We start from the raw sequence: 108,406 nt of genomic DNA on the forward strand, positions 1-108,406 counted from the left end.
AAAAAAAAAAAAAGGGTGCAGACAAAGTGGTAGAATATAAATAATGGAGTAACTCATTACAGGAATACATGAGGATAAAGGTTTAGATTTGCATGAAGACTTGAAATTATACTGAACCGTTTTCAGTGTGTGTGTGTGTGGTGGGTAAGCGTTTCCCCTAATGCCTCTCAAGGTGACTTGGCCTTCCTCCTTCAGGGCTTTCCTTTCAATTCTTTTTGGGATTGAAATTATGATGAAGTAATTTTTCGACAGAAATTGCCTATGTCACTTGTGGTATCTCTCGGCAAATTTCTCAAGTGTATTTTCAATCTCTCCCTCTCTCTCTCTGTCCTCCTCTTCCATCTCTCATCTTTCTCTCTTTCCCTTTTCTCTGAGCTCTCACTTGACATGTCAATGTGTCAATGTCACATTACAAGGAGGCAATATATGTGAAACAATTTGGAGCATGGGTTAATAGAAAAGACGAACAACCTCTTTATTTCGCACCAGCAAAACAGCCTATCTTTGAGTGCTATATATGGTTATGCTCAGAGCAGCATATGTATGTGTGTGTGTGTGTGTGTGTGTGTGTGGAAAATGTACTGTAATAAAATAAAAGACAGAAAAATTTGCACAGACACATGGAATTACACTGTTTGTGTGTATGTGCACACTCACAAAATCACACATGTGCTCCTACACACTAACACATATATATATATATATATATATAGTTTAACAGTGAAAAATCACCTGCTTGTTTCAGGGGAAAATAAGAGGCAGTGTGGAACATGTCGTCAGATTGGAGAGGAAGACTCCTCAGAGACCTCTGGCCTAATTTCTTATTTTCAAGAGGAAACTTATCTAATTATATATAAGTTAACTTCCTAGTGGTCGATTCAAGGGCAGCACTGAGTGGTACGAATGAACAGCCTTAACAGAAGCAAGGCTGTCACGTCCTGCTCTCTTCCAGCTTGTTGTTTTCTCTTGTCTTTCAACAAACAATCATATCTCCCCACTCGTGTCGCATGTCGTTTTGTTGTCGCATGTGCGTGTGTCTGTGTGTTTTTGTGTGTGTGTTTAGTACAGACACATTTCCTGTCTGCTCCTCTAACCAAGCAAAGCCTTCGCATTGCAAGGAAGCACGTTCCAACGCCTTAATGACAGTGAATCACTGTGATGCGTTTGGTGTCAAAGAAATGGGAATGGTTGAAGAAGGCTTTGTATGTTATCATGACATCAAAGGGTCAAATGTTAAAAGAAACTGAAAATAGTGGCTTTCACAAGATTGGGAGTATACAGCCACACGAGCTGCCCTATGGGGCTAAACTTGTGCTAAATGCGAATATACTGGTGTTTAGCAGGTGTATTGTTCACCACATTCACTTTCTTACGTTAGAGTATGAGCATGCTAATATCTGCTAATTAGCATGAAACAGAACAGAGGGCAGTGCTATTAGCAGGTATTTGACAATCCAGTTATTGGGCAAATAATGGTGGCACAAGGGGTTTCTTGAAGACATTGCATATGTCATCCAAAAGGTGTTTTATCTCTCATTCGAAATTCTCAAGGAAGCAGGTGCGGTTACCTTCGGATAACATGTAGATGCATGGCCTGTGGTTGCCCCCAAAACTTCATTCTTTCTGTACCCTTCGGACAAGCAATGACACCTTTACCCTGAGGTTAAGCTGGAACTTTGTGGCAATCCATCCATCAGAACCACAAATGCCAACCTCGTGGTAGCATTAGAGGAAGGGAAAGAGACAAACTGAAATGAAGAGAAACATAAAAAGCATTAAAAAAAAAAACTGGATGCAAGCCAAAATAAATGACAAACGCGATGGTCCAAAATTCATGTGCAATCAGCCAAGCAGTTATATGGACCTGACAACGTTGAAGGCAGGAGGACTATCGGTCAGACAGGTAAACACACAGAGATTTAGCAAGCAACCAGGCAGCCAATAGAAGCAGACAGTGAAACATAAAAAGCAGAAGGACCTGAGATCCCATCTCGGAGCCGAGTGCTGCTGCTTTCTCCTTCTCCAAGTTCAGCCCTGAGGCATGGCCCAGTCTGCTCCCTTCCTCCCTCTCACCACCATATGGCCAGAGCAGCCTACACGCCAGTATATCTCACCAAACACAACCTCTACGCTCTTTCTCGCTCAACAGACGACGTACACTTTTGGTCATGTTTAAAGTAATTTCTCTGCTATCTCTGTGGCTTTGGGAGAACAGTGAATGGTTGGCAATGAGGGGTAATCCTTCTTAATGGAGGATGGATTGAAGTCCACACCAATCACATGAAGACACATTTTATTACTTTGACAAAATGGGGAAGAAACCTTCATTGTATTCTCAAGAGCCAACTACCGCCTCTTTTATTTCCAACGCCCCTCCACTGTCTATGTTTCACTATCTCCTCTTTTCTTTATCTCATTCTTTTGCCTGCCTGTCTTCAAGAGTGTTTCACCCTGACCAGTCTGCGATTTTATCACGCTTCCTTTGGTCATTACATCACAATTATGGAGCTGTTGGTACAGGAGAAATAAGAGATGGGAAAAAAAAAAAAAAAAGAGGAGTGGAAAAAAGCGACAGATGAAATGTAGGTCAGTGGAGATGTGCTTGGGGCAGTTTCTCTCTCTGTTTCTCTGTGTGTCTCTCTCTCTCTCCCTGGGCCACAGCTAAAGAGGCTAAAAGAGACCGGGGGTGAAAGTGCCTCTCACCCACACCTGCCTCTCCCTCTACCCCGCACAGACCGACAGAAGCTCCGGCAGTGTTATCTCTTAGAAAACCACTCTAATGACAGACGCTGGAGACCGGCTGTGACGCTAACCGTGAGTGACAGGAGTGGCTCTTTTCAGCACCGTAAGGATATACACTTGCTTGTTCACGTTCATGACATGATAATTTTTTTGGTAATATTTCACTGACTGCAGCACCAGAGGTCACCAGGAGTCAGTCCAGGGTCAAAGCAGACCCGGTGGAGTTGGTTTTTGGTTCAGTCAGTCAGGCTTTTCCCCCCCATGATCAAATTTTGGGTTTATAAATCTGCTGCTACACTGCTCACAAAAGAACACCATCAAAAACAGGCTGAAAACGCAGCTGTCCCTTTATAAACTCATCAAAAAAAGACCATACTGTTCGCTCTTTTAATGATGTTAAGACCTCTAATAAGTAATTAAAAGCATTAGCTAATATTTTATTAAACATATTACACCAGGGTTTTTTTCTCCACTGTATTATCTCTTTGCCATCAGAAGATAAAACAGTTGGCACTAATTTTGTGTAAAGCTTTGAATTGTGGGAAAATGTACAGGACTACTCAAACAGTTTACAGCCATTATTTTATGTGAAACAATCACTGAAAGGCATTGGTTGTGACAACTTTACAAACTAATTAATCACCTCTTAAATGTACCATAACAGTTATCACAAGTATGCCACAGATAAGATTGTAAAGTCTTTGAAAGTCATAAAATCTGAATGTCGCCTTAATTTTAAAGTGATTTCTTGATGGTTAGAAGTCATACAGTGACGATGCAGTGAAAGATTTCTCGAGGAAAGACACTGAATATTTCATGCATTGCACAACAAACTACACCAAAATATCAAATTACAACCTGATATTCTTAAAATAAGATAATAAAATGCATTACAAAACACAATTATCCGTTGTCCCGATTTTAAATTCTGATAGGAATAAGCTGAAGTTTGGATCAAACATTCTCTACATATGCTTTAATACCCTGCTGTTAACACTGTGTTAGTCGTCGTACAGTGCGGTGGTGGTCTGACCAGGACCGACTCTTTCATTTTCCAGGTCAGTATTTCAGTGTTTCTCAGAGGAAGGAGAGGACCCCACCCTGAAAACCATCCAGAGGACACCTGAGACAACTCGTATCACCTGAGCTGCTCTTCTTTCTGTGGCATAAGATCTATTATCCGCTCTTTATATATAACTTTTATGGGGGTAAATATGAGGTTTTTTTGTTATTATTGTTTCAACTTAGTCTCATGTAAGAATCGTGGTAATGTCTTTTACTGTAAAAACTGCAATTCAAATTGAACATCAGCAGTTGTTGTGGGAATAATGTGTTCTGTTTTGTGCAGTAATTCATGTAAACATGCAAGAAAGTATTAAAGCATCATAATGAATAAACATAAAATGAATTTAGTTTCATTTATAGGGACATAAATGTGTGTGGATGTTTTTAAAATCCGTTTTTTAACTTCACTGTCTTGACAATATGGATTGGACTTTAAATGCCATCTTGATCATATTTCCGTTTTATTGTTTGTCTGTATCAATCTAATGTTTGTCTGTATCAAACTGCTGCTTTTTCAAGAGCAGTTTTACATTATTTTTATCCGTTTTTATTGAACTATAAACAAGAAGCCTTTGCACTCCAACAAAAAGTGACGTTAACTCATAAATGTAAGCATACAATCATTTTTAAAGCTATGAACCATTAACTGTTTGACTTAAATTAATTTGGTCAAGCACTGGTCACGTTTTGATGAATCTTATTCAATATCCATTCTGAATGATCTCTTTCCACTAGACACAATATTCGATTTCAGTAGTTAAAATCAGATTAAAGCTTGACCTTTTTTTTTGTGCTTGCATGAAAAAAAAAACAGCCTAAATTGCACGAGGCTGACTAAATGTGGAAGATGACATTAAAAACTTCGCTGAGACTGTCTGTGTACGGTAGCAGAAGAGTGCGCTCAGGCTATGTGCGTGTGTGCGCGCGCGCGCGCGTGCGTGTGCGTGTGTGTGTGTGTGTGTGCAGGCTCCGGGCTGCAGGCTGAGCAGGAGAGAGTGGGAGGAGCGGAAAGTGCTCCAGTCCAATCCGGGCCGCCGGGTAAAGCCTCTCCTATACGCTCTTCCCTCCCTCAGCCCGCAGAAAACAGTGAAACCCTCCCATAGAGGTGAGAGCGCAGATGTCATGAGAAAAGCGGCCACACGACCAGAGCGCACCGACCGACGCACCGACCGACCTCAGTCTGCCTCCCTGCGCCCCGGTCTGGGATGCTTTTAGTGCAGAGACGCTTCCACTCAGGGCAGCCAGTGGACGTCGAAGCAGATACTCGACACTCTTTTCGTTGTTGTTGTTATTTTTAACCGAGGATCTTTTCCCCCCGCAACCCCCCCTTTTTAAGTGTTTATGTTTGTTTCTTCATGACTGCTGCTTTGGGAAGCGAGCCTCAGCACCAGCTCCAGCAACGCCAACACGATGCGAGGTAAGACCATCCCACTTCTCCAAATACCGCCGCACTTTCCCCACGCTCCATCCCGCTAAACACACACACACACACACACACACACACACACACACGCACACACACAGCACGACAAGCTTCAGCACAGATTTGGCCTTGAAAGTTTGCTCTGGGAGTTTTTAGCTGCAAAGATGTTTCATGTATCTAAAAATCAGGGTGTGTGGTTGGATATCTCTGAAACCACCTCACTGTTTAAAAGTTTATCTGCATCCCTCTGCGTGTGTGTGTGTGTGTGTGTGTTTTGACTCAGAGTGTGTGTGTGTGTGTGTGTGTGTGTGTGTGGCCTGTAGTTTTGCAAATTCATGCCTAAGGCCACTTGAGGCTGTGATTGGAAATTAAAAGTGGCGCATGATATTTAGCTTTAATCGTTTGAGCTCCACTCCACACCAGCGGAAGTCGCGGATAGGCTGCCACCAGACCGGATCAGATTATTTAATAAGAAAAAAAAACTTTATTCAGTTATGCATTGGTGATCAACTTTATTGAATGATTTAGGGATAGGCTACTTTTCAAGCGCTCCACTAACCCATTTCCGTGACGCTCTGCACCGCGCCGAGGATTTTGAAATTCAATGTCAATAACGTTCTGTGCGCACATACTCACACACAGATTGGCTACACATTGACAGTCTGACACACACACACACACACACACACACACACACACACACACACACAGGTTAACACAGCTCATTCCACTCTGACCAAGCCTTTCCTTGCACTTAAATTCTCTTAAAATGCATAATCAAAATGCATTTTTCGTTTCTCCATAATACGTATTTGCAGTGTATTTTAGGTACAGCACACATGAGTTAATATTTAACCTTATCAGCTTATAGTGCTTTCGGATTTTTTTTTTCTTTTTCTTTTTACTCTTCTCGGCGTTGTGCAATTATCGCTGGCGCAAAGTTGCGACACTCGTTCGAGACGATCTCGAACTCTAATTAATCAGTCATCTGTTTAAGGTTGCTGAACCTCCCTGTGCTGCCATTTGCCATTTGAAACAAGCAAATTAGTTTGAAAGGAGGTCTAAATGGTGCCACATGAAGTCGGAGAAGCAACGGAGAGAAACTGTTGGGAGAATTTTGATCCACCTGTAGAAGATCTGAACTTCACACAAAACATAAAATATGTTTCTCAATAATCAATAATCAGGGAAAAATTATGTGCTCTTAAATAAAAATACAGCTTGTATGTACTTTAACCTAAACACACACTTTTTACTGACTTTTTACACTGGACTGTTGGTAGTCTAAATGGCTGGCAAACATTATTAGTGAACATATTCCTGTCATTAAGATGATTATTAATTATAAACAAGAATAATTTAAAAGTCTATCTATCTATCTATCCTGTTGTTTTTTTGTCTTTGAATGTCATATAAAGCTATCTGCTGCCTCAGCTTTAGGCCAACAAACCTTGGGCAAGAAAAAACATGAGAAGGCCAAACACCCCCTCCTCTCTTTCTCTCTCTTTTTCTAATCCCATGGCAAACTCCTCTGTCATGTACCTTGTATTTTATCCACATTTTAATGGGCCTTGCGACCACTCTCGTGCACGGGAGGCTTTGGGGGGTATACCGAAAGCTCCTGCTTTCACTTTATAGCCGTGGTTGGCAGAAGAGGCCCCTGAAGCGTCTCTCTCACCCCTCTTTCACCATGTCTCTCTCTCTTTCTCCCTCTCTCTCCCCATCTTCCTCTCTCCCTCTGCACGCCCCAAAGGGTTTTGTCAGATAGAATTAAATCAGTGTGGGCCGTGCGGCCCCCACTCCCAATCTGTGTGTGTGTGCGTGTATGTGCGTTGAGTCTCGGCTGCCCTTACACAGAAATGTGCTCACAACCACAAGGTTATAAAAAATAGAGGCCCCTCATGAGCCGTGGTAATTATCATTTAACAATAGCCACAACTCCTGAAGCCCTGACTGAAGATGATGTCACCCATCGCCCGGCCCGGAGAAGCCCGAGAAATAACAGACAGAATAATATCATCAGGGGCATTTTTGCATCTCTGAAAATGGGGCATTGTGTGTCTTTTCCAATATGGCTTAGTGTTGTGTAGGTTGTTGCAAACAGCATAATTATATCTGTATTTTCAACAGCAACATGGTGATGCTGTGCTTTGAATGGTGTTCCTCTGAAACTCAGCAAAAAAAATTGTGTACAAAGAGATATTAGTGACAGGGGCAATATATTTTTGAGTATTCAAAAAAACACTTTAAATTGGCAATAAATGACAAAATAATAACCCAAACAAAAATGAGTCCATTGTTCTAGTCTATTTTTATTTGAATAATTATTTTAATAACTCTAATTAAATGTCAGATAAATCAGAGAAATAAGTTTTATCCAAAGCACATCAGAGCCAGTCATCATCATCATCATCCTCCTACCAAATGTTTCATTTAGTTAGAATCAATATGAGCTCAGTGCCTCCACTGAGATCTGTTAAAAACAGCCAAATGCACCTACACACTTGGAACCATATGGGTGTTTGCATACATTTACAGCATCACACAAACATGAATTGACATGGTCGACACGTATTCTGCATGTCAATAGTTTCCTATTTACACAGTGATCCTTAAAATAGTCCCCATTAGCCCGTGTCTGCTTTGTATTATTGGTAAAAGCGTAAGAGCATTTGACACTACATAGATGCACCCGGGTCAGACAGGTCAAAGAGTTCAGCGTTGAACGGAGCAACAGGGGAGGAGGGGCTCTCAGCGCCATTTGATCTCCTCCTGTTAGCGATATGTGTCAATCACAATCTCCCACGCTCCTTCGCCATGGGAAAAGATAGGATGACAGGAACTGGGAGAGTGTGAGAGGACAATTAAGTGGTAAGGTGATGACAAGCGAAAGAAGAGGACAGGAACCACTGAAAATGTTCGGCAGGCATCTGCGACAACTCTCGTCTATCGGCTTCTCTGACATCATTTACATTACCTTGCAAGATGGCATGAGCTCACACACACACAAAAGCTGAAAGCACTGAAAACACACACGGACACACAAACAGCTGCAATACCACGCATGAAGGCCTCATGCCAATAGAATTAGTCCCATCCTGCTTTGTTTTGGAGGCTTGTGTGAGCATTGATTTGTCCAGTTCGAAAGCATCCCGGGATCAATCTTTAGTCAAAGCCAGCGGAAGCAGTCGGTTTAGATAAATCCATAGCACATAAACTCGGTCGGCTTCAGTTTTACATTTAATGTTGAAATATCTGTACCTTTTAGAATTGCATCCATAATTACAGCTCCTGATTATTTATTAGTAATTTTGTTATGTTTGTTCCTATTTTTTTTGTTAAACATTACAACAGCAACAGCGTTTAGCATTTCTAAGTTTGGTCAACAGCTACAACTCCTGTGAGCACCCACAAGGTGGAGGCTGGTGTAAAAACAGACAATAAATGAAAAATAGTGAACTTGAATAAATGTCCTATCTGCTCTGAACTACATACAAGGGAGTTACGCACCATTTAATAGATGTTTATATAGTGTTTATTAATGCTAGATAGAGAGTTAAAGTAAAATGTTAAAGCTTGTCCTATAAAAGATGATCAAAATCATCTGAATCTGACTGAAGTGCATTTGCAACCAATTTCGCTAACGGCATCAACAACGGACAACTAAACCAAAATATAAACGGACACAATTCACACTCATTAGTGAGGCAACCCATTTAGAAACCAGTTGCCCCATTAGTCAGAAACACCATCTTATTTGCCACCAAATCAGTTTTCCATTGTCGCCATGAAATCACTTCTCGCACACAATAGCGGGCACCTGGCCCGGGTGAATCTCTGGTTTGCGGCGCTACCGGTGCATCTGTGGCCTGTTGTCAAGCTCTGTTGTTGTTGATTGTGTTGTTTATTATGTGTTTGTGCTGACTAATGGGCCGGTGTTATGTAAGAAGAGAGGAGAGATTACCCCAAGCCCATGCAGGCCACGCTGTTAATCCCTCAACACAGCCCTACTGACTGACTGAGTTAGCACCAGAGTGCTGTTGCAACACACCTACAAGCACACACAAGCACAGACACACACACTTTTACATTCAGGATTCATTTCCCGCCTGTCTTAAGATACTCACATGTTTTTAGGAGAGGGCTTGAACAATGGTCCGGCAGCAGCGTTAGGTGTCTGCCGGACCTTTTTTCAAGCCCTCTCCTAAAAACATCCCACCATGCTGTGTGTGTGTGTGTGTGGCCTGAATGGCCCTTCTGTGGTCCCACTGAGCCGCTATCATAGTCCGTGTTTGTTTAGCATGCGCTCAGCATGCACTCCATGTTGGTTTTATCCCTCCGCGGCTGTCTAGGGGAGTCTGGGCGAACAGTTTTTCCCTCCTCAGTCAATTTTCTCTCTTTTCTTAAATCTTTCTACACATAAAGCGTGGGCTATACGGCACGCTTCAGTTTGTGTCTCCACTTTATCTTAGCCGGGAGGGATTTCAGCCTGAACCACTCCTAAACTCTAAATCTGCCTTGAAGTCACAGAGTCCTCTGACAGCTCCTTCTGTTTTGTCAGTTTTACTCATCCATGAAGGCAGCATGTCTCAGTGGACGCACAATGATATTCAATATTCACATTTTCCTCCGATTTACATTGAAGTAAAAGCTGGGGGAAGAGGGTGACTGCGCTTATTAAACACGGAAAGCGAGTAAAATATGAACAGAGAGACAAAGATATCATTGCAGGGATAGCTTTATAAAAAGATACGCTTATATCAAAAGCAGGAATTATCATACTATCATAACCAATTTGGTTTTGTGGTGAGATATCGGGTGCACTGTTTGATAGTTCAAGGTCAGGTAGCATGTTCACCTGCGCTACTACTGAATTAATGCAGCAATTTGGCTAGTTAATCAGGTTCAGTCACTTTATGAAAGAAGTCGTGTCCCCTTTTTTGGACTTTTTTTTTGGTAGGATCATGATCTGCATTAAGGATCTATGAGGTGAAAAAAAATAGAAAACAAACAGAAAGGAGAGAAGGGAGACTGTAAGTGAGTGAATGAGTGAGATAAGAAAAAAAAAAGAGGGCAAGTAAGAGAGCGAGAGAGAGAAAGACTTAAGAGTTATATAATAGTGCAATCGTGGATGTGTGTGCGCGTTCGCTTGAACAAGAGAGTGTATGCGAAACGGCGAGGGAGGGTGGTGAAAACCATTACTTTGTGTTTACTTGCATGCACACTGGCACCGGCACAAACACACACAGACACAACCTATCCTGTCCTCAGATGGCACTCACACACTGGCTGCCCTCAGCAATGAATAACACCGGCACCTGTAATAGTCACATCCAAAGTCCACACTTGCAAACCACCTATTAGACTTTAGCTAACACTCAAAGCAGATTAGTACTGAAGGCAAGTATCAGTGTAACATTCCAGCCTCGACTTTATACATAATCATATAGATGCAGACACATAAAGAGGCATATTATCAATGCTCCTTTACAGGATAAAAAAAAAAACCACACGTCTCAGGCTTTAGGGAATTGTCACAAGTTTATAGCGAAGCTGTTGTTCTTATTTCATCAAAACTTAACTTTCTGATGACGAATTGCTATTAATAGTTTATAATAAAAAAAAAAAGTAACAAATCGGATTATTTGTAGGTACTGTATTGTTTTTACAGTGACTACTTTTACATTAAAAAAAAAAAAGCAGAATTAGTCTCCCCACAGTTACAGTAAAGGTGTAAAGATGATAGATGAGGTGATCCTTTTGCTGCGAAAAGGCAGATACTCTGTGAAGGTGTTCAGTGCTGGCAAGTGAATAACACACACCAGCTACAATAAGCCTATAATATGACTTAGCCTACTGCGGCATCTTTTCTTAATGACAAAGATTAGCCTTTTTTAGTGCTTGTAATCTCATTGAAGGGACTCTTATTAGGTCTACCTTTCTTTCTCTCCACATCTCTCTCTCTCTCTCTGTCCAAATCCTGAGAAATCTCACTTAACTCGGTGTGTGTGTGTGTGTGTGTGTGTGTGTGTGTGTGTGTGTGTGTGTGTGTGTGTGTGTGTGTCCTATGTAGTGGCTGTTGACGCGAGGTCTCCTGCCATTCACAAAGAGAATGCAATTATGAAATCAAGACGTCTGCTGCTGCTGCTTTTTCCCTCTCTTGACTGCGATTTAATGTTCATAACGCATTCTGTTCAATCATCCCACCAGAGAGAGAGAGAGAGAGAGAGCAGGTGAAGAGCAGAGCAGGCTGGGTCGAGCCGAGCCGAGCTGTGTGATAGTCTTTGTGATCAATTTGCCTCTGTGAGAGATGCCCCTGGGGCCACTTTGGGGAGAACCTTGTTAGGCTGAGTTAAATTGTTGCCCGAGGCGAGCTATTAGCGGCCATCCCTGGGAGAGGACACACATACAATCACACATGTGCATGCTCACACACTCACTCAGACAGACACACACTGAACACACACACACACACACACACACACACGGGCATTTGAACCTTTTTAAAACATGAACTCAAACGGGAACTCGTTCACGTGTTCAGTCTCAATCAGTCGGCCCGTTTCCCTCCTGAGAAACTCAGAAGCATTGGGGCAAAAGTCTTTACTCAAGCAGGCATAACATTGAGCTGTTCTGTTTTTTTTAAAGGTGTTATGTAAACAAACAAAAGTTGTAATTATAACTGCAACATTTAATTTGAAATGATCAGAGAATTGGAAAAAGTACTACATAACCTAAAATGCACGCTTTGGGAGACTGCAAGCAGAAAGGTATGAGCAGATTTTTGGCTAAAAAGTCTGCGACATGCAAAATAACCATCCTAATCCTTTAAAGCAAACTAAGAGAAGCACAAATTGAAAATTTTAAGGTATTCATAATGCAGACTACACACTTTCAGAGACCAGTTAATTTCATTATTTGAGGCAGTAATGAGTAAACATATTTTTTATGTTTTTCATATACTGTTGGGTAGTTTAATGTGTTGCAGTGAATCCTATTTGTTCATAAAATGCTTTGCATGCAAAATTATTAATCTAAAAGGACTTTATAGGTGTCGGATAAATACACTGGAGTGAAAGGTCAAGTATTTCCTTCTAAAATAGAGAGGAATATAAGAATAAAGTACCTGGTTAAGTTAAAGCACTTGTGCACCACTGCTCCGCACTAAACTTACGTTGCATGTAGGCATAAGTCTCGACATGTCTATACAGTATATTAAAGCCTTTCCAGTTCATGTACATGGTCATGCATTAACAATTTTAACAATGTCCAATCAGAGTTGGAAGAAAATGTTAATTGAATTTGAAAGAAATCATCCACACAGACTCAGTTTCCATCTTTCTCTCAGCGATTTGATTCTATTAGCTATCCACACTAAGTGCTGCTCTCTTCATTAATGCTTTAAAGTCCATTCAGCCTCACTTATGTTGATGTTGCCGTTTCCTGATTTTATCTGCCTGACCACCGACTATCACGATAAAGGATGCGAGGGCGAATTTTCCTCTACCTTATGTAAGAACTGAAAGCAATTTTCTGTCTGTCTCTCCTCGGATGTCCCTCTCTTTCTTTTTGTCGCTCCACACACTGGGATAGCCACCTTTCCTCTCCCTTCCCCCTCAAAGACACACACACACACTCATCTACAATTAAACTCAAGAGAAACACCATAGTAGGAGGAGCGAGTGAGGTTATGGGAGGATGGCCAACGCCAACAAAATATATTTTTTTATCTCGGGAATGAAACGACGGGACCTCAGTCGGTGTGTAAACGTATTCTCCTCTGCACTGATTCCCTTCACCCAAATAAAGCACGAACGCTGCTCAGTGTTTTAACAGCTCAGTGTGCACACATTGCATCTGCTAACGTGAGGGCAAAAGCATGACAGGAAATGAAAATAAATATATAAAGAGAGCGGGCTTAATACACTCTGTGTGTGTGTGTGTGTGTGTGTGTGTGTGTTTTCATGTTTGCTACAGCAAGAGCGCCTCAGTGTGTGTGTGCATTCTCATGGCTGATTTCAGGATGGTAATGACCAGATGCAGGCCTCTCACACTCAGACTTGCTCCTTCCACTCAAATGCGTTCTCTCAGTCCTTAAGGAAAGGTCAAAGGCCGTCAGGGTCCTACAGGTCACCCAGAGGGTTCGAGTGTGAGTGCCTCTGTGTGTGTGTGTGTGTGTGTGTGTGTGTGTGTGTGTGTGTGTGTACAGTGACCACGAAAAGCAGATCTGAGAATGCAGATTGTGTGTGTGTGTGTGTGTGTATATATAAAAAAAAAAAAAAAAAAAAAAAAAAAAATGTGTATATATATATATATATATATATATATATACACACAGTATATATGTGTGTGTGTGTGTGTGTGTGTGCGTGCAGGCAGGGGCTTGGTTTACCCTGTGGATTTTTTCCCACGCCTCCCTTCTTCTCTTATCTATCTGAGGACACATGCTGCACTGGGCGGGAGACTCTCTCTGTGTGTGTGTGTGTGTGTGTGTTGGAGGTAGGATGTGGGGGGTAGGGGATGCAAGCATAAAATCATACTGTAAAGTCTGCTTTAACAAAAAAAAAGTGGTTTGCAGTAATGTATGCATTCAAGCATGTCTGACTCTGTCTGTCTGAATGTGTCTCTGGGTGCATGTTAGGGTGTGTGTGTGTGTGTGTGTGTGTGTGTGTGCCTGCCTGTGCATGTGAATCGATGCGCTGGATGACAGCCAGTGGCCCCCTTCTGTTCCCTCGCCATGGCGTCCAATCACGGCACGGCACAATATTCTATGAGCGAACCGCAGCTGATCCCAGACCTGCTATCTGAGCAATTACCCAGAGTGCTTTGGGGCCGCATGGCAAGCTGGACAAGCTCATGCCCTCTGACATACAGCATGGGGGGAGGGCAAGAGCGACTGTTTTTCTGACTGTTTGTACGTGTATGTGTGTGTGATGGCAAAGTGTGCGAGGGGGGGTTGATGAGGATAGACTGATGGGAAAAGCGGAGGTGCGGGGTAGCGGATGTAGGCTCAGCAGCAACAGTGTGACTGTCCATATTACAAAGTGGACAAAGACATGATTGGCGAGGAGAAGGGGATGGAGGTGGGGGAGGGTAGGTGGGCCCACTGCATGGCATTATGATTATTACTATAACACACTGCCCAGCAGATTGTACAAACAAAGAGAACCGGGCTGTGTCACCTTAGAGTACATCACTGAAGATGTTCAGGCCAGGTTCGAGTCAGGAGTGATAATCACTGGCTGCTGCTGTTCAGGGCTGAAACTAAAGATTATTTTCATTATCAATTAACCTACATTTTATTTTCTCAGTTAATCAAGTAAATGTTTGATCTACAATATGTAAGAAAATAGTGAAAAACCAAATTGATCCAAATCTCAAAGAAAACAATCCAAAGAATGGCTGGAAGTTTGACTTAAATGGTTTCCAATTATTTTCCTACTGATTAATAGATTAATTGAATAAACGTCGCAGTTCGGCTGATTTTTACAAGCGGTTTCTGAAGACATTGAATAAAAGCAACCGATCAAGCGGCAATGATGGGATCATAAGAATTCAACCTTGTTGAAATAAAAAAGAAAAAGCATAAATGGACCTTAAATATATTTGTCACCAGCCCCAACTGCCTGTACTGAGTACTGAAAATGTTTAAGCACTTAACAAATGGCCTTTATTGTAGAAAAGGCTGTAAAGACAGAGAAATGACATGCAACACAGATCTTTAGCCGGAGTTTGTAATTACATAGTCAGTGCCTTAAACCCGAAGACCACAGGGCTCACAAACAATGTCAGTACTGTACGCTGATGTCTGAATCACAAAGAGAAGTAAAGAGAACATATCGAAGACAGATGAAAGTGAGTAAAATGCATTCTATTTTATATATATTAAAAAGGAGAGCAGATAGTATGCCACTCCTCAGTATATTCTTTTTCAGATGTTTCTGACAGTAAAAACAGACAGGAAAGAGAGAAAAGTATGACAGCCCATAGCTGAAGTCCGTTTGAAAACCACGTGCAGTGGCAGGGTTTCATTGATTTTAATGGGACAGTATGATGTGGAAACATGACAGGAGACACAGGGGAAATAACCCAAGCAGCACTGCTATAAGCTATTCCCAGCTGTGTGCATAAATCCACTCAGTGATCACTCCACCAAAAGTTTTCTCTGTGTTTTTCATCATCGGCAGAGAGAGAGAGAGAGAGAGAGAGAGAGAGAGAGAAAAAAAAAGCTTGTTCCTCTCTAAGCTCTATGAGACAAGGAAGACAGTGTCGCTGAGAGATGGAAATAGATCAGGAAATACAGAAACTGAAATGATTTCCCAGTCACACAGCCACTTACAACGAGGAGGAACACTCAGAGACGAATGAAAAAGTCAAACAGACTGAAGTGGAGTGGATGACGAACAGTGATAGCATAATTCACAGTGTATAGACATCTAAAACCAGCGCCAGAGTTGTTCAGCTCTAACAAGGAGTGGTGGGGGGTAAAGTGCTGATCTCCTTCATTTTCCCAGAAGAAATCTAGTTAACTGGGAAGAAGCTATGCATATTTTTTAATGAAGTGGAGATACCACCCACATTCATCCCCAACAAATCAACCCCTGGGACTACAGTAGGAGTCGTGTTTGCATTTCTGAAGTGGCTTACACTGGCAAAAGTTATGATAGAAAGTGATTTCAACTGTTCCATAAACTGTGATAGTACGACACCAACCTCTAGTGTATTATTGCTACTGCATAATACTGTGTGCTGCTTTGGATACCACTCTGTTGCAGACCCACCCCGCAGGCTGAATGAATGAAACATGCATGTCCAGTCTGGCCGTTTGGAAACACGCACACGCACACACTAAACATGTAGAGCAACACCTAGTGGGCTTAATTTGGTGTTACATTGTCAGTATAGACAGAGACAGCCTGTTAAATAGCCATTTAATTTTGTGTGTATGCATGTATGCATAGCCCCCAGCAACCCTGTGTGTGAGATACTTATGTGCTTTAGACCGAAATATTGCTAAGATATCGGTGCAAGGCTGCTGCTTTTTTTTTTTTCTGCAGTGCAATGTAGATAATTAGGACTCTATTTAGAGAAAGGGCCAGCCCAGGAAATACACAGGAGATCCTCACTTCATTAAAAATCAATTATCACAACACATGTGCCAGCGCAATACAGCCCTCATGGCCACAACCAGCTACACACACACACACACACATGCATGTGTGCAACTCTCACATTACAGCAACTATCTTTGCCTTGTTCTTTGTGAAATTCATCTCGAGTTAGTTCACTCTATCTTTTCTTTCTCTCTCAAGAGATTGTGCAGGCCTGATCTCCTCTTAGCAGAGGAATCGCCAGCGTTGCAGTCCCGCTCTTACATAATAACCTCAGGATAACACTCACGCTCTCGCCTGGCTGAGGACGCTGTCAGTCACTCTACTCCGACTGGGTCAAGTCAGGTTGGAAATAAGTCCCATCCACCTCAGTGAAACACATGTAGCTAGAAGCAAAACAGTCCCCGGGAACAGGAATGAGTGGCTTTTTCCATAACAGTTTTTGTTTGCAAAATGGATGTCAGTGAAGAGAGTTTTAGCAGAATAGGAGTAATAAACTCCTTTCTCTGAAGTTCTTCTCTACTTTAGTAATTCACTTGTACTGCAGCTTTAAAGCTGCGAGTTTAGTTGTGTAATGTGAAAGCGTAAAATCAAACACCCAAAATGTTTTATCGTACATCCCAACTTTGTAGACAAAAAGAACACAGATTTCTCTAAACACCCGACAGATAAACACGTCTTAATTCTGCTACATGTATAATCCACCACTGTGCCTAAAGTATAGCAAGGCAGCCGGCATGTATTGTTGCCTGGATGTGGAAGTGGGAGTCCTTTGGTAAACAATTCACAAAGCCTCCGCTGCTGAGAGAGGGCGACAGGACGAGCAGTGATGATACACTGAGCTGGCTCCGCACACCGATGACGTCACTTCCTTTAAGCGTGTGACAGCTTAGCACATCATTGCTGTGACAGCCAGACGAGTGCAGCGAGTGGGTGGTCACCCTGGCAACAGCAATGCTGTCATGACCATCTCCCTATATCCTACCTGACAGTCCCCACTGGCAATGAACACAACACAACACACACCCACACACATACACACACACACACACACACACACACACATTCACAAACACTTTGTCAAACACACACATGTACACATACTTTATCTTTTCCTGCGTCTTCCTTATAAGTGAAACGCTCACTCAAAAACCGTCCCTGAAACACACGAAAACAATGCACATGCCCACACGCCCATGCTCTTTTGGGCATAATTACGTGATACAAAGAGGAGTACAATTTCCCATGGGGTAAATAGAAATACAGTCGAGATATAATGTAATCGCTGCAGAGAAACAGTAAACACACACGCCTTTGAGGTGGAAAAATGTAAAGAGCTTATTCTAAAAATCTACAAAAATAATAACTATGCATATCCACATCACACACAGCAGCAGCAGGTGTGGGCTGAACACATTCAGATTGTCTAAACCCATGAAGATTAACTTGTTTTCTGATTAACATTTCAATCAAAGAGTTTGACTAAAAGTACGGGACAAACAGTAGCGACCACAAAGAGGATCGTGAGCGCGAAGAATGAAGACGACAAGAAGCACGGCTGAGACACTGTTGTCCTGTCTTCTGTTTATTGCTCATATGTGGTCTGTTGATAACGGCCGTGCCCCGGGTGCAACTGACCTGTTTTACACACTATAAATAGCGTGTTACAGGCCACGTTCATTGACAGCTCTGTGTATGTGGTCTGTGTGTCGTCCCAGTCCAGTGCTCTGCTCTGACCCAGTTTGGAGGCCGTTGGCCGAGAATCGGTGAAAATGGGTCACACGTTGGGCCGCACCAGAACTTAGAGCGTGAGCTACCTTAAGCACAAAGTCAAACAGCTTGTCGTTTCATCTCTCGGTCAGTCACTCTCAGACAACCTACTGTGGTGAACACAATGATCTATTGGGTTGCAGTTACTGGACTGTACGTAGACTACAACCAAGAGGACTAAAGGCAATTTCATATCTTGATGACAACTATGAATATATGAACAGCAACGCATCGTGAAACTGCCATGAAGGAGAGCACATAGTCCAGGATCAGGGCACGCTGGACGCCAGGTTTTATAAATGCTATGCCTCTTGTTAGCCACCAGGGGGCAGAGAGTCAAGAGAACAAATGAATAAGAGGAAAAAGAAATGACCATAAAAGTGTCTATAACAAGCTCATTTGTAGAGTTCTAAGGTTTTTGTTTACTATCTCCCATTTATCATTTTCTTGAACTGTGTCTCTGCAAACGAGATTCAGGTTTATGTGAAGAGAATACAGTACAAATGATTCAAATGAATCAGCTGGCACTGGCAGAGCATCACTGAAGATCAGTGTATTAAGGCAGGAACTTAAACATCCCCTCCAGGCATGTTTGAAAATATATAAAAATACTTTGCTTTGAATAACAATTTGTGTCTCATATGGTTTTTCTATATTAAAAAAATTGTTCAATTACCTGGTTAAAAGTTCTTAAAATAACATAGACTCCTTCTCCCCTATTGAAAAATATAGAAACTATGAATATGTAAATATTTTACTTTTCATTTTAGTTCAACTGCAGATATTAGATGTCTGTTACATCATTGAAAGGCCATTCGCAGTGTATGTGCAACACAGTTTCCACACCAGCTCCTTAAACTCAGACTTTGGTAGAGCACAGTAAAACTTCCCTCCAGTATCTCTGAACATACATAATTCTGTACAGTGCAGCTCTAACAACTAAGAGAAATGACATTGACCAATGACATTTCTGATAACGAAACACTTGATCACGACGTGGTCAGACTCCCTGGGTTGCAGGTAAAAGTTTATACATAGCAGTGATTGTCTGTACCTGCAGAACTGCCTCCATTGATCCTCACAAGAGATTATCCAATTATATATATAGTGCAAACTCATTCCGCCAGACGTTCTGCGCACACGTACATGCACACACGCACACGAACTGTACATTAAATACCCACAAACAATTCGGTCAAACCAAAGCATGCACACATGCTCAAATGAACAAAAAACAAGATAAAACTCACTTCAACTGCACCTCAGTGTGCACACATATATATTACAGCCATGTACAGACATGCATATGGAAACACGAGGTTTTTTAAATGTGCGTAAGGGGGATCAATAGGTGCACAATTCATGCAAACACAGACGTGGATTTGCTTTGTGATTTCGTCCGTTTCTTAACTTCTCTGAACATTCATAAAACTTGCACAATTTGCTTCCGATGGGAATATGCAAGGAGCTTATATGTGAACGGCTATTTCAGCTGTGGTTAAGCCAGTGCTCAGCAGAGGAGGGAACCAGCTCGTCGGGAAATAATTTCGGATTAGATAGGCGGTCTAATCTCTTTATAGAGACTGTGCCATCTCAGCAGCATACCTGCCTACCTCTACATCCATGTCATATCTCTTAACAGGAACTGCGGCTTTCTCTTTCTTTACATCATGGAAAGCATGTTCGATAACACCCCTGAAAGGTGCTTCTGTGTGCTGAAATAGTTTCTGTTTTTGTTATTTTGTGCCTTTGGTTGTGACTGTACATGGAGCTGCCAATACACAGTGAGTAACATAGTTCAATTAGTAAATTCATAGATTAGGAAAAGTTAAATACAGACAGCATTTAAGGTGGAGAACTCAATGTGTGTGTGTGTGTGTGTGTGTGTGTGTGTCTGTCTGTGTGTCTGTGTGTGTGTGCACGAGAACAAGACACAGTTGAAGAGCAAGTGTGGTCCTTCAGTTTTTCTCATTATGGCCAACCTTTGAAACCTGCAGGGGTCTATTCTTCAAATGTAACAGAGTCCACATACACACAGTCCTGTCACTTAGGTGTGTGTGTGTGTGTGTGTGTGTGTGGTGTACATGTAAGCAGTCCTCGATGTCCCAGTCATTAGAAAAAGCTATTACAAGGACATAAATGAATGTCCAAATGTCACTGTGCCCTTGTGAAGTTGAAGTCACAGAAGTACAATACGCAGACTTATTGTAAGCTCCATCAGGTCCGACAGCCAACCAGGTTTTGTGCCGCTTTTTAACCTCAAATTAGACCACCAGCTGAGGTCTAACATCTGTGAGGTGACTAAACGAGGTAATCAGCAAAAGTCTATGCCAAGTCCAAAATGTGATTTGTAAAGCACTTCTTTTTTTGTTCTCTCACTTTTCTTACAGCCCAAATCGAAGTTATACCGTGCAAAATCTGCGGAGATAAATCATCAGGTATCCACTACGGAGTCATTACGTGTGAGGGATGTAAGGTGAGGCGTGATATCTTGTTTCATCAAAGCCTACTTTATTATGCTCGTGCTGATAAATTCAGCATAGTTAGTCTGAGCTCTACGGGTGTCTGAAGCATGTTTTTCTTTGTTGACATGTAACCAGGGATTCTTCAGACGGAGTCAGCAGAACAATGCCTCCTACTCCTGCCCCCGCCAGAGGAACTGCCTCATCGACAGAACAAACCGCAACCGCTGCCAACACTGCCGCCTGCAGAAATGTCTCGCCCTAGGAATGTCCAGAGATGGTGAGGTCCAGTATTTCTCAATTCATATCTATGATGCGTTAACGTGCACACAAAAGTAGCAGAATTTTAATATTTTAAAATTGTACTTTGTCCCGATACAGCGGTAAAGTTTGGCCGCATGTCCAAGAAGCAACGTGACAGCCTGTATGCAGAGGTCCAGAAGCACCAGGCACGACTGCAGGAGCAGCGGCAACAGCAGACGGGCGAAGCAGAAGCTCTGGCGCGTGTTTACTCGTCCAGTTTAACCAACGGACTGTCCACCCTTAACCATGAAATCGGGGGCACCTACGCCAATGGTCACGTCATTGAGCTACCCAAAGGCGGCCACGGGAATGGAGGCGGAGTCCCGGGGGGCTACTACGGGATGGACTCCACCCAGCCGTCCCCAGACCAGTCAGGTTTGGACATGTCGGGCATGAAGCACATTAAGCAGGAGCCGGTGTACGACCTGACGCCAGTACCCAACCTGTTCAGCTACGGAGGCTACCAGGACAGTCAGCTGGGGCCCAGTAACGTCAGCATGGGAGAGCTGGGTAAACACTGCACGATATTTTCCTCTATTTGTCAGACAGATACAGTAGATTGATTCATCGTTTAAAATCGACGTTGGATTATCCAAAAAGAAAAACTAGCGATTACCCACAAAGTAGTCATGAGAGAGAACCTGAGTCAGAGTCCTAATCTGAGAGCAGAACAGGAGATCAGACAGGCTTATACAGGTAGCTGAGGAGGTGTCATATTATTGTATGTACAGCTCAGTCTCATTGCACAAGTTGAGATTTAGTTAACTTGTACTATTAGCATAAAATAAGCACTCCTTCCAGGTAATGGCACAATAAGTAACAATTGGAGAGCGATGTGTCTTTCTCAAAATGTTCAGCATACAGGGTTTATAGCACCTAATGTGCAAAACACATGTATAGATATGTTGTGTAAATTCCAGGACTGAATGCCCTGACCATATACTGCTTTATCAAATGTACAATGTATAAATCAAATACATGAATAAACATGGGGTATTGAGAAATAAATGAATAATCCTGTCTTCCAGACCGTATTGCTCAGAATATCATCAAGTCCCACTTGGAGACATGTCAGTACACAACAGAGGAGCTGCAGCAGCTCGCCTGGCAGACACATTCCTATGAAGAGGTCAAGATGTACCAGAGCAAGGTGAGGTGTTCTGTTATGACACCACCCTCATGTACAGAAGGTGTCATTTACATTTACAGTGTTCCATGTACCTCTATATCTTTTTTTCAAATCCTACAAAATGTATTATAGTTACTTGTAGTAGTAGTTACTTTAAATTTCAGCTACTTCTACCACACTAGAGGTGAAATGTACTTCAGTGATACTTACGCGTCTGCATTCGATGCATCAATGGCCATTAATGTGCGCTGCTTCGAAACGACTTTTCATCAGGCCTCGAAGAAGGACTTCAATTTTGAGTAGTGGAGATTCAAATTCAATTGAGCTCGTGTTTTTCCCTTTAAAAATGGAAATTAAACACATTCATAGTCACACAGTAGTGTCAGTCATAGCAATAATAAAATGCAGTTTCATTTCCTGACATTAATATACTGTAACTACATGAGTACAGAACACATATCACTAAACTGGATGTTTGGTTTTAGCCCCGAGACGTACTGTGGCAGCAGTGTGCCATCCAGATCACCCATGCAATCCAGTACGTGGTGGAGTTCGCCAAGCGCATCTCAGGGTTCATGGAACTGTGCCAGAACGACCAGATCCTCCTCCTCAAGTCAGGTGAGTCGACGGGGAAGCCAACGCCAGTCCAGTCTTTTGGCTTCTTTTTCTCGTGGCCTTTTAGTGAGTATATCAGCTTCAAAATCTAAACAGTCTCTCTCTTTGGTTCTTCCAGGATGTTTGGAAGTAGTCTTGGTGCGGATGTGCAGGGCATTCAACCCCCTCAACAACACTGTGCTCTTTGAAGGGAAGTACGGAGGCATGCAGATGTTCAAAGCTCTAGGTAAGACATTACTACCAGTGCATTTTGTCTTGGTATGAATAAGGAAAAAGGCCAGTTGAAAATGAAAGTAGCAGAGGAAAAAAGCAAAACCTGAAATAGAAAAAACCTTCTCTTCCCTATTAGGTAATACATGACCAGAATAAATGTAATGAAATTCTCTCTTTGTCTGCCCTTGTCTGTGCTTCCCTCCAAGGTTGTGATGACTTAGTGAGCGCCGTGTTTGACTTTGCCAAGAGTTTGTGTTCACTGCAGCTAACAGAGGAGGAGATCGCTCTGTTTTCAGCAGCCGTACTAATTTCCACAGGTCAGTGTATATCTCCTATTATCATCATTATGACACAGGAAGTAATGTTCGTGGACTTTAAGTGCTTAGATTGAAGGCACTTTGATGGTTTTGTTTGCCTGTTTCAAGCAGCATAAGCACAGTCAAAGTACTTACGTCCATGTATTTCTACTGTTCTGTACCGCCACATCAGCATTACATAAAGCTCTGTAATCAGCATGTGTTAACCAACTATTGACACTAAAAAAAAAACAATCAACACTTTTCTCTGTTCAGATCGGCCATGGCTGATGGAGCCGCGGAAAGTCCAGAAGCTCCAGGAGAAGATCTACTTTGCTCTGCAACACATTATGCAGAAGAACCACATGGACGAAGATGCACTGGCAAAGGTAGGCCAAGCCTTTGTTGTGAGATAAGTCATACCGACATAGTACATGAAAGTACATGCATCCTTAGGCAGACAAATCAAACAAACAGTCTTCAAGGACAGGTGGAGTCATGTGAAAAAACACAACAAAAAACAATGACTTTTGACCTTGTCCCTGTCTGTACTTTGTCGGTCTAAATTTCCTTGTCCCTGACCGTCTCTCCCCCTTTCGTCTGGCAGCTCATCAGCCGAATCCCAACGTTGTCAGCCCTGTGCACGCTCCACACCGAGGAGCTTCAGGCCTTCCAGCAACTCCACCCAGAAACAGTCAATGTCCTCTTCCCTCCGCTCTACAAAGAACTCTTCAACCCTGACCCAAACTCTGCCATGGCCATGCCCAAGTGACTGCCTGTGGTCCAAACGCAAAAAATGGCACCAGCAGAGGACCAAGAAAACAAGACAGCCCCGTCCAACGAGACGATCGCAGCTGTGTCACCATCATGGCAACCACACATTTCCGAGCTCCCCCAAGCACATTTCAGGCTGGTGGGTGAGGAATCATCTGCTAGAAACTTAGAGTTACCGCCAACAATACTAGGAATGTCCAGCACTTATCCCATCCTGTTCACCGATACAGTCTGAAGAATGTATATATAAACGAAACACGCCCCCAAGCCACGACCTGAGTGGGGCTTCCACCCGTCTCCTGAACTGAACTGACTGACCAGAAATGTACAGACTTTAAAACATCTAGGAACAATTTAAGCTGTCAATCTTTAAAAAAAAAAAAAAAAAAAAAAAAAAAAAAAAAAAAAAATGGGTGAGTTAATTTGATTTAACCGTGAAAAAAAATCTTTTTTGTAAAAATATTTTTTTTCACATGAAGACATTGTGAAGTTGAAGAAGCTGGATGGGGGAGGGAACTATGGATTTAGAGAAGCTATTGTAGATATTCTTCTAGTGGAGAGCGGATTCCAGTATTACTTCTTGTTCTGTTAAAATAAGTTAGTCCTAATTTAAATATACAGCAGTCCACTGCGGCTGACTATACCTTGTCTATGTGTTTTAATTTTATTTGATAGTTTCTTGTGTACAGAATTTGTAAAGTTGAAACTTGTAAAAGAATACTGGGTAAAAACTGGGAGTCAATTTGGGTTCGTTGATATATAGAAGCCTTGTCTGGATTTTGTTCATATGTAAGGAAGGTACGACATCCTTCTGATCAGAACTTATAGAAATGTAAAGAGAGCATATGAAGGATTTAAAAAAAAAAATAATGGCTACTACTTTTCAAGGTGAAGATATATACAGAAATATTCTATTTTGCAAGAAAAAGAATCTGGCAGATTTGCCATCCTATCAATCATTTATGTCTCGCTGCAATAATTACGTCCAATAAAAGCTGTACTACTTTCAAACAATCAACCAGAAACAACCAATCTGAAACCAGGACCTCACAATAAACCCCACATCTCTTCCCAAACTCCCCTTACCCTGCCTTTTATCTCTTATGTATCAGGACCTTGACATGAGCTCTTGGCAGACACAAGTGGATTAAAATCACATTGAAAAAGTGTTTTAAAAAAAATCCACTGAAAAAAGGTGACAAAAATCACAACAGACTTGAATTTAAATTCAAAACTTTCCAATCACATAAAACCTGTATGAGCGCTGTACGCTCTCATCCCTCCAATCACTATTTGCACAATCCAGTCCATGGATGTTAATCACTCTGAGCTGTGAAAAACGAAGGACCCTTTCTCTAAAGAGCAATAACTTTCACACTGCCTTTCTGATCTTACTCGTCTCCTTTCCTCCTCTTCCTGTTTTCAGCTGGTCAGAACAGGGTAGCAGTTTTAACTAGAATGCACTATATTTCACTCTCGATCACCGATTATGTCTAGCAATCATTTCTATGGATGGTTCTCATTCTACCACAGACTCCGCAGTGTTTTCAGTGTGGCACAATGTGTTGTGGGATTAGGGCATAAAACAGCACTGATTGAAAGATGTGAAGAAATGCAGATTAACCTCTGATGATCTTTAACAACATTTAAATCTGCATTAACAATGTATACAGGAAGTTGTGATAGACAATCACTTTTTGTTTGTTTTCCTAGTCATTCCATAATTACTAGCACTTAAACGTTGTCATTTTGTTATTGCTTTTTCTGCATTTTGTTGATTAGCATTTGGCCACTGTGTAAAATCACACTGGCTTTAATGGTCATTTATCTATGCGTATTGTTATCTCTGTCTTTGTAGGTGATGGAACAAATTGAAAAATCATTGAGGATACATGTTTTAGCCACTAGATGCTCTGTATGCATTAGTTTAGCACCTATGATGAACTATGAGAAATCTCAGCACAGCTAAAGAGCTCCCTTTCAAAATGAGTGTGTAACCCTCTACACAACAGTAGCACAGAATTAATCATGGTGGTACTTTTATAGTTTGTTACCGAATCACATGTTTTGGACGAAATGTCAATTTTGCTGAAATCTTTTTTTTTTTTTTTTCTTTTTTTTTCTTTTAATCTAAGACAGCACTTTTACCTCAACTTTAAATGCTATGATTAGTGGACTCTGATCTAGTGTTATTGAAGCACTAAAACGTGAGACCTCTGTTAGGTTTTCTGATGTTTGCAAATGTTCATTGCACGGTGGCCAAATTTTCGACTTCCTGTAGGCACAGACACAGTCAGACTAGAAATGTATCTGTTAACATTAACAAGACTGGAACCATCCTTGTTTTTAGCCTTCTGTAAATGTTTTTTTTCCCATTCGGCTAACGAAACAACGTAGACAGTTTGGGGGAACAAGCACAGATGTTAACCGTTAGCAATCTGTTCACATCCGTCCATTTCCTCCGAAGTCCATCATCTTTCCTTGAACCCCTGACCCGACCACAGATCAGAAGCCGGTGACTCTTAAAGACAATCACTTGCTCATTAAGGCTCGATGCACTACACAGCATCTCTCAGGGAGCAGCTCTTTTTCTGACTTTGCATTAAAAGAGGGTTTAAATATTTTTGCAAATTTACAAAAAAAATTATTAATTATAAAAGAATAACTTTTTAGGATAAAAAAAAAAAAAAAAGGCATACGCCGCCAACGTATGGTGGAAACGGAATCTGCCCAGACAAGGCTTTGATAGGTGTATGTCTGTGTGTATGTGTGTACAGAGCATGAATTCACTGTCCAAATCTCCCTAGAGCCCAGACTATATGACAAGCATCGTTAAATAGCACAAGAGAAACACAAAAATATATATAGCCTACTATATGTCAGTGTGCTCTTGTCACCACTGTACGCCAATGTTTACCGCTTATTTTGCTGCTTTTGGGACAGAGAGGGAAGTCCACTAGTAAGCTGTGATTCAAGTGTCACCATGACAACCCCTGGGACAGTGAATTCCAACTCTGAATATGAAGTTTTTGTGTGTGATGTTTTTATTTTCCCTCGTTAGACTGTGAATCAGAGGGGTGGGATGGGGTTGTGAGGGGGGATGCGCTGGCAAGAACGAGTGGCAACGCAACACTGTAAGTAAGATACTGTAGCAATAAGAACTGGAGGCATTTACTACTGTCATGTTTGCATTGTAAGATTATTTTTTATTTTATTACTATTTACTATTATTATTGTTCTTATTATGACTACTATTCTTCTATTACTATTAGCCTATTGTTGTTCTGTTCTATTTGCATGACGTTTCATTGCAATGAAACATTTGGGGCTTATTTGTGTTTTCTCTTCTCATGATAATGTGGGTTTCGTGGGAGAGGTTTTTGGCAGGGTGGGCAATGGGTTTTGGGCAAATTCCGTATCAATAAGTCAGTTCAAAGCAATTTTTTTCACAAGCTGAAAGAATTTTTAAATAAAATGATCTAATTTATACACACGAAATTAAAAATTTGTCGTTGGATTTAAAATGATTTTTTTTTTTCCTCTCTCAACCTTTGAATGTGTGAGTTGCTACAACCAGTCAGTGAACGGCCCTTTCTGAACTGGCCTTATTGAACCGGATCAGAGACCCTTAACCTGCTGTGGGAGGGATCGATGTGGGGAGGGTAAATCTATTCTGAATGTTATGGAGTAGCCTGTTCAGTGTGAGGGGCTGAACGCATCATGCGCCTTTACCACTCCATCAACACAGAACGACATCACAGAGCGCACAACAAAAGCAGTCGCCATGACTTCCTGACGACTCGGACAAATTGCGCAGACATTTTTACTACACTTGGTTTGAAATGCATTTCCTACACTTAGTCAAATACACTCCAAACCTCCTTCTCCCTTTCCTAAGAAAACCTGTGTGAATGTGTGTATGAGTGAGTGTATGAGACAGAAAAGCGAGTGAGACGATGTTTGCTCTACCAATGCTTTGTAAACTTTCTTGATGCATTACACGTGTGCAATTGGAGTAGTGTTGAAAATTGTTAATTTATTGTTTAGAATGTCTTTGCATCCCAGCAAGAGCAAATAAAAACAAAATGTAGCAATCTGTAACCGAAAACCTAAAAGGTACTTGGGCTGCAGAACCTCTTTTACACAGGACTAACAAAACAAAACAAAACAAAAAAAAAATACAAAAAAATGAGACATTTTGTTTGTTTTCAAAGTGCCATAGCTAGTGAGGAGAGGAAGGATTGGCAGAGTGGGGCGTAGATGCTTTACTGTGTGAGTTTACTTGAGAAATCAATCAAAAAAGGGGAACTCCAAGGAAAATGTGTATTTGATTACACTGACAAACCGTTTTTACATTTTATGCTTTTTTTCTTTTGGTGGGAACTCTGCTGGATTCTGAACTCTGACTCTACTATTAATCCATGAGCTCTACTGTTGAGTTTTCATTTTCACACGAGAATGAAAGAGTGTGTGTGTGCATGCAGGCATTTGCAATAATAGCGAGCCACAAACACCCACAATCAATGGATCAGACGGGGTTGAAGTTCAGAGCTATGCAGGGGCCTTAGTGAGTCCTCCTTTGAGATGTACATACAATGTGAAGGTCTGAAGTGATTTTTGTTAAATTCTATATTTTATCGCTTTTGTAGACATTTTGTTGTGGGAAGAAAAAAAAATAAAAGAAATTTTATGGGTGCATCTCTGCCTCATTTTTCTGAGTCACACGTACATCACACATTTAATCTTAGTTAAACATGGAAAAATAGCATTTCGGTAAATTGGTCCATAATGTGCCAGTGTAAAATAATTCTGTTATTAATTATTATTAGAAATATTATTTAAAAAATAAGTCTTTTAGACTTTTGTGAAGTCTTAAAAGATAATCTGGTATTACTGTGATTACCTATTATGTTTCATGAGATACAGCACACTGATATAAAACCTTTATTTAACAGTGCCTTCCTCCTGTAAGCATTTACTTAATACACTGAAAAATTATAATAGCCACCTTGGTGCAAATTGTAATAATCTAATAATCTCGGGTCACAGATCCTCTCATGATGAGATGTCTGTGTTTATATCCCTGTTTACACTGCAAAGTAATCAGGGCTGACACAGGACACCAGGGCGGTATTTTATGAAAATATGTCTGTAAGTAGAAGCGCACGTGTCTACTTTTTTTCCTACTTCCTGCGTTAAAGGTTACATCCCGGTTTCATCGTCCTCTTGTTCGTCTTTCTCCGGCGTCGGCTCTTCCTCACTTCTGTTCCCGCAGCTGTCCGGACGCTTCCTTAAATCTGAACAACAGAAACATCAGTTAGCAACGTGTCGCTCCAATAACACAGTCATTACCACAAGAAAGAGAATACTGACAGGCCTGGGAGGAAGTCCATGCATCCAGCATGAATAATTTGTTTTGATTTGTTGGGAGAAATCTTGGAGAGGACACAAGAAGAGGAAGAGGAAACACAACGCACCTTTGAAATATCAAAACAACTGTGTCTGAATGTTTCTGTTTGTGTGTTTGTTTGCTGGGCTTGTTTGTTTTTGAGCACAGTTTCTTTCCGCGCAGTTATCCTCTAGATGCCGGTATCATGTCTACCCAGAGACGTTAATTAATAGTTAATCAAAGCTAATGTCTCAGCAGCACATCGCCAGCACAAAGACATGATTAATATGTAATCAAAGGCCGTGCAGCACAACGCACAAAGCAGGGCCCACCCCCATGCCTCAAACACTACTGTTGTTATAGAAATAAACGAACACTCGCAGATTAATTAGCTGGCTGTTGGTGTGTGCTGTCTTCATTTGAAGTTGTTGGGGATTTCTCAGAGCCAAGTTGGCCTCCTGAGTGACGACACAGAGGTGACATACAAATACATGCATATGCACACGTACACAAGATAGATAAAAAAAAAAAAAAAAAATACTGAGAGAAAATCCTATGTAAATGCAAATGAAGTGTGTGACACACATTATTAAATGTCACTATCACGCACATGTTTTCTCTGTCTCTCAGATACTGATCTGGTACATTTTCTGACCTTTCAGGCCCAGTCGGCGGCAGCAGACACTGCAAGAGTGTTTCTGCAGGAAACCATTGATGGCAGCATCTCCAAGATTATCAGGACCAAACAGCATCTCGCCTCTGTTACCACTGCAACAAGGTCAGAGACAGCATCAGAGTGCAGCCTGAAAAAAAATTCTTATCCGTCTTTGTTCAATATACATCAAATATGATGTAAAGTTCTTAAATCAGAGGTGAATGATTTCTGAAACCAGAAGTTATTAATGGTATATTTAACAGAAGTGGTTACTGCACCTTTGGTTATCTGCCATAATGACTGTTGGGTCAGTCAACTCCTCTCCCACTCCTGTTAAGAACGGAACAAAGTAATAAGAAAAACACAACAGAACAAAAACAGCGAAAAAGAAAAAGACAGATTCACACTCAACATCTCACACCTGCAAACATAAACAGGCATGCCACAAACACACACATGGTGAAAGGACCTGCCTTGTATATCGAGCACCAGCAGCTCTCTGCGCGAATACTCGTAGGTCCAGTGGGAGAACGCTAGCAGCATTTCTTCCAGTGAACAGCAGGGGGTGATCTCCTCTCCTGTGTTGTTGTTGTATTTCCTGAAGTCACCAGACATGTTCCTCTCAATAGTCAACCACTGACCGTTCAAATGCCAGAGGACCAGTGATACATCGAGAAATCTGGTGGGTGGGAAGGCCTAGTTACTACATTTGTCTGATGCATGAATATTATACATGAAAAAAAAAAACACACACCTTGGTGAGTGGTGCATATCATCGGGTTTGACCTGGTTAAACACTTGCATCATCTTCTGGGCTGCTCTCTGCTGCTGGATCTCCTTTAAAGATGTCAAACGGAAATGAATAATGGAGTTAAAGTTATATAAAATTGCCCTTAAATGCGCCCAATTTAGCTGAATGACCTTGCCAGTGGCTTATATAAATATCATCAACAATTCAGTGAATGTTTGCTCACGTGCACCGAATTTTGGTACACCTACCCTTAAACAAAGCTGCAGTGGTGTGCTACCATGGAAGTTTCTCTGCCAGGCATGAACCACCTCTGGCCTGAAGGCTTTGACCACGTACACCATACCAGGTCTGAGTACGTCCTGTTCTGCCCAGGTACATAGCATCCTGCAACCCTGTCGGAGACCCCCATCCAGAGAGCCCTCTTCACAGGAGAGGAGCTGAAGCAATGCAGACTGACCTCGTGATGACCAGGAAGAGATTGAGCCCGATTCAGGATCAGTACCAGAGGGAACTTCCTCCAGAGAGTAGACGCTTACCTCTTCACCTCCTACAGAAAATGAGGAAAAACTAAATGAGGTAAATGTAAGAAATTTAAGAGACATTTTTTTGTCAAGTAAAACAACAGTAGATAAGTACAGCTGTTACTAACTCAGAATTTTGCCATTCGAATAGGATGTTACTGTTCAATACAAAGATTTGATTGTTTATTCTTTTTCGGTCATACAGACGATCGATCGATATAGATAGATAGATCGATCAATAGATAGATACTTTATTAATCCCACAAGGGGAAATTGTTTCGCTACAGCAGCATTATGATATTATGATACAGGTAAAGCAATAAAAATAACAGTAAAAAATATTAAATATAAAAATGCACAATATATACAATAAAATAGAATAATATTAAATTAAACTAACTAAACAATCGTGCAAGGAATTAAACAAACAAGAAAACAAACAACCAACGGTGTTATTGTTGGATGATAACCCTATCTGGCAATTAGAAAATGTGCAGCCCGCTCTACTTTGTCTCTGGTTTGCCGAGGGTCTCTGGCCCGGTCTGCTTCCAGCAGCATGCAGCAGACGTGTCATCCTCTGCCGTCCCCCCTGTGGTTTCGGTGCGGGTATTCCGAGACAAAGGAATCTGCTTCCACATGGGCTCCTTGTCACCTCTGTCCTCACCTGCATACCTCCTGGCTGGCAGGGACCAGCAAACATAAAAACACCCCTTTGCCCTAGCCTCTCTCCTGACCGGACAACCCTGTGACCCCCACCACATCTACCTAACCGACGCACTGACGGCAGCCTGCTCCACAGGCTGATGGGTCTCTGATGGATTAATCAACTTGTTGACTTTGCTGCTGTAAAAAAAGAGACCTAAGGAGACTGTAACACCAAACAAGAAAATTACCCAACATGGAAACAGGAGTGAAGGGGATGGTGTGAGCCAATCTCATCAGATTGTTTCTCTCCATTGCTGTTAACACACAGACACAACAGGGTCAAAACTACTAATGACACAATACACAAGTGCAATTACTCATTCAATCCCAGAAAAACAGACACACAATAGGTGATTCCAGACAGAAACCCCTTCGGTAACAGAGTGCACCATGAATGTTGATCGCCTCTGATTTAGTCAAGCATTCATTTTCAGAATACAATGTTAATACCTGAATAGTGTGGATACAAATTGTCAGTGGACTGAAATGAGGAGCTCTTGGCTGCTGTAAACAAAATGAAAAAAAAATGACAATACAAAACAGTACAGTCTCACAATAATGAACAAATTAATTATATTACCATATTACTTTAAAGGAGATGTATTCAAGCTGTATGCTTAGAAATACCTTCAGGTGTGATGCCACTCTGTAAACTGTGACAAAGACAAAGATAAAAATGTTATGTAATTATTACAATCAGGGGCTTTGAAATTCATGGTCATTGTGGCTAGTCGGAAGAGAGGCAGACTTACGAAGACCTACGGTTCATGGATCTGGCCCAGCTGTTCCACGCTGAATGAGGAGGGCTCCACACATCCTAAAGAACAATCAATCAGACCAATCTCACTGACATAAACTCACTGTGTATCGTATGTCCTGAATATTTCTGATGCCACCACAAATTTAACACAGATTTACCTGATGGGAAAACACCCGTTTCTGCAACAAATCCATGGGTTCAAAATCTGAAACAATTGTGATATTAAAAATCATCAAATCTTGAAAACAAAACTTTGCAATGTTGGTAATTTATACACACATAATGGGTTGGTAGTATAACAAATTCAGAAAGGTCTTGATATGACAAACCAACAGGCTCTTTTTTATTGTCATCTACCTCTCTCCACCTTGTCATTCTTCTTGTGCTACTGTGCACACAGATTCAACTGGATGATGTATATTTACAGTTACTTTCTGAAATCTCTACTTACTAATACAGTGTGCACTCAATCTAAATAGGATTGTAGGTCCTTACTAAGCTGACAGAGACTGGTTGAAGCAGACCAACATGTAGGTTCTCCTCTTAACCTCTGACGCCTTCTCCAGGAGGCATCAGACCAATGGGACTGCACAGCGACCTATTTACCATAACAAATAAAGAGATTAAAAAAAAAAAATCACAGAATATAACTTTTGAAGAGAAATTTCAGTGGTCATGAATACAGTCAATCTCAACCATATGCTCTGAGGAACACAACTAGTTGCACATTACAGGATCTGGACTGGTCTCCTGTATCTTCACTGTCTTCCTTTTCTGTTTTTTTCCTCTGTTGTCCAACACCTGAGTGAAGTCAGATGATTTGGACCACTCTGCAGAAACAAAGATACACATAAGCTGTTCAACTGTGTGGATGCATGATAACACAATAATGCACCCAGTACACAAAAGAAGTCATAATGTACATACAGATTTAAAAAAAAAAAAAAAAAAAGAAATTGTATAAAGTTTGCTTTTCTATTATTTTCACCGGGAACAAAACACAAGGAATATCTGAATATCTTCATACCTGAATAATACATGTCTTTTTATAATACAAGTTCTAGCGCTTTCACAAAAATGAGGTCAACATTTCCATATACTGTATACTTATCGTAAACATTTCTCAGCTAATGCAAGCTCTTTTGGCTTGTAGATTTTCTAACCGCACTTGTCTGCAGCGATACCTTGGCTCCTGCTGCATTGTAGCAATGTGTTATCCATGAAGCCCCACCTACCAGACTCTTTGTTCATTGGCTCGTTGAGAGAAGGAAATGATTCCATCATTGAGCCGATGGGTGCTCCAGAAAAAGTGATATTCTCCACACTGGAAGACAGAGACCTGCAGTAATCGTAGGGACGGTCTCTGGACATACACAGCAACCTGGGGGATTTTATTGGTCTTCTCCATTGGCTGGAATGCCTGGACTGAGAATATGGTTGGCTATCATCCAGAGAAAAGGCAGGATTTATTAAACCCTCGGATATGTCTGGTGGGTCAGACAGTAGGAAAGCATTGCTCGAGACTTGGCATAAGTCTATATTAGACATCTGTTCCTGTGTCCTTTCCTCCTCTTGCTCTTCCTCTTCTTCCTCCTCTACTCCCATTTCCATGGACATTTCCTCCTGATTAGGATATAAATGATGGGGTGACTCCAAGCCTCTGCGTGAGAGAGGAGAACCACAGCAGGATGGTTCACAGGACTCACAGGGAGTCTGAATCCTGACACCACAAAGAGGAACTCTGCCACTGTAAAAGTGAGAGGAGGAGGCACGGGACGCAGGTCGAGAAACTCCCAACCAATGGTCAACAGTAGCAGACTGTGAATCCTGAGGAAAGAATGTGTTGCACAAAACATTTCAAACTGTAAAAGTCATGAGCTTTAATGTGGAAGTTTGACTGTTATAAAGCTGAGAGGACAGTGTTAGGTATTAAAATAATGATGTGATACTTTATGAGTCTGGACACAATCTTTTTAAGCTGGTCTCCCCCCAAAGGCCGAGGTCAGGTTTGCAACATCCTCATTTTCTTTCATTGCATTATTATGAAATGACAGCATTAAAATAAAACACTAAATACCTCCTGTGCTGTTTCCTCTCCCATCTCGGTGGGTCCATGTCTGTCGCTGCCTCCAACATGGCACTCCTGTGACACAAGTCTACTCACCACCAAACTATGGCCTTTTAGTAGGGAGGGTGAGGTACTTTTACATGACTTGGCCATCAGTCGCCGCATATTAGGAACATCACAGTCGGCAACACTTCCGTGTGGGAGGGACCAGCTGTGGGGGTGGACGTGCCGGGATGCTGTGATGAGTTGACATTGAGCCAGGCGTGCTTCCTCCTGATGTAGGCTGTCGGAAGCAGAGAGCAGAGTGAGGGTGTCCACGGCTAGCGCCAAAAGGTCCTGGAGTTGACCCAGCTGACAGTCCAACTCTGACAGGCTGTCCTGGATGAAGTTGACCTTCTCTGAGACTTCCCCCACCATCATGCACATCTCTTCTGCTCTAGTGGAACAAAACAAAATAATATTTATACTTTCAAAACGTGTTTTCCCTCCTTTTAACAATAATGTTGCATGTTTGCTGTTCTTCAGTTTACCAAATCTCACAGCTGATAAAAAATCAGTGAGCAGTCGACCATAAACTCATACCAATGTCACAATCAAAATGTAAATCAATCATATACATATATACAATTACAAAGAATCAGCTGCAACTGCAGTGTAAATTTCCAGCAAGAATGATATCACTGTTCACGTGCACTTCACTTTTCTGTGATTTATCGGAGTCAGAAAAAAGCGCTCTTTTTAAACAGAAATATAAATTCACTGAGAATCAGCTGTCATCTTCAGACAGATGCATCAACACGAATACCTGTTAATCACATAATAATCATTATGAGGGAAAATATGAGGACAGAAAGAGCCATTGTGGGTCCGATAGTACAGACAATGTATTGTTTTTTGCTTTAAACACAAATGTCTGGCCTCCCACTTATTAGAGAAACTATTATCACTTCACTACACCAAATCCAATTTGTACCAGGCAACAGAGCACCTAATCATTTTTAAACATTCTTCTTTGCTACATGAGCCCCTTATACTAAATGTCACTATCACAGCTTACTCTTTATAAAAGCATGAACGCTGATATCATCCTGTACGAGGACCCACATGAGACAAATATAAAAGGCCAGAAAGTAGTCAGAGAGACAGCAGGGGCTGATGCAGTAGAAACACACAAGAGCATCTCTGTAATTGCACATTCTACAGTCCTAGTTTACACAATATCAATCCAACCTCTCAGCTGTGGCTTTGATCCTGTTAATTTGGCTGCTGTGGAGACATTCACTCTTCTCATGAAAGTATGCCTGTACACATTTCTCCTCAAACTCATGGAGCTTCTTGCGATCCTTGTGGCCAAGATAGAGCTCTGGTAAAGACAAGTAAGAAAGGAGAGGTGACTTTATTGACTTGTAAGCTGTGTAGAGATAACTGCTTAATTAGTTTTCTATCCACAACACACACGCTTTGGTACTCACTAAGTCCAGAGCTTCTCTCTTCCCGCTCAGCATCTCCACTAAATTTCCTGTTGATGGCTCTCAAAGCGAAGGTCATGTGACTAAGGAGGATCAGAGGCGGGGGCAGCCATGGCCTCTCCTGATAGGTCATTATGTAGCGATACCGGTTGTACTTCCACAGCTTGTTGGATGTTGATGCCATGTCAAAGTAGATGTTGCTGTTAATAAGAAGACAACAGTCATTTAAGAAGGGCCCATTAAAATACTAAATAATTTAATTACGATTTCTTAAAATGAACATACTTAAAAAATGCAATGAGGATGTTGACCATGATAATATACTGGAAGAACAAGTAGACCGCCTGGAGGATTGGCGTGAGGAAGGACGCAGGAGGACATGGAAGATCTGTGCCACATGCTGTTGACACACAGGTAATGATCAAATTATGTTTAACTCATTCACCAATGTCACAAATACTGAAATGCCTGAATGTAGATTGATTTTGTTCTTTTAACATTACTGTGCAAATGCTTTTAGCCCTACAGATGTTTAGATTCGTATCAATCACATAACATTAGAGAGGTGATTTGATTGGTCTGAAATTCCTTCTGCTTATTGTCAACGACCACAAACAAACATACAGTGACCAGTAGCAAGTTGCACTTTGCAAGAAAATCTGCCATTAAGCACCTCCACAAGGAAACTCGAGGCGACAACAAAAACATGGACGTTAAATTCTAGTGTTTTTTTATTGAATCACTAACGATCTATCTCTGACGCGTAGACCTCTCCATAGATCATCCAGTAGGGCTGGAAGACGATGTCTTGAGCGAGGCTCCAGGACGGCTCCTCATCTGGCGACAGGATGGCCTTCCTGGACACCCCGAAGCTCAACAGTACTATTGCCATCATCACCACGATGAAGAACATGTTACTGGTCTGGGCACAGAAAGAGAAAGAGGTGGGAGTGGTTACTACAAAGAACACTTCTCCACTTTCTTCTCCAACAAGTCTTGTAGCGTCTCTACTAACCATCTTAGTGATCATGGTGAGGTAAGGGCCAGCATACTGATTAACAGCCAGCAGATCTGTCACCCTGACGAACCAGAAGATGATGTCCAGACAGTAAGTGATGCGTCCTGCCGTCAGGTAAGGATCAGGATGCCAACGCATTACCAGTCCGGCCAGGAAAAGGAGGATGGCTATGAAATCTGAGATGTTCCAGTACTCTGAGAACCAAATCTTCAGCTTCTGGACCAGCTTCCTCGGCTCAGACATTAACACCTAATTTAGAGGTATATATTTTGATAGTTTTTGTTATCTAGCATGAAACTGTATTGCTTTATCAAACATGATATTATTTTCATTGAAAATTGTTTACACACACACACACATATATATATATATTCCTATAAATAATTGTATTATCTATATTTTTTACAAATGCCTTCTTGAGACAATGCACAGTGATAGTTTATTAATACAAATTAGTGATGTTATCTACTTGATCGCTCACCTCTCTGGTTTTCTCTACTGCAGTGGACAACATGTACGCTATGACCAGCCACTCCTGAACACTGGGTCGATCCCCCATCTTCACCAGGACGACGTAGGAGAATAACATCAGAAAGACCAAGTAGGACATCTAAAGTAGAGACAGAAAAACATTCAGAGAGAGATAATAAGAGATTAGATACCACACACAGACAAGAGATACAAGAGCGATGTAATGTGCTCCGATGTACGCCACCTACGGTGTGAAACCAGAATTTGACAACAGGAGCTGTGTAGAAATCATAGAGTCTTGTGATCCAGAACAGACACAGCACAGTTACGGAGGAGACAGTTTCTGACACAGAACCAAGACATTTGTTATGGAAAGACAGGCCTCGCTCTGCATCCTGACTGTCCTGTAAGAGGGTAGACGAGAGTACAACAGGAAGAACAGAATGGGAGACCAGACAAAAGAAGCGTGATACTGAGGCTATTAGGAATCCAGATCCAGTTTGAAAAAAGTGCTAGATGAGAGAACCACTGACACTTTACCATGTGATCAGTTCCCTCAGGTGATGATGCTGACTTGACAGAGTCAAGTCCAAACAGCATTGCCTCATGGGTCTGTGGTACGTGGCACATTTCAGCTTTGCTCTTAAACTCCAGTAGCAAGATGGCGGGAGGCAGAAGAAGGCTCAAAATGATCTGGACCAAAGAGATAACAAGTGTATCATGTAAGACTATACAACTACCAAGAAACTTCAGGAAAGCATAACTTATGACATGAAACATTAGCTTAATCAAGAAATCTTTTTTTAATTAAATTTGGATCAAATGACTAATTGTAATGATAATTGTAATGCTATTACAATGGTCAATGGGCTGGGATGTTGAACCCAGGTAGAATTACATTTATTATTTTCGTCTGTTCATTTTTTTTTTCAATTATAATCAGAGACCACTTTATGGTTGTAACAAATTCAAACATATGAATTTAATCTGGTTTATCTGACTTTTTCTGCAATGTTCACCTTCAAAAAAGAGTTTTTCCTCATGTTGAGCGGACCGGTCCAGAGATCTGTGAGGAGGGTCTGGGTGCAGGAGTGTGAGACGAACGGTCTATGACATGAGGAGACAGCCATCTGCAGACAGGTGAAGTGGCTCCATGTCTCCATCTCAGAGGTCAATAGCTTCATGGCCATTTGTTCGTTCTGACGAAATGCACAGTCTAACACATCCACAGCCAGCTGACCAAACTCACTGAGACACAGAGACAGGAAAGAGACACAGGTTTCATTATCAACAATTAAATGACATTTATCAAATAAACATAAAAATAAGAAATAAACACCAACAACACCAAAAACTCAAAACACAGGATGAAACGAGACTCGAAAACAGTCAAAATTACACATTGGATCTTTAGTCACACTACTACGAACCTATATCTCATAAACACACAGTAACATATAGTCATGTGAAAAAAATAAGTACCTCCCATAGAAATTGTAGACATTTTTGACATGTTTTCGAACAAGCAAACATTGAATCCTTTTTGATGCAGTTACAACAGATAAAGGTGATAAACTTGAACAACACTACAAGAAAAATTTGGTTTTGTAATAATATATTCAAGAAAAATATCAATAGATGTAACATTTTATGAAAAAAAGTAAGTACACCCTTGGCCTCAGAAGCTAGAATTTCCCCCTTTAGCAGAAATAACTTCTTGTCTGTTTCTTCTATAATTATCCTCTTGAAATTCTTGATCATTTTTCCATGTAAAATTCCTTTATCTGCAAGATGTTTGAAGGTTTTCTTGCATGAACTGCCGGTTGAAAAATCCACACAACATTTCAATAGGTTTAATCTTTGATTTTTCTGTCCACAGCACATTTTTCCAAAAGGCCTGGTCTTTGCCTGTATGTTCAATGGCAAATTGTACTTTTGCTCTCATGTTCTTCTCAGACACCAAAGGCTTTTTCCTGGCACGTTTCCCATTTCGGTTAAATTTGTTCAATCTCTTCCTGATTTTAGATGCCTGCACTCTGACATCAACAATTCTGAGCAGATCATGCAGATCATGTGATGTCATTTTGGGATTCTTGGAGACTTGTTTAAGCAACAGTCTGCTCCTGGTTTGAATTTATGCAGTGGAAAGTCCTGAACAAATGCAGTCATTTAAAATCTACGCTCCTTATAGATGTTTCTTTTTTTTTTTTTTACAGTGGAATAATTTAGATTCAATAATTTGGAGATCTTTTTAACTACCTTGCTACACTCATAGATTTACAAAAACAATTCTGAAGGCCTTAGAGAGCTCTTCACACCTTGGCTTGATGACACCACACACTTCAATAGCAAAGAGACCACCAGACCCTCAATATCAAAAGTTTAAATAAGAGAAGTTCCCCCTGTCACTCCCTATGGTTCTAATCATGGCCCCTGCACTCTGAAACCCCTGATTCTAATGTTATGGATTTAGGAGGGAATGAATGTAGGGATACCATGTGACTGAACTGTTTTTTTGTTATGTAAATCATGAGAATACCCACAAAATGTCAATTATATGTGTAATTTATCTTGAGTATATCATTTTTATCTGAAGGCACTGTTTTAAGGAGGATCAATTCTTTCCCTCTTCAAATATGTTGAAAACGTTACAACAGCTTTCCCTCATTATTTCACATGATTGTATACTCACAGTGAATATGTCTTGAATCGCTCTGCAACGTTGTCGTCCATGCTGCTCTGCCGTGCCTCGAAGGCCATGGAGCGGTAAAGCTTACAGGCTACAATTGCACGTGCCAAAGCTTCTTCGCTGTGTTGCCACAGGAACAGTGCCATCTGCTGCCGCTGCTGAAGAACTGCCCACACAAACAGGTCGCTGAAGTTGAAAGGAACTAGCATCGAAGCCTCATCAAGGCCTGGACTCAACGTCATCTCTTGACTGGTGCCGGGTGACACATCTTGCTCCTACATGCAAAAGACAGAAGTGCGGACGTAAGAAAAGACAATGGAATGGAAATAAAGAGGGCTAGAGATGACCCACACAAAAGATGTGATAGAGAAAAGAGGAGGCAGAAGGGAAAATAAAGAGGCAATGTAACACAGTTTAAAAGGTTCTCGGTTCGAATCCGGTCCTGGGCCTTTCTGTGAGGAGTTTGCATGTTCTCCCTGTGCTTGCGTGGGTTCTCTCCGGGTTCTCCGGCTTCCTCCCATCATCCAAAAACATGCACCTCAGGTCTGTGGACTGTGCTGACAGGTCATCATTGTAAATGAGAATTGGTTCTCAATTGATATTACCTGGTTAAATAAAGGTCAAATAAATAAATAAAATGTAAAAATAAAATGTCTGTACAAGGCTATATTAAAGATGCCTTGGAGATCCAAAAGGTTGAGTTACACAGGGGTACAAGAATTTGTCAGAAAACACATAATTGTTTCAATTGTTAAGTATTGGTTTGAATGACTTAAAGGAAGTTTGACAGTATACGTATAACCCACACTGAAAACTCGAATTCTGCCCCAACCAGTCAAGTTACAGTTTACATCCATGTCTGTCTAGACTCATATAATAAACGCAGTGAAGTCTTTGAATGAAGTAATGAAAGTTATTAAGTGTATTTTTAGGAAGGACGACAACCTGAAAAGATAATGCCTCTGGCCATGGCTGTCACCGGCGCCCTCACCAACCTTGCGTTTGTAGGGCTGAGCAGTTCTAAAGAAATGCAGGTCCTGAGGACTCCTGTTCCTGGTTGGTACCAATCCTCGTCTGTGTTTAGGCAAGGAGGAGGAACTATCCTGTCTACTCTCCTACAAAACAATGAGGAATGGGCTAATTACTTGTGAGAAAATTCAAGTGAAGCCATTTTTATAGGACATTTATTAAAAAACAGCAGACGAAAAAATACTTTGTAGTATCAGTGCTCACTTTGTTCTGCATGCGGCTGTACGCGGCTCTGAACTGTTTCCGTGTGTAGTTGCTGCGGTACGCTCCTCCTATAAGGTATTCAATCACCAGGCCGATGTCAATGAGGGAAAGACGGTAACCTATGGGAAGAGAAGTCTATACATATATATACACACACACACACACACATACATACAAGAACACAGTAAACAACACATACTGAATATAATACACAGATGTAGATATGGCTGCTCCAGTAAATAAAAAGAAACTGTAAAATACGATAACATCTGTAGTATAATGTATAATTTTTGTATGCATGCATGTACTTTTGTATTATAATTTAATATTCATTATTACAGGCCTTCTCACTACTCGCCTGTTTTGTGTCTTCAACAAGGTGGTGCAGGAAACGGTGTGTCTGCCCCTGTGGCTGGAGAGACAAATTTGTATTATTATTTAGAGAGAAAAGACGAGTAACCAGAAATCTACCAGTTACTTTTTTAACACAGTTGCATATTGCACATTAAGCGGCAGCTCTGCGATTGTTAACTTGACTCTTGAAGGGACTTATTATTCCAGAGTTATGAATAAGTAAACAGGCTTTAATACACAAAAAATAAAGGAAGTGTGGAGAAAGCCAAGTGTGAATGTATGACAAAGAGCTCTGTGATTTCAGAAAATCCCCAAAAACAACAACTTGGAAAATACCCTAGATGCAACTGACCACAAAACACAGTGAATCTTGGTGCAAAACACTTACAGTGCATTATTGTGATTTCAATCAAAGCCACAGTTTTGGAATTTGTGCTTCAAGAGCCACAAACAAAAGAATTGTTTTTCTTCAGTTTGTATAGCAAAGTGAGAGCCAAGGGAAAACAAAAGACAGCACAGCAAGACAAACAAGAGTTGTGTGGGGTGCGAGATATTTTTCCTATGATGGAATGACAGCTTTTTAAAATGTATTTCAGTGTTGTATTCTATTCTTGATCAATGAGATTGAAGAACTCAAACAGAAAGGCGTGTCTTAAACATTATAAGTAGTTAAATATATCACAACAACCGTGTTGTAGAGCTCCTCGAGACAATCCACGGTGAGGAAGCGGCTCATAGTCATGCCGTTGTCGATCAGCATTTTGACAAAACTGACACGGTCCATCACCAGAGCATCGAGCATTGCTTGCTCCAAGGAGCCCACCTACATACAGCACATTAAATTATTAAAATTGATATGATCACGACAGAAAAAAATAAGCATGTACAATGTTCCTCATCTGCGTTAATGGACTGCATTTAAACTATATCTTGCAGAAGTGATTTTCAGTCTCACCTGCCAATGCTGTCCGTACACTAGGACGTCTTTCTGAGCAATGTCAGCCCTGTCCCAAGCCAGAGCCATGCTCAGCTGCTCTGCAGGACTGGCCTTAGTGCCTGTGTTTTATTCAAAGCAAAAAACATACAACGCAACTTATTTCACTACATTCCAAGCACACCTTTTTCCTGGCTGACATTTTGACTTGTTGAAGAAAAAACCCTGATCTAACATAATTGATCATTAGTCCAAGCGTGGATCTAATCAATCCATAAAGAATGAAGCAATTGTTAATGTTATCATTTAAACATGCACTTTTCCTGCTCTGACATGTTAAACTGTTCACAGAGAAAAATGCCTACAATCACTACCAAGAGGAGAAAACAAGTACCCTTGAGAGTGGTAGTCAAAATGGCTGCATCAGGTGCCATCTGGTCCTCTGACTCTGAATCAAAGATGGTGATCTGTTGTTTAATGAAATACTGATTGAGTAATTGCTGTCTTCAATGATAACGCACATATTCCCGAATGCTGTTTTACTCACAGACTGTCTGTGATCCATACACTGCAGGAGGAGAGTGTAGAGGTGAGTGGCTTCGGTCCTCTCTACGCCAAACACACCTCCAATCCTGACGAGGAAGTCCTCTTCAATGTCAGCATCCAGTTGCCTGAAAAATGCAGTGGATATTTAAAGTAACATAAGACGTAGGCCTATCCAGTTTATTAGGGAAGCTTCACAGCACTATGCTGTACATTGTTGTAAAACCCATATTGTGTCATTTTTAGCTGCACAAGATTTACAGTTTTCAGTCATTACAGTTGGGATTTTATATCACTTAACAAGCTTTTTAAATGCCATGTTGGGCCAAAACAAAGAAGGTGCGGGCCAAACCTGGTCCACGGGCCCCAAGTTGGGCTGCTCCATTTCAATGAGACTGCAACTTATATTGGAGTTTCATTTTACACAACATGTTGGATCCAAATGACCCATAAATGTGGATTCACTGCACATAGGTCGACACCTAACTACATACCGGTCAACAGCAGTCTGCTTGTGTAAGAAGGCGAGGAGGTCAGCAGCCTTGCCCGAGCCCTCGAACACAAACACCGGCACAGGGGGCACATTGCTAACATAGTCCAGCACTGTAGACACAATGGCAGGACCTCCCTCCACCACCACACACACCACAGGCACGCCTTGGTTTAGTCCTACAAAGACAGGAGGAGAGGGTACTGTAGTATCGGTCGCATTGAAGCCATGTGCTTCCTTTATGTATTGCACAAAAACACACACTGACTCACGAGGATGTATCTTCTGTAGATTGATGTGTTTTTCCAATTTCCTCCTGATGCCGTACTGACAGCCGTGTTTTCCCAGAGTCCCATCGTCCACCAACAGAAAGTGGGAGTGGAAACCATTAAGACAGGCCCGCTTGCTCAAGGGGTTCCCCAGCGGCTGGTAAGGCCTGAACACCTGAAACAATGTTGAGTCAGTCGTAGTAAAACAATGCACTATGATATATAATGTTGTAAACACTTGTACACATTTTCGGTGAAGAATGGTGTTCTCATTCGGCATGAAACAGATTTTAGTACTGACATCTCTGCCTATGAGGTCCACGTTGTTGTCAATCACTCCCCACGGTGCAATGCCGACTGTGTTTCTCTTCCTCAGGTCGTGACTTCCAAATGTTTTCACGGCCTCACCCACGTACTTAGAAACACCTACAAAGCATATAAAGAGCAGCAGAATGCAGAGCAAATATATAATTAGACATGGCACGCTGTCACAGCCCACACATTAGACACAGGGACACTGAGAATAGATGCACTAAAATCCTTTGACAACAGCATGACATATAAATTGACATACCACTCAAAATAAAACCCTTTGTTACATGGACATCATACAGGCAGATGTTTCACATCAGGTAATGCATGTCAGACATTAGCCCAAGATTCAGTATACTGACCCACAATCGTTACCTGTATTAATGCCATCAGTGAGTATCCACGCCCCTGTGCTGAGGGCAGCAGTGATCAGCCCTTTGCTGAAGGCCTGCTTGACTTTCACGGGCAGTGTAAAGTTTTCTGAGCCTCCCTGGATGGTCAGTAGCAACTTGGGTCTCTCCATCTGCCATTCCCTCAGCATCAGTTGGAGTAATGCTTCTGGCTTGGAGTCCACAGCCACACGAACATACTGGAAAAACATAGAGGTGTTTGGGACTCAGAAGCTCTTTTCTCAGGTGCTGCTAGTGGGATTGTTTTGTCACGACTGTAGATGTCATCTTTGCTGTCATACAGCTCGATAAAACCTGCTTCCATCATAATAAAGCAGTATGTACAACAAATCTAGACCCTTGGCTCACTCACTCTCGGGCAAGCATTTATCATTATTTTTAGAGAAATACTTTGTTAAAAATGAGGAATATATTTAAAGATTTGTTTTTAATGTAAACTGAGCCTAGAAACACACAAACAGTTTTTAAACTTCCAGACCTTGGCCCGACAGACACGTGTGGCAGTATCTTCAAAATCGACGGTCCCATAGGCGTTGGTGGGACTGGCTTTGGTGTGCAGCTCCATGGACCAGTCCTCTTCCACGTCCTGCCCAGGACCAGGATGGAGGGATACTGGAGGAAGGTACTCCTGCCATGAGTGTTCCCCCATCAGGCGGCCACAACAACATCTGGCCAAAACAAAGACATTGAAAAGAGTCTTAGGAAAGGTGACAGTTGGGGCTGTAAAGGCCATATTTATTGGGCTTCACAGGTTAGCAGAGAAATAAAAAAAATAAAAGACTTGCTCGGACAACGCTAGTTCTATATTTATGCTACTAATGGTTTGCAGTGTCACCTAAAGAAACCCCCAAACCAAAAGCAATATATATAATTATTTTTATGATTTAATATCACACCTCATAATGGCCCAATATGACTTTTTTCCATACATATTTTGTCTTCCGTCTCTGTCCTACCATATTATGTATATGTATTTTTAAAAGACACACCTATTACTTGTTATGAATTCATTTTAGATAAATATAGGAACATAGGACATGTGGGGATTCTTAATTAGGTATTTCCCTTCGACTATGCATGTAACAAATATATGTCGGTAAAGCACCCCAAATAAAGGTAGAGTTGTTCATGTATAACTTACAAAGAAAAGGCCTTCACCTGGACTATTTAAGGCAGAGTGCTACAATTCCTCTCATTTTCCTGTCTCCTGTCCTTCCTCTTCACCTCCCTTTGTCATTGAGTCTACATTTCTGTTTGGTTGTGTTTTACATTTCACAGCCCATAAAATTCCCACGTTCTCTCATTCATTCCTAAATCCCCCTACGCTGTTAGTACTTTGATCATTTTGAGTCTGTAAGCCCCATTAAAACTGAGAAAATGTAAAAGAAATAGAGAAAAAGTTAAAAAAAAAACTGCGAAATGTCAAAAAAAGGAGCATAAAACTTCACAAAATATGAAAACAAGAACCTCATGGAAGGATTGATTGGGTGTTATGTGAGGGTATAAAGAGAGACATAAACAAAGAATTCATAAATTATACCTGATTAAGTTTTGGCATACTTGGCATACTGGAATACATCTGTAGGAAACAGGAAAAAACACATTATCAAAGAATACACTTCCTGGAAGGAAGGGCCGACCGCCAAATAGTTCTGCTCTGAGAAAAATATTGTTTCCAAGCACTGATGTTAATGTCATACGATGTATTGATGAAACAAACCCGCCTGTATTTCTTCTGAGAATCATAAAATCTTGTACTTCCAACACTTTTTGGAAGCTCATCACTGCAATTAGATTCCAGTTTACCTGTGTAGGTCCCAGGAGGAAGGGATAAACTTCACGCACTCTCTCTTGAAGAAGGTTTCCTCAATCCAACGCTTCCGTGACTGGAACGAGAAGAGAAAATGTTCACTTACGGTACACAGATCCTGGAGCAGTAACGGCCTTTATTTTCATCTTCACTGGCAAACTTTTCCTCAAGCAAGAAAAGATACACACATCCTTAAAAAAATGTAATCAGTGACCTTCTCAGGGAAGCTCATTGTAGTGCCGGGAGCGGTCTACAGAGGGAACTAACTGTAGGTCCCTCCCTTTCACAGAAACCTGAGCTGCACTCCTCCAAAACACCTAAAAAAAAACTGACCGGATGTGAGCAATAACAGTCAACCTATCGTTCCACTTCAGAGCAACCTTTTCTTAATGCATCCTCTGTCTTTTTTTTAAAGGTCTGTGTTCTGTTTCCCAAACAGATTTAACAATGGCCTCGCTGAGGAGAGCGCTGTTGGTAGGAAACATACACACATCCACTTCCTGAGATTAGTCCACATGGTTGGGGAGCTGTTGTGCTCCCTCCCTGAGTCAGACTGTGTAAACACTAAACAGGGTCCTGAAGCATAGCTCATGCAGCTTAGTGTTTTTACTATGAATAGTTTTCTTTATAAACCTCAGTAGTTTACAAAATTCCCACGTGACAAACAAACATAAATCAACTAAAGCACTACTTTAAAGATCCTGAGCTCAATGTAGTAACTTAACATAGTTAGTTATGTAGATTTATGACCAAATAAAAGAATGCATGTTTATATAATTTAAGGTGATGCTGCTCTACAAAGGACAAGTGACAGTAGATTGCATTGTTTACGGCACCATATATTTATACATTTGTTATGTCATCTTTCTTGATTAATTCAGCCACATCATTATTGTTTTTGATGATTAGATATCATGCATATATGCAGTGGTTGTATGCATTACATTTACTCAAACGATGTACTTAAGTACAAATTCCAGGATCTCGTACTTGATCATTTCCATTTCATGCAGCTTGATACTTCTACCCCAATATATCTCACAGGTAAGTATCGCACTTTTTATTTCACTGCATTTCTCTGGCAGCTTTAGGTGCTAGTGACTTTTCAGATTTTCATACACTCTAAAAAGAGAATTTGAGCAGTAGTTGAAGTAATGTAATGTTTCCAATGAGTCTCACTAACTTTTCTGCGTTAGTGATGACAGGGTACTTTTGTGACCTATATCAACTTACTATTACACGTTGCTCCCTTAACGTGCTCTTCTAATTTCAGTAAAAGCAGGTCAGTTAAGTTTCTCGTCGTATTGTGCGTATGACGTCATGATGTCCACACCCTTTTCAAATTTTTCCACCACAACTTCAGCCGGCAATTTCTACCGACACGGTGATTCCTCTCGAGAAGGTAAGTCTAATGCATGACAAAATTATGTTTTTGTTTTTTTTAATGTGAGAAAAATTTACTGTTAAATATGAAATTATCCTCCTGGATTGGTTTTACATAATATTTAGTTTATAGCTCCTAAACTTGCTTTTCTGTGCTGCTATGCAAGTTAACGTTCTACTTTTGCTAGACTGAACAGAGCTAACCTAATCTAAATATCGTTGTTACAACCAGCTGCTAACGCCAAGGTTAGTAATTTTCGGACGGGACTTTAATATTATAACTGAAAGTTGTGTATTTAAGTCCGGGCGGAGGTGCAACGGGCTCCCGAACACAGAACAGGAGTCCTGGCTGTGCGATGTGTTGTGCTAAGCAGCTTGCTGCCCGGCCGCCCCCGGTGGAGGGCTTTCCCTGGTGGTGGGTTTTCCTCGTATTATGTTTGAAAGTATGGAGGCAACGGTGATAGAAGCACCTAATAACTCGCTGGGTGGTTGTCGTTAAGCTAACAGCGTTACCCTGCTCGTTACTTAACATAACATTTCTTATCACTTCTATGCCGACGACATTCAAATATACCTTCCCCTCAAACCTGGAACTCAAATTTATTAATGATCTGCCTGGCTGATGTCAAAAGCTGGCTCTCGCTAAATTTTCTATGCATCAACGGAGGTAAAACAGAGATCCTGCTAATCAGTCCTTCTCACCTTTCAGCTGCTATACTGGACAGTCCCTCATTGTCCCTCAATTTCCATGTCAAGAATGTGGGTGTGATTTTGGACTCATCTTTTACATTGGATCTCCAAGTTAAGTCCGTTATCAAAGTCGGGTTCTTTCAGCTGAGAACTTTAGCTGAGGTCAAATCCTTTCTCTCCGCGAAAGACCTGGAGAAAGTTATCCATGATTTTATCTCCTCTAGATTGGACTGTTGTAATTCTTTGTATGCTGGAATCGGCAAAAAATATTTTATCACGCCTTCAGTTGGTGCAGAACAGACTTTTAACTGGTACACGCAGGCATGAACACATTTCACAGATCTTAAAATCCCTTCATTGGCTCCAGCACAGAATTCATTTTAAAAATGTTAATGTTTGTTTTTAAGTGTCTAAATGAAAAAAGCCTTAATGTTTTCCATGACCTTTGTGCCATGTGAAAACTATGTCTCTCCAAAATTGAGTGATTTTGAGTTCAATGGAGTTTTTTTGGTACATTGAAGGATTAAATGTTCCTTTATGGTTGGATAAAACTCTCCTAATCCCTAAATTAATAAAGTATTTAAAATCCGACTAGGATCGGCGGGAAAAGGTCAAAGAGCTGAAAACAGGACGGTCTTCCTGAGCTTGTCGACTTTTTAGAGATATGTGGTCCTCAAAGGACAGCGAGACTACTCAAATTTGATAATCTTATGGAATATGATGCATTACTGTAGATTAAACCAATCGACAACCTTCAATAACTACAGCAGTATAATGCACATTAATACAGCCGTAAAATGAATCCAAAGTCATCACAAATTGATGCAAAACGCTGACAGGGACAGTATTATTCCAGTTATTATTTCACTAATAATACTTACATATGTTCACTGAAGGAAGGTGTTGAATCTAGACTTTTACTTGAAGTGGTGTGTCAGTAATTTTGCTAAAGTAAATGACTTGAGTACCTCCTACGCCACTGAATATACTGAATGTATTTTTACATAGCTACATGTTTTTACATTATACAGATAGTCATGCAACTTAAAATCCCAACTTCCTTCACTTGCATGTGTAAAACATGCCATGCTATGGAGTTTAAGTGTTTTGTTCATAAAATTTAAAAATTAAAAAAAAAAAAAAAAAAAAAAAAAAAAAAGCAAGCTAAACTTTCACTCAGCTAAATAAGCAATTAGGATAAGGACGTCCAGCCCTGTCCAATTAGAGAAGATATAACTTCACAATAAAAGTAGTAGAACTGTACGTTGCATAAATAATATCATTTAAAAAGTTATTTTCAATTAAATGCAAAGTTGAGTAAACTAATTTGACTCATCTACTTTGTTAGAGAAGTGTTATCTTACATGGCATTTAGCTACTAAGCCAGGTGACCTGTTTTAACCAACATTAACATCCCAGGTCAACTTTGCTCAAATTAGCGGTAGCTGTTCGCTAACAACAACTAATTTGTAAATCAATAGCGTCAAATCTTGACACCGTGATACATAACTTCTTGTATAAACCGGCTTGGAAAAAAAAAATTAAAAAAAAAATCTGAGCTGTTCAGTACATACATGTGATAGTGCTACATGACTTACCATGGCTGGAGACTCGAGTTCAAAACATGCAGCATGTCGAAGTCCAACAGAGATCCTCAGTCCAGGCCCACCTCTTCATCATTTCCCTCCTGACGAGGACTTACTGCTCTTTTTATCAGCCACCGGTCCAAAGGGCGCCGATATACTTTCTGAGAAGCCTTGAGGAGTTCATGACTTCCTCCTTCAAACACAGTCAGGACTGTTTCTCCTCTGAGCTGTCAAACAAATGGTGCAGGTGCGAGACTGTGCCCCCATCGTGGTCCTGAGCAGGAAGACGTGTTCAGGTAAAAGTACCAATTCAGAAAGGTAAAAAAAAAAAAAAAATTACTACTTTAGGGGAAAATGCATAAATGTTAAGTACTATGAATGATAATATCCATCGTTATTCTGAAGATTTTATTAGGGGGTTAGTTCAGATATCGTTCACAGCCTGATTTATTTAATATATGCAAAACTATGATGAATTTAGGAGACGCAAATCAACATTAAATCAACACCTAAATGTGTATTTTGGATGTTCTCTTTCCGTGCATTAATATTTATTGCTTTACATGGACATAGCAGGCTGCTGTGAACATTAACTCTTCCATGGTTCACTCAATTTTTCCCTGACAAAGACACTGATAAAAAAAAAAAATACAAATTAAAGTAAGGAAAAATTCAATCCGACAAGTATAGAAAACTTTTTTATTGCCAAAGAAAAAAACTGTCTCTGACAATACAGTTCGAATTGGCAAAGAGAGGTATCAAAACACATGGAATAAAAGAATCAAAAATGTATATTCCAAACAACATACATCAACAACAACTCTGGGATAGTTGCACCAAATAAGCTCTGAAAGATACTGCAGAGGAGTTATAACATCAACTGGTATGTGCACACCAAGCTTACCTATGTAAGTCCTTTAACAAGAGTATGCACACACTGTGTTTATAAAAATACTATTCTAATTAAGCATAAAACAAAAAGCAACTACTGTAAACCAGACTGTCTGAAATACTGTTCACACAGAACAGTTGGAGGATGGACGGTGTCCCTTCACAGAGAAACATTTAACCACTCTAAGAGCAGTATTATTGCTTCACCTATAAATCAATGAGATGTTACACTATCGTGAGGCTCACTTACTACAGCCCGCATCAATCTCCCGACAAAACTGCCCTGACCTTCGGGACATACAGTTGCTGCATCTCACCTGCATTTCAAGCAACCATAATGTGCTTCTTATGTGTCAACCTGCTGAAGAGCATCACACTCTCCTCATCATGTTTTCCTGCTGATAAACAGGAAGAACAGAACCCCTGTATCTCTCATACTCAGGTCTCCATGGCATCAGAGGAAGAGGCTCTGAATTTTGACTTTTCTTTTGTTTGGGAATGATCACCGGCATCCTCTAGCAGTGAGAGGTCAAGTTCAGGTAAGGGGACCCTCCAGTACTGGAAAGAGTTGTAAGAACAGTCTTCAGTGTTCGTGTCTCTATCATCCTAAAAGAAGGGAAAAAGAAAGGTGAGATCACTACATTTATCTGACAGCTTTAGTTAACTTTAAGATGAAGATCTGACACATTGGACAAAATCCACAACTTTTTGTGAACGTTTTTTTCTTCCCCAGTAATCATTGACAACCTCAGAGATTTACCTGCTGGCCCTGTATATAAAACTGTATATAACATTGTTACCACTCGCTCCAGCTGCAGCAACAACAACAGTAACATGCACACACTGATGCTTCAGTATTAATAAACTAATGATGCCATATAATATCAAAATAGTCATAGGGGCCAAACCAGTACTTTTACTTTAACACTTCAACTACATTTTGCTGCTAATACTTTTGTACTTAAGTAGGATTTTGCATGCAGGAGTTTTACTTGTAAATGTTTATTTTTTAAATTGCTGTGTTAAAGATCTTAATACTTGTTTTCTAACGATGTCAGCTTTTAAAGGTTGCTGCGACGAGGTAAGGGACATAATGGGTTAATGGTGACGTCTAGTGGAGATTCGCTATTATTACACCAATTCTCTGGACGGTTCCACTGTCGATCTGCCCGAAATTTCAGTTACTTACTTTATCATTAGCTTTAGGAATAACGGTCTCTGAAGCCGCAAAGTCCTCTCGAGGACGTTTCTTATTGCTTGTGTCTGTGCTGGAGCTGCGACGGTCCTGGGGACTTCCAGAATTCTGCATCTTCACATTTACGGCTTGCGTCCCAGTAGCGTCGCAGTGAGTGGTTTTGCGATCAGGCGCCGCTTCCTCTGGTTTCTCTCGGTCTTCGAAGTAGTTCGGCCTCTTTCTGCAGCGGCTGGCTAACAAAGGCAGCGGGGATGGCGGGCTCGCACCCCGGGTGGGAGCTTCACCGTCCAGCTGCGCGTCAATATTACAAAGAGGACTACAGCATCTTTTGGAGGGGTAATCGTGCTGCAGTGTGTCCTCAACGCGCCTCTTTGCCATGAATGTGAGGTCAATGAGCGCAACACAGAGATTAACACAGAACACGTGGTGGCACACGGACACGAGCTACGTTTCCCTGTGGATGTTGCGCAGAATTTTTTTTTTTTTTACAATGGCTAAAAAACCGGTAGTAAAGTTACTACGAGCAGTCCAAAGAACCAATCAGAGGATGGCAACGCTGTTTAGCCCCGCCCGGATTCTCCTCTCTTCCTGTGGCGGGTACATTCATTCTTTCATACCATGCACGACATGAGAATAATCAGGATGAGTCGAGTCCACTTTCTTCAGTGACACCCCAACACATGCCTTCAGAAAATCACAAAAATGAAATTTAAATCATCCAGTAGTACACAGATCCTTTACTTAGGTAAATGAACCATTCCAGAAATAAGAAAAATACTCAATTACAAGGTAACGTGTCCTGCATGAAAACTACCTGTAATTTTGTGTCCAAAGTAAAATGTCGTTAAAGTACTAAAATAAAGACACTAGTTTGGACCCTCTGACTGGTATATTATTATATATGACATCATTATTATTATTATTATGAATACTGAAGCATCAGTGTGTATATTGACCACAATATCTGTATCCTATCAAACAGGGGACACAGCTTACAAAATACTGAAATAAATGAAAAACATTTTAGTGGACCTAAAGCAGTTTTTGTTTCATTATACAGTAAAACCATTGACATATATTTTTTTAAATGTTTGGCTTTATTCTGAGTAGATGGAATTCATGTCTGGCTTTAAAACCCACTTATTCCTGAAAAGCTGAAAGGTAACTGATACAAATGAGCAGATATAGTTATTGGCACCATATTTGAGAAAAAAATAAATAGATTTCAAATGCAAATGTGTACATCACATTCTGCTATCACGCACGCACACATACATACATACATACATACAAACCTTCAGGCAGTGGAAGTCAATGAAGATAAGAATGAGTAAGACTGTAGGCCTCAATAGTTAAAAGAAATATACACGTCATGGCTTGTATATGACACCCAAACCACAAAAAAAAAATCAGCAGCAGCTGCAACTGATTCATCTCAAACCCAGGAATCAAGAGTTATTAGATATTTAGGCATTTTCCAGATGTCACAGAGAACATAGTGCTGCAATACTTCATATTACATTCTACATTTTGAGGCAGGTGTCCCACAAAAAAACAGCACCCGTGTTGGGCACATATTTCCAGGAAAGATATAAAAAAATACCTTTGACGAAAAAGAAAAATTACATCCACTTGTTTTTGTCTCCCGTGTCCATTTTCTTTTTCATTTTGTCAATCTGTTCTTTTCTCAGTCAGTGGTTGTGCTCCTCAAAGTTCACTGTTTGTCCATGGATTTTTTTTTTTGTCACGTTAAGCTGTTGGCAGCATCCCGCCTTGATGACTTAGCAGCTGGTGGAGAACTTTGCTCTTGGTCGTCTTCATCGTCTTCGTCGTCTTCGTCGTCGTCGTCTTCGTCGTCGTCGGCGTCGTCGTCGTCATATCCACCGTTAAAGTAGAGTACTGCGGGTTTTCGTGCCACAAAGAAGACGCAGTCGTAAACGTATCTCAACATAGACCGGTCGTTCTCTGTGTAGGTGGTCTGCATCGACTCTTTCTCCACCTGCAGGAGAAACATGAATACTGATTTACTACTGGAACAAGATTTATGAGAAACACAATGTTAAGCTATAATTTAAGTCTTTGGTTTACCTCGATTTGGAAACCAAATTTGATCATCGCTGTCCTGATGTCTTCGTAGCTAAGTTCAATTGAGAGCTCATTGGCCATGTTCTCAAAGTGATACAGCAGCGGGCCTGAAAAAACATTGAAGATTTAAACATTGAGAAAAGTTTAGTGACCCAAAATGATTACTTTTAAACATTGTTTGTGATAATAGGACTGTCTTGTGTCTACTTTCTACTAACTATTAGGAAATAACTCCAAAGCTTTTTCAAACAAACAGTAACATTAATGTATATCCTATTCATGGGATATTTAGTTCCAAAACGTTCAGCGTGTAGGATTTTGGGGGATCTATCGGAAGAAATCGAATATCACTTTTCATAATTATGTTTTCATTATTGTCTAATCACCTAAAACTAACAATCAGTGTTGTTTAATTTGCTTAAAATAACCCATTCCTGAGCTGTTCAATGTAATCTCATCATAGAAAGCATTTTAATGCCAGTAGAGTTTGAATTTAAATATATTGTTGTTTTTTACAAAAGCTGACTCACCCAGGTTGATCCACACACCACCAGGCTTAAGAATCTTCCAGATGGTCTCTACGTACTCAATTACATTATGAGCTGTGTCAATAAAGAAGCAGGTCGCCACACAGTCCCAGGACTCTGAAAGAATCACTTGATCACTTTTATTTAAGATCAAAGGGTGCTCAATTATTCATAATTTATAGTACAGTCACATTAAAATAATTAATTGAAATATGTGATGATATACACTTTTGCCCACATGGAGCACCATCTTGATCTGCCTGATATTTCTCCTTCTGGTGTTTATGCAAGTCGACTGCATCCCTTTTCAGGAACATTTCAACGGTTAAAGATCTACGCAGCTGTTACTTACCTGATTCAGTGTAGATCTCTACAAAGTCTCCCGCTACCATGGAGAAGTCTGAGTTCAGTGGCAAGTTCTGAGGGTTGACGTCGGGGAATCTGATTGGTCTTGTTTGGTCAGACGATTTCTTGTTGTTGCTAAACTGGTGGATCCAGGGGTACAGGGTCAGAGCGTTCACCTTTTCACACCTGAATGATGCAGTCCAAACATATACGCAAATATGGATGGAAGTATTATTCCGTATGAAATAAGAATTATACCACCGAATAATAATGTGTTCCAAGACTTAAAACTAAGTTTGATTAATACACAGTTCCGCACTCAGGCAAGAAAAACATGTATGCAAAGAAAGGTAACAGTCCCGAGGTGTTTGTGAAGGCACCAAGAGTCACATGTATGTTTTACCTATTGAGAACAAAGTTTGAAGAGAAGAGCATGAAGAAGCTCCATTCGTTGCCCTGGCACGTGTAACCCAGCCGAGCTATCTCCCAGGCCAGGCGGCCCAGCCCGGCACCCGGAACCAGCACGCTCACCCTAGACACATCACTGACATAATAAAATGCACAAAATGCACATATCACATAGAAAACACTGAGAAGGTCACACAGTCATAATTATTACAAGGTGCTTTGAAACCATAACACAAGGAAAAGATGTAACTTTGTATTACTACGTAGCCACATGCCTTTATTTCTGTTAGTTCTATTCTATGTATGCAAGAGAAAATATGCAGCATCAGTGTTGGCATGCATCTTTTTAAAGCAACTTCAACACTAATATGTCTTCATTTTGAAATGGCTTTTGATGAAAATAATAAAGATGAAATAAAAACAATCTCTGTCTGCACAAGCATTATAAGACTGTTTCAGAATAGACTGTTTCCATTTTAACTCACCTGAGCACATCACATGATCATTCACTTAAACTGGGCATGCCACCCAAACTCAGTGATACACCATATTTGGTAACTCATCACATTCTGTGACCTGCAGTGTTGGTTAGGTTTAGGTATGAGAATTGAGGGGGCTAGGGTAAGAGTATGAGGTAAGGTTACAGAATCTGATGGTTCACCAAATACTGTGCAACACCAGCAATTCACGCAGGACTGATAACGCCACTGGACACAGGACTTATTGCAAATTGCTCAAACAATAGATGGCTTCCTGCGCATGTAGTAGCATTGTATAATGCAGAATTTAACTACACAACAGCTGCTCACGTAAAAAATTGGGTCAGCAACACCTGCAATTTGTTGTCCGTGTTGAATTAACCACTGGTAAACAAGGCTGATGTAATTAGTTTTTTTTTCCAGAAAAGGGTCATGTGATAGGTATGTGACGAATCAAGGACAGGGTGTCTGTGTCATTATTTTAAAAGGTCTCCGTTTCTGCCTGCACAGACTAAATTATGGACGTGAGACGTAAACAAGGCAAAGGTTACGCATTTTAAAGTAAAACCATATTAGTGTTGATGGAGCCTAAGTGAGCACGTATGTTTCCTACTATTGGTCACATGGGAAGAGTCTCTGGATCTCTTGAATGATGGGCTTGTAGCAGGACTCCCTCTCAGCCCGGCCCACTTCACTCCAGTCTCGGACAAACTGCTTTATGGTGGACTTCAGTTTGTCCAAGTCAAATGTAGAGGATGGGCGCACCTTCCTCGGATCCTCCTGGTAAAGAACATGAAGAGAAACATACCAACAGAAAATCTTAAATCACAGTTATTAAATGATAACATCCAAAATACATAAATAGCTGTCTTGGATCTGTGTGTGTACTTTACATGTGCAGTAGACTGTACCTGGGTTATGTCAGGTCTTACCCTCTCACCATACTCCATGTTGTCAAACATGTGGAGGCTGTTGTGGATGATGGCCTGAAGCACCTCCTGGTTGTGATCAGCACACTGGCTGATACAGGCCAAGTTGGACAGAACATTGGGCAGCAAACTCTGGTGGCGTTGTGAAATGCTTCGAAACTGACACTCAGCGCGCTTGACCTGCTCCTGGACATGGACCCTGGAAGAGGAAAAACAGAGTGCAAGGGTTAACTAACTAAACTGTCGTACCTACAGCATCTAACCCTCTGGTCCAAATAATTCCTATATCACTGAATCTATTTTTTGATAATTAAATCACATTATTCCTCTCACTAGTTCATTTTAAACTTGTCAGCAGTGTGATGGAGAGAGGATGGACCAGAAGTGGTACCATGCAATGACGGGAACAAAAGTCAGAAAATTAGCGAATATACTTCACGGGAAGCTGATTAAATACAAGCTGACATAGCTGTGGGAAGCATTAACTCATGTTTGAGTAAAGATTAATGATACAAGCAAGCAGTTTTTCCTCCAAACCTTATGATTTGTCATTTGCTATTGTTATTTGTTAACACCGTACATTGACAAGCAGTCGTTTCCTCTCTCGTATTTTCTTTTAAAGCACTTGTATTGTACCTGTAAAACTTAAAAGCGTCAATTATTCTCCAGAAATGCTGCCTCTCCAGCCTGGCCTCGTCCTCCGGACTGAATTTTATTCTTTCTTTGTTAAAATGTTTGCCACCTTGCGGTCCCTCTCCTGCTGTTTCGGCCATGTCTGAAACAAACTTACTGCCGTCCAATGAAAACGCGACAAACTTCTTCTTCGTGAGATTTGAGGAATTCCGGCAGACTAGACTCCGCGAGGTGAACTGCTGCCACCAACAGTCTGATCAGAGGAATGCAATTAGTTGATCTGATGCGATATCTACTGAATGTAAGCAAGTAAATCGACAAAACGATTCAATTCTGCTCACAGCAGATTATACAAATAATGAGGGCAAACATTGTATGACACCTTTGACCTTTAGCTATACTGTATCCTTTCATAAAGAAAGATATTCACGTGATCATCTACATGGATAGTGTTTCTGAGTTGTTTTTCACCCTATAGGCTGCTTAAATATGAGGATAATAGAAATCATCTTACAAACGTCTGACATGCCTTTATAAAAGACTGAAGGTAATACATACACTGCTATAATAACTATTTAATACACAATATTTGTTGTTAATGACATAAAACGTGTAACATGAAGCCTTTACCAGGGAGTTCCCTAGGTCATGTAAAAAAGTGCATCATTGCGGGCCATGCCACTCCACAAATTGGTTCAGAAAATGTATACATCGTACAGTGGCTGTCAAGTTACATCCATATGCACAAGAACCATTTTAAAGCTTTTACTGTAACTGAACTTTAATCTTGTTACATAAGCTAATCAGGGTGTTTAATCAAGATTCACAAACCAACAAATCCTTATTTCAAGATCTGATTTAAATTGCAATTTATAATTTCTAAAAGACTATTTAGTGGCAGTTTCACTTAAATTGTGATTATATTGCATCATTTCTCCCAGATGAATGGACTGAAATGAAGTTTAATTTCCTAATTATAAAGCTATAAGTTAACAATATTTGGCACCACAAAGCAGCATGCAGCTTACAGCAATAACTTTTCCTTACTTTATTCAGGTTGGCATTTTGTATTATTTCAGATTATACAAAATATAAAAGAGAAATGTGTTTGAGTCACATTAAATGAAAGCAATGAATCCTTGTTTATTTATTATCCTCCAATACATAAACACTAAAATATTTTTTTTATTTGAGCATACAATTGTAAAGCATGAAACCACACAACAAAGCTTTTTCTGATTATTTAATATGCATTACAGCAGTTGGGCTTGAAGGTGTTTCCTCCATCATTTGTTTGGGTTGATAATCTTGCCCAAGAAAAGGATGTTTTCTGTGTTGCGCTCAGTGATGAGGACCATGAATGGACGGTTGAACTTCATGACCGGGATGTGGCGGAAGGATAGAAGTGTGATGCCAATACCTGTGGCAGCTGCAGCGGTGGCTCCAGCCTCATCAACATCCAGGGTGGCTTGGTGAACAACCTACAGTACAATGGAGGTGAGAAGTGAGAAATAAGGTGGACAGAATATTTATGATGGAAAGGTGAGTTCAGTAACATATGTGCTCTGTCCTTACCTCTGACACTACCAGTTTTTGGCCCTCTGAAATGCCACTCAAATCTGCACGATCACTAAACATGTCTGACATTCCCATTTCAGTCAACACATCATTCAGTTTGTAGGAACTCTTGATGGAGAACTTTGGAATAAATATGTCATATCTCCTAAAAATTGGGAAATAGACAAACAATTAATGATCGATCTTGCAGGACAACACTGAATAGCTTACTAAAAACTAAAAGTTTTGATTGTCCCAACCTGGACTTCATCCACTTCAGCCATTTGGTGACATGGCCTGGGCAAATGGCACTCTCCAATGTAGCCATATCATCAGGCAACAACAGCAGCATGGAGTAGGAGCTGTTGAAGGGAAGGTGGAGGACTGAGGTGTTAATCGCCTGGTCATAATAAGTATCAAAATCTTCTTCCATATTCATCATCTGGACTGCAACCTGGAAAAAAGACAAATTCAAAGTCCTTTAACTGGAAAAGAAATACAGTGAAGGAAGCACAGTGATGCATAATTGTGGTAAGTGAAATCTGTTCTGTGCGACTGAACCTGGTCATTCTTCTCAACGTTGAACATATCCTCCTTTGTCAGCTTAGGATCAAATGGAGTTGCCCATTTTCCTGTTTGACAGAGATGAGCAGAAATAAAACATCAAACTTAAAGGTGTGACCTGAGAATGAGAGACAGACAGAGAGACCACGCAGATGTCATCTCATGTGACCTTTCACCTTTGTAGTAGATGTAGCTGATGAGATACATGAATGTGTTCTCATCCAGGCTGTCGACCAGCTTGTCTATCTTCCCGTTGGTCTTATCCGACACATACTTGTTAATGGTATCTGCACTTTCTGTGATTTTGGTGAAGTCGACATTAAACCCATCTGCAAAATAGGACTCCTTCAAGACCTCCAAGAACTCGGGCTGAGGCTTGAAGCGGGTGTCCATGAACACAGCGGTCCCCTCACTGGTGTCTTGAGACGTAGCGTTTGCCTTATCGAGGAGTATACGGAAGCTTTGGGCGACATCTGTTTGCGTCAGTTGGGAATTGTTAAAACCCAGACCACTGAAAAGCTGCCGGTGGGTGTCCTCCCGTGCTCCTACGGACAAGGCAGCCAAGGCGGCAGAAACACTGGCAGGGGAGTAGAAGATGTTTTTGCCTTGGGAATCAGCGTGAGCCGCCAACTTCTTGTACAGACGGAAGGCAAAGTCTTTGTTTGCTGAAGTCACCAGTGAAACGCTGTTGTCGTCGCTATTGACAGTGTCTTGGGCTTCCTTGGTATGACCGATGTGGTGATGGCCTCTTCCCACACAGACCACTACTGATAAGATCCAGATACCCAGGGCTGCATGCATCATGGTGAACTGAGACAAAAGTTCAAAAGGGCACAATTGTTCAAACACAATGTCTGCCATTGCAAATACTCATGCAGAGATTTTGCTGGAGGATACAGTCAATATATTGCTTTAAACGCCCTGAAACTTTTGAACTTAGTATTACTCCAGCTTTCTGTTTCTACATAAACGCCATGTTACTACCTGAAACAGGTTTGGTTATTTTAAATACAAATTCCGAAATTTTAAACACTTTATGAATGGAACCAAAACTTTTTTTTTTTTCATTTTGATTGTTTAGTCAGGATTAAAGATAAATACTTCACATCTAAAACAAGTTTTTCAGGGGCTTTAAATTCAAATTTCTGACATTACAACAATATAGTCGCATTAACTCCAAGAAGATACGATTGGAAAATGGAGTCATAATTTATATTTAAATTTCACATTTTAAATATCTGTGCATCTGTATGCAGAGAAGTTAGACATTGTGCATATTAAATTTTTTTTTTTTAAATTAATGAGCTCTAATTATTTTAATCACTTACCTTCTTCTGGTTGGAGCTTACAGTATGTCTCATCAACCACAGAGAGCGAACAACAGGCTGGACAGAGTGAGACCTCCCCTTTATCAGAAGTCAGTTCAACTGAACTTTGATTTTGTTTATTCTCTCTCTTCATCTCTTATTTGCTCAGCCACCGTATTTATTCTGTGTAATGATTGCCATCTAACCACGGCATCAGGCTGAGATTACACAGGATACACAGAAAAGACAAGCAGCTACTGATTGCTTTGACAACAGGAACCAAAAATACCATGATTACTATCTCTAGCCCTTACTCTGTATCATATAGTAGAAACCTATTTCATGTTTTGGTATTTAAGTAGCGCTCATAGGGAAATCAAACGGACTGCCAGACATCAACCAAACTGCATCAGATTCATCTTTTTCATGTAAAACTTCACACCATGTATACAAACTGACAGAATATGAATAACTTTTTCTGACAATAAAAACATGATCAAGGAAAGAATCAGACTCTGTAATTCTTTTTTTTAAAACAATATCTGTAGAGGTATATGGAGAAAAATAAATGCATATGCATTCATACAATAAAATCAGTCTATCTCTTCTGTTTAACATTATGGGGTACACTTGAGCTATATTTATCATGTTTTTCCTTACGTTCTGGACCCAGGAAACCTGATCAGTAATGCTATCAGACAGGGTTCAGAGGTGTTTGCCAAAAAGCTGCCCATCCAGTTTGATGAGCTGCCGGAGGAAACCTCGATTAGGGATCACACCCCGGTTGTCTTTCACAACACAAATAGCCTCCACGAGAGTCAGGTTGTGTTTCAGCATCAGGTAAGCCAAGACCAGGGTGGCAGAGCGGCTCACTCCAACATGACAATGCACCAGCACTTTGCCTGAGAATGACAGAGAAACATTAATTTCCAGACACTAAATAGAATAGTCTTTAAATCATGTTTAACTACCATCCCTCCGTACCTCCTCTGCTGAGAGCCCTGTGGATAAAGTCTGCTGCTGCCTGAAAGTTGACGCTCATGTCAAACTCACAGGAGTCATGAGCCTCGATGCCCATGTAGGTGATCCTCATTGCCTCATAGATCTCTGGCTGCCCTCTATGTTGACTGTGAGCTGCGTTCAGGATGTGAGTGATTTGGTGCATGGATAGATCAGCGTGGTTCTCTGCACTGTGTCTGAAAAACACAACAATCTGTATTTACTGACGGTGTCTGACAATAGGTGCAATATACAGTTAAACGCTGCCAGTATTTCCTAATGCACCTCATGCATGCAAGACATTTCACAGTGATGGGACTGCTACTTAGAAGAACACTTCAGGCATGCGAGTTCAATTACTCGAGACCTGAGACATGCTTTCATGCAGGGGGATGTGTGGAAACTTTCACATAACAGAGCTGTAGTTTACGCAAGTTCCCAATGTGGAATGCAACCTGAGACTTAAATCTGATTTATGATCAGTTCCTTTTTCACGAGTGTAGACACTCTCTGCCTCAACACAAGAAAAGGTGCGGTTCATTTCTGTCTGCCAGTTTGTAGGTTTTCACCAAAAAATAAAGAATAAAAGTGAGTCACTTACTGGTCACCAACGTAAAGCCTTGGCCACACTTCATCTGCATGGCTGATGATAGCTTTGCCAGTAAACAAGAGTCTTTCCAGCTCAAACACCGCCAGTCCAGGTGAACTCAGGTCGATTTCCACTTTCCGAGTAGGGCGATCATCATTCCAGGACGCAGGAAGTTTAGATGTGTATGACATCGTTTTTTTGGGTTTTTTTCCTGTCTGGGGTTGTGGTAGACCTCTGATGTGATTTAGCAGGATTATCTCCTCCAAACTGGTTCAGTAAAAGTATAAAAAGTTTCTGCAGTTTGTAGTCACTTCTTGTTACAGCTTCACTCTTTGAAAAAAAGCTCTAGGGGAATTCTTGCCGAGCAGGCCACTGTGTCAAATGGAGCAGAATAAATAACACAGGTGATTTTAGTTGCAGGCTTCTTCGCTTCAGATTTACTCACCACAGGGTGTCCAAAGTGTTGTCAGGCCATCTGACCCATGAATTAAATGTAGCCTGTGTGCCTCACACCTTCAGGGGCATGCGTTATGCATTTGCATCAAAATAGCAGTCTATTTAAGGATCTGTATGCTGGCTGGTAGATGCAGTGTGTGGCCATGAGCACCACTTTCCACTTGACAAAAATAAAAAAAGAATATGTCAATCTCCTTATCATTCATATTAATTGCTTATTTATCTGAACTATACATTGCAATCTTAATGTTTCACCTCATACATAACCTACTTGTATTGTTTGAATGCAATATAAACTAGTGGGACTAAAATAAAATTAATTTGGTCACAGGTTTAAAAATATACTGACGTTTAATTATTTCTGGGGTTTTATCTCACTTGTGATATTTTCAATATTCATCAGGCAAAGATTCCCATCTTGTGTTGGAAACATGCATTACATCTGAAACTATACAGTTGTGTTGCAATTAAACAAAAATTTTAAAAAGACCGCAAAATGAACACGTGACAGATTAGGTTTTTCCATGCAAACCTTGTGATCTTATTTTAATTTTTTTTTTCTAATAATATAAAACCATCTTCTGAAATATGGCACTGTTTTTTTGTTGTTGTTTTTTTTTTTTTACTAAATCAACATAAAGAATGATTGAAAAAAAAACAAAAGACGTGCTCTACACAAGACAATGGATTGTGGTGCAAATCTGATTTTGATATATCAAGGATTTTTGTCCTCAAGTAAACAGAAACCAGGTCAAACTAAACATTTGATCAAACTACTGTGACCGACATTATCCTTAAGCAGAAAACATTACTGAAAATGGTACAAGTACATCCTTTCCTTTATATATACACAAGTTCAAAGAGGGACAAAAAGAACATGATTTAACAGCTTTTCAAGTAATTCTTAATCTTTTCCTTAGCTATCTGTAATAACAGTAGTTCCTATGGTGAAATACACGGCATTCATATGTAGGTCTGATTCTAGGTCTGCACTTAGGAGGCAATTTCATCCAAACGATGGTATAACGGGGACAGCAATCTTCAGGGGGTTTTCACTAATCTGCTACACTCCAGGCCCAATTACGAGCTCTGAGATGTCATGATTGTACTTAGTGCTTATCTGACGTTACAGTGCATGCAGGACTGGGAGCACACGTGAAAAGAAAAGCACTGCACCTACACTGCTGCAGAGACATGGAGAGGTTCAGTGACAACTGCAGTGCAGCTGATTCCGCCAATGGAGAGGACAATATCATGACCATGCAAATGGGGTGCGGGATGTAATAATAGACAGCTAAAGAAGTGCACGTGTTGTTACATGTAGGATCAGACTGACCCGACCCACGATCCTGAGGGACAGCGTGATGATAATCTGAATCTGTATCACGAGTTAGAGACCACCAACATGTGGCACTAGATGAATTCCTCTTCCAGTGACTCTACCCTGCATTATGCTGGCAAAGGCATGACAGAAAGGATAAGCTGAGTAAGAGTGTCAGGTCATGTAGCCAACACAGTCACTCACTGAGGCTGAAAGTCACTTATGATATGTACAACCATCAGCCTTCATGTCTAATACCACCCTACCACTAATTCCAGCATAATTAGACTTTAAAGACTGATTCCATGTCCTAGCATTTACTCCATCTTGTTCATGGGTCCATGCCACTTAGTTCAGGCTTTATATAATTTGACGTAATTTGACAGTGGAAAAAAATAAAGGTAGTAGAGGTCTGAAGAACAAGACCAGACCCTCAACATGTCCATGGAAGATCTGGAAGAAGAAAACAAGACTTGGTGATCCACAAGCAAATAAATAGGTCCGGCTCAGAAGGCTTTCTTCTCCAGCTGGTCCAGAATGGCCTGGATTCTCTGTACAGCCTCCTTTCGAGCTTGCCGGACATTTTCCAGTCCCCGAGTCTCCACAGAGTCCAGCTCCAGCAGCTCTTTGGTCAGCAGTTCCTCCAGATACCGGTAACTCTTGTCTGTCTTTTTGCCAACAAACTCATCAACATCTTCGTGAAGCAGCAGGACTCTGGCCATGACCTGCTGGACCTTAGTCAGGCCAGGATTGTCGCTTAGGGGCGGAGGTCCGGCCTGACCTGCAGCTGGTGCTGGAGCCTGAGCCGGGGCTGAGGACGGAGGCTCAGCTTGCGAAGGATTAGTATCACCTCTCCCTGGTCTGTTGTACATTTGGGGAGGTGAACTTATTTCAGTAGGCTTTCCGTTGGGGGGATTCGAGGACAGTGCTGGCCTGGGTTTGGGACCCACTAGTGGGGCACGTTGGTGCTGTTGGTCCTGCATTAACACAACACAAGAGAACGTAAAAGATAGTGTTAAAGATAGGATTGTCCAAAATAATTTTTTTGCCCTCAATCCTGACCCAATTAATTTAATATCTGCCAATAGAGAGTCCCGGTTGGGTGCTTACATTTTCCTAAATAACAAAGCTGTACAGCGCCCACTTTAAGTTCAGTGTAAGGATTTAAATCAATCCATCATATATGCTTGACAACTGAATAGGTCAGCAAGGCATTAAGTAAAAATTCCTTTGTTTTTTTTACAAAATAACAAAGCAAAAATATTCTATTATCAGAATTCCACTTATTGTCGAGCCGATTGTCAAGTTTTTTTTAAACAAAATAACCAAGTCAACAAACTAAAAGATATCTTTATAAATGGTTCTCATTAAGTCCACTTACTGGAGCATTGCAGTAAGAACATACTTAAAATTTCGCTTTACCACAGTTACCTGAGTGTACTCGCTGTATTTCCTTCAGTGTTGATGTCATATCAAATTAGTGGTATTGAACACAGCTCTCTTACTATCGCCTTACTGAATACTGAGTGTATTTACAGTGTGGATACCCAAAGTAGAGATCTTTAATAACAGTGCAAAGGCATTTGTTTATTTTAAACATCTGATAGCATTTCCACCAAGACTGATACTGAGTATCCAGAGCAGACAAGTCATACAGTGAACAGACATGTGTACCCGCATTTCTAGAAGATAAAATTCAGATCAAAACAAGTGTGACTGTGCCTCGTCTAAATTTATCAACACCTTTTTCTTCACAGTGCATCACCTCCTGAAGATGTAATGCTTTGTGTTGAAGTCTGTTTCCTGTTACGTCCATTAAACAACTAAAAGAAATCTAAAAAAACATATTAAGGTAACTGCAGATTCCTACCTTGGGCTGGTAAGGTGGCGGAGCACCAGTTCCAGTACCTGGCCATGCAGGAGGATGCGCAGGACGGACAGGATTTCCATAGTGGTTTTGTGGAGGCTGCTGGCCTGGCTGCCATTGCTGCTGTGAGGGAGCGTACGGACCAGAATGCCCCCATGCATCGGCCTGTGAGCTGGGATGGAGAGACTGGCCAGTCGGGTACGGGGGATTTTGAGTCATTGCGTGTCCACCTTCACTGTAATGAGGATATGGTCCAGGAGGATATCCAGGAGCCTGAGAGCAGAAACAGGACAGATGTCTTATGTTTCCAAAAATTCAGCCTCTTCTGGGTGTGAAGGTAATTTTGTTCAAAAAGAAAATTATTATTATTACTAGTATGATTCTTTATAGTATATCTCAGGTGTAGTGTTGCATTTGGCAACAGCTATTTCCAACATATGAAAGGTGTTTAAATGAACTCACCCCTTGACAGTGTGGACCAGGATAGTGATGATGTTGGTGTTGAGAGTGTGGCTGCCCGGATGGCCCACTGCTCTGCTCTGCTGGACAGCCCTGGTTAGGATAAGGACCTGGAGCAGGTCTCTGAGGGTCAGCACAGTAGAACGGGTTGGATGGGTGGAAACCACTTGTTGAATATTGATTCTGAGCTGGGCTGTAGACTCCGTGTCCATTTGGATAACCTCCCGGCATCACCTACATGGAAGGAGACAAGAAATGCCATTGACTGTGGCGTAGATGGATCAGCTTAGTGATGTAACAGTTTCGACACTGTGGCTGACTGCCTGGAAGTGTGAGGGAAAGGGGAAAGCACTTAAGAGACTTAAGATCACGAGTTGACTGACTCGTATGTCCCCACGTCCTCTCGTATGTTGAGAGGACCAGGTTGTGTTGCATCATGAGCTGTACCTGTGGATTGTACTGTGGCTGAACATCGGATCCGGAGGGATAGCTATTTGCATAGTGGCCTGTGGAATGAGACTGAGGATACCAGTAGTGTGAAGGGTAGCCTGGATACTGAGGAGCGTCCTGTGAACACAGATTATTTCAAAACAAATAAAGGAAAGAAAAAAGTTATTTAAAAGTCAGGTTTATTTCCTTCAGTACAAGGAGAGGTAGTAGTTATATGCAGAGGTACAAGCTAAGACACCGGAAAATGTAAACAGCATGCTTTCCAAGGAACCACAACAGCTGCGTAAACGACAGCACTGATTCACTTATTTGCTTGCAAAACCCGTTTTGCACAAACGATAACAGCTGAATAGCTACCAGATTAAAAAACAAAACAAAAAAACAAAACGCCGCGCAGTATATCTTGAGGAAAGATACTCCGTGGATAAACATAAATGCTTAGACGCGAGTGCACGAACAGTGTTGTCACGTCAAGATAAACGTGGAAAAAAAACAACAACTCGGGGCTACAGCTGAACTGAGCAGGGTCGCCGTAACTATTACGCAACGCCAGCTAGCTTCGTTAGCCATCCAGCTAGCATGCTCGGAGCTCTACGCAAACCAGCTGGACAATAATGTTGTTCAACGCAAATTCATGCCGGGTTTTTTTTTTTAATTAAACACACTAAAAGAAATCGGATCAACCAGGTTGTTTTTTTTTGGTCTAAGCTGCATCCACATACTTACCATTGTGTTATTCCAGTTTCCGTGGTTTATTTCCCGAGTTACAAGTCGAGGGCCACAAAGGTTTCAAGATTTGACTGCGTTTGGTGATGATGCGTCAGCAAAGCTAAGCGCGCTCCCCAGCAGCCGTCCCGTCATCTGTCATCGTAAAACAAAACTTTAACCGGCCCGGAGTAGTTATCTCGGCCGTCAGTTGGTCCAAAACTGTTAAACAACAATGTTGTCGTGTTTTTTTTTTCTACAGAAGTGGGCATCCGCTAGACTGGAATCAGGAAATGATTGAATGACGCGGAGCTCCGGCTGCCCGGTCCTGTTCCTTTAACGAGGGACAGGACGATGAGTGAAGAGCTCTCACTCTGCCTCTGTTTTCGGGGGCCAAAAAAACAAACAAAAAAAAAACGGGAAAAAATGAAGGACGTGAACTCGTGTGAAAGATCTTCTGTTAGGATAGAAAAAAAAACAACAACAACAACATAATTTTATTTGGTTAGTGTACGATCAAAATTGTTCCGAAACTGTGACGCTCATTTGTGCATATACGATCTTTGGTGTCGCGTGTGCGTCAGTAGACGTTATCAGCCAATGAGAAAAGCGCAATAAAATATAAAATCTTTCTCAATTATAACTAATCATTTCTTCTTTAAAAAACTACCCGTCTCTGGTGTTATATTTATGTTTAGACGTAAAGCAGGGGTTCCAAAAAAATATTGAACATAAATTTGATGGTTTCGCAGTGCACAAAGGGTTAAAGGTTTACAGGAAGTTTATCCAGGGCTTGTATAAAGACGCTTCCTGTGCTCCTCTTGAAAGAAACATATTTTGAAACATTCATGGCTTGACGACCCGTAAACATACAAGAAGTGAATAAATAGCAACCCAAGATGAACTACGTACCAGGGACGGCAAGCCTCATTGACGACATCGACAGTAAGTTGGAAGGAGGCTCGGCAGCCTCGTTGATTGAGATGGTTCAGAGAGGAATCGTTTCAAGATGTGGCATCGTGTCTGGCACAAACTGGATAATTTGTAACCTACTAATACTGTTATCTAACATGCTTGTGTTGGTTGTATCCTGCAGAGAAGCACCTGGTGCTGCTCCGAGATGGCAGAACACTGATTGGTTACCTCAGAAGCATTGATCAGTTTGGTACAACTCTTTTAATTATATCTCCACATCGCTTTTTACATTCAAATAGTCAAATCACTGGTCAAAGCATTTTCAGCTCAAGACTCTATTAATCTGGTTCTGACTTATCTAATTTCTCTCTCTCTGCTTCTCTTGTCCCCCACAGCCAATCTAGTTTTTCACCAGACGGTTGAGCGCATCCATGTGGGAAAAAAGTTTGGTGACATCCCGAGAGGAATATTCATTGTGAGAGGAGAGAATGTGGTGCTGCTTGGAGAGATAGTAAGTGGGAGGCTCCTCATTTCTTTTGAGTATATGCAGGAATGATACAAGCTGAGGTTCAACAACAGTAGTATTATTGCTAATAATAATATTAATACGGCCTCAATCAGAAAAATGCAGTCATTCACACATTGCATTTAATTTATAGTAGTCTTGAGTTCAAAGTTCAAATAAACACCTGGCATAGGGTACATAGAAATTTAAAATAGGATTGGTTATTGTTTATTTTATGTTGTATTGATTATTTCGATTTACTTTTAAATATTGCTAGGTTGTTAGGAAACGGGTAGGTATTCTGCAATTCTTATGAAGGCAGCGTGACTATTATTTTCTTTGTTATAGGTACAAGATACTAGCTTACACACTGGATAAATACAAACACATCAAGTCATTTGATTACAAATAAATCTTTTTTTTGTATCGCAAATAAGGACAGCGCACATTAATAGACCTAGACTGATGATAGACAGAGGTTGCCTATCATCAGTTGTTTTCTGCTTTGTAAAAGCGCTGTGGGGCAGATGAGCTGAGCCGTGATGGGTGTTTGGCTTCCTGTATCTGAAGAGCTTGGTGGATGTATTTTGTGCAGCCTCTTAAAAGGCTGATTAAAGCTAGATGCAGTTTTGACTAGAAACACTGAGGAAATCTCATATGAGCAACACATCTTGAAGATGTATTAATCCATCGTCTCCCTCAATGCACTCCATTGTGTTAAACAAACATAAACACATTTAAAGATGTCTGAAAAATGTCGGCCTCTTAAACAGGCTTGTATTCAGAACATTAAGGAGCAGCTAAAGTGCAAAATTCATCCAGATTTAATTTGTCATAATGATGCTTCTCTAATGTATGTGAATGTGTGCATCGATGCATTACAGGCACATCACAGTGACAGAGGACCTTCCACAGCAGCACACAGAGCAAACATGATTCATGAGCCTAGACTTATCTCATTCTATAAATATACATTGTGCAGTCAGTCAAAAATCTTCACTTTGACAGCAGTACAGTCTCATAAAGAAGATCTGTAGCGTGCAGTTCATACTATCAACAATGGGCATCACAGCGTGTGATTACATTATACCCATTTTTAGCACAGATAGATGTTGGTACTCTGCTGCCAAGCTCAGTGCTTCAAAACATTTGAACATCTTTTGGGGTGTCAGGTTTGCGGCAGCCCGATAATTAGGCTCACTTACCATTTTAGTTTCACTTCATTACTCATTTATTCCTCCATTAATTTATTTTCTATTTCAATTTCTGGTAAAAATGGAGAGGCAATGATTTAGTCTCCACACTGGCAAGGATGGCAGTGGTGCCTTTTTTGCAGAGACATCAGATGATCATATCTGGCCAACAGTGACAATTCGGTATCAACAGGAGCATACTTGTGTACGATGTGTTTTGAAGGTTCTGGTGCCAAGTCCTAATTAGACGTTTTCATGGGACTGGAGGGTGGTCACTTTGGTTCAGACAGGCCAGAACATGTGAAACGCTGATAAAATATAGTTATAAATAATGACGGCTCACAGCAGCTCACTGGGTGCACCTCAAGCCTTCAGGTTTACAGTGGTGCTTGAAAGTATTTCTGCATAAATATCACCTAAAACATCATCAGATTTTCACACAAGTTGTAAAAGAAGATAAAGAAAACCAAAAACAGTAAATACGATAAAGATAATATGTTTGGTCATTTATTTATTGAGGAAATGTTCCAAATGTATCTTTTCTTTCATTATTTGCTGTGACCTCCTTGTGCAGTAATAACTGCAACCAAACATTTTCATTAACAGTTGATCAGTCCTGCAGAGGGTTGGAAGAATTTCAGTCCATTCCACCATGAAGAACAGCTTCAACTCTGGGGTGCTTGTGAATGGAGATGAACTGCAAATGTTCTGGACATTGACTTGGCCACCCCAAAACATTAACTTTACTTTTCTCAAGCCTTTCTTTCCTAGACCTACTTGTGTGCTTTGGATTGTTGTCTTGCTGCATCACCCACATTTTCTCCAGATTCAGTTCATGCTCAAATGTCCTGATATTTTCCTTTTGGCCTCAACAGCTGTAATTCAGAATTCATTGTTTCAAATTAATAATGCCAAACTTTCCTGACCCAGATGCAGAACAACGGGCCCAAACAATTATACTATCACCACTGTTTCACAGATGGGAGAAGGTCGTCATGTTGAAATGCAGAGTTTTTCTTTCTCTAAACATATCGCTTCTAATTTAAACCAAAAAGTTTTATTTTTGTCTCAAATTAGCCACAAAACATGTTTCCAATAACCCTCTGGCTTGTCTACATGATCTTTTCAAACTGCAGATGGGCAGCACAGTTGTATTTGGATATTATTGCCTTTTTCCTTATCTGCGTCTGTGGACACCTTTGTTGTTCTGTGGACTCATGAACATTATGGCCTCTTAGACTCTTGCTCTTGGCATAATCTTTGTTGGTCAACAAGTCCCAAGGAGGGTAGCCATGGTCTTGAACTTCATCCATTTGTACACAATCTGTCTGACTGTGGATTGGTGGAGCCCAAACTCTTAATAGATAGTTTTATCAATAACTCTTTTTCTGAGCTCCTCAGAAATCTCCTCTGTTCGGGCCATGATACACTTTCATAAAAGTGTTGTGAATCTCAGACCTTCATTAATCTCTCCTTAAATACAACAGGGCACCTACGCACACCTGATTGTCATCCATTGGCTGAAAATATCTGGCTCTAATGTCACCTTTTAAATAACTGCTAATCCTTGAGGTTCGCATATACTTTTCAGGCTTGTGTGCAATTTCTGATATTTATTCAGAAATATTTTAAGGGTTCACAAATTTTAAAGCACCACTATAAGTATGTATTGATGTGCATGATTTTTTTTTGACCTTTTAACACATGTAAAATGGTCTCTCTATCTCGGTAGGATGTGGATAAGCCGAGTGACACGGTCCTGCAGCAGGTCTCCATTGAAGAGATACTGGAGGAGCAGCGTTTGCAGCAGCAGGCCAAACAGGAGACCGAGAAAGTCAAAATGCAGGTTCTGAAGGACCGAGGCCTTTCCATACCCAAAGCTGATAACTTAGACGAATACTAACGCCGCCTTGTCTCCATGAGCCTCTTTCTCAGTTTGTACCGGACTGATTGAAGTTTTATGTTGAATTACAGAGCGCATAACAGCGTGTTTCTTTTTTTCTTTTTTTATGGACAGAAGGGAGCACCACACTGTCTCTATTTACTGTAGTGTACTGTTCAATTAATTTGAATTATTTGAAAAAAAAAACAAAAAAAACTGTGATAGCTGATCTAAGTTCTGCAGTTGATGGCAGCAAAATGAAAAACAATAATGTGTTTATCTAAGATCACCATGTTGGTTTAGCAATTATTTTACAGCAGCACTTTTTATTCTGTCACTATAATGTGGTGTCTTTTTATTTGGAGATATGTGGGTCTACTATTGACTAAAAACTACTTGCTTTGCTCTATTAAAGAGTTTAGTTTTTCATTATGGCAGGCCTGCTGGGAAAATTTGTCACCTCAAAGTCTGACTTCTCATGTTGCCTACTCTGTTTTGCTGTTTTATTTAATGCATTAAAAGAGGGACTATTTGGGTAAGTCTGGGCCCATAGCACTGTCCTCCTGTGTGATGGCGCCACAACCCCGACATGCAGACAACGTTGCACGCTTGCTATGTGACATCAAACGTGAGACCCGTGCATTAGTTCTGTCATCAGTGAGGAAAGGGCATGATTTTCATTGGGGTAATTCAATCTTAAGCAGGCAGCATATCAGTCCATCAGACGGCTCCGTGTCCTGTTTATGGAGATGAGAGCGCGTCCGGAGAAATCGATCCTATCTGCCTTCATCAGTCAATAATACGCCTATTAATCGTTTGGACGAATACATTGAGTTTAATGTGAAACAGTCGCCGTGCAGACAGCCTACTAAGTTGCATGAACTCCTAAACGAGTTATGGTACCACGTGAATCCGCCTTCGGCCGCAATTCAATGTATGTTGATTTTGTTCTTCACTGTGAACCTTGTACAGCGGCCTGCATACGAAAAAAAAAAACCTAAAAAAAAAAAACGTCCCTGCCGAGATATCAAGCAGTGTATAATTAACAATGTTTGATTTCCGGTCACACTTCAAAATAAAACGTATGCCTTCAGGAGACTCGGCTAGATTGCAGGGGGGTGTCCTGATTTCCTAACCTTGGCCTTGAGAAGTAATGCAAACTGTGTGAAAAGTATTTTTTCAAATTCATACAGAATAGGATACATGAAGCAGATGCTGTCATGTAATAGCCTATGCAGAGTTGTATTAATAATCATATTAAAATACTTTTTCATAATAATTTATATGAGCTGACACACAAAAGTCATCAACTCAGAAAAAAAAAACATTATAATAACATGTATGTAGTTCAAATAGCCCAATAAGAAAACATAGAATAATAATAGTAAAGTAAAATTTTGGGGGTAAAAACATCATTTTTTTGCATTAAACACATGTAACACATGGTGAAACTTGTGTTATAAAAGGTAGGTGATCAGACTTACCTAGGCTTAGTTCCATCTCTCTTGATCAGTAGAAAAACTAACATGTCACATGGTTCTATTTGGTTGGTATCATGGTTCATCCTGTAAGGCTCTCATTGTTCTGACAATGTTTTAAAGTAGACTAATTAGATGGGAAGGAACAGAAATCCCAGTGTATTATTATTGGTTTTACAATGTACATATGCGATTGTCCTGTTGTGACATGCCAACCTGTCCCCAGTGTGAGAAGCATGACAAGGTTTTGCTGCTTAATTAAATGAATCCATATTGTTATTCACGTGAGGGCAGTTCTATTACTGTAGTTCATCATCAAGAAATTTGACCACCAGAGGGCGACCATTTCCTCCTCCATATTCATTCATATTAAGAGTTGCTTATTTTGACCCTCATTTGTGTAGCTGCTATAGAGTGAAGCTTTTACACAGCCTGAAATTAACTCGAATTAGGTAACGGATGGGAGGATCTGTTAAGGAAGATCATGTTGCTTTACTGAGACAGAGGGGATTTTATTACATGTTTTACATTACATTTCATTTAGCTGACGCTTTTATCCAAAGTGCATTTCAACCATGAGGGTACAAAACCCAGAACATAAAAAAGGGATTAAAAAAAAGTATCTACATATGTCTGTAAGCATTTTTTTTTTACAATGTGGTGCATCCCTTAACCTCCTATTCGTAACTTCTATGAACCATGTCCACTATTAAAAAAAAACACTACGATTCGTAGAATGCTTTTATTTTGCTGACAACTCTGGTGGCTTCATTTCTGTTGGCGTTTGTGTCTGTGGCTTGATGCAGCTGTGACAGAGAGGCCCAGCCCATTTTGATTACGCACCAAAAGGGGAGGGGGGCGCGTTGATGTCCTCTCTGGTGCACTCAGCCAACCCCTGCTGTTGTAAGGTAAAGCTGGTGGTATCCTGGTGTACCATTGTGAAGGATCCGTTGAGGGAACCAGTTTTGCGCACATCGGGGCCCCAAAATTAAGTCTTTTTTGCTTTGGAGAGATTTCGCACCCAAATTACGCATGGAATGGTTTTGGGGGGATTGGAGTAGAAATGCAGCACCGCACTTCCAGCCCACAACAAGAACCATGCCCAGCTTACACTGCAAGCAAATCTATAACATCCTGTTTTATCCTTTACGACTTTGATATGAGTGAAATTTGCTCGGATACCTACAAGGAGTGAAGAAACTAAACGCACCGTACACGCTGAAGGACGCTGTTTTCGCTGCAGACGCTTGTGTACCGAAAACCTTTGCATTTGGGATTTTTTTTTTTTGATGGAGCTGGAGAACATAGTAGCCAACACTGTACTGCTAAAAGCAAGAGAGGGTAAGTTGACACATGAAGGAGTGCAAACAGTAAGCAGGCCTGGCTCTGTCACATTTTGCGTTCAGTATGCAGAATAGGTGAGAATAATCGTAATGATGACGGCAGCCTGCGGACTGTACGGCTCACTACAGCAGGTAAATCCTACAGATACAACAGAAAGAAGGAGTCTTGCGCAATATATTACAAGCAGCGTCAGCACACCAGCGAGAAACTGTTCATCTTGTGATCAATCATAGCCTTAAATCAATCTAAGGTATTGTTTTATCCTTCCCGATTTGACAGATCGTATGCGTTTCCCCACGTATGTGTGTGTGTGGTGGTGGGGGTCTGCCTCCCACATCCGCTTTCGCTGTCTGTGCAAATGAAAGCGCTCTTTCGCAACATTATGCATGCTGAAGCAAACTCTGAGGCAGGGAATAACTCCTTTCTGGAGAGGGAATAAATGAGTGTAGGCTGCCTGACATTTGAACGGTGATCTGATGACGTGACTGGTGTTGAAATCTATGTCAGGGGCCCTGCAAAGACAGACTGTGGCTGTCAGTGTAGAAACAGTCAAATGGCAGAGGAGGCATCATGTAGTTTGACAATATAGGTTGAAATATGAGGGTATATGCTGTCATTAATTGCTCCTTTTGAGGAAGACAGCATCATACTGAGGGCAGGAGGAAGGCCTGGAGGTAAACACTGTGTGCTGTGACTCCATAATTGTTTCTCATGAAAAGGAATCAGTCACTGCAGGTTATGCAGGCTCTCATATTTCAATTTAAAGGATTGTCAGCAGTTTGATCAGCATATTTCTGAACCAAAAAACCTTTAGATTTGATCTCAGAATGCCACATAAGGCAATAACTTTTTAATATAACTAACCAGCAAGATGAATTAAGACAAAAATATAATCATTTGTTCCTCATCTTTAAATTTGGTAATGCACATTAACTGAAACAAAACAGGATTACATTTTTGGGCCCTAGTGGAACTTCCTTAAACCACTGGATGCTCCCAAACCTGTTTGAGGAACTAATGGGTTAAAAAAAACCACTCAAACATAGTACTTCCATGGAACTGTGTTACATACTTCTGTCTTTTCTGTCATACCATGTTTGACCAGCAGTACTCTAAATTTGAGGTGAGTGACTCAGTTTTGTGGTCTGTCAAACAGGCGCTCACTCTTGCAAGTGCATACACAAGTTTGGTTGCATTGAGCAACATGGTTTCATGTGGCAACAGTTTCTGCAAAATTGCGAGGTGATGCAGGCGAAGACTGGCAGCTCCCTCCTTAAGATGATGGAAAAAAAAGGGGGGGTGGGGGCTAGAGAGGCCAGAGAGTGTTTTATGGCCATTAATTTAGTAATAAAATGATCCAGGAAGCTGACACACTTTCAAAATCCCCTGTGAGGAATGTGTTCACCTGTGACGTTTGTTTTATGGTAGCAGAGCACGACTGGGCTGGGTGAATCAAGCTTCATGAATTAATAAGAGCAGTTAATGACCCATGACAGATCTTGCTTGTCCCAGCTGCTCAATTGGTGCTCATCCAGTCCCTGCCCTGACTGTGTGTGGGAGAGAAAAAGGCCTTTTACAATCACTGGATGAGATGATTCTTTGAGTTAATAGCTGAAGCACGACTTTCTCAGCAGCCTGATCACTGCCCCTCTGAATGCAGCCATGTGGGACTGATTCAACAGCAGAGTTAAGATTTGTTGCAGGGTGCACGCTGAAACATGTCACAGTTTGTTGTGAGTGTGTTATTGATTGTATCCTTGAACGGTCTGAATCATTAGTGGTTTTATATTACAGGACCGAGTGCTGAAGGCTGTGCAGATCCCTGTGTGCCGGTGGTAACGCTCACTTGTTTGTATGTATGTATGGCAGAGTACAGCGTACAGTCAGGCTCATTTTAGGTCAAGAGTGATTGAATGCGAATGGAGCAAATAAAAAGGTGTTTATTCATGTTTGTTTATGTGAGTGCATCTCAAGCCAGAGCCGAACCGAGAGGCAAGCATCCTCTGTCTAAACGCTCCCAGCTACGCACAACAGGAAGGCCCAGTTTACACTGCAATCTTTGGCTTGTTTATGCCAGAGTCCTCATACCTCCCATATCTATAAAACAGTGCGACTGCCAGCTGAGCGTAGAAATTAAAAAGCTATTGATATTCCGAGGCCAAGTGATGCAAAACAGGCCCTGAGTCAGCCTGGCGTTGCTCTTTGATTCTTCTGTGTCAGCGATGACTGTTTGGACAGTGCTAGTCTGGCTTTTACTGCCAAGATCTTGTGAACTCTCGTCACTGGTTACGAGAACCTACACATTACCTTGAGATTAAAACTGGAACTTGGTGAAATCTTTCAGCTCAAAGAGGATTTACGATCAGTATGCTGTGATGTGTTAATAACAAAGTGGAAAACATTTTGATTTCCATAAGGGGGGTGGGGTGGGGCAGCTTTCACCATATTGAACCATCTCGTTAAGTGACCACTGTCTTACATAAAGCAAAATGGTATCATACACTATCAGTTAGATGCAGCCCATAACTTATTTAATCAAATTGATTGTTACATAACAAACTGAGTGGGCTACTGCCATCCGAGCTCCATCTTCCTGTGGAGCTGCTCTCCGGTCTCTGCGGAAGATACTTTATGGATGATGAGCATGCGGTGAAATGAAACACCCTGATCTCCAGCATGGTCATCTGAGTATCATCTGACAGCTCCAGAACTGCTCACCATGTCAGAGCAGCAGGAAGTGCTGATGTGCTGATCTTAAAAGCTCCGATGTGTGTGTGTTTTTGTCAGCACTGGTAATTGGGGGTCACAGCAGATAAAAAAAAAAAAAAACAAAGGTGCCTGACATGCCTCTGTGTATGTTTCAGTGAGATCTGTCTGGTTGAGGCTTTTCAAGGTTGCAGCTGACATGCAGTCAGACTGAGTGAGCAGGTTTAATACCAGGGGGTACTGTAGATTTATGTGTGTGTGAGCAGATGAGGGGTGTGGGGGTGGAATTCCTTTGTTTAAATGTAACCTGAACTTAGCCACTGTGACGCGAGCAACATCAGCGAAGTAGACCCTGAGTGTATATTGTGTGTGTGTGTGTGTGTGTGTGTGTGTGTGTGTGTGTGTGTGTGTGTGTGTGTGTGTGTGTGTGTGTGCGCACGCGCACGCACGCATCTGTCTGCCTCTCCCCATTCACAACTCCTGCTGGCAGCAATCATAGATTCCAGGCCAGGCGAGCGAACGTCACTGGCTGTCGAAGTGAATGAGAGTAAAGGGGAAAAACTGCACTGCTGCATCCAGATGCCTTTCTTGAATTGCGGTAACAGAGCTGGGGTATTTAGTTTGGGCGACTAGACTAAATTCCACTCTGCTGCCTGTGGGCTTTCTCATTCGGGCCGTCGTGTTTTTGGATGTTGATGTTACATAAGTAAAAATCTAGTAAAAAAACCACTACAAATTCAGTTTTCAGAAGTGCCTCATACTGTAGAAACGGTTTATGAAAAAGAATTACAGCATCATTTAGAGCTGCAGTGATTTGATTATCAGCTATTTAAAAAAAATTGTTTCACCTTTTGAGTAATGTTTCAAGCAAAAATGGCAAAAATATGTGAGTTGCCGCATCTTCAGTTTGTAAATTATGTGATTATGTTATATCATTATAAAGTGAATATCTTTTGGTTTTGGACTGCTGGTCTGACAAAACAAGACATTACCATGAGAAACAGGTTTGCATGTTATTTACTATTTCTGACAGTTCATTAATTAAATGATTAATGATAATAATCAGCAGTTTATTTGATAGTGAAAATAATGGTTAACTGCAGCCTCACTGTAATTACTTTGTCTTGAATAGGCTAGTAGTTAACTGATTTTGTATAGGTTGTCAGAATCAGGTTTTGTGTGGCATTTCCCCAGAATTATATGGCTTTTAATTAAGTTAGACCTCCTTTGTGTGTAAATGCACAAATGGGAAAGTCATGGTTAATAACTACAGATGGTGGTATCCAATAATTTGGGATGCTCCAAAGTACAAAAGATTCCTCATCCTGATCCCAACAAGCTCTGATTGGATTCTGTTGAGTTTGAAGCCACTCATATCATGATTTTTTTTTTTTTTTTTTTTTTTTTTTTTTTTTTTTGCCCCATTTACCTCTCAAGAAGATATTTTGATAAGTGCAAACATTACAGACTTGTCATTCCAAGGAGGTATGTGTGGGAGAACATGACATGCATGAGGTATTTGTCTGCTCAAGTGACTTGTGTGTGCTCAACATGCACAATGGCTTTCAGCTCCTGCTGCAGGAGGGGGTGTGTGTGTGTGTGTGTGTGTGTGTGTGTGTGTGTGTGTGTGTGTGTGTGTGTGTGTGTGTGTGCGCGCGCGCTACATCTAACAGATTTATAGTGAAATCTAGAGCCGGGTAACCTGTTTGCAACCTCAGCTGTCCAACACACAACATTGATCTCTGCTGTCCCGTCTCATCCTCTGCCTGCCAGCTAACAGTAATGTGAGTATGAATAATATACAGTACAATCTTTGTCTGTTATCACACAAACTTTCTCCCCTGCTTCCACACAACCAAAAACACTTGCCTGGAGTGCTCCTCCCTCAGGACCCCTCTGAAAGGACGGACCCATGGAGTAATGCTGTCATCTTTTATTGGGTAGAGAGCCTTAATGGAAGGGAGGGTAAAATACACCAGATAGAAACCAGCCTGTTGTTTCCTCTCTGGGTTCTTCTGACGGGAAAGGCGCAAGGGATGAGAAAAAGAAGACCTTCAAAGAAAATCTTTTGCAAATAACAGCAGGGCTGTTTGTGACCCATTCTGACTTATCTCATATTTATCAGTTCTCAGTTTGATTCACTTTGATTATTAAAGCACATAGCTCTGTATCAGTCTGCAAATTCAAACCCGAGATATAGTGTCAGTAGGGTTACGGGTGTTAAATTAGTGAATATTATTCTATATAGAATATTGTTTTTGCTGACAGTGTCACACAGATTGAAATATTTTAACTTGTGGATGGATTGACTTTGAGATTTGGCACAAACATTTATGGTCCCTATAGGATGAAGCCTACCCAGTTTGACTCTTGTCACCCGCCACCATCAAGCTGAGATTTGTGGTTCTAGACAACAAGCATCAATAGAACTCTTTCTCTCTTGCTCAAGTTTTTTTTTGTTGACTGACTTTTGTTATAAGTAGTGTGCCATGCAAACTAGCAAATTCTTGCAGACAAATAGATGAAACTGAGTACTCAAGTAACTATAAGTACTCACCCACAGTTAGCATGCTGCTAACAATGTTGCATGGCTTTAGGATCTCCACTGTTTGCGGACACATTTAAAGACATTTATATATGATATACATAAATAATTTATATTAAAAGCACTTTTTTTTCAGTAAAGAATTCAACAGGGAAAGTGTTTTTTATTTATACATTTTATTTTGGTGATCCATCATTCAGATGCCCTCACATGCAAACTTTCCACCAAACTACAGCAAACTAAACAGTAAGTTAGTTATTTGGCTCATCACTGTTAAATATTCAATATCTCATCTTGTATTTTATATTTTCAGATCCCGTTTATTTTCTTGTTCATGCAAGTAACAGTACTCATTATTTAATTCAAATATTTTCCTAATTGTTTCAGTTGAATTTGAAACCAAGAGCTTTTTTCTTGGCTCTCCATCCTCTACCTGCAGTTATACACACATGGAGATATAAAGCAAAGAAGAAGCAGATTCTCATTTCTCCATCAACAACACGCCACAAGGCTTGCTGTGTTTTGAGTAGGAGTGTGACTCATTTTTTCTTGAGTGGAAAAATTCAGCTCTCTGGCTCCTACTATCTCTATTGTTATTGCTGCCTCTACCCACACATACAGTATACGTAACTCAGCTGGATGCAACAAGTTCACGCCTGTTCTCTGGGGGTTGTCGAGTGGAATTCTGGGAAATATAGGAGATAATTATTGAAAGTAGAAGTAGACAAGGCGGGCTGAGGAAAAGTGGATGCAGAAAAATTTAGATTTTACCAGCTTGTCACTGAAATACTCCAGGAATGCAGTGAGCAGTCATACCGATAATAGCTTTTTCCCCATTGTCAGACATACAGGTCATTACTTATGCAGCATTTCATTGTGTCTTGATGTGATTCCTGCACTCCTCACTGCTGCCATATCTCTAATGGAATAGCCAATACATATTTGATGTGCATTAATCAAATAATCAATATTATAACTTTGGAACCTTCCTTTCTGTCTCCTGCTGTACAAGGGTTAGACTATACTTGTTGATTCTGTGTACATCCATGCAAACACACACTCCAAGGTCAGACATTAAATAGCCTGCAATTAAATGAGGCCATGTAATTTATTTAGTGCTAAGACAGTTCAATTTGAAAAACAACAGATGGATCTTTTATGTTTTAGGAGAAGGAAATGGTCACGTGTGTATGTCCCTATTGTCCCATGTGGGCCACTGTTTTTTTATTTATGGGAACCTATGGCCTGGGGATTTTTTAACAGTCCATTCTGAGAAAAAATAGACCAGTTTGTGGCATCTAATACTGTAAAAACATAGCAAGTCTCCAACAGCATTTCTTGAGTCTTCAAAAGTAGTGAGAAAAGACAAACAAACCTGCTGCAGAGTAAGGCCCAGTTGTCCCAGAAAACCAGATAAATGGGGTAAAAGCTGAAACAGCAGCTTTCTCTAAGCAGTTCATCTCAGTTAAAATACTCTTCCCTTTTTCTTTCTACGGATGTTACCATAGCAGGGACAAAAGAACATGGAATGTCAACATAGGAGGAAGACAAGAACAAACATCTTCATGAAGAGAGAGAGAGAGAGAGAGAGAGAGAGTGTGTGTGTGTGTGTGTGTGTGTGTGTGTGTGTGTGAGACAACAAAAAGGAAATGGAGAACAAATAGAGAGGATAGAGATAGCTTGAGAAGAACAACGTAATCACTTTAACCTTATTTCTGGAGGGGGTTTTGTGCACTTTGTGGTTGTGTGTGTGTGAGAGAGCATACACCCAGTAATATCTATCCACATACAGTGTACCATGTGTTCCATCAGTTTGATAAGGCGGTTCTCTTGTTTTAACTGTAAGCACTTCCCTTGATGTTTGCTCACTTGTGATGTAACTGCTGTTTTTCAGTGCAGACTAAATAAAAATCAGCCTTCACAGAGATGTAGGATTACACCACCTTAATGTTCGGCCTATCAAAACATTTACGAAGGTGAACAAACACCATAACACCTTGCCAGAGCTTAGGAGCGACCTGTTAGGGCCAGCTTCATGTGGACTATGCTCTGTCCTCCTGGATCTTTATGAATGAGCAAACAGCGTGGATTACCCAGCGTGCCCTGCACTGTGTGTGGTCCTTTGATCAGACAGCGTGTGTTATATAATTTCAGTCTATTCAATGTGTTTCCCCCCTCACATTCCATATTTTATATATTTATAGAACAGGAAACTTGTGGCACCTGACTGTTTCCAGACAGGAAATGTACCCTGCCTTCTGCTGCCTTTATGAGACATTGCTGCCCTTGCATGCAAGTTTTCACACCCAGTATCTTCCTGCACATGGTTGTTCACTCGCAGACACAGTTACTCCAGCGACAACTGTCACAGCTCACCAGCTCTGAGGTCACGGACCGGTTTGACCACCTCACTTTGTATTAACACATTGCCGCTGCCCTTGGGCTGGTCTCTATTTATGGCAGTAATGTTTACAAGGACATAAAGACAGGAAAATAGTCACCGTGGTGTATTTCTTCTTAAAGCTTTGTGCAAATATAGCTGTAGGCAACATGCAATACACACTGAATGTATGTTGTAATTGTAAATTATTTAATTTAATAACACATGTCGCTTTTATGCTAATCACAGCTCAATTGTTATGGTCAAGTCAGATTCAGTTGTTGTCTTAGCTTTTGGGACACAGCTGTATGCTAGCATCAATACTGCTGATAAGATCTCTCTGTTATTGTCCATGACTGATTTTGAGTTTATGACCTCTCATTAAGTGGTTTAACATGTGACCACCCACAGCAGCCAAAAGAATAATCGAGTGTTGCCAGGTAAAAGGTGTACGTCACAGATGTTTGCTGTGAGCGTGTTTGCAGATGTATCATCCCATGTTATTACTGCGATGATGAGGAATACATGGACAGAAAGGCTTGTTTAGGATGGTAATAAGGTGGCTGCACACAGGGACCGACATGACATCATGGTGGAACAGGCCAACAAAGAGCGTCTTCCTGCTATAGTCCTCCCCTTCTGCTCAGGTCTGGGCAACGTTTCCCCCCCGACTTCCTGTGGCATACAGACCACACACACTCACACTTGCTATACTGTGAGGACTAATACTTAAATAACCAGTTTTTCACATCTAGAGATGGAAGTTCAAGATAATGCCACAAATAAGGCCTCAAAATTTAGTACGAGTATAGTATTTCCCATCTTTATTTTCCTCTTCATCCCTGTTCATGCTGCATAACAACAGCCACACAACATTCACACAAGACATGCTACAAAAAGGTGTGATTTATTTTCATGCCGCTCCTTTCTGTCTGTGTAACAGATGGATATCTAGTACTATGTCATCAAGATGTTTCTTGTGATAAAGCAAAACTGTGAGAAGCTCTGAGAAGCAGAGAGAGGATGTGTCGGAGTGTCAAAGCAAATCCTTACTTCTTCCTTGGCGATCTGCTTGTTGTGTATTTACCACCCATGTTTTGCATACACAAAACACCAGCCTTTACCTGCAGCTCTCATGTAAATGAATGCCAAGTATTGAACAGTTCGACATTGTGGGAAAGAAGGAAGATGGAAACTTTGAGAGAACAGAGGCATTTGTATCATAGTCTGGTCCTGGTTGGCCTGCACTGTGTCGGTACCTCGCTGACCATCAGTGTGTGACTCAACCGTGAGGCCGACATTTAACAGATCAGACAAAGGAGATGATGTGGGACTAGGCGAGAGTTGGATAATCAGAAAGGGATAATCAGTTGTTTGTGAACGAGGAGGGTCAGTGGAGGCAGGAGATGAGTGTTAGGAGTCACAGAAATCTTCCTAAATCTTCCTCACTGTTTGCACAGTGTAGGTGTAATAGAGAAGAGCAAATATTTGCAGCACTCATCTCTGCCAGCACTCTCTCACATCATATTCTGCTCCAGATGTTTTTACATATATGCCACATGCACAGCATGACTAAGGATGTGGTTTCAACTGGTTGTCCACAGCAGATCTAACTTCATGTTTGGAGTGATAATGTAAGAGGAGGCCTCAGAGACTGTGTGCGTGTTTGAGCTACTAACTGGTTCATTGTTTGGATTTGTTTTGTGCATCAACACTTTATGAATATAACCTCACAGATAAGTAGGGATGTTTTTGAATGTGTTGATGGATGGGGCCTGCAGGACTGCCCAAGTTGGTCAGATTGAGCATGAGGACATTACTAGAGAGGTCACAGTAGAAACGCTGTGTGCAGCACACAAGTACATACAGATGTTTGGGATGCCGGTAACCCCCTGGTGTTGTGCCAGACGGATGTCGTTCCCTCTCTGACCTTATTTTTGCTTCACTTGACATGCCTTGATGATGTCGGAGCTGCTAGGCAGAAACATAGATAAAGGGCGGCGACCACGCTACCCGTATGGAACAAATTAGACTGACAAGTTCCTGTGTGCAGCGAATCCACAGCGCAGTGCATATTTCAGCTCATGTGTAAGTGACAGACCATGCGAGAGTGAGAACTGTTTAATAGAGAAAGAAATAAACAGAGGGCTGCGGACAAGATGGTTTATGGATGACATTTATGAGCGTATTCATACAGTTTTGTTGAACAGGAACACAGAGGAACTTATCTGGACATAAGACAAAACACGTGAAAGTGGAGGTTGTATTTTTTAAATTTTTGGTTTCCTCATATGAGAATTTATATTCTTAGTGCTTCCTTTTATATCTAATCTTTTTTTTTCAACTTCCCCGAAGACTTAAGTTTGTTATATCCTGCAAGAATATTTCCTCCTCAAATATGCAAACAGTAATGCAACACACAATTTAAACTCATTTGAACTCTTTGAGTTTTTTTTTTTTTTTTTTTTTCAAATCCACAGACATAAGACACTGAGACCAAACAGGAAAATACTCGTTGCATCCTGATGGTCAAGTTTACAAAGCAGAGATGAATAATTTATGCATAATATTTGCATTATTATGGGAATGGTTAGGTGTGTTCACACGTGGATGTTCTCGTCTTTGCACAAAACAGGCCTCTGATGTTATTTTTATTCTTCCGTGTTATGAATCCTATAGTTGTTTGTTACAGCTGGACAAATTAAATATGCTGACAGGGGTACTGGTTAAAAGTTGCCAAAACGTTTTGTTTGCTTCAACAAATAATTTTTAGGGGGTTTTGGAGAAATATGAGGTGGTTGTGAGATGAGTAACGGGTTAAGAGGGAAGAAAACAATAGTTTCTCACAAACGTGACACGGCACCAGATGTCACTTCATTTCAGTGGTCAAAAAGCAAGTGACCTATAGCAATGTTCTGTTTATTTGCAAAACAAAGCGGGTTGATGGGCCTGACGCAGCACCTGAGGTCAGTCACTGGCTGGCAGCAACGTGGCTGCCATGATATGGCGATGATGATGACAGAAAATCTTCAGCATATATAGTCCCAAGAGAAAAAGAAGAAGCTGGATTACAGGAAGCAGCAGAGGGTAGAGGAGAGAAATGAGTTAAACATTTTTTTTTTTAAAAAGCAGGAAGGGGGAGAGAAAATGAAAAATAAAATAGGTTTGGAGAGCAGTGAGAAGGAAAGAAAACAGGACACAGAACAGAAAAAGGAGAAACTACATTATTTGTGGTTGGCTCAGCATTGTGTAGAATTTGAATGCCTGGGCGGAGCGGCCGTGTTTGGTACAATTATCTGACATGGTGTTGACCCTTCACAGGAAACCTATGCCATTTGGTGGACGTTTTCACAGTGGCAGAAGTGCATTCATTTTTAGCACGGTGACCCCCATGGGGAATGACCTTTATCCTCTCACTGTGCTGTTGTGCTTGTTGGCAGATGTTATGTCTTTATTAAAAGACATTAAGATATTGGACCACACAACCAAGCGCACTGACGTTTTGTTGCGGAGCATAACTTTACATATGAACTGTTTTCACAGGACAACTGGTGCTTAAAAAAGGAAGTGTGTCTGTTTGTTTGGTCTACAATAATGTTGATGAGGAGCAGGTGCTGGAAGTTAATGATTCTCTCGGGGAATATTTTAACCCGAGTTATTAATACAGTCTCGCTTCTTGTTTATCTGTAATGATATGAGTACCATTCTGTGTATATGAGCTTTGGTGACGTAGGATCCCTTATCAAAAGAACAAAAAAAGACACCCAAGAATAACTTGTATTGAAAGTCCTTACAATCCTGTAAAACCCTTTTTTGTGAATCAGACTTGTAAGGAATATGTTGAATATGTGATGTATTTAAATAATTGTGATGCAACAGATACTTCTTAAGACTATGACATGATAATAAAATGTGTATTAAACAAAGCCAGCATACTGTCTAATACAGTGGTTCTCAACTGGTGGTGACTTAAGAGTAGGTCGGGGGGGCCATTTTGAGGGAGCTGCGGATGCTTGCATTAAAAAAAAAGAAAAAGAAAAGTGGAGTGAAAAAAGTCAAAATTTTGTTTTGAAGTCAACAGAATTTCTGATGCAATGCTTTTATTTTGAAGCACACGCATTTCCCATGACTAAAACTAATGCAGTACATCAGTTGTTAGCTCTTATTCGAGCATTTATTAACAGTTTTAGGATTAGAGAAGCCTTTTTATTTAATGTAAGATATGTCTGCCTTTTTATTTCATTGGATTGTTTTTTAGCCCTGGTTGCACTTTTTTTGGTTCTTTAAAAACAGTGCATGAACACATTATGCATTACTGCACAATTTCTCTGTGAAATAAATTTGAACATCTCAAATATTCAGGTTGCTCTGTAAAAATGTGGGTCCTGAGGCCAGATCAGTTGAGAACCACCAGTCTAATATCACATCACAATGTGCTAATTTGAGACTTTAATCCTCACACTGTTGAGTGTAATCTAAATTTCTGAACTCAAGTCTAAGCGATTGTGTTATATTACAATATTACAAAGGCAACATGGTGTATTTGGGATAAACAGATACGTTTCAGACAGCATAGGAGGGAAGGATGAGGCAGTTATATGCAGTAGAATTGATGGGAAAACTGCTAAAACTTTCACTCAGAGGCGCCAGTATGACGTAGTGCTTCTCACATTCCTGGGTTATTACTTAAAGATTTCTGCTTGTCATTGCTTCTCCTGCTCTCATGCTCTCAATGCTTCTCACATTGGGGTGAGCCACTCACAGCAAATTTCCACTGCACACAGCGGTTAAAGGAAATCCCTGTCAGTTCATTAGAGTCGTCCATAGCATATTAAGAAAAAAATGAAACTGAGTCGATCATGATGCGCACGCATTAAGATGTAATGGATGGAAAACAATGAAATAAGTGCTTCAAGTTGTGTTTTATCCCATCCTGTGGACGCTATAAGAGAGGAAATGGGAAAGGGGATTTTAACTTGGTTTAGACAGATAATATGTATGCAGTCAAACATAAAAGTCAAAGATAAATTGGATTATTGGATGACTGCACAATACATTTCCCTGAACTACCCAAGGAGACGATGTGGATGTAAGTGATTCTTGTTCATGATGGTGATATGTCGCTGCAGGAAGCTGATGCATGATTATTCAGTGCGGTGGAATCCAGTCTGGCAGAGTCCCGGGTTCTAATGGGAACTGAGCCGGTCAGGATAGGCTTTCTGTCTGTGTGGACACAAACACACACACACACACGCACATTTTAAACACACACTGTTCCACTTTCAGAAAAGCTACTGAGTGAGGAAGAAAGCCAGCGGAGAGAGGAGAGATTTACGGAGGAAGTGAGACGTAATCTATGAATTATATATACACACTGAGACTATGATTTCATTCAGGGGAGAGCCCACAAACAAGCCCCCTCTTCTCCCTCTCCTTTTAGCTATTAGGCCTCCATTTACTCCACACTGATGAAAACAAACTTTGATAAATTTGTGAAGTTCTTTTCATTGTAACATTTTCACCTCTTGTTTGTCTGTCACCACAGGTGGAGGAGGGAAGCGGAAAGGAAGGAGCAAAAAATGGAAGGAGATCCTACGCTTTCCTCATATAAGCCAGTGTACTGAAACGGGAAACAGCATCGGTACGTCCTTGTGTGCTCCCCTTCTTCTGAGGAGAGTGTGTTTGTCTATTAATGTTTCCAAAGGCTGTGTTTTAAAGTCTGCTTCTTATTTCTGCAGAGAGGGATTATGTCAGCATCTGTGAGAAACTGCCTATTGGACGGCTTCTCTTCCGTCTTTACTGTGAGACAAGACCGAAACTGCAGCGATGCATCCAGCTACTGGATGCAATGGTACACACACACACACACACACACACACAGACACACACACACACGTACACACTTTAAGTTTGCTATTAAAAATCCTAGAAATTAAAAAGTGGTTAAAGTCAACAATCAGCCTGGAAACATAACAAAGCCCGCTCATAACTACAGCTGATAAAAGCAATATACAGTTGGGATTTCAGCCAGCAAAATCTATAGTCGTCGGCGAGTTGTTTGAAAAAATGCCACTGATTTTGTGTCTTAAATCTCCCCTTCATAGTAAACTGCATATAATTGATTCTGTAACAGACAGCCTGTTCCCAAGTCGGAACTATGTTATCGGAGTATCAGGAAAAACATCACTCTTTCCTGGACGAATGTACTGTCGGTCTAGAAATAGACACCCGTCTGCTTTTTCAGTGTACTCACTTTGATTACAGCATAGCCTGCAAATACTCCGGTGCTGGGTCATGCAGCCAGAGGAGACAATTAAACTGAGTAGTGATTATTCAACCAGCCAGATCCCCCATCTACCCAGCTTGTTGCTCCCATCCCCCCATCTCTCTCTCTGCGTCTAGACAAAATACCTCCCACATGACACATTTAAGTCTTTATCTATCTATGCCCAGAATATCTTTGTGAACATGTGACAGGACAGAAAGGACAGCATTGTTTCCCACACCACCCCTTCCAATCCCAACACACAAACCCCCGTCCCTCCCCTTCTCTGCACCCTTTTAACCACCCAGCCCTAAAAGTGACCATCACCCTCTGCAAGGGGGAAACCACTTACATGTACCAATCCCAAACACATGTTGGAGCTAATTCTGCAGTCCATGTGATGAGCTCAGAGGCCAGGCACAGTGTTGAGCATTATGTACCCTAGTTGACAATAAAGCAGGTCTGATGGTGATTACAACCAAGCAGGTGCTTGTATTTCAAGAGATTAAATAACATGTGAGTACTGTGTTGTTGTGGGTTTCATTGGACAGTTTTATTATGTAATCTAGTCATCGTGCTTTTCAGAAACTTAGTAGAATAGTTAGTAATCAGTGACATATATGGAGATTGTTGTTCTTTTGTGTATGTGTAAAAAAGAAAAATAACTCAGAAGGAGTGTGAGAAATCCTGAACACAATGGTTCAGGAGGTAGAGGGAGTGTGTGTGTGTGTGTGTGTGTGTGTGTGTGTGTGTGTGTGTGTGTGTGTGTGTGTGTGTGTGTGTGTGTGTGTGTGTGTGTGTGTGTGTTTCCACTCTTCCCCGTCTGTCTCTCTCTGTTTTTCAGTCACACTTATATGTTTACATTTTTATGTACAGTACGAATTCTTCGCTGGATTTCATTTGGCTTTGTTCTGAAGTGTCAGTGACACTGTGGCTTTTTAAAGCCAGTTTTTCCCTTAAGCTCCGGGCTTATATGTGTATGTATTGTATATATATGTGTGTGTGTGTGTGTGTGTGTGTGTGTGTGTGTGTGTGTGTGTGTGTGTGTGTGTGTGTGTGATTTTATGGGTGTGTTTGTGTGTGTTGGTTCCCCTCTGCTTCCAAAAGGCTAAAGGGCCATCTTCTTTCCCCTTTGGCTGACCCCCCACTGGCAAAGGGTGGGAGTCAGACAGCTCATTTACTGTGTGTGTGTGTGTGTGTGTGTGTGTGTGTGTGTGTGTGTGTGTGTGTGTGTGTGTGTGTGTGTGTGTGTGTGTGTGTTTGTGTGTTTGTGTGTGTGTTTCCACTCTTCCCCGTCTGTCTCTTTCTGTTTTTCAGTCACATTTATATGTTTACATTTTTATGTACAGTACGAATTCTTCGCTGGATTTCATTTGGCTTTGTTCTGAAGTGTCAGTGACACTGTGGCTTTTTAAAGCCAGTTTTTCCCTTAAGCTCCGGGCTTATATGTGTATGTATTGTATATATGTGTGTGTGTGTGTGTGTGTGTGTGTGTGTGTGTGTGTGTGTGTGTGTGTGTGTGTGTGTGTGGGGTGGGGTTTGTAGTGGAAAGCTGATGACACTGGTGTGACACACTGTGACACTCCAGGACCTCAAGGAATCCCACAGTGTTTACTGTGTGGTTGCCGGGCAACGCAGGACCATGTTGGAAAAAACCCACTAATAGAAAGAGTCGGGCCAGTGTGCAGCAGGGACACCATGTTGCTTTCCCCCCTACACACCCTCCACCCACACCCCTCCCACACGCCTTTTTCAGATGTTAAAAGTGCTGGCTACGAAATGCGTCAGAGCGCTTTTCATGTCATTGCCTCCGCGAAATGTCGAGTATGTCCAGTGTGTGACGGCCAAACCGATTTGTATCAGCAGCTACATATGTTCAAACACGAGCCAAGAGCGGCATATGTTTATGTGAGAGTGACAGTGACATGCAGAGAGGTGTGTGGCCTTGTCACCACTAACAGCAGCTGCTCCATCTTTCAAGTGAAACAACACAGTTTGCGTTTTCTTCTTTATTGAAGGCAGAGAGAGTTTCTGCTTTTTTTGTTTTTTCACAGTTGGAAAGCAGAAAGGGGGGAAAGTTAAGCATCCGGTTTTAGATCTTCTGGCCTAATTCCTAAATCATCATCAGTGTAATTTAAGAGGATATACTTTTTAGTAGGATGTCATTTATCTCAGCTGACTGGAGGGTTATAAAACACTGGAGTTATGTTTAGCTTTCTTTTCCCACTGAAGTTTTTTTTAGGGGAATTTTTTTCCCCTTTTAACCAAACCAATTTGTTGTGTGGATTATAAAGCACTTCAAGGCAAATTTTTGATGTTTGGCTCTGAGATAAAATTGTCTTGACTTGACTTGAATTGACAGGAACAGAGCCTTTTTGAATAAGTTTTTTTCTACTAAATGCTGTTAAATATTTGGTGTCTTATGAGTTCATTTGGCCTTGGCCCTTAATAAAACATGAACTAAAATCAGTCAGAAAGTCATCAGCTCTGCAGTTTCAAATGTCAACATAATCACCAATAAATGACTTTCGGTTGCTCATTGGAATCAAATCTGCAGCATTAAATGTTCATTATTGATACTTTTTTTTTGCAACAGTCCATCAAGTCTGAAAAAGTATGAATGTTCAGGTGCGCTGCAGCCCAAGTTCAGAGGTCAGACAGAAATGTTTCACAACCTGGCCACACAAAAGTCATTATTAATGTTTAACATCAGAACTAGAAAAACTGCAAATGATTGATTGACCAATAATAATGCCATAACCTATAAAACATTTACAAAAGGCGTCTGATTAGAAAGTAGCTCTCACAAATTTATAACTACTTCTACTAGGACCAGAACCTGTTAAAGGAACAATAAACTTTCAGGACATCTGTTGATGTTAATAATCGGGCATAATAGAAATCTTACACAGGATGTTGTGAATGACAGTCATTTTGCTGTTCAGGAGGACTATGAGGTGACACCTGATGAAAAAAGAAAAAGCAGAGGGGACCAGATCATCAAGACCTTTCTCTCAAAACAAGTAACTTTCTTTTTTTTAAAAAAACATTTTAACACCTCCTCCTCCTCCTATCATCTAAAAGTTAATTTAGAAACCTTTTACAGTTAATAATGTTCAGCAATTAGTGAAAAACCTCTAAGCGGATAATAATGTTGAGTTACAACTGAATTAACGCATTTGTTTGTGTGTGTGTGTGTGTGTGTGTGTGTGTGTGTGTGTGTGTGTGTGTGTGTGTGTGTGTGTGTGTGTGTGTGTGTGTGTGTTGATGTAGTCACCTCAGTGTGTCGACATCGTGGAGGTTTTTGCAGACGACTGCAGAGAGAACCTTGAGCTGAGTCCATGTAAGGAAATCTTCAGCAACTGCCGCAAGTGAGTTCACTCATTCGTTCACTCTCACCTGTCCACCGAACTCTCACCTGTTTTGTTTTTTTCTGCCTATTTTCTTTTGAAACATTAAGCATTTTGCTAACTGAATTTTAGTTTGCATTATATTCTCAGCTGTAAATGTTTTGACTGAGCCTTTTGTGTATGTGTTGGACCAGGGCTGTCCACGACTACCTGAGTGGAGCGCCGTTCGCAGACTACGAGAACAGCATGTACTTTGACCGCTTTCTGCAGTGGAAGATGCTGGAGAGGTCTGTAGGTTTCTGTTTGCACATATTTCATATATATGTAAATTCTGAATGCACACACTGACAAAGTGTTTTTAGCAGAGAGGTCAATTAGTCTGTATAATCATGGATAAGCATGTGAACTAGTTCACGCTGTAGTGAAATTAGGTCACTACAGAGCTCTTTGTTGCAATTTTATAAATTCAAACCAGGACAAATTAAGAGGTTTCTTTATTTAACAATTCTACTTATTCTAGATTTAGATGCTTTAAGAGTTGCTCTGTCCAGAGATAGCAGAAATATTCAGGTGCATTACAGTCTGAGCAGCATTTTAAAGTTGTAGCTGGTGGAGGTGAAGATAATTTAACGTCTTGGATAGTTTTCTTACGTTTCATCATATTTTATATTTGAGATTTATTTAAGATTTTAATATATGAAATAAATATAATATTAGATCTCAGATAAACGTTGGGGAGTAAAAAAAATAGTACTTTTATTAAGTGGAGTAGAAGAATAGAGTACATAAAGTACAATATTGGAGTAAAAACACTTTGTTTTCATTCCTCCACTGCTTCTTTTGTGTTTCTGTTTATTTGTGAGCTGGAATCCGATGATGTTTTAAGTAGGGCTGGGCCAAATTAAATGATCAAATATCTAAATATTGATACTGCGACATTGTAAAAGCTGTTGGTGCTTTCAAGAAACAATAACACAATTTGATTTTTTATAAATACGGATATAATGACTAAAGGGGAGTAAAAGCAAACAATGGAACAGCTGGAACATCCTGTTATCTTCAGGAAATGAATTTACTTCATTATAATGCAGCCTTTAAAACTAGGAAAAAGACAACACATATGCCATATCACAATATCACAATATCCAAAATCTAAGATGATATCTAGTCTCATATGACAAATTATAGACATAATATCAATATATTGACCAGCCCTAGTCTTACTCTACTATGTAGAACTAAAGTTAGTCATTTCAGGGATTTTAACTTCAATTCCTTCCTCTCAGCTGTTACAACCCAAGAACTCTTTAAACCATTAAACAAATAACTGGAACTCTGCAGGTAAACCGCAGATAAATCAACACCTTTCAGCTTTTTAAATATTCTATACAAACACATGAAATAACTGTCGTATTTGAAGTTTAAGAAGAGGGCAATAGGCAGATAAAAGAAATGACTTGGATAGAATTTGATCACTCAGGAAAATATTTTATGCAGAGTGCATATCAAAGGCAGTTAGAAGTAAACAGCAGGCTTTCAGAGCATCCTTGATTGTATCCCGTGTCTGGAAAGTTAAATGATGTAGAAGAGGCCCCACCCTCTGCACAGGAAACAGACTCAGGATGGTATTGAGTTCCACAGATAATATCTCTGTCTTAATCAATATCATATAAGCATCTGTTAATGGATTTTGCTGTGTCTGTGTTCTGTCAGGCAACCAATCACTAAAGACACATTCAGACAATACCGAGTGCTGGGGAAGGGCGGATTTGGAGAGGTAAGACATACAGTGATAAGTGTTGATGATTAAAGTGTTGGGATTCAGCAGTAATAATGTGAAATATAATTTTTTGTTTTTCCTCTCAGGTGTGTGCCTGCCAGGTCAGAGCAACAGGAAAGATGTACGCCTGCAAGAAGTTGGAGAAGAAGAGGATCAAGAAGAGGAAAGGAGAGTCCATGGCTCTCAACGAGAAGCAGATTTTAGAGAAAGTCAACAGCAGATTTGTTGTGAGTAAAAGTAAAAGAAGAGGATTTACAGCACGTACGCTTTTGCATTTTCTTTAGCATGCATGTCAGAGCAGTTCTACCATTTAACAAGTTCTTGTCTTCCTCCAGGTGAGCTTAGCGTATGCTTACGAGACCAAAGATGCTTTGTGTCTGGTGCTGACCATCATGAACGGCGGAGACCTGAAGTTTCACATCTACAACATGGGCACACCGGGCTTCGAGAAAGACAGGGTCCAGTTTTACGCTGCTCAAATCTGCTGTGGGCTTGAGCATTTACACAGAGAATCTATTGTCTACAGGTAGCTCTGCAAATTGTGCACAGTCTTTAATGCATTGTGTCATATAGTTTAGATCAGTTAGATTCAGATTAGATTTTTTTTTTTATTAATTATGTTTGTGTGTGAAATTATACTTTTGTTCTTCACATTGCTGAATGTTTTTTTTTTTTTTTTTTTTTTTTTTTTTTTAACACACTCACATGCTGTGTTATTTGTAGGGATTTGAAACCGGAGAATATCCTATTAGATGACAATGGTGAGTTTTGAAGCTTTACATAGTCAGCATTTTTTTTTGTTGAACTACACTAATGCCTCATGATGAACTGTAGCGATGTTTGAAATAGTTTTGCACATAGTTCTATGATGACAAACCCGTCAGGGGCTGTACCTCACTGATGAATGTTGCGCTGCAGGACACATTCGTATTTCTGACCTGGGGCTGGCCATCAAAGTGCCTGACGGGGAGCCCATTAGAGGCAGGGTGGGGACAGTAGGCTACATGGGTAAGAAATACTGTTATCAACACTTCCACCGTTAAATTAAAAAGTTTTTAAACCATAACAATCTGTTTTTCTTTCTCTTCAGCTCCGGAGGTGATAAACAATGAAAAGTACGGCATGAGTCCTGACTGGTGGGGACTCGGCTGCCTCATTTATGAGATGACAGCCGGACGATCGCCCTTCCGTGCCCGCAAAGAGCGAGTGAAACGTGAGGAAGTGGAGCGGAGGGTGCAGGAAGAAGAGGAGGAGTATAACGACAAGTTTACAGAGGACACGAAGGCCATCTGTAGAATGGTGAGGCTTGATTGAGAGAGAGAGAGAGAGAGAGAGAGAGAGAGAGACAGAGAGAGATATGAATAATTGAATGATTCATCTCTGCTTCTACTCACCCAGCTGCTCACCAAAGACCCGAAACAGAGGCTGGGGTGCAAGGCGGATGGAGCAGCGGGCGTCAGGGCCCACTCCTTCTTCAAAAACATCAACTTCAAAAGGATGGAGGCTGGAATAGTGGAGCCTCCCTTTGTGCCTGATGTGAGCAGTTCATATTACTGTACACACTGCATGTTTAAATCAATCCCATTACTTATATGAAACTCTGCCTTTACTGCAGCCAGTCATATTTTCATCATTACGCTAATGAAAGTGACCACTAAAGGAAAAAAAAAAAAGTCCTTTGGAGAACAGCAAGCAAAATTACATGATCATAAATCATACATTAAGATAAACTTGTCTCCTGTTTTTTCTCTTAACTGCATCTTTTTCATGGTCATTGCCCTCTCCCAGCCTCGGGCAGTGTACTGTAAGGATGTTTTGGACATAGAGCAGTTCTCAACAGTCAAGGGAGTAAATTTGGACCAAACTGACAACGACTTCTACTCCAAATTTGCTACAGGCAGCGTTTCCATCCCATGGCAGAATGAGGTAAGTGTGTGCACTTTATATGACACTCTTAAATGCTCAGTGCAGTTTGTAAAACTGCTAGAAGAGCAGCAGTCATGTAAAATTCTCCTCTCTTCTCCTCTTCTCTTCTGTAATTTATTTTTTATTCTCTCCTCTCCGCTCATTCAGATGATAGAAACCGAATGTTTCAGAGATTTGAATGTGTTCGGGCCTCAAGGCACGAGACCTCCAGATCTGGACTGGAATCAGCCGCCAGAACCACCCAGACGCAGCCTGCTGGACAGGATCTTCAGGAGGCATGTGAGTGAAAGTACAGACGCACTCACAAAAGCCAGACTCACTCATTCAAATTAACCCACACAAATGTCTCTCTCTCATTTTATCTGCTGCAGCACCCAGAGGTGTCTATTTCCAACAGCCGCGTGCAGTCTTCCAGTGTAAACTCTGTGGACTCCATGTCCAACTCTGCCCCCTAGTGGCACCGTGCTAGTGTGGGAGCCACAGACACACAAAAGGAAGGAGCTTCGAAGGGCTTCCCCGGTGCTGATTGGTGCACAGCCGGGGCCTGAGCAGCAGGAGACAGCCTGTCTAAAAAGCCTAAATGGTCAGCCCATGGGGAGGGAGGGGGGGGTGACCAAGCCCTGAGACCCTGGGCATTTTGCAGTAGGATGGTCAATGTTGAAGAGATGCTTGGAAATATTCAGAGAAACCTTACTTACCCTCAGGATTGTTGGACTATAGAACAGAGCCACTGATGTTGATGAAAATAGAAAAGGATAGAAAACAAGCTAATATTCAGGGGATCCACTGTATAATAAAGACTACCACAGGGAATAGAAGATGGGGTCTTGGTGAATTTATTATTGTTATTTTTTTTCCAGTAAAGGAGATTTCTTTTTCAGTCATTTTCAGTCTTGTACTTTCTGGCCTGTATCTTGTACCATCTAGCCATCTATCCGCATCCCCCATCGTCACCATCCGCACAACTCATTCTCTTAACTTATTCTTTCTCTGTATTTCAGCTCCCATACCTCAGATCACTCCTAAACATTCAGAACACATCACCTCAGCAACCTCAACACATAATGTACATTGCCTTGCGTACACTCAGGCCAAAGATTACAATTTAGTTTTGTGATACTGTTGTCATGTTGAGTTCTTGGTTTTTTGAAGGTTTTTAGCTGTCGTTTAGAACCACAGGAGGATCAGAATGTGTGATCCCTTTTATACACTTTTCTCTAAATATGAGCCTGCAGACATATCATATTGCTTAAAGCACACATACATTTCAGTTAATACACAATCAGATAGACGCACACACTCGTGAGAATTGTGTTGTGTTTTCATTGCATGGACAAGTGTAAGTATGGACAGTTGTATCCCTTTCGCTTCTGCATACCTCATTCCATTGATGTTACCATCGTATACACACAGACGTCTCCCTCGGTTTACAATGTCACTTTATATTTGACATTATGTGGAGTTTTGAAAATCCAATTAATATGCTGTACAGAAACAGAAATCTTTGTTTTGTTTTTTTGTTTTTTGCTCCGTTTTCTGCACAGTCCCCATGGAGTGGAGAGGAACACATGCACTCAGCCTGACTTACAAGTTGCACAATTTAAAATAATGTCATGCTGTTTTGTTACCAAATGAAAATGTTTTACCTCTGATCATCAAGGCACATTATTTTATCGATATTGTCACATGCCGCTTGTTTTTTTTCATCCAAAACTAAAGTGTTCTTGTTCTCCCTATGCCTTTTCCATGTACAAGATATTGCTGCATAGCCATCGTTGTCTCGTGTACAGGTTTTTTTTATATGTTGCCCCTTTACACTTTCCCTTAACATGCTCTTCAAAATGCCTCGCAAATCTAAATGGTCTTCCTCGTGTTTTGTGTCCTACTGTGATCGAAAACACAGGGTACCATGTGAAAGGTTTGTCTTATCTGATTTTTCTTTAATCAGTTGATTCATGTCAGAGCAGATGACAAAAGGATGACACCAGAGGATCCCGCAAGCACCACACAAAAAAGTGGCCTTCTCGCAGCAGCACAGCCAATTAAAAGGGAGGAGGAGCTCAGTCTCCTCTGCTTGTTTTAAGAATGTGGTAGTTTCCCTATTTGAGGTAGTGAAAGCTGGTCCATGCAGTAATTTAAATCGTCCTTATTGATCTCACAAAAGCCTGTTGTTTTCTCTCCATACTTGATATGAAAAAAAAAAATTCTGAATCAGACTGAAGTGCCTCCTTGTTAGCATGATCTCCCAGACAATGCCCACACAGACATCAGCACTTTGTTTCTTCTCTGACTGTCATGCTCTGTTTGCTTCGCTGGGGAACGCCTCAACACAAATACACGCAGACTCACACGGTTTGTCGGAAGTGAAGGGAGAAATGGATGGAGAGGAGGGAGGCGATGAGGGAAGTTCTCCTTCTTAATGTGATGTACAGCAAAGTGCTGAGTGCATGTGAAAGCCAAACCCACTGTGTCCTTCAAGTCCCAATAAACTCTGTACTATAGTTTGAGTACTCAACAGTTTGTGTGCCTCTTTATTTCCTTGTCTGCTCTGTCCACGTGCCCATAGAACATTTCCTTGTTTGTATTCAATTACATGTACATGATAAAAGATATTAGTTTCCTTTTAACATTTTTCCAATAGTTTCTTAAGTGCATACATTAGCTAACTGCAAAACTATTATATTTTTAATGATACATACTGCTTTAGTATAGTTTGCAGTGTTTCCATATTATAATACAAGTATTTAAGATTTAATGGTCTTATTTAATGTCTCCTATAAAGATTTATGATGAACTTAGATTTCCATCTATCACGATCAATCAATCTTACCAACAGAGACAATAATTGTGCAGTAAATTGAAATTGTTCAACAGTTGTAGGAGAAGCATGCCCTCTATAGGTGACACTAATGTCACAACTGTAATTAATGCGGTCTGTTTTTAAAGGATTAATTCACATTTTTCCAAATCAGACATAATTTGACCCCCTTTGCCCTTACGTACATCAAAACAATTGCTGTAATCACTCCTCTGCACACTGGTAAGCAGGTAAGGTGATTACAGTGTAAGAGATGTGGGGGTAAATGTAAGATACTGAAAAACATATTCCTTAATTAGGTCATAATTTTCCAAAGTTACTGTTTTAAGTACCTAATACCCTCTTTGTGTTATTTTCGTTCCACAATAGATTAATTTTCTTAATTATCTTTCTTTCCTTCAAACTTAATGAAATGATTGTACATCCAATGCAAGTATTCATGCAAATAAAAAAAACAATTTCAGCTTGTCATTATATTATGGATTTTAAAAAAGGCCATAACAGGGTGATATTTGCAAGAAAGTTATGCACACAAATATTGTTATCTTAGAGACCTTTTCATTGTGAAAGACCCTATATTTAAGTAAAATAATAATATTAAAAGCTACTGTGTCCCTGTACCTTCACCAAGTCAAACAAACAAATTAGGCCAATCTGGTAAGACTACAGTACACATCATCAGTTTGCAATGATTGCTTTGACTGAACATCAGAAGCTGAACCACTTCCCAGAAACATTCTTTGTAGGATAGAGTCTCTAATCTTCAGGTTCCAGGTACATTTGCCAGGCCAGGATCCACATCAGAGAAATGCAGTTTGCCCTGGGACTGAAGCTCATTAAAACATAATGCTGCTCTTGCCAAATATGGATCCATTAGGAACGGGCATATGACCCACTTCTGGTCCTGATTCTTTGTTTCAAAAGAAAAAAAAACTTTACTGTACAGAGACTTAAGTGTCTGGTCTGTCCACTGTGGCTGAGTGGTGGCTCAGAGAGTTACTAGGCCTGTGTGTCCTTCACTAAATGAGCGAACTCACCCTGTAGAAGGCCAGATGGATTGATGGATAGTTCCTGCAATCTAGCCAAAGGAACATGAGGTTGCAGGTTGAGGTCATTTCAGTCTTTCTTTTAGATTTATTAACCTGTTATTGTTTTTTCTGTACTCATTCCCATTCACTAATCAGATGACTGCTCTCTTGACAGGTTTCCATTACACGAGTCGTGTGAACTGTTGACTCTGAGCGCAAGTTTGACATATGGCAATATTACTGTTAGATAGCTCGAACTTGTCTTGGATGGAAAAAGAAAGGTTCACAAAACATGTGAGCAATTTGATAAAGTCAGTTTGTAGAGCAAACTACTCGCTGGTTCACTTCCTTACAGCCTATTATCTTTTTACAATTAAGAGAACACAGCTGTTATTGGAATAACACAAAAATACAATATGACACTGTTTAAGGAGGCTTCTGGAGAATTACAAGTTTAGTTCTCTACAAGAAAGTGTTCATTAATACTCATATTTTCTGTCAATATGTACTTGAACAAAACACCTTACCCCTACCTCTTTCCACACACTGTCATGTAGTTACTTGTTGCTCTTGATTACTCAGCTGCTGGATTTATTCTTAACCCATGTGTTTTGTTAGAGATAGTCCCAAAACCAACCAGTTTGATCCTTTAAATTGTGTTTTTAGATATTTTTGTCTTTTCTTTTGATCTTATTGAAACATAAAACAACATACAGCAGAGTTACAGTGTTAACACTAATTCAAGAAATCTTTTAATATGTAAAACGGGTCTGTGTGTGAGCAAATATATGTTTTGTGTCAGGTATAATGCCCTATAATGACGTGACTTAGTTCAGGATTGATTAGTCCTATGAGACCTTTTATAAAGAAAAACTGTTGTAATAAAACTATAATATAAAACTACTGCCAACATCAATCAATGATACAGCTTATAAAAATGATTTGTATATAACTGTGACTCAGACCTTTACAGACTCTGACCACAAGTAATGCTATAATTTGTAAGAGACCCATTAAGTAATCATCAGTTCAGAATCCCGCTCATAATCAATTCTCTTAAAATTAAGACAAATCATTACATTTCAAGATGATCAAATGTTAAATATTTTTTCTGAACAGTTAAACAGTCTCCAGGGCCACAAACAGAAAATCTGGATTAATGCCTTGGCATCAGTGATAATGATATGACACATATTCAAGGCTCAGTAATAGATATCAATCATAATTGGGAAGAAACAGGACAAACTGAATGGAAAATTTGTGCCCTCAAAATTCCAGTGAGTGTTTAGGCTGTAATGGACCATGAAGGGATGGATGAGTCACTCAGGGTCTCTCCCACTGACCTCTCTTTTGGGTGCTCTCATCACTGAAGTGAGGCCATTTCTCCTCGTATCACCCACTGGCATGGGGATGTTGGTGTGTGTTTGTGTGTGTGAGTAATGCAGTGGGTCTGGGCACTGGACGTTATCCCACACCGTGTTTGTGAGTCTGAGACATGCTCTTCGTGTCCGTGAGGCAACCTTGGTGACGTGGTTGTGAGGTGATGTGTGTGTTTATCTATGTGGTGATAGCAGAGGCGGCCTTGTGGGCAGTGCTCTTATATATACGGATGCTTTCAAACATCCACAGACAGAAGCCCAAGAATCTCTGCAGCACTCTCAGTCCTTCACTTACGTCGTTACAGCTCAGACAGAGTTTGAATCTTCGTGATCTGTTTGCTTTGACTTGTTCTCTTAAATCTCCTGGAAACTGCTCTAACAGGAAAATGCTGCCTGCAACTTTTAAACTGTGTGCTGGCATCTCCTATCGGCATACGAGGAACATGACAGGTGAGTGAGCGAATGCAGTTGGACTGTTGTTCAGGCCTGTCGCCTTGACCTAGTTTTCTTCCTGTTTTACTTTTTGCTAAAAGGCACAATTTGCCAGTTGAGTTCTGCATGCAGCTCAGGATCAGAGAGGCTGAGAGAATGAAGTAAGACAGAAGAAAGCCAAACATTTTCTTGTTATTTTCTTCTCTGGTGGTTTCTTTGCTTCTCATTTACTGCACCTGTGATCAGTACACTGCATGTAAAATATAGTAATTGCGTACTTTCTGTTTTCCAGGTTTGAGAAAGAATGCCATGTCGGCCATTCATCATGAGCTGTACAGACTGGCAGGTCCAGGCCCCAGTAAGTGGATCAGCCAAGTCCGCCGACGAAGCTCCCTTCTCAGTGAGTTGTTGAGATTATTTGAGCCGAGATGATGCATCACTGACACACATAATATGCAAGTAAAAGACATTGTAAGACATGTAATTGTAGGAAGTTAACCAACATGACACTTGCTGTTTCAAGGTTCTCGGATTGAGGAGAAGGCGTACAGTGAGGAGGATATGTCTTATGTGAGGCAGGGTGAAGATGCATTGCAGAAGGCCATCAGCATCCTCGGCGAGCAGGACGGCTGGACCATTGAAACTGTAGCTGTGAGTACAAAGCTGAAATATAATCCACAGATCAGACTCTCAAGTATTACGTCATTAAAAAAAATCTATGACCACAGGCATCTAGCAGGGGAGATTAAAGGTGGGCGTCTCAGGATTTATTGTTCACTGTTTCCACCCCTCTGCAGGCAAACGGAGACAAGGTCCTGAGTAAAGTGCTGCCTGACATTGGGAAGGTGTTCAAGCTGGAGGTGATGCTGGAGCAGCATCCTGACAATCTTTACGAAGAGCTGGTGGGAAACATGGAGCAGATGGGGGAGTGGAACCCAAATGTCAAACAGGTCAAAGTAAGAGAGTTTCAGCCTCACGAGTTTGAAATATATGTTACACAAGATCACAAAAAGTGATACTCAGAACTATAAAAATATCTATCCAAGACCATTGATATGATTTTTACATTTCGACGCCCCAGATTCTTCAAAAGATCGGCCAGGACACAATGATAACCCACGAGGTATCTGCAGAGATGCCAGGCAATGTGGTAGGACCGAGGGACTTCGTTAGTGTCCGCTGTGCCAAACGACGAGGTTCCACTTGCTTCCTGGCTGGGATGTCCACCCAGCACCCAAACATGCCCGAGCAGAGGGGTGTAGTCAGGTGAGTCTAAGGGAGTCAGCAGATCATTTATTTGTTGAGATGTGTTCATGCATTTGTGTAAGAGGAAATTATTGGATACAGAGCAATCAGTGCAATAGACAAACAAATATATCTAACGTTGTATATTAATCATTACATGTTTCAGAGCGGAGAATGGACCTACCTGTATAGTCATGAAACCCTGTGCTGAAGACCCGAATAAGACCAAGTTTACCTGGTTACTAAGTATAGATCTAAAGGTATAAATGACTGCCATGTCTACATTTTATTTGCCACAGTTGTTACAGCAATTTTAGAGAAATTTACCCAAGAAACAAACATAAAAATAATCAATGTAACCCTAGCTTTGTCTTTGTCATCTGCAGGGCTGGATCCCAAAGACGATCATAAACAAAGTGCTCTCTCAGACGCAGGTGGACTTTGCCAACCACCTCAGGCAAAGGATGGAAAATAATGTTTCCATGGAGATGGCTCATGCCTGCTGACACAAGATGTCTCTTGGGCACATTGCGCTAAACAGTGGCAGAAAAGCAACCCCTGCTCATTACAAAACCAAAAATCTATAAATCTGCTTATAACTGCTAAAAAAAAAAAAAAAGAAAAGAAAATCTAAACATAAATGTGGGTTTTCCCTGTCCCTTAGAAAATCTGTCATAAGATTTAGCATCACTAACAGGACTGTGTGCCTTGATTGTTTCTGATCAAGTCGTGATTAAGAAATGTTGTGGCTTCCGTCTTTTAGCATTTGAGGCCCGTTTGGTCCCTAACCCCAAATCTATTCAACACACAGGAGTGCGCTGTAAATGTGCTGCTACTTTTTAAAGGTAGATGACAAAGTAAGAGGAAAACATCCTTTCTCCCCAAATTGTTGTTTTCATCAGTTGCTTGAAATTAGTTGTAATTTTTGCCCTCAAGTATTTTCTTGTCTTTAGCTATCTTTAGTGATCAGTTTGCCAGTTTGCTTGTCTTTGTGTCACATTCATGTTTAGGAGGTTCTGGGTCCATGTTAGTATCACATAAATGCAGACTATTAATTTTTTCTTTTTTTTTTATAGTTTCATTCTGATTACACAAATTACCTCAGTAAAAAGAAATCTTTAAAATTAATAGTAAAAAACTATTTCAAATTAAAAACAACAATATAATGACTTGATGTGCCTTGTTTCTGACTCATCCTCATCACGCTTTGGCAGAAACATTGAGAGCATTGAGTATATTTTGATAACAGTCCAGTTATTGTTCCTTCTGCTGTGAAATTGCACTTTTATTTCAATGTTTTATTTATTAATATTTGCTCAGATGCATTACATTACTTTGGACTGCCAAGTGAAGAAGTGTAAGCAGTGTAATTGATATTCGTGTTTTTATGCTTATTGTGTTATTGTGCTGTTGGGGAAGCAGAGAATCAGTTTGGAGAATGATCAGTTTGACCTTTCCTGTTGCATGACATCTTAAATAAAATCCTATTAAACATGTCAGTGGCGCTTTGTTTTACTTAAAAGACTTGTCACACAGGCTTTGAAATCGAAAGAGAAATTCTAGTCCACAAGGAAAAAGTACAGAAGCGCAGCATAGAAGTGGAGAGAAAACCTAAAACTCCCCTTTTGGAAACTGCACAGCGATTGCACAATAATTCCACTTTGACGGGGAGGAGATGGATGAATTTAAAGGTTATTTTTTAAACCATGACAAACGCAGCTCGTAAAAAAGTTCCTGTTCCTTGATGGGTTTTCAGATGGACGGTTTGCCAGAATGAGCAGGTGTTTGGCCACTCAGATGTGCGCGAGAAGCCCAGCAGCTCACAGTTCAGCCTGAGCCAGCAGCACATTCCCCGAGATCAAGTAACAGTGGATTTCATCCCAAACAGGAAATCTGTCCTCCATTATTGACAGTTGCGCAACATTTTGTCGAGTTTGTGTAGTTTTATTCTATCCAAAATGTTTTGTAACAGCTTATTTTCTTGGCTGTAATGCTGACTACGGGGGCCAGGATTCCTTAGGTTGAAAAATAAAGTCTCACTTTCTGACATTAAATCAGATGTGTCATTCCACAAAGACCTGACGGAAGTTTTAGAGGTGAAATAGGAAGTGAGGGGACTAGCCTGGGCACTGAGGAAGCCATTTTTCACTTTTCCCAAAGACCTTTAGAGAAATCAGGCTCGAAACAAATGCCCAGTTTGGTTGTTCCTGACTCCCGTGTGCTTGCAAAAACACACATTTCAACAAAGTAGCTCCAGGTGGTTGCTTGTGTAATACAAAGCAAACATTTTTTTTTTTTTATCCTTGAAAGAATGTTCCAGAAGGTAATAATTGACATCTGCTCGAAATCCCTCAAAATCTGAACATAAGCAGATGTGATGTGGGTTGTAGCCTTTCGGCCTTTGGATCTTGTTCCATTATTTGTGTAATGAGAGCAGAGGAGAAATTCTGGATCTGGAGTAGGAAGGGGGAAATAATCCAGAGCAGATAAATTGTGTAATAAGAGCATGGAGACAAAACAAGCTATTTGGCAGTCATATTGAATCCTTGGCACTGATGACAGCCTTGATTAATTTTTTTTTTTATTTTTTTTTCAGCTAATATCCATCTGTGCGTCCTTCACTCAAATTCAGCTCCAGACATCAGCTTTTTTCTATCAGGGGAAGAAATGTAGGCATATTCAAACACTTGAACACCAAACACTGAAAGCTCTCGTGCTATCTTAAAAGTGCAAAATGTAACATTGAAGTCCCATATTGTAAAACCATTTTGTTTGTTAAGAGGTGATAGTGAGTCACTGTAGCATCTATCCTCGTAGTTTTTGGAATTTGGCCGGATTTTGTGTATTCTTGCCCTGCCGTAAATTAGTAGTTGTTTTTTGTTTTTTAATAACTAATGTATGTAAAGTTGGATTGTAGATTTAGTATTGGATTAGTAAAAAACAATGGTGACCAGTAAAACCTATAGTTTACAACTCGCGTATCTCTGCTTTAAGCAAGACCATATATCGATATTAAATTGTCCAAACAAGGTTTGTATGCCTGGTTTGTTTGCTGCATGGAGTTGCCTTCATTTGGTAGATGAGGAACTAATTGAGCTAGTTGCATACAGCCGTAACTGATGTGAACAACAAACAACATGATAAACCAACTCATGCATGTTAATAAGCCAACATAGTAACACAGTCAATAAAAGTTATCTCTGCCGTTATCTCTGCCTGTTAGTGTTAACAGCTGTTTACTTACCGATCTCGAGGAAACTTAACTGCTTTACTCGACGAGAGCTGCCTGCAGCAGTGAAAAGCAACACTAGTTTACTGTTCCATTCATTTTAAAGGCCAGTTCAGACCGAAGATTCACGACAAGTTAAAAACTTGCAACTGCTCGCAATTCACCAGTCTGCAAAATTGTGAAACCTGCCAGTTTTTCACGAGGACGTCAAGGTCATATATCATAAGCAGATATATATATCTTAGTGCTGATTTTTTTTTTTCATACCTTGACTAACACACAAGAGGAAAAAAAATCTGAAGAAAATTCAGAAGAAAATGTTGATGTTCCTAACAGCCTCATCCTCTTTAAACTGACTTTAAATTTCCTGTATTACGTTACCTGCTAGTTTGCTAAATTGTTAACCTCTGTGGCTAGATGCGGGCCATGCTGCTGTTGCCTATCAAGGGTGTACTTAAAGCTCTTGTGGGTACGATTTTCCATGTGTGAGTTTACAAATTCCATTTGAAGCCAGCATCGGTATCACCTGTTTAGGCAGGAGGTGAGAGGGCCGGGGCTAGCTGGTTAGCATGCTAACTTTAGTAGACATGTGTGCAACATAAATATCTTGACATTATGTGAAAACTGTTGTTTCTTAACATTCTGTGGATAATTTTAGTTCATTTAAAAAAAAAAAAATGTTTTTAAATTTAATATCTCACATATTACATATATAAAGTCAAAATAAATCATTATTTGTTATTTCTTAACATTCTGTGGATAATTTTAGTTCATTTTTTTAATGTTTTTAAATTTAATATCTCACATATTACATATATAAAGTCAAAATAAATCATTATTTGTTATTTCTTAACATTCTGTGGATAATTTTAGTTCATTTTTGTAATTTAATATCTCATATTACATATATAAAGTCAAAATAAATCATTATTTGTTATTTCTTAACATTCTGTGGATAATTTTAGTTCATTTTTTTAATGTTTTTAAATTTAATATCTCACATATTACATATATAAAGTCAAATTAAATCATTATTTGTTATTTCTTAACATTCTGTGGATAATTTTAGTTCATTTTTAAATTTAATATCTCACATATTACATATATAAAGTCAAAATAAATCATTATTTGTTATTTCTTAACATTCTGTGGATAATTTTAGTTCATTTTTTTAATGTTTTTAAATTTAATATCTCACATATTACATATATAAAGTCAAAATAAATCATTATTTGTTATTTCTTAACATTCTGTGGATAATTTTAGTTCATTTTTTTTAATGTTTTTAAATTTAATATCTCACATATTACATATATAAAGTCAAATTAAATCATTATTTGTTATTTCTTAACATTCTGTGGATAATTTTAGTTCATTTTTTTAATGATTTTAAATTTAATATCTCACATATTACATATATAAAGTCAAAATAAATAATTATTTGTTATTTCTTAACATTCTGTGGATAATTTTAGTTCATTTTTTTAATGTTTTTAAATTTAATATCTCACATATTACATATATAAAGTCAAAATAAATCATTATTTGTTATTTCTTAACATTCTGTGGATAATTTTAGTTCATTTTTTTAATGTTTTTAAATTTAATATCTCACATATTACATATATAAAGTCAAAATAAATCATTATTTGTTATTTCTTAACATTCTGTGGATAATTTTAGTTCATTTTTTTTAAATTTAATATCTTATATTACATATATAAAGTCAAAATAAATCATTATTTGTTATTTCTTAACATTCTGTGGATAATTTTAGTTCGTTTTTTTAATGTTTTTAAATTTAATATCTCACATATTACATATACA

General features: G+C 40.4%; 9 protein-coding genes across 14 annotated transcripts; 4 read left to right on the plus strand and 5 right to left on the minus strand.

Annotated features, from left to right (window-relative positions):
- The first annotated feature begins 4,901 nt into the window (after positions 1 to 4,901).
- Positions 4,902 to 28,601, plus strand: rorb (RAR-related orphan receptor B). The gene is made up of 10 exons (XM_069178105.1): positions 4,902 to 5,224; positions 20,502 to 20,587; positions 20,712 to 20,853; positions 20,955 to 21,386; positions 21,905 to 22,026; positions 22,491 to 22,623; positions 22,739 to 22,846; positions 23,040 to 23,150; positions 23,406 to 23,518; positions 23,737 to 28,601. The coding sequence occupies exons 1-10, from the start codon at positions 5,218 to 5,220 to the stop codon at positions 23,899 to 23,901; spliced, it is 1,419 nt and encodes a 472-aa protein (XP_069034206.1). The 5' UTR covers positions 4,902 to 5,217; the 3' UTR covers positions 23,902 to 28,601.
- trpm6 (transient receptor potential cation channel, subfamily M, member 6) lies at positions 27,920 to 46,993 on the minus strand. Of its 2 annotated transcripts, XM_069178103.1 has the most exons (40): positions 46,969 to 46,993; positions 46,751 to 46,830; positions 46,485 to 46,523; positions 45,423 to 45,612; positions 44,910 to 45,123; positions 44,524 to 44,648; positions 44,226 to 44,397; positions 43,958 to 44,132; positions 43,468 to 43,591; positions 43,315 to 43,387; positions 42,942 to 43,042; positions 42,675 to 42,809; positions 41,991 to 42,044; positions 41,633 to 41,767; positions 41,395 to 41,514; positions 40,403 to 40,674; positions 38,730 to 38,958; positions 38,251 to 38,403; positions 37,959 to 38,114; positions 37,721 to 37,849; positions 37,237 to 37,488; positions 36,969 to 37,143; positions 36,507 to 36,621; positions 36,225 to 36,421; positions 35,983 to 36,115; positions 34,762 to 35,188; positions 33,920 to 34,511; positions 33,417 to 33,514; positions 33,180 to 33,282; positions 32,843 to 32,889; positions 32,677 to 32,741; positions 32,552 to 32,577; positions 32,375 to 32,428; positions 32,113 to 32,178; positions 30,947 to 31,245; positions 30,702 to 30,784; positions 30,421 to 30,626; positions 30,226 to 30,277; positions 29,948 to 30,060; positions 27,920 to 29,200 (listed from the first exon to the last, which is right to left on the minus strand). In XM_069178103.1, the coding sequence occupies exons 1-40, from the start codon at positions 46,984 to 46,986 to the stop codon at positions 29,106 to 29,108; spliced, it is 5,892 nt and encodes a 1,963-aa protein (XP_069034204.1). In that variant the 5' UTR covers positions 46,987 to 46,993; the 3' UTR covers positions 27,920 to 29,105. The 2 variants fall into 2 exon arrangements, with proteins under 2 accessions (XP_069034204.1, XP_069034205.1); XM_069178104.1 differs by lacking the exons at positions 27,920 to 29,200; positions 29,948 to 30,060; positions 30,226 to 30,277; positions 30,421 to 30,626; positions 30,702 to 30,784 and having other exon boundaries at positions 31,152 to 31,245; positions 32,118 to 32,178.
- A 6,223-nt stretch (positions 46,994 to 53,216) lies between these two features.
- On the minus strand, positions 53,217 to 58,064 carry carnmt1 (carnosine N-methyltransferase 1). Of its 3 annotated transcripts, none has more exons than XM_069138600.1 (8): positions 57,909 to 58,064; positions 57,276 to 57,471; positions 56,957 to 57,123; positions 55,860 to 56,000; positions 55,464 to 55,642; positions 55,115 to 55,228; positions 54,588 to 54,691; positions 53,217 to 54,498 (listed from the first exon to the last, which is right to left on the minus strand). In XM_069138600.1, the coding sequence occupies exons 1-8, from the start codon at positions 58,043 to 58,045 to the stop codon at positions 54,244 to 54,246; spliced, it is 1,293 nt and encodes a 430-aa protein (XP_068994701.1). In that variant the 5' UTR covers positions 58,046 to 58,064; the 3' UTR covers positions 53,217 to 54,243. The 3 variants fall into 3 exon arrangements, with proteins under 3 accessions (XP_068994701.1, XP_068994702.1, XP_068994699.1); XM_069138601.1 differs by having other exon boundaries at positions 55,115 to 55,162; positions 57,255 to 57,471; XM_069138598.1 differs by having other exon boundaries at positions 57,255 to 57,471.
- A 959-nt stretch (positions 58,065 to 59,023) lies between these two features.
- On the minus strand, positions 59,024 to 61,456 carry LOC138191907 (serpin A3-5-like). The gene is made up of 6 exons (XM_069138991.1): positions 61,355 to 61,456; positions 60,203 to 60,836; positions 60,024 to 60,094; positions 59,723 to 59,916; positions 59,481 to 59,628; positions 59,024 to 59,386 (listed from the first exon to the last, which is right to left on the minus strand). The coding sequence occupies exons 1-6, from the start codon at positions 61,385 to 61,387 to the stop codon at positions 59,192 to 59,194; spliced, it is 1,275 nt and encodes a 424-aa protein (XP_068995092.1). The 5' UTR covers positions 61,388 to 61,456; the 3' UTR covers positions 59,024 to 59,191.
- Positions 61,457 to 61,533: 77 nt separating this feature from the next.
- On the minus strand, positions 61,534 to 63,356 carry LOC138191908 (dual specificity protein phosphatase 26-like). The gene is made up of 3 exons (XM_069138992.1): positions 62,934 to 63,356; positions 62,318 to 62,529; positions 61,534 to 62,235 (listed from the first exon to the last, which is right to left on the minus strand). The coding sequence occupies exons 1-3, from the start codon at positions 63,110 to 63,112 to the stop codon at positions 62,039 to 62,041; spliced, it is 588 nt and encodes a 195-aa protein (XP_068995093.1). The 5' UTR covers positions 63,113 to 63,356; the 3' UTR covers positions 61,534 to 62,038.
- A 353-nt stretch (positions 63,357 to 63,709) lies between these two features.
- Positions 63,710 to 68,830, minus strand: bag4 (BCL2 associated athanogene 4). Its single transcript, XM_069138568.1, is given in 8 exon segments — positions 63,710 to 65,675; positions 66,569 to 66,838; positions 67,028 to 67,258; positions 67,472 to 67,591; positions 68,201 to 68,227; positions 68,229 to 68,267; positions 68,269 to 68,303; positions 68,824 to 68,830. Coding segments are annotated over 8 exon segments (1,200 nt in total). The 3' UTR covers positions 63,710 to 65,204.
- Positions 68,831 to 68,956: 126 nt separating this feature from the next.
- lsm1 (LSM1, U6 small nuclear RNA associated) lies at positions 68,957 to 74,431 on the plus strand. The gene is made up of 4 exons (XM_069138820.1): positions 68,957 to 69,124; positions 69,276 to 69,344; positions 69,490 to 69,605; positions 72,525 to 74,431. Exons 1-4 carry the CDS (start codon positions 69,079 to 69,081, stop codon positions 72,693 to 72,695), a joined length of 402 nt encoding a protein of 133 aa, XP_068994921.1. The 5' UTR covers positions 68,957 to 69,078; the 3' UTR covers positions 72,696 to 74,431.
- A 605-nt stretch (positions 74,432 to 75,036) lies between these two features.
- On the plus strand, positions 75,037 to 98,968 carry grk5l (G protein-coupled receptor kinase 5 like). Of its 2 annotated transcripts, XM_069178412.1 has the most exons (16): positions 75,037 to 75,493; positions 88,673 to 88,768; positions 88,866 to 88,978; positions 92,338 to 92,415; positions 92,666 to 92,763; positions 92,937 to 93,029; positions 94,456 to 94,519; positions 94,609 to 94,749; positions 94,858 to 95,048; positions 95,246 to 95,283; positions 95,441 to 95,530; positions 95,613 to 95,821; positions 95,921 to 96,058; positions 96,311 to 96,448; positions 96,596 to 96,727; positions 96,820 to 98,968. In XM_069178412.1, exons 1-16 carry the CDS (start codon positions 75,442 to 75,444, stop codon positions 96,901 to 96,903), a joined length of 1,755 nt encoding a protein of 584 aa, XP_069034513.1. In that variant the 5' UTR covers positions 75,037 to 75,441; the 3' UTR covers positions 96,904 to 98,968. The 2 variants fall into 2 exon arrangements, with proteins under 2 accessions (XP_069034513.1, XP_069034514.1); XM_069178413.1 differs by lacking the exon at positions 92,338 to 92,415.
- Positions 98,969 to 101,972: 3,004 nt separating this feature from the next.
- Positions 101,973 to 104,827, plus strand: star (steroidogenic acute regulatory protein). 2 transcript variants are annotated; one of them, XM_069178494.1, is made up of 7 exons: positions 101,973 to 102,123; positions 102,398 to 102,505; positions 102,629 to 102,756; positions 102,903 to 103,061; positions 103,187 to 103,371; positions 103,517 to 103,610; positions 103,737 to 104,827. In XM_069178494.1, the coding sequence occupies exons 1-7, from the start codon at positions 102,060 to 102,062 to the stop codon at positions 103,854 to 103,856; spliced, it is 858 nt and encodes a 285-aa protein (XP_069034595.1). In that variant the 5' UTR covers positions 101,973 to 102,059; the 3' UTR covers positions 103,857 to 104,827. The 2 variants fall into 2 exon arrangements, with proteins under 2 accessions (XP_069034595.1, XP_069034594.1); XM_069178493.1 differs by lacking the exon at positions 101,973 to 102,123 and adding an exon at positions 102,227 to 102,266.
- The last annotated feature ends 3,579 nt before the right edge of the window (positions 104,828 to 108,406 follow it).

The sequence above is a fragment of the Embiotoca jacksoni genome, unplaced genomic scaffold, assembly GCF_022577435.1.
Source record: "Embiotoca jacksoni isolate LCO1_2020_lvr unplaced genomic scaffold, fEmbJac1.0.p SCAF_8, whole genome shotgun sequence".
Classification (NCBI taxonomy): Eukaryota; Metazoa; Chordata; class Actinopteri; family Embiotocidae; genus Embiotoca; species Embiotoca jacksoni.

Bases quoted from the DNA above. Each gene is read 5' to 3' on its own strand.
- rorb (XM_069178105.1), top strand. The intron at 20,588-20,711 runs GTGAGGCGTGAT...ACATGTAACCAG, and splicing joins TTACGTGTGAGGGATGTAAG to GGATTCTTCAGACGGAGTCA. The intron at 21,387-21,904 runs GTAAACACTGCA...CCTGTCTTCCAG, and splicing joins CGTCAGCATGGGAGAGCTGG to ACCGTATTGCTCAGAATATC.
- trpm6 (XM_069178103.1), bottom strand. The intron at 42,045-42,674 runs GTTGTTGTGATA...TTGTCTCTCCAG, and splicing joins TCGAGGAGCTCTACAACACG to CCACAGGGGCAGACACACCG. The intron at 33,283-33,416 runs GTAATGTGCAAC...TATGGTAAATAG, and splicing joins AGGAGACCAGTCCAGATCCT to GTCGCTGTGCAGTCCCATTG.
- carnmt1 (XM_069138598.1), bottom strand. From the start codon at position 58,045: ATGGCCGAAACAGCAGGAGAGGGACCGCAAGGTGGCAAACATTTTAAC. The intron at 57,472-57,908 runs GTACAATACAAG...TTCCTCTTCCAG, and splicing joins GACGCTTTTAAGTTTTACAG to GGTCCATGTCCAGGAGCAGG. The intron at 57,124-57,254 runs GTACAGTCTACT...GTTCTTTACCAG, and splicing joins TAAGACCTGACATAACCCAG to GAGGATCCGAGGAAGGTGCG.
- LOC138191907 (XM_069138991.1), bottom strand. From the start codon at position 61,387: ATGAGACATACTGTAAGCTCCAACCAGAAGAAG. The intron at 60,095-60,202 runs GTGAAAGGTCAC...TCTGTCAAACAG, and splicing joins CAGCTACATCTACTACAAAG to GAAAATGGGCAACTCCATTT. The intron at 59,387-59,480 runs GTAAGGACAGAG...ATTGTACTGTAG, and splicing joins AAAAACTGGTAGTGTCAGAG to GTTGTTCACCAAGCCACCCT.
- LOC138191908 (XM_069138992.1), bottom strand. From the start codon at position 63,112: ATGTCATACACATCTAAACTTCCTGCGTCCTGGAATGATGATCGCCCT. The intron at 62,530-62,933 runs GTAAGTGACTCA...TGTGTTTTTCAG, and splicing joins AGGCTTTACGTTGGTGACCA to ACACAGTGCAGAGAACCACG. The intron at 62,236-62,317 runs GTACGGAGGGAT...TGTCATTCTCAG, and splicing joins CAGGGCTCTCAGCAGAGGAG to GCAAAGTGCTGGTGCATTGT.
- lsm1 (XM_069138820.1), top strand. From the start codon at position 69,079: ATGAACTACGTACCAGGGACGGCAAGCCTCATTGACGACATCGACA. The intron at 69,125-69,275 runs GTAAGTTGGAAG...TGTATCCTGCAG, and splicing joins CCTCATTGACGACATCGACA to AGAAGCACCTGGTGCTGCTC. The intron at 69,606-72,524 runs GTAAGTGGGAGG...CTATCTCGGTAG, and splicing joins TGGTGCTGCTTGGAGAGATA to GATGTGGATAAGCCGAGTGA.
- grk5l (XM_069178412.1), top strand. From the start codon at position 75,442: ATGGAGCTGGAGAACATAGTAGCCAACACTGTACTGCTAAAAGCAAGA. The intron at 88,769-88,865 runs GTACGTCCTTGT...TTATTTCTGCAG, and splicing joins TGAAACGGGAAACAGCATCG to AGAGGGATTATGTCAGCATC. The intron at 94,750-94,857 runs GTGAGTAAAAGT...GTCTTCCTCCAG, and splicing joins AAGTCAACAGCAGATTTGTT to GTGAGCTTAGCGTATGCTTA.
- star (XM_069178494.1), top strand. From the start codon at position 102,060: ATGCTGCCTGCAACTTTTAAACTGTGTGCTGGCATCTCCTATCGGCAT. The intron at 102,757-102,902 runs GTGAGTACAAAG...ACCCCTCTGCAG, and splicing joins GGACCATTGAAACTGTAGCT to GCAAACGGAGACAAGGTCCT. The intron at 103,611-103,736 runs GTATAAATGACT...TGTCATCTGCAG, and splicing joins TACTAAGTATAGATCTAAAG to GGCTGGATCCCAAAGACGAT.